Source organism: Cryptomeria japonica, chromosome 5 (genome assembly GCF_030272615.1).
Source record: "Cryptomeria japonica chromosome 5, Sugi_1.0, whole genome shotgun sequence".
Classification (NCBI taxonomy): Eukaryota; Viridiplantae; Streptophyta; class Pinopsida; order Cupressales; family Cupressaceae; genus Cryptomeria; species Cryptomeria japonica.
The window spans coordinates 246,083,960-246,228,138 of NC_081409.1; positions in this window are offsets into that span (position 1 = coordinate 246,083,960).

Genomic DNA, 144,179 nt, shown 5'->3' on the forward strand with positions numbered 1-144,179 from the left:
ACAATAAAGACCAAGTGATGGAACTTGACGCATTGTTAGAAAAGAGATTTCCAAGAGGTACTGGTAAGTATAAAGGAAAGCTACCTTTGAAGTGTTTCTCTTGTAATAAAATTGGTCATATTGCTGCTAACTGCCCTAACACCGATAAAAAAGAAAAGTTTAAAAAATTTAAAGGAAAGGGAAAGAAACATTGTTATGTTGTAGTAGATGAAGGTGTGACCAATGAGGAGTCAGAAGAAGAAGATGACAATGAAGAAATTGTGTTTGTAGTTTTGAAGGAGGAACTGTATGATAAAAATGCACTAGTATCTCATATGGAGAATAGTGATGAATGGATTATAGATAGTGGCTGCTCACACTATATGACCAGAGATAAAAGTATGTTCATAACCCTTAATGAATTTGATGGAGGTGTTATTAGATTTGGAAATAACTCTCCCTGCATGGTGAAAGGTAAAGGTTCAATCTCTCTAAATTGGAAGAGTAATGTTGATGATGTATTTTGGGTTGATGGTCTTAAGAATAATCTTTTAAGTGTTGGTTAGCTCAATGATAAAGGTTATTTGCTTGATTTTAAGAGTGGAGTCTGGAGGTAATGGTGAATTGATTGCTACCAGGAAGCAAACTAGAGGTAACTTATTTCATTTGAATAGTAATATTAATAATTGTCTGGTTGCAAGAATGGAAGAAAGTTGGCTGTGGCATAAAAGATATTGCCATGTTAATTTTGATAATTTGATTAAGATAAGCAAGTAAAGTGTTGTAAGAGTATTACCCCAACTTGTCAAACCAGATAGTGTGATATGCAAAGATTGTCAAATTGGTAAGATGACCTCTATTTCTTTCAAGAGCAAGAATGATATTTTTGAGAATGTTTTAGAATTGGTACATACTAATCTCTGTGGCCCTATGAGAACAAAGGGTTATTACGGTGATAGGTATTTCATGATCTTCATCGATGGCTATTCTAAAATGATGTGGGTAACTTTTTTGAGAGAGAAATCAGAAATATTTAATAAATTTAAATCATTTAAAACTTTGGTTGAGAAGGAAACCGGTAAGAACTTGAAGTGTTTAAGATTAGATCAAGGAGGTGAATTCACATATGATGAATTTGTTAAGTATTGTGATGAACAAGGTATAAAGAGACATATGTCAGCTCTGAGGACACCAGAACAAAATGGCATATTAGAAAGGATGAACATAACAATAGTTGAAGCTACAAGAACCATGTTGTTACAGGGTAATGTATCCAAAATGTTTTGGAGAGAAGCGGTCAGTACTAATGTATACACTTTAAGCTGGGTACTGGTAAAGAGATGTAACAATAAGACACCCTATGAGCTATGGTACGGAAAAACTCCTTGTGTTAGTTATTTTAAAATTTTTGGAAGTCAATGTTTTATCAAGAGAGATAACTACACTAAGAAATTTGATGCAAAATCTGATAAGAGATTTTTTCTTGGTTACTCTTCTAAGAGTAAAGCATATAAATGTTACAATAAGAGAACTAAGAAAATTGTTGAAAGCGCTAATGTAAAAGTTAATGATCTATCTAATAAGTCTGAAGGTACAAGCAAATCAGAACCTGGAAAGGATGACAATGAAAAAAAAATTGTAATCATTGAACTGGAAGTAAATAATAATGAAGAATTAGCAAATGCAGAACTAGGTGCTCAACCGGTAAGCGGTGACAGTATGGAAGAAAATGAAGAACCTAATGAAGAAGATGCATAACCGACATAAGAATTACCTAGATATGTTAGATTGAATCATTCACAAGAGCGGATAATTGGTGATAAGAATGCAAGTATGCAAACTAGGAGAAATATTTGAGAGAACTCATGTTTGATATCTACAATTGAACCCAAGATAGTTAAGGAAGCACTAAAGGATGATGATTGGGTGAATGCAATGAATGAAGAGTTAGATCAAATTGAGAAGGATCAGACATGGTCACTTGTTCCTAGACCAGAGGATAAGAATGTGATTGGAACAAAATGGGTCTTCAAGAATAAATTGGATGAAGAAGGAAGAATTGTAAGAAACAAGGCAAGGTTAGTCTGCAAATGGTATGCTCAAGAGGAAGGTGAGGATTATGGTGAAATATTTGCACCTGTTGCTAGATTAGAAAGAGTAAGAATGCTACTGACATTTTCTACATATAAGGGATTCAAAATCAACCAAATGGATGTCAATTCAACCTTTCTAAATGGGATTCTAGAAGAAGAAGTATACATTAAAAAACCAGATGGATTTTCCCTGACTGATAATAAAGACATGGTGTGTAAATTGCACAAAGCACTTGTGAGGCCTCACCTCGACTCAGTCTGACATTCAGTGGATTTTATATTTTAGACTATTATGGATACTTTATTTTGATGCATTTTGAGACTTAGAACTTTTATGATTTCAGGATTTGGATAACATTGCTATGATTTGATGATTTACTCACATGCTTTATGAGATAGAACACTACATGATTATTAGATAGAGTGATATTGCAATGATAGATGTCGTTATTGAATTTGCAGGACTTTATTCTGAATATAGAACTATGATGTATGTTTAGTTTATGTGAATTGGGATGAAAATTGCTTATGTGAATTTGCTTGACAAAAGATGTATTCAATCTGTGCAGATGAAAATTGTATGCAAGTGATGATGTGCATTGTTATATTATTGAATTATATTATATTTGGATATTTGGAAGTACTAATGTGTAAATTGAGATGCGCAGGAAATTTACCATGTGACCATGGAAAATTACGGAGAATCAAACCTAGACTTATGTATGTTCGTAAAGCCAGGGTTTGTCTATTTGGAGAGACAACACCCCGTTTGTGTTGTATTTTATTCGTAACAATATATGCTGCATGAGTGTTAAGTGTTAATTAAATTTTAATGTGTAAAAACCTCAAGAGACAATTTCATGTTTTACTTTTGTAAAAGTATTTTATTAGTGTCACTTGACACGTGTGTATTTAAATTTAAATGTTTTATGTTGTCTCTTGGTGGGAAAGTGTTTAATTATAGTTTTCTTAAATAAATTAATGTGTTGTCATAAATATTTTGGGAATATAATATTTGGGGTGGTCAACTTATGGTTGACCCGAAAATAAACTTCTGAGGGGTTTAAAATGGGTTAAATGAACACCTAGGGGTAGTTTAATAGGGTTTCCTAAAGCCCATAAGGTATACCTAGGGGTTAGGGGTAATTTTAGGCAAGTTTCTACTTTATAATGATCTTTTTAACGCTTTAAAAATTGGCTTTTTTGAGTTGAGCGAAAATTGAAAATTGAAGTTAAATCAAATCAAGATTTTTCCTTTTGGAAGGAGAGTCTTTTTGGCATTTTGCTTTCTTTCTTCTTTTTGGTTTTTTTTTAGAATCCTGTGAGAACTCAGAGAGTGAGCTTCTTAAGGAAGATTTTTGGGAATAGCAGGGTAATCACCCACTCTCCATCTTTGGAGACAGAAGAAAATTTAGAAGAAAAATAATGTTATGGAATAGAGGAATTTGAATAAGGGTAGAAGGAAAAAGATTTGTGGATTGGGCAGCTCTTCATCAGATATCATAATAACCTTTGGGCAGATTAAGGTTGGTTTCAATTTTTACTTTTAATATCTTCTTCTTGTTCATGTCTGGAAGTTTGTTGGCGTAAGAAATCTGTATTCTTGGAAGTTTATGTTTGAGAATCTTTTGATATTTTGTTTTATGAAATGATGTGTTTTGGGAGTTTTCTCAAGATCTCTTACTCTTGGGAGAGAAGAGGATCTTGAGGGTGGTAGCAGTGACAGCCCTCGAGTGAGAGACTCTCTTTTGAGAGCGATCACAAGGGATCTTTGTGTGACCCTTGCTGCATGGCCTGTTTGTGCAATGGGGGTCATAAGGAGGGTTATAAGGCTAGAATGCCTTTGGGGGGCATAAGGAATAAGGGGTTGAGAATTCTTGATATTTTTTATTGTGCCATGAGGTGGCTTCTTGTTTGTATCATACTTGCAGTTCTCCTCAGGGTATTTGGTCCACTACCACCCTTTGAAAATGTTCATCACCGAAGTGTGGTGCTGTGAAAGCCAGGTTGGGAATGTGTCTGGAATATCTGTATGCTTTGCTTTCTATGTGTTTGCCTGTTTGTTACCCGTCTAGGAATTGGTTCTCCAAGCTCGGGGGTGGCTACCAGTTAGCCTAGGCTGGGAGGTGAGCACTCCGTGGTCATATTTGTGTTTCTATTATGCAGGAAATTCAGAGGAAAGAGATTAGGAACCATGAAAGAGATACAGAAGATTGTTATTGAAGATACTTGAATTCAGTTATAGATGTTTGTTAAAAGTTGTTATAGAAATATGCCTCATTCATAGAAAAGAGAAGCAAGTTGTAAATTGTGAAAGTAGACTGGAAGTCTTATTGTTGTGACTATTCAGAGAAAACATTATGTAATTGGTAGAATATCTTAGAGATGTTTTAAAAAAGAAAAGCTTGTTATTTCTACTTCTGGTTTATTTGAAAAAGAAAAGTTAATTTGTGTTGCCTGCAAAGCTTCTTGTATTATGGAAAGGAATAAAAGAATTGTTTTCATTTAGATTTTACCTATATTTTTTACTTGAGGCAAAATAGAAGTTTTTATATACTGAAAGATTTTAAGTATTTAAAATGGAAAAAAGTAGTTTTATGTAAATATTAGATTAGAGGAGAAAAAATCAATGAATTTCTTTATTCCAGAAAAAGTATAATGTATCTTTGAATAGTGTTCTAAATTGTATTTTAGATAACATTGATTTAGAAGCTTATTAATATATATATATATATATATATATATATATATATATATATATATATATATATATATATATATATAATCTGATTTAACTTTATGTTTTTCCTTTTATTAAATTAGCTTAAAAATTTTGCATGTAAATTTCTCTTTTAAAAATTTATATAAATATATAATGAAATAAATTTCATCTTTTTAACTATGATTATAAAAGTTAAGTAAATATAAATATATACATATATATATATATATATTTATATATATATATATATATATATATATATATATATTTATATATATATATATATATTTATATATTATATTTTTAAAAAAAAAAAAAATTAAAAAAAAAAAAATGTTTTGGGCCCCCGCGGACTCCACTGTGTGTACGCACAGTGGACGACCGCGCGGCGCCCACTGTGTGCACACACAGTGGAGCCGCTTGCGGCTCCCACTATGTGGGCACACAGTGGACGGCCACGGCCGCCACTGTGTGGCCACACAGTGGGGAGCCGCCAGCGGTGCCCACTGTGTGGGCACACAGTGGTGCCGCGACGCCCACTGTGCGCTCACACAGTGGCACGCGCGCAGCCAAGTTCGCCTTCCTTTCTCCCGTGACCTGCGATAAAATGGTTCCATGGCCGCCAAGGGCTTCGGCCCAGCCAAAAATATTGTCTGTTAAAAAATATATATGGTTTAAAACCCTAGCCGAATGGGGCTAGGGCAAGTTGTTATTAAAAATAAATAAGTTAATTAGATTAAATAATATATAAGTGGGGAGTTTAGAACCCTAATTAGGGTTGGGGAAAAATATGGTTTAATAATTAGGAAGTTAAAAATGGCTTTTGAGTTAGAGTTAAAATATTTAACATATAAGTAAAATATATATATATATATGGGAATATATATATATATGTATATATATGAATTTTGAGCATTTTGAATAAGTAATTAAATTATAAATATATAAATATATGCATATTCAAATATGTATATATGTATATATTTATATAATCTTGATTCTAATTTTGGGATAAATTATAAAGAGAAATATAAAAGAATTGAAAAGACTATATAGTCTTATGGGAGAATAAATTAAATTTTTTACTCCTATTTCCTTTAGTTTGATTTACTTAATAAACCTATTGACTAGATATCTCTTGGAGATAGAATTAAATCAGTAGGTTCTCCGCCATTAAAATTTAACAATTTATCGATGCTTAGTTCGTTTTCAGAATTAGCTCGAATTTAATAATGGAAATTTCATTAACATTTGGCACAAGAGTGAACTTGTTAATTAATTTAGTATGTTCTAAAAAAAAAATTTGTTCCGTTTTTGCCCTATTCTGGTTATTCACATTTGGGTTTTCCACATATAAAAATCTGGTGTTAATTTTGAGGTTATGTTGTTTACTTATCTTGCATTTATTGAATCATTTTATTGAGATTAGTTACTAAGGTTTAAATATTAGTAAAAGTTTTATAAGTGTGGGAATACAAATTCACGCTCCTCCCTCTTAGTATTCCAGTCCATCCAACCATTCAACAATTGGTATCAGAGCTTCGGTCCCTTGATGGCTAGCTTAACCACTTGAGGAAGATCCTTGTTGGTTGAATCATGACACCAATGAGTATGACCGAAGAATATCATTCGGATGAAGAATTGAAGACAACTCTTGAAAATCTATAAAGTGTGGAATCAGAGAATGAAGAATTACAAGAAAATGTGAAGGTACCAAATGGAAGTGTGTAGAAGTTGAGAGAACAAATCCAGAATTTATAGTTGAGACATAAGGAAGTTAATAATCAGTTAAAGCAGGCGAATGAAACTGTTAAAGATCTAATGCTTAAAATAAAAACTAAAGAACAAAGTGGAAGAAACGCTGAAAGATTTAATTAAGATAAAAACTAAAGAATGTGAGAAGCTAGAACAAGAAGTGAAGAAGCTGAAGGTAAAAACTAAAGTCCTTGAAAGCAACAAACTTTTGGAAGATTGGATTAACATGCAAAAAGCTCATGTAGACAAGACTGGACTAGGATTTTAGACCGATGAATGTTCAAATAAAAATGATAAAGATAAAGGCAAGGAAGTTAAGTTAGAAAAGAAGAAACCTAAAGATGCAAACAAAATCTAGAATTAGAGATCTACTAAAAGAAGACCACCTGTTCGTCAACCAAATGCACAAAGGTACTCTTCATTTAATGATTATTGTCTTCAATAGAGTAATTCTGGTCACAAGGCTATAGGTTTTAGAAGCGTTCAATGTTACAATTGCAAGAAGTTTGGTCATAAAGCAAAATACTGTAGGAATCATGCAGCGAGTCAAAATAATTATCCGATTGGAATGAATAAGATGAATAGTGACTTTCATAGATAGTGTTATCTATGCAATGATTATGGTCACAAATCTAATTAGTGCAGATCTAGAACACATTGAAGAAATTCAGTGCAGAGGAACATAAAATGTTATAAGTGCAAGCAATCTGGACATTATGCTAATAAGTGCAAAAATGAGGTTGGTATGGAGAAGTCTATGGAGAAGAATATGATCAAGTCTAGTGAATTGAAGAAAAAGGAAGTCATGGTATAGAGAAAGGAGATAAACAATGAAAGAAAGCCTGATATACCAAAATCTAGTGCAAATACCTCTTCCTCTGGTAAGTGAGCTTATTTCTTTGGCTCAGGCTGAGCTATCAAGGAAAAAATTTCATTCTCCCTTTCTGAAGTAGTTCATGTCGTGCGTTCACCATGACTTTGGTGGATATGTAATCTGATAATTTAATGAATATGCTGACATCATCAACAAGACACTTTCTGGTGGCAAAACCCTAGATGTAATTGGCAAGATAAATATGGGAATTTGAGAATGCGAAGAAGAGAGTTTAAGGACCGGAACAACAGCTAAAGAGTAGAGAAGCAAAGCAAGAGTTAATATCATAGAATCAAATATGATCATCAGAGAATCGAGCAGTGGAGATTTTTAGACTTTGCAAAAGGTACAACTAGATGAATTTGATATTGAAAAGATCAGAAAGATGGAAAGCAGTTTAAGTGAAGAAGATTTGAAAAAAGTCAAGGAGTTAGGTCAGAAAGGATTGGATTTGTGGAGTGAATTCCCTTGGTTTAATAATGAAGATTTGATCAATCATATCCTACGTTGAATACAATTTATGATTTCATTATATTGGATAAACCCTATTCAATTGCTAAGGACATCATTTCAATAGTTACTAGTCTCTGTGACAAAGCGAATGTACCGATTAAGAAGACTATAAATAATAAGGAAGATGAAAACCTAATCGGAGTAATGGGAGATTAGAGAGCACTATTGATTGAAAAAATCATCAATCTCATGGTGAGCTATGTTGTGTATGGTATCTCTTATAAATTTAATTTAGAAATAGGAAAGGTTCTACCTCAACTATCATTGTATATGTTGCACATATGCTTGCTATGGAAGATGCAATTTTCGATTTGTGTGAAGTGTTGAAGAATCGACTATTAGAAAACATCAAAAAGATAAAAGGTTAAGGTTACCCCTTCTGGTTTTGATCGTTGCTTTTATGTTTGTCAATGTATCTTCACCAGTGAAGGAAAATGTATTGTAGGAGTCTCAAGTCCCAATTGCAAGACAAATTTTTCAATATCTAAATGGTTTGGTGAAGAGAGTGTTAGACTTATGTGAATATTGTCATCATTGATGTCAAATCATCTATCTAGTTTGGATCGGACAATATATGTGAGCCGAATTAGTCTAGATGTTGTATGCAGTTAGTATGTGCAGTTCTTTAGTTATGGATAGATGTTTATATTATGAATAAGTGCTATGATGTCGTATGTTGGAGGTAATATGTTGTGGTAATCTACAGATGATCCTTGTTCTATAATTTAAAGTTCTCATTAATCCTTATATTAGTTATGTGTCCCGGTATTAGTTGTTTTGGTCAATATCAGTAGTATCTCTTTGAGCTTCATGTTGTGGTATTCTTGGTATGCATGGAGTCTACAATTTGGAGATATTGTACTTAATTTTATTTTAATAGGTCAGTATTCTTGGGTCTGGATGACCCTACCCCATTCTAGTAATCTTGGTATATGCATTGGCAAATGAAGTATGTAAAAGGAAGCATGCACACACACACACACACACACATATATATATGTATGTATATATATGTATATATATATGTGTGTGTGTGTGTGTATATGTATATGAGTATGAGGTATGACATGGAATGATATGAAGGTGTGTATGAGAAGAATATTAAGGAAGTTCATGTGATATGAGAAAGAGAGTTAGCAGTGAAAGTAGTAGAGTGTAAAGTGTGAGTTACAGAGAGAAAAGGGAAACATTATTGCAGTGGTGCAGTAGTCCTTCACCAAACCTGTTGTAGGATAGTTATATAGAGATCTTTAACTGAATCTACTCTAAATTTTGTGAATTATTATCTAAGCTTAATCTAAGAACTGATCACATGCATTTGGAGATGCAATCCTTTTCAGTACAACCTTTTATGTTGCAGTAAGCATTCTGGCAATGAGAAGTCCAGCAGTGAGCTATTTTTGTAATCTGGCAGTGAGCCAACCTTGTTGTAAACACCATATAACTAGTTATATTCTCTTGATTTTTAACACTCTCCATGATTTTTCCCATTTGGTTTTTCCACATATAAAATCTAGTGTTTGTCTTTTGGTTGTGTTCTTCATGTTTAGTCTACATTTGTTGTTAATGTTAGAAGATTTTTTTTAAATTTGTGGGAATATTGATTCACCCCCCTCTCAATATTCCAGTGCTTTCAACCTAGTCAATAATTGGTATCAGAGCTTTGGTCCCTTGGTTCAAATCTTAATCACTTGAGGGAGATCTGTGTTGGTCGAATCATGGCACCTATTTGCATGACCAAAGATTTTTAGCTGGATGAAGATTTGAAGATAGCTCTTGAAGATTTGGAAATGTTGAATTAGAGAATGAAGAATTGAAAGAGAATGTGAAGATAGAAAAATGAGAGTGTGCAGAAGATGAGAGAGCAAAATCCAGAAATTCAAACTGAGGCACAAAGAGGTTAACAATTAGTTGAAGTAGGTGAATGAGACTATTAAAGATCCGATGCAGAAGATTGAAGAAAAATACAACATAGAGAAATCCCTAAAAGAAACATTAAATCAAAAATTTGAACAATGTGAAAAACTAGAGCAAGAGGTGAAGAATCTAAAGGCAAAAAATAAAATCCTTGACAGTAGCAAGCTCTTGGAAGATTTGATCGGCATGCATTAAATTAATTCAGACAAAATCGAACTTGGCTTTCAACCCAGTATGTGCTCGAATTAGAACAATAAAGGAGAAATCAAAGAAGTTAGAAGATGAGAGAAAATCCTGAAATCAGAATTCTAATGCAAGAAGACCACCAATCTGGCAACCTAATGCACAAAGGTACCCATCTTTTAATGGATATTTTTTTTAATTCAATAAATTTGGACATAAGGTAGTAAAATGTATAAGCATTCAATGCTATAGTTGCAAGAGGTTTGGACATAAAGCAAGTCTTCATAGAAATCATGTTGGGAATCAGAATTATAATTTGGTTAATACAAACAAGAAGAGTTACAACTTTCATGGATACTGTTACATTTATAATAACTATGGACATAAGGCTAATCAATGCATACATAGATTACATCCGGTAAGACCTAAAAGGAAGGTTATCAACTATTTGAAATGCAAACAATTCGAATATTATAATAATCAATGCAGAAGATGAAATATGGAGAAATTTATTGAGAAGGATGTGATGAAGAATGATGAATCAAAGAAGAAGAAAAATTTGGTTTGAAGAAAGAAAAGTGAGAACAAAGGAAGTGAGCAAGATGTACCAGAATTCGATGTAGGCACCTCTTCCTCTAGTAACTAAGTGTAGAGATTTGGGTCATGGGGAGTTTTTTTGAAAGAAAAGTCTTCTATCCTCCTCATCTGAGTGGATCATGTCATTGATTCGACATGACAATGCTTTAAGTGTTATCCAGTAATTAGAGGAATCTCGCTGACATCATTGATAAGACAGTTGTTGGTGGCAAAACCCTAGGAAATATTTTTGGCAAGATAAGTATAAAAAATTTTGAATTCATTATTTCATTATGAGCTATTTATGCTTGAGAATATTGTGAATAGTAGAGGAATAACAAAGAGAACAATGTGAGCAATCATGAAAACAAATTTGATCATCATAGAATCTAACTCTGAGGAATTTCGTATTTTGGATAAGATACTCTTGGATGAGTTTAACCGAGAGAAAATCAGAGTTGTTGAAGTTGGTTTGAGTAATGATAAGTTACAAAATGTCAGAGGATTAGGGAAAAAAGGTCTAAATCTTTGGACCGAATAACCTTGGTTTGATAATGTGGAGGTTATTGGGATGATCCTTAGCTAGTGCGAGATGATAGCATCGTGTTGGATAAATCCTATCCAATCATGAAGGAGGTTATTTTTGTGATCACCAACTTGTGCGATAGTGGAGGAGTTTTGACAAAGAATTCAATCCTAAATAGAGAAGTGGAAGCCCTAACCATCATGAAGGGTGATCAGTGAACTTTGATCATTAACATTATCATCAACCCTGTGGTGAGGTATGTTTCCTATCGCATCTCTTATAAAATATATTTCAAAAATAGGGAAGGTGCCACCTCGACAATTGCAATTTATATGGCACATATGCTTGTGATGGAAAACAAATCATTCAACTTGTGTGAATTGTTGAAAATATAATTGTTAGAGAATATCAAGATGATAAAACAAAAGAATTATTATTTCCGGTTTGGGTCATTGCTTGTGAGTTTGGTTATGTATCGTTTGGGATACCTTCCGACAAAAGATAATGTCATATGAGAATCTGGTGTTCCAATTGCAAGGCAGATATTTAGATATTTGAACAATATGAATAATAAAGAAGAAGCTTGTGATGCCTATTTCAAATATTTTCTGGACATTTGGAGTCTTGGCCCGACATCTTTTGTTTTTGGTTCTGGAGACTCTTTTTTCGGAAAGAAGAAATGGAGACAATCTATTCATGTTAGTGTTTCAATGCCCAAGAGAAGCAAGGAAAAATATGTTGTGGTGATTGACGATCGAGAATCCCTTGTAGCTGAAGGAGATTTGGTAGTTGCGAAGCAGGAAGCTGGAGAATCAGATGATGAATCTAATTTGTTGAAACTAGTTGACAAGATGGATGGAATCAAGAAGATTGGTATGATGTGGATGACTTCAGTTGAGTCAGATAGAATTGAAAGCATTCTATTGAATCATTTGATCCAAAACAACATGAGGATTAAGAATGTCAGTAATTTTCTTCTGGAATCCCTGAATGAGGTTCTAAATAAGTTCCCTCACTAGTTAGTTGAAGAAAAAGGTTTGGATGTTCAAAAATTATTGAATGAATGTGTTAATGCGCAAAATATATTATCACCATGTATTAAGGAATTGTATCTACAGTGCTAGTAGATTCTATAGGTATTGTATATCTTGGCCAATAGTTGCAGTGAAGCACAAAAGCAAGACTGATGCTATTGAGGATGAGTTAACAAATCTAGGCAAGTCTTTTGATTTTCTGAATGATAAGGATGGTGAGTAGAGAAAAAGAATCAACTCTTTTCAAGATAAACTCTTATTGCTACAAACGAAGAAAGAAGACTTTGTAAACATGTTTTGGAAGGTAAAGGAGATTGTTGAGGACAAATTTGAGCATTTTTTTATGTTGCTTGGGAATGAAGTTGAGTATGAGCATAACCCATCTGCTTCGAATAATTTATCCCATGCAGTTGATCTGTTGGTAGAATGTAGAAGTCTTTCAGTTAGCATTAAACTAGCCATACATTCTTGGGAATTTTTTCTTCCAGATCTGACCGAAAAATACAAGTTTATCTTTCTGAAGAAGAGAAGTTGAAGGTTCTTGTGTAGTATTCAGATTCTGAAATTTTTGTAGTTGTATATATTATGCCCATTTTCTTCCTTTTTTCTTTTCATTCTTTTATCATCAAAGCCATCCTTTGTCCTTGATGTCAAAAGGGGGAGAAAGAAATGTGGTTTCTTGGATTTGAGGAGTTGCATGAGTAAGGGGGAGTTGTAAGAAGATATGTTTTAGATACATTTTTCCATCAAGGACAAAGGGGGAGACTATAAGACTTGTGTGAATATTGTTGATATTATTGTCATTGATGTCAAACCAGCTATTTGGTTTGGAAAAGACAGTATATGTGATCTAGATATTAACCTGGATGTTGTATGCAGTCAATATGTGTAGCTCTTTAGTTATGGATAGGTGTTGTTGTTATGAACAAGTGTTATGATTTAGTATGTTGGAGGTAATATGTTGTGGTAATCTCTAGAAGATTCTTGTTCAACCTTTTTATGTTGCCATGAGCATTCCTACAGTGAGTCGTTCCTTTGTAGCTTTACACTAAGAAGTCTGGTAGTGACCCATTTTTGTAATTTGGTAGTGAGTCACTCCTGTTGTAAATACCATATAACTAGTTATATTCTCTTAAGAGTTAACATTCTCCATGGTTTTTCCCATTTGGGTTTTCCATGTATAAAATCCGGTGTTTGTCTTGTGGTTGTGTTCTTCATATTTATTCTACATTTATTGTTTCATATTTGTTAAGTTTGTTGGATGAAGTTTATTATATTTGTTGAACATTAGTGTAAGAAGAAAATTTTTAAATATGTGGGAATACTGATTCACCCCCCTGTTGGCATTCTACACTCTAATGAGAAATGATGGTGTTGTCATTGATGGCAACCTTTTGGTAACCACCTGGTATTCATCTTGTAAAGTCACCGACAGGCACCGACACCGGCTAGACATCCACATAACACTGGCAGACACTTCACCGACAGCGGCTACAATGCATACTGGCACTACAGCCGATAGGAATAAACTTTTGTTTATTGTATTTAATGTAATTTTTTGTAAAGCCGACAAGGCATATTGTAAAAGACTCATATATATGTATGAGGTCTTATAGGTCATTTTGTGAGAGGTTTTAGTTGTGAATTGTTTATAAGGTGATATAAGTGGCAGCAAAGGTTTTTGGTTATAGTATGAGCTTAAACTAGTACTGAACCTGGCATAGTTGATGTTGATTTGAAGCAATACATTGTATTGGATTTTTATAATCCATTTTGTAAGTCAGTGAGACTTCTATCTTGTAAATTGAGCAGTGAGCTCTAGGCAGTTGGCCTTCCTACATGTGCAGGCCCCTCATTGTAAGTAATATTTATTCATTGGCCAGTGAGTGAATATTGTCAGTCACAAAATCCCACCGAGGTTTTTCCCACACCAGGTTTCCTCGTTAAACATCTTGTGTTATGGTGTGCTTTCTATACTGTCTTTATTGTTCCTGTTTACTGCATTAATTCTTATTTACCAGTACACTATTTTGGAATGCAAAATTCTTAATAAGGCTAAATGTTTTGTTAACCAATTAGATACTGATTCACCCCCCCCCCCCCTCAGTATCTTTGGGACTATCATTAATCCTAACAATTGGTATCAGAGCCTGGTCCTCTATTTTCAAAAGCCTAACAGCTTGAGGAAGACTCTGACACCGGTATAGATGGAGAACTTAAGAAAGCAATTGGAAGGAGCTCTTGTAGACTATGATTCAGAGAAGTTGAAGAATATCAAACTTGAAGATGATCTAAGGAATGCACATGAATTCATTCAAGGACTTCAGGAGAATCTTACTATTGCTAGAAATAAGAGAAGAGAAATTCATGAGAAGATGCAGAATGATAATGATGAAAAGGAAACTCTTAATGAGCTTATGAACAAGATGAGACAAGAAAACCTTACTATGAGGAATGAAATGCAAGATATGACTATGAGATTTTGTAAAGACATTGAAGACAAGAAGAAGAATGAAGATGACTTGACTAGGACACTCAATGATGCTGGAAATGAAAATCTAAGACTCAGTCATGAAAATGATATGTTAAAGACAGATCTGATTCACATGCAACATGATAAAACTGAACTTATGAGACAAATGGGAATTCTGGAAAATGAGTTAGCAACTGCAAATTTGTTGGCATTATGTTGTCATTGCTGTCAATCGGTATGGGCTAATTACTAGTAGAAGAGATGTATGTGCAATACTATTATGAAGGAGTACAAGATGTGATATCTTGGATATCACCTTGTGTTGCTGAACACCAATAAAGATAAGGAAGATGACCTCAGAGGCCATCTGTACACAAGCTAATGCCTGACTTGTGTGAAGAGATGGAGAAGTGTTGTCAGTGGTTACTTGGGATGAAGAGGTAGGAAGTTATCTGAATCACTTCAACACTGGAAGATAATAATGAACCGATATGCTATGAGGTTGTAGAACAACAGGACCCCCATCGAAAGAAGTTGCAGTCATCTTGAGAAGAGTCAGAGGAAGTCAAAAGAGTTTGTCACCTTGACAAATTGGTACAAGAAGGAACATCCTTGATCAGGAAGAAAGGATGTGTAAATGTAAGTATAGGAATCTGATCTCTCTGAAAGAAGATAAGAGTCTTGTGAAGGTTAATGACATGATGTCATCAAGAGTGGTAACCGGTATATGAGTCCATCAGTTATATATGCAAGGTGTTGTTGCAGAAGATTTCCCATTTGTGGAAATGAGCATACTTAGGACTTACCAGTTTGGAGACCAATTTGAGAGTTCCATCAATGACTCAAGATGAGAGCAGATATGACAAAGTAACTGGTAGAATGGTTGAGATCGGAAGGGTTAGCAAATTGGCCGAAGTGAGGAACCGATAAGGTGGTTGGTCAGTGATCCTACTTGGACCGACTTGAAGTGTCGAGCTAGTAGATAGTCGACATGAAGTCAACATGGAAAACCCACGATTGGATAAAGATAGAATGTACAACGATGGGGTTGTTGCAAGGGTTGGTCAACTTTAATAAAAAGTCACTCAAATCATGGGACATGTTGCAGAAGGATTGCAGGGGTTTGAGGCTCAAGGTCTGAAAGACACCTACGAACTAGCTAAGAGATTGAGAAGATTGAGGCGATGAAGGAAACAACCTGACAGATCTCTTGTGACTAACCGAAGGATTTGCTAAGAAGGTAAAAAGAAAATCACTAGGATTAAAGGGCGTGATCGAGGAAACACGACTATGGCGAAGATATGCATTCAAATGTTAGAAAGATCAGATCTTGTAAGATCTAATTGGATTTGGTATGTCTCAAAGATGGTGAAGAAACCCTAACCACCTGAGCTTTGAATTGGTGTTTGGAGGGAAATCTGGGCTATAAGTAAAAAGGCCTAAGAGATTGTTTGTTGTTGCTGAATAGAGAGAATATTGTATTATTGTGAAGTTGTAGACTTCTGCAATTAAAGACAAGATCAGCCAAGTGCTCAATGAGCAAGAGAGGGAGAGTGAATCTAGTTGAAGCTTTCAACCAGTTGGAGAGAAGAACCAGTAGTGACTACACTAGCAGAGTGTGAAACCGGTGATGTGCAGAGAGTGAGGTGCAAATCCAGCAGAGTGGCAGCAGGTGCAGAGCAGGAAGACGAGTGAGTCAATAGAAGAGAGAAGTACTTCACTGACAGAGTAAGACATTTGATAAGGTTGCAAGATGCACTTGTAACATGATAATAACTTATGTATTTGAAGTTTGCATTATGAACACTGAGTTGTAGCTCGGTGCAGGGGTTGGTGCTCCTTTGGGTTGTAGCCCATAAATCTGTTTGGGGTTGTAGCTCCTTGGGTTGGTGCCCTAAACTATGTAACTGTGTTTTATCGTGAGGTTGGATTGGAGCAATAGACTCTAGCAACATTTCTCATCGAGGTTTTTCCCACATTGGGTTTTCCTTGTATATATTGGTGTTATGTGATGTCTCCTTGTGTGTTTGTGTTGTGTGTATTTGAGTTAGTTTCAGTACTAACCAGTAAATCTGCTTTGTGCTTGATTCACAAATTGGTGTCACCCTCAAAGGAAAGCCAAAAGGAAAAGTTTTAAGAACCATTGATTCACCCCCTCCCCCTCTTAGTGGTGCATTGTGTCTAACAAAATCAACACAAAGAGAAATTCAAGAAAAGTTCAGAAGAACTTGATGGTATGCTTAAAAGTCAGAAACCTAATGGAGATACAAATGGACTTGGATTTGAAGTTGGTGAAAGTTCCAGTACTGCAAACAATCACGAACACAGTAAACTAATAAGACAACCTAATGCTTACAAATTTAATGGGAAATGCTTTAACTATAACAAGTACGATCATAGAGAAAATCAGTGTAGATCTAGAAACAATCTGAACATTAATGCACCCACCGATCAATGTTCCAAATGCAACAAAGTTGGTCATAATTCAAAAAACTGCAAAATGAATGTAAGATGTTATGTTTGTGGAAGATTTGGGAACTTATCTAATCAATGCAGAACACAAACTGGCATAGGATATCGAAATGCTATTCAAAAGAATAATGTGACTTGTTATGCTTGTAACAAAATTGGACATATTGCAAAATTTTGTAGAAGCAAGACTTCACTGGCAAACAATAAAGGACCCAATTTGAAAGGCAAAGAAAAGGTTGATGAGGTAAAGCAAGAATTTTCAAAATAATGGATTAGAAAGACAGATCAGAATGTTGATGAGACTATTCCTTCACCAGTAGAATAGATTATTACTCCACCGGTAGGATATTCTTCATCCCACTAAGAAGTAACCCTTTGGGGGTTTGCAACAAGTTGAATATCATGTAGATTACCCTCAGTTGATGGTGAGAAGATAGATTTCTTCTTTACCGGCAAATGTGTTAAGTTTTCACTTAACCGATGAGCATTTAATGTGGTTGTGGAAAGAAATTTCATTATAAATCATTGGTTTTCCTTCATTTCCGATTCACCGAGCATTCAAATTAGTAGAGAGTGTGAAATCTGAATGAAGGCACTCAAGGCGAAGAAGTGAAGCGATTCCTTTCAAGAATTCAGACTTTATCAGGCAGCTTAAGGTATTTTTCAAATGGCTTTCTCTTCTGCTCCCAAATTTATTGCAAACCCTACTATTGTAGAAAATATAAAACACCCTAGGCCCATATTTAAAATCATTCTCGAGATAGCTAAGCAAGATGATTCCATAGGCACATTTTCAAAGATTCCTAAAGGTGTAGCTTATGTTGAAGACCCTAGGATATATATTCACTACAATATTGAAGAATTAGGTTATGAAGAAGTGTTAAAGATGTTTAAAACCGTAATTTGTGATGAAAATGGCAATGTCAAACCCAAGCACAAGGTTATTGAGACTTTAGGTTTTGTGGAAATATTGAACATCCCTGAATTTCTGGAGGAAGTTGTGAGAATTGTCCTAAGTAGGGCACATGGAGAATTTCTTTGGTTAGACTCAGTCTGCAAATTCACCCGGCAAGAAATTAGGGTAGTGATAGGTCTACCCTCAACTGGCAGCAGACCTGACAAAACTAAGAAGGTTCCTAATAACAAAGTCATGACCTTAACCGGAGCAACATCTGATAGTAGATCTCTGAGAGTAAATGACATCAAGGACATCAATGTGAGATTCATAAGTATGATCTTAGGTTACAAGACTACACATGCAAATAGACTTAATTCAGTTTCTAGTCTTTGCATTAATAGTGCTTATGAAATGATAAACAATAATACAAAAATAGATGTGTTTGAATGGCTGAAGGATGAACTAGTTGATAACCTAAAGAAAATAAAAGGTGATAAGAAAGGGACATTCCATTTTGGCAATCTTTTGGTATGCCTTATGTTATATTTCTCAAAGGAAATTCCCGGTATTGGACAGAAAGACTTTGGATATGACATATCGGTAGGCAAACAATTGCAAAAAGCCTTCACCGGCATGGGTACTACTAAGGAAAACAACATAACTGAATATTTCAAAGCTTTCCAAACCAAAATGAAAACTAGAGAGAGACTACCATGGAGCGTAGTAGATAAATAAGGAAATTTGTTTTGTAATTAAGAAAGATGAAACATGGATGGAAGTTATGTTACCTAGAACTGTATGGGTAATAGAGATGGGTTATGAGGTAGATATCAACATTGTTTAAACTTATGCAAAAGCTTTATTAGATGCACCTACAGAACCATCAGAAGGAGTTTTTGGTAGTGCTCAAACAATTGAGAGTGGTGTACAAACAATGAAACAAAGGAAGAGAAGAGAAAAGCACATAAGAGATGCTTCTAAATAGGTGAAGAAAATAAAAGAAAATGTTATGAACCTTACTGGTATAAAGGAAAGTGAACTGGAAGGACTACAATCAGAGGCACACATTTCACTAGTTGGCACATCATTTGACAATAAGATACCTACAGAATTCAAGAGAGTTGATAGGAAGAGAAAAATCTCACCAGTACCCTCTCCTCCACCCAAGAAAATAAGAACCTTGAGAAAGAAACAACAAGCAGTAAGGCCACTGGCAAAGAAACTTACACCCAAAAAGAAACAGAAATAGGTTATACCACCATTGGATAATTTACTGAATGAAATCACTGATGATGGTAACTTGGCAAATGTAAGAAAATTGTATAACACATTCACTAATTCAGAAAAGGAAAGTATTGAAAACAGTATTATTCTACATCTGGACATATACAAGAAAGTGCTAATTGAAGTTGTAGATGACTTACCAAATGATTTATATAGAAGGTTAGATGCAAAGAGGATTGCAGTAATGGAGTTAGACAAGAAACTTAAAATTGAAAAACTTCTAGTTGTACATCCAGTTAACTCAAAAGAGGAAATTGATGACTTAATTTGTGAGGCCAACAGATCAGTTTTTGCTAGTGTCACCAGCAAGTGAGCTTGATGGCTGGTAGAGTTAATGAAATTGCAAAGGAAATGACTGATAAATGGGATATCTTTTTTGTAGAAAAAGAAAAACAAGAAGAATTGAACAGGTCAAAGAAAACATTTAAGGTTTATTAGAAGGATAAGGACAAAGGGAAAGGTAAATTTGGTGGAATACCAAACATCAAAATAACTGACAACTTACCACCACCCTTGGATACTACACCGGTACATTTTGTTGATCCACCGGCTACTGACAGTATAGGTATAACACAAGATGACACTAACCCTGAATTTCAAATTCTATTCACCATGAATTTTGATACTCAGGAAGTGAACATTGTTGTGGACAAGGATAACACAGAGGTAAAGAATGATATTGCTGATAGTGGAAACATTGTTGAGCAACCGACAGAGAATGTTGAGGTTGAAATGCAAACAGAGCATACACTACAAACAGAGCAACCATTGGACACTGGATTGGATACTAGAATGAATACTAGTAGTATAGATGCTAGCACTGAGAAACCTACAGAGACAGAGATACCGGCAGCTGAGCACATAGAGAAACCAACAGAGAAACTGACAGAGGGATAGGTACATGTTGAGATAGTAAAACCGGTAATCACTGAGAAACCCAAACTATTACAAGTTGAAACACAAACTCAGATTGATCCACCGGAGGTTGATACAAGCAAATTGGTAACTCATGTTGGAAGCACTGAAGTGATTAAGGTAGTTGGTCAGACCTCGGGTACTTCTTTAAGTGAATTCAAGCCTACCAATGTGACAGAGGTACTCCTGGACTCTATTAAAAAGATAACTTACTATAATGCATTGGCTCATAAAGAAATTGATGATACAATACCTATTCTTAAGATGATTGTACTAAAATGCAATATAAATCATGTAAAGGATTCTTTAAGTCCGTTGGACACATTGTCTAAACTTATTGTTGGAAATGTAATAACAGTTGATAAGGTAAATGAGGATACATTCAAATAGAAAATGGAAAAAGAAAAGGAAAAATTCTTTAAGGATACAATAAAGAAGTACATTGAACATATTAACACACTTTTACCGGCACTTAATACAACAATTTTGGAGTATAAGGAATTGTACAAAGAAACATGCAAGCCGCATTTGTTGACAAAGGACATTGAAAAGGAAATAAGCAAAGTATAGAAGGAGATAGATGATATAGCTGATAGCTGTTGGTATTTTGGTATGGTTTTGTCATTGATGTCAACACCTACTTTGAAGATCCAGCAACATTCACCGGCAAGCAAGTAAATTGTGCAACATTTACTGTTAACACTATCTACCGGCATACTTAACTGGTTAACCGGTATTAAGCATTAAGTTGGTTAATTAGTTTTTGGTTTCAATTTATTAGACAACTGATTCACCCCCCCCTCTCAATTGTCTCCGGGACCTAACAATTCGTATCAGAGCCTAGTCCTCTTTTGTGGAAGTTTAACAACTTGAGGAGATCCAATGTCTACTAATTATTTTAGAAAGGACAGTCCTAAACTTGATGGAACCAACTATGGGATATGGAAGATCATAATGGAGACACATCTAAATTTCATTGGTAAAGACATCTGGGAAGTTACTAAAAATGGTTATACTACTGCTGTAGCTAGTCAGACTGCTCCAACTGCCTTAGCTAAAGATGAAGAAAATGATTGCAAAGCAAGAGAAGCACTTTTGATCACATTATCAGATCAACAAATCATGGGATTATCAGATAGGTCTACTGCTAAAGCTATTTGGGATCACTTGGAAACACTAAATGAAGGAGATTTCACAATCAAAATTGCAAAACTTGAAAGCTTCCAAGTCAGGTATGAACATCTGAAAATGGAAGAAGATGAAAGGATTTCTGCTTTTATGGAAAGAGTAAATGAAATTGTTTTGGGTATTAAATGTTGTGGAGGAACCTTGAGTGAGGATGAAATTGTTTCAAAAATTTTAAGAGGTTTGCCACCGGCATATAAAATGAAGGTTACTGCTATAAATGAGTTGAGAACAATGCCTAATACATCAGTAACTAGGGATACATTGATTGGAAAACTTTCAGCCTTTGAAATTGAGGAATTTTGTCATGTTGCTACTATAAAAACTGATTTGGCCTTTAAAGAATCAACATCATCTGCTCCATCATTTGACAAATCAGACTGGAGAGCCTTTTATGCAAGAGAACTTGAAGAATCCAGAAAGGAGAATGAAGAGCTTGAAGAACTTGAAGCACTATTTGCAAGAAAAATGCCAAAAGGTCCAATTGGAAGTAAGTATGAAGGTAAAGCACCCTTTAAATGTTTTAACTGCAATAAGATTGGTCATATGGCTTCAAGATGCCCTAATAGACATGCTAGACTAAGAGAAGAAGCTAGAAGAACATACAAGCCTAATCCTGAATATCAGAGATACAGATTTAAAAAGAACAAAGATAAATCTTGTTACATTGTTGATGAAGGTGTGACTGATGATTCTGATGAGGATCCAACAGACAATGGATGGTTTTTTGTTGCTATAACAGAAGATCAACCGGCACCTACTACTCAACGTGTAGAACAAGCCCTAGCAGCTAAAGTTGAAACAAAGGATGAATGGATTATTGACTCAGGATGCTCACATCATATGACTAGAGACAAAGGTAAATTCTTGAACTTTCAAGAATACAATGGAGGTTTAGTAGGATTTGGAGATGACAAAGCCTGTTCAATCAAAGCTAAGGGTTTAATATCTCTTGATGGTAAGCATAACACTGACAATGTCTACTATGTTGAAGGATTAAAGCATAATCTTTTAAGTGTTGGTCAATTAGTTGAGAAGGGATTTCAGTTACAATTTAAAAATGGAAAATGTAAGATCATGAATAGAACTGGTTTGGAAATTGCAACCAGTAATCAGACTAGAGGCAATATCTTTCATTTGAATAACAGTGAAAAGGCATGCTTAATTGCACAAATAGATGAAAGTTGGTTATGGCATAAGAGACTATGTCATGTAAACTTTGATTGCATGGTAAAAATCAGTACTTCTAAGGCAGTTAGAGATCTACCTAAAATTGTGAAACCTCAGAATACAATTTGTAAGGAATGTCAATTTGGAAAACAAGTTAGAGCTAGTTTCAAAAGTATTCCAGAAAAATCCAATAATGCTCTTGATTTAATTCACACTGATTTATGTGGTCTAGCTAGAACTAGAAGCTTACAAGGTGATAGATATTTCATGCTAATTATTGATGATTATTCTAGAATGTGTTGGGTTACTTTTCTCGGAGAGAAATCAGAAGCACTTGGAAAGTTCAAACTATTCAAAGAAATGGTTGAAAATGAAACTAGTAAGAAAATCAAATGTTTAAGATCAGATCAAGGAGGAGAATTCACATCTAAGGACTTTAATACATTCGGTGAAGTGAATGGAATCAGAAGACAGTTATCAGCACCTCAGACACCATAGCAGAATGGAGTTGTTGAAAGGAAAAATAGAACTATCTTGGATGCAGCTAGAAGTATGTTATCAGAAGCAAATCTACCACATGTGTATTGGAGAGAGGCAGTTAGCACTGTTGTCTATACATTCAACAAAGTTCACATCAAAGGTGAAACCGGTAAGACCCCTCTTGAACTATGGTTTCGTAATACTCCTACTCTTAAGTATTTCAGAATTTTTGGAAGTAAATGTTATATTAGAAGAGATGAGTATATTGGCAAATTTGATCCTAGAAGTGATGAAGGAATATTTCTTGGTTATTCATCTAAGAGCAAGGCATATAGATGTTTTAATAAAAGATTGCAGAAAATTGTTGAGAGTACAAATGTAAAGATTGATGAACAATTCAGAGGAACTTCAAGATATATAGACTCTGAACTAGCAACAAAAATTGTGACAAATGAACCTATACTGAATCCACCGGTACAGAATGAAGATCCAGTTACCTCAATATCATCAGAAGATTCCACAATAATTGAAGAACAACAACAAACTAAGACACCTCGGTATGTAAGATTGAATCATTCTGAAGATCAGATAACTGGAAACAAATTTAAAGGAGTTATGACAAGAGGAAGATTGACAAATGAAGAGGTATGTCTTATTTCTCAAATTGAACCATCATCTATCAATGAGGCATGTGAAGATAAATTTTGGATTAAAGCTATGGAAGAAGAATTAGGACAAATTGAGAAAAATAATACTTGGACATTAGTTCCCTGGCCTAAAGATAAAAATGTAATTGGAACCAAATGGGTATTTAGAAACAAACTTAATGAAGATGGTAAGGTTTTCATAAATAAAGCAAGACTAGTGTGTAAGGGATATTCTCAAAAAGAAGGAGTTGATTACAATGAAACCTTTGCACTAGTAGCCAGAATTGAGGCAGTTAGATTATTTTTGGCTTTTGCAGCTCACAAGGACTGCAAAGTTTATCAAATGGATATTAAATGTGCATTTTTTAATGGAGATCTTGAAGAAGAAGTATATATTGAACAACCTGATGGATTTTCTCTGACAGATAACATTGATATGGTTTGCAGGTTAAGAAAAGCTCTGTATGGATTGAAACAAGCCCCAAGAGCTTGGTATGCAAGGTTGGATAAGTATCTTTTGAAGATTGGTTTTACTAAAGGAAATGCAGATAGCAATTTATATTACAAAATAACTAATGATGACATCTTGATTATTGAAGTATTTGTTGATGATATAATCTTTGGAGGAGAAGATGGATTATGTAAGGAATTTTCTGTTGAAATGCAACAAGAATTTGAAATGTCTATGATTGGAGAAATAAAATTCTTTTTAGGTTTGCAAATTTCTCAGACTGATAAAGGTATATTTTTTAGTCAATCCAAGTACTTGAAAGAATTACTAAAGAAATTTGGGATGGAGAACTCTAAACCGGTAAGCACACCTATGACTACAAATGACAAATTATCTCAAAGGGATGAATCTGCACCTGTTAATCCAACTAGATACAAATCTATGATAGGAGGTTTACTATATTTGACACAAACCAAGCCTGATATTATGAATGCAGTATTTATTGTTTCTAGATTTCAGAGTAATCCTAGGGAAAATCATGAATCAGCAGTAAAAAGGATTTTTCGGTACCTACAAGGCATAGGAAATCTTGGATTATGGTATCCTAAAGATGAAAATTTTGACCTATGTGCATACACAGATGCAAATTGGGTAGGAGATGCAGATGATAGAAAAAGCACCACTGGAGGAGAATTCTTTCTTGGAAAGAGATTAGTTTCTTGGTTGAGTAAGAAATAGAGTTGTACATCTTTATCAACAGTAGAATCAGAATATGTTGCTGCAGCAACTAACTGTACACAGGTATTGTGGCTTAAGCAAATGTTGAAGGACATAAAGGTAAAATGCAAGGAACCCATTACTATATATTGTGATAACACTGCAGTAATTGATATATCTAAGAATCTGGTATTACATTCTAAAACAAAACATGTTTCTATCAAACTAAATTTTCTAAGGGAAAAAGTTGAAGAAAAGGAGATAAAACTGGTTTATGTGAATACTAAAGAACAACTTGCAGATATTTTCACAAAACCTTTGCCTAAGGAGACTTTTGAGTGTCTCAAAGATCAACTTGGAGTCATACCACCACCAGTAGAGACTTAGACAGTTGATGATTGTCATCAACCGGCAGAATTAAAAAGACAAATCTTTTATTCCGGTATTTGATGAGGAAGCTACTTCTCAGGGGGAGAAGTTGGTATTTTGTATGAACTTGACTTTTGTGACTTTGGCATTTGATGTCAAAGGGGGAGAGATATCTATGGAAAAACACATTATCTTTTTGGGGAGAGATTTTGAAAAACACATTTAAGGAGGGAATTGTATTGAAAATAAATCCTTGGATAAACACATGTTACTCCCAGGGGGAGAAATGGAGATTGTTGGTTTTTGTATTTGGCATTTCTGTTTTGGCACTTTGATGGTTTTTCCATCTTGTGTTGCCATCAATGCCAAAGGGGGAGATTGTTGGTATTTTGGTATGGTTTTTTCATTGATGTCAACACCTACTTTGAAGATCCAGCAACATTCACTGGCAAGCAAGTAAACTGTGCAACAGTTACTGGTATATGGTTCACCGGCAGGATATATTGTTCACCGGTACCTGGAATGATATAGAAGACACTTGGTAATGTCGAAGACATCATGTGGACACTTTGTTTTGAAGAATTAATCATTGGTATATTCATATTTGCATATTTGCTTTTACCGGCAAATAGGTCCAAGTTATCTAGGGTTACACCGGCAGGTTTATCTTTTCCAGATCAGCATGGCACGCTATGGAGATGATTTATTATTGTTGTAAATGCATTAAGGCGAAATGTTCAATCGGTTATTGCATCGGATATTATATTGTTTGTAAAATGTTTTATTGTAATATCTTGTAGAGCCGACCTACTAAAATTGGTCTTAGGGTATGGTATAAATGTAAGATCAAGTGTGGAATGCGAAAAAGAATTGAGTGAAGGTATATGCGAGATCAAGCAGGGATATACACGAAGACATCATTTGAAGGTGAAGTTAGGTTTTTGTAAAAGCATATCAGCATTACACCGGTACTGAATCCAACATATGAAGATGCTATTTTTTGCAGTACATTCTTATTGGATTTAACCATCCAACTATAGTCAGTGTGACTCCCATTTTTTGTTTGAGCAGTGAGCTCTAGGTTGTTGTCTTTTCTGCATATGTAGACCCCATTTATGTACACTTACTATCTGTAGTAGTATCATTTGATTGTGGGTAAGGTTTCCCACCGTGGTTTTTCCCCTTACAGGGTTTCCACGTACAAATATTGGTGTCATGTGTTGTGGATGACTTTATGTTTATGTTTCATGCATTAATCCTTACCGGTATAGCAATTTACTGTTAACACTATCTACCGGCATACTTAACTGGTTAACCGGTATTAAGCATTAAGTTGGTTAATTAGTTTTTGGTTTCAATTTATTAGACAACTGATTCACCCCCCCCCCTCTCTTAGTTGGCTCCGGGACCTAACAATAACATTATTGGTTGATCCAAACCTATATCAGTTATTGAGCAAGAAATAGCAGGATTTGAGGAAAATTTGGAGAAGTTTGAGAAGGAAAAATCAAGGATCAAAGCAAATTCCAGAGAGCTTAAGTATAAACTTAGCCCTAAATTGGATAACCTTATCTCTCTGAGAAATGAGATCTCTAAGGCATTAATTCAAGGGGAAAGATCACCAGAGGAGCATATGCATCATCTCACCGACATAATCCAATGAACTGAAGCAACCATGAATGAAAGCAATAGATTCATGCAAAGTTTAAACTTGGTTTTGGCAAACATATTTCAGATTGTAACCAACCGGTTACAAACCTTAAGGTGAAATTTTGCACTCATTTGACATTTTTTTTGACAACCTTTGTCATTGATGTCAAAGGGGGAGTAGTAGATAGAGAGAGAAAAATGATCATTTAGAGGAGATCATCTTCTCATGGGGAGAACATCTTTTTGGTAAAATTTTGGACTTCACTTTTTGGAACAGTTTTTGGATTTTTCTCATGAGTGTTGCCATCAATGCCAAAGGGGGAGATTGTTGGAATTCTACACTCTAATGAGAAATGATGGTGTTGTCATTGATGACAACCTTCTGGCAACCAGCTGGCATTCATCTGGTAAAGCCACCGGTAGGCACCGACACCGGCTAGACATCCACATAACACTGACAAACACTTCACCGGCAGCAGCTACAATGCATACCGACACTCCAACCGACAGGAATAAACTTTTGTTTATTGTATTTAATGTAATTATCTTTTATAAAGCCGACAAGGCATATTGTAAAATACTCATATATATGTATGAGATCTTATAGGTCATTTTGTGAGAGGTTTTAGTTGTGAATTGTGTATAAGGTGATATAAGTGACAACAAAGGTTTTTGGTTATAGTATGAGCTTAAACCGGTACTGAACCTGGCATAGTTGATGCTGATTTGAAGCAGTACATTGTATTGGATTTTCATAATCCATTTTGTAAGCCAGTGAGACTTCTATCTTGTAAATTGAGCAGTGAGCTCTACACAGTTGGCCTTTCTGCATGTGTAGGCCCCTCATTGTAAGTAATATTTATTCATTGGCTAGTGAGTGAATATTGTGGGTCACAAATCCCACCAAGGTTTTTACCACACCAGGTTTCCTCGTTAAACATCTTGTGTTATGGTGTGCTTTCTATGTTGTCTTTATTGTTCCTGTTTACTACATTAATTCTTATTTACCGGTACACTGTTTTGGAATACTTAATAAGGTTAAATATTATGTTAACCGGTTAGATATTGATTCACCCCCCCCCCCCTCTCAGTATCTTTGGGACTATTATTAATCCTAACACCCCCTCTCAGTATTCCAGTGCTTTCAACCTAGTCAACAAATAGTTGAAGCATGTGATGATTATTTTAAGACATTTCAGGAGGTTTGGTTTATCAATCTAGTATGCCCTACTACCAGATTTGCTAAGGAGAGTCTGGCCTCCATAAAGAGGAAGCTAAAGGATATTGTGTCTTCTAGTTCTTTGGAACCTGAGAAGAAGAAGAAAGACCTAAAATAGGAAGATGTACTTTAGTTAGATGATCTGGAGTCTCCATTGGCTGAAGAAGGCTTGGAGTTTATAGAGCAAGAAAAACATGTTTTAGAGGTAGAGGCAGATGATGTGCAGAATATGATGAAGAAATGCAATGATGCTAAGAGGAATTTATCATAATGCATTAGTGAAATGATATACTATATCAGTAGTGCCAACAAATTATATAGGTATTGTCTTTAATGGACGCCAACTATGGGGAATTTCAAAGAAAAACTTGAATCTGTTGAAGAAGAGTTGAATTCTATTGGTAAGACATTTGGTTTTCTGAGCGATAAAGATGGTGATCAAAGGAAGAAGGTAAGTTCCATGCAGTCTAAGTTATTATATTTACAAAGGTAGAAGGAAGATTATGTGATCATTTCTCAAGAGTTAAGGAAATTGTTGAGGCTAAACTGGAACACTTGACAACATTGCTTAATGATGCAGTTGAGTATGAGCAAAATCCATCCATTCTAGAAAGTTTAACTAATGCCATATATTTATTAGTTGAAACCAAAAGTTTATCAGCACCCTTTTTCCTTGATTACAAAGGGGGAGAAAGGTAAAAGAAAGGGAGAAAAGTAAGGAAAAAGGAGAAAGATAATTAGAGAAATGAATAAATATGAGTGATATGACTAAGGGGGAGTTATATGCAAATATTCATGAGGACATGTTTTTGATCTTGTTCCTTTTGAGATGTTTTTCCATCAATGATAAAGGGGGATATTTTTTATATTTGTGTGAATGTTTCCATTGATGTCAAACTTGGTGATCTGGTTAAGACCGGATGTAGCATATTGAGCAGAGTAGTGATATTGAATAGATACTGAGCAACTAAGTATGTATGATCTATAGGAGTTATTTCTGGAAGATCCTCTTAATTTTCTGGAATCTTGTGTTTTACTTATCATGGTTTGTATCAAGTTTTGGTATCAGTCTTATTGCTGGATGTTTATATTGCATTATGATTTATGCTCTAAAATCTATGAAATTTGTATCTTGAAGATAAGAGTTTCTATGCTAAGAATTTGTTCTTATGAGTCCATATCTTTGGGTTTGGTAAACTCTTGTTTTTTTCTAGTCATTGAGGTGTGTGTTTTAGTAAAGGAAGCATGTAAAAGATCTGTGAAGGCTGACTTTGTTACCCTTTGCTTTGATCAAAACATATTTTGGTAATGTGTTGATCTAAGAAATGTATTATTGTGTAATTAATTTGTGCTTGGCCGACATGTTATCTCGATGTTTGTGCTTATTGGTTTATATATAGAAGATATGTGGATATGTGTGACATATAGCAGAGTATGAAGTGTGTGAGTGACAAAGTAGTTGTATGCAAGGTATGAGAGTAACGAGAGTAGTAGTAGTATGTAAGCAGTGTGTAGTATGAATAATAGAGTATGATGTATGTGTAAGAGAGAAGGTGTATGTGGAAGAGTGCGAGTGTAGATAGTGTTGTAGTAATCCCTTAACAGATCTGTTGCAGGTAGCTCTGAATAGGTTGGAGAGATCCTTTATCAGATCTGTTATGAGTTGTTGTGGGATGTTATCTGAGATTATCTTGGAACTGATTTCATGCATTTTAAGATGCAATTTTCCTCCACTCATTTATTTCTATTGTAGTGAGCACTCTAGCAGTGAGCCATCTGGCAATGAGCCACCCTTTTTGTAAACACCATATAAATAGTTATATTGTCTTGAAAGTTAACCCTCTCTATGTTTTTTCCCATTTGGGTTTTCCATGTATAAAAATCTGGTGTTCATTTTGTGGTTATGTTGTTTACTTATTATGCATTTGTTGATTCATGTTGATGAGATTAGTTGCTAAGGTTAAAATATCAGTAAAAGTTTTCTAAGTGTGAGAATATTGATTCACCTCTCCTCACAGTATTTTGGTCCAGTCAACCATTCAATAGTTTGTTGTTCCTTGAATCAAATCTACTCTTGAGGAAGAAGAATTGCTCTTCAATTAATGATAATGCTAGCATAAGATAAGATCATGAAAATAAATTGAGAAGGATACCTTATATAGAAATTTTATAATTGAAATCAAGGAAAATTTATGTGGCGAATAATAGCCAATTGGCAAATATTTTGTATCAAATATTTTTAAAATGGTGAATAAGTTAGACTGATCGAGGTGGCTAGATCACCCCGACTTTATAAATTTTTAGTCAAATGCACTTCAATTCACCTTCATTTTTATTAATTTTTTGTAACAATTTAAAGATTTTGCCAATAGAGTCTACATTATCACAATGATCTATTTAATATTTTTGCCTAAGTTTTCAGAAGCGTGCCTCAATGCACCGACTTAATTCGCCAATAGCCATCAATAGTTCAATTTGTATGAGGACCCAATTCGCTCAACATTTTTCAGAAGAGTGTCTTAATTCTCCCCAATATTCATCAATACCATTAATCATTCAATGTTGTGGGAGGATTGATTTCACCAATTGTATTATAAGTTCATCCCAATGGACAATCCATTATCGCCTAGTAAATTACAACATATATGTTTTGTCAATGTTTCATTTGCCCAATGTTTCCATAAGACGTGTTATAATTAAGTGGGATTCACCAAATTTTTTGTATACCATTTAAAATTCCCACAATATTCGCCAAATATGGATTGGTATAAGATTGTATGAAAGATCAAATTTTTATTTACACAATTTGGTCAATTCGGAGCTCTCAATTTGGTCAATTCGGAGCTCTCAATTTGGATCAATAGCCAAGTTACAGACATGAACAACCATTGTTGCATTGTCGTCTACTAGTTCTTTGTACTACTCTTTGAGAATCTAAAGGTAAGTGATTATTTATTTAAAGTGTTATAATATTATTCATCTCTATCTGTTAGCAATTTTTAGATCATTCTTATTGAGTAGGGAGACCTCAGACATCTAGATTCTAGGCCCTAGGGGAAATCAATCTTAGAGTCTATCATTGCTTCTTAAACAAGTAGCTAGTTGTTTGCACTTGCAGCCTTTATTTTGTCAGAGATGTCAAACAGGAAGAAGGGTAAGACTCTTCAATGTGGTGAAGGCCAAGAGAGGTCAGCAAAACGCACATCATATTAGATTAGAAGGCTACCTAGATCTGGGTAGATAGAAGGCTACCTTGTCTTGAATAGTAATAGGTAAACATCTAGGGGTAACAGGGCTACCGAAAATTCTTATAATGGTGTGGTCCTTAAAATAGAACCATGACCCCCAATTGTGAGTGATTCCTAGTTGAGGCTTAAGATCGTTAGGTGTGATAAATTCCTTAGCCTCTTGGGTTAGATCCCACCTAACTTTATTTTACAAAAGACTCAAAAGTTTTCTTACAGGGAAATTTTCAAAAACCAAATAATTTGACTCATTCATATGTGAGTCCCAAATATAGGTCCATTCCCAAACCAGGAGCATCTCTCCTTTAGCCATGGTTATAATTTGCAAACTAGGATGGCATACCTTAATACCCTTGTATAGAAATATATGCATCAGGAGACAATAATACCTGAAGATTGTTGATTTTCCCATTTTGAAATAACATAGGGCATTATGTAAACCCCGAGCTACCACAAAAGCATAATTAAAAGGCCTGTTGATATCCTTGCTTTGGATATCCATACAAACCATCAACATCTAGTTTGTAATAAGGTCCTTTGCATCTGTAGCACAGACTTGACATAAAGCATAGTATGTGTCCAAAAAGTAGTTGATAAATAAGTCTGTGATGTAAGGCGCAGTCTATTTTGATGTCAATTTTCTATTATCCCCCTTTACATGTGGAGGCCTAAATGATGCCAATTTTCTCCTATACAAGAGCTCATTCTTCTTATATTCTATATCTAGCTCTTGTGGATCAATAACCCAATCTATGTAAGGGTTGAGAATGAACACTTCATTGATGACATCTTTGGTGATCTTTGTCAATCTACCACCTTCACTGGACACAATCTCCCTAGTATCAGGCTTATAATTTGCAATAATTGTAGCAACCAGTTTAGTATTTACATAGACATTTGTCACCACAAGTCTTTCCAAATTACAATTCCATACATTGGACACTAGATCTCTTTCCTTCTTCTTATTATAGCCTCTCCTCCAAAGACTGAAACCCCATGCTGGGATCAGTGCATCCCTGATACCTGTAGTTTGGTCAAAAATGAATTCATCTGGCCTGGACCCCGACTTTGACCTCTTTTGTGTCTCAGTTGATCCAGGGAGTTGGATAATAATCTCCTTAGAAAATTTTCCTTTCCTAGACTAGAGGACTCTGTCATTTCCACGGTTAGGGTTTTACAAGCAAATGAAATGATGACAAAAAGGATTCAAAATTCAATGCAGGATAAATTATTTATACTCAGACAACTATAAGCAATTGAGAAGCTGGTGTAAAAGATTAAAAAAACTAGAGAATGCAATGAAAGTGTAGTCGACAAACATTTCTCAGAAACCCTAATTATGATAGCAAAGAGACATGAAATAATTTCATAATATGTAGAGCATTGTAACTGAGAACAAGAAGAAGATCAGTGCTAATATAGCTGAAAAATCTTGATCACAACGAGCAAAATAGATTCATTAACTGTGAGCACGTATGCAAGTGTAACTGTTGTAATTCTTATTTGAACATTGGGGCCCCAACATAAATTTCGTTCAGTTGGTGATAAATGAGAAGCAGACATCTAGGATTTTTAATATTATTTATTTTTCCTTTAGCCCTCAAGCCTCTGTGGTGTTGGGGAGTTAGCTTGAGCATGCATCTTTTTCCAATCGTGCAATTGCATGACAATCTTGGTCGTCAATCTCCTACGAAGATATCTCCCCTTATCATACTTAGAAAGATGGGCATAGGTCCCACATTCTTATTGTGTGGCCTAGTTGTCTATGTGTCCTTATTTTATTGGCCCGAGCATCTATTGTTGTCTCCTGTAGGACCCATGTGCCACATCATCGACGGAGTTGTGGGGTTAACCCTTACCTACATCTTCAATTAATCATGCAATTCCGCATTCAATCCATGTCATTGATCTTTGTCAAAGTGATCATTGTCTATTTCCCTTTAGGAGGCAGGGCATTGGGCCTGCATCCTTACTTCATGATCGGCTATCCACATGGCAGTTATTCATTAGTCCATCTAGGCCACAACACATTCAGGTGGGGCCCTTCTTTCTTTAACAACATCAACCATTTTTGAATGGGGCCCATGTTCCACGTAGGTTCCAACACGAACCATTCAACGGCTTCCAACTCTGCCTGTCATATTCATGTCATCCCTTGACATGTCAGTACTGGCATTGCATAATTAGCCTTGTTGCGCAGGTTATGCAATCGCACAGCTTCCACGACCGTTGATCTTGGAAAAGGTGCGTAGTGGGTATGAAGCCCACGGTAAAAATTAAACCGAATAGAGTTAATTAAGTATATAGTTTATAAAAGTTAATTAGACAATGCTCACACATGTTTATAGTCTGCAGACTTTTTGAAGAAACCTTTGTCCTTCAGAACTTCAGACCAAAATTGAGCTTATGTCGTTGATCCAAGATCATCCAAGGGTCATTAAATTGATTGATTAATTAATTATAGACTTATAGTTAACTAGCACTTGCACTTTGTCAATAGTAAAATTTAATGTAGTTTATAAACAAGTGAATAAATTAATCTAATATTTAAATCTAAGTAATGAATAAATTTATAAACAATAAAATATAATAAAACTAAAAGTAACGACTTCCATATTTTATCACTTCAATTTATAAATTGTATTAAAAACTTTTGACTATGAGAAAGATATCACTAGTTTTATTTGATAAAAATCAAGAATGCATCATTCACATTGTACAAGCAAATTGAATAAATTATTTAAAAAATTGAAATATACCAAAAACTTGAAAAAGAAAAGTATAAAGATAAAATTTAAATGTAGTTTAATATTACAAAAATAACATATATATGTGAATGAATTAACCTAATATTTTCGCAGTCTGTCAATAGATGACTTGGTGGCAAAGAATGATTTTGTGGTAACTCCTAGATTTATGCAAGTATGAAGTGGTGGGAGTTGGCCAAGATAATTGGTGTGGTAGGCTAGTGGATTTAATGCCACATCGAGCAGAAAGGATCAAGTTAAACGCTAGGACAATGCATTTATGATCATGCATTGATGAAAATGGAAATTGCTTGCGGTGAAGGACGATGGTATTGGGTTTGGTGGTGATGGTATGATAGTTATATTTTTCTTTGTAGGCATTTTATTGTTTGTTCATTAAGTCTATGTCTATTGTTTTCTTCAGAGGCTGGGTTGAAGTGTAATTATTATTTTCCCCCAAAAATAATGAAATATTCGCCTTAAATTTTCAAAAAAAAATCAAGCAATAGAAAAATATTCGCCAATAAAAAAAAAATCCCAAAAAGAATTAAAAAATTCGCCTTAATTTTTGTACAATTATTACGCAACTGAGAAAAATTTGCCAACAAAATTTAATATTTTTTCCTTATTAAAAAAAAAAATTCAACAAAAAAAAATATTTTCCCCCAAAATAATCAAAGATTCGCCAGGATTTTACACCTTTACCCAGGGGGGGTTTCTTAAAGTTATCCCTGATTGAAACCACCATTAGGCTGACTTAGAATTGATATATTTTGACATAGAGCATGATTTGATTAGAAAAGACCACCAAATTATCCTCCCAAAATTTGGGGAAAAAAAGTGTGGGACCGGGACGAATCCTGATGACCTGGTCTTATCAAAAAAAAATTGAATTTCTAGGGATGTGAGATAATGGGGATCTAATGCTAAATTTAGTTGGGTGGCTCAAACCATAATGCATAGGTATACAAAATATGCTTTGAGAGTTTGAATCAGGGTGGGATTAAGGATAAATCAAGATAAAATGATAAAGAGCACACCTAGAATTATGGGCCCAAATAAGAGTGTGAAACTGGACACACTAATAAAGGTGTACAATTTATGATGCTGCATTTAGCTCCCACTTTAGTGAAGTATGATCTTGCGATCATATTCTTGGTAAAGTAGAAATGAAGAGATAGAGCATTTGAGAGAAAGAAAAACTAGGGATAGGATAATGTTGAGGGATAATCAAGCCCCCAAGAATAGGATCCTATCAATCCATGCAAATAACCTTCAAGTATAAACAAAAGTAAACAACGTTAGTACTAAAACATAAAGTTCCAAGTCAACTAGTTGAAGACAACTTGATAATCAAAATGTCTCAACTACTAATATTGTTCTCAACATGTTATCGCAAGAGCACAAGTAGACTTATAGAAAGAACAGGGACATACACCTATTAAAAGAACAAGAAACCACGATCAAACACTAGCAAAGTGTGTTATGCTATGGGATCATGGGGGAGAAAGAAGGAACATGGATTCCATGAGCTAGCAAGCTATGTTATGGTAGGTGATCCATGTAGGAAGGAAGAGTTGTGTTATGCTAGTTCCACTCATATTGCTAAAACATTATCTGGTATCAGGAGTTAAGCATCTCATGTAAGATTTAGGTCTAGTTTCGAGCATGCAACAACCTGTATAAGACATGCAATTGAAAAATAATGTTTCTAGTTTTGGGAATGAAACATCTCATCTAAGGCATTAGGTTTGGTTTCTAGAATGTACACCCCATATAAGACATAAAAGGATCATGTCTAGTTTTGAGAATGAAGCATCTCGTATAAGAGTTAGGTCTAGTTTTTAGAATTTATAACTCGTCTAAGACATGCAATAAGGACAACCAAGCAAGTCATTATGCAAGGAAATCATAAATTTGAATTGAAAAAATGCTACAAGGAGGCCATGATGTATGCCTCCCTTAAGATGTCAACATAACACAATGTTTATGTCTTAAGGAAGATAGAAACAAGGATACACAACTTTATCACCAAGGAGATATCCTTTAGGAAACAATATACATAAATCCAAGTTAAAGAGGCATGACTCTTATAAGAAAGGAAAAGATAGTTGTAAAAGATGTATCTTACAACAAGTGTAAAGGGATCCTTTTGAGGGATATACAGAGGAAGAGATCTTTGGTAAAGATAACATCTTTGAAAAGGAGGAGGAAAACAAGAATGCACACCTTCTCCAATTTTTAGAAAAAAGTGGATTCTTAGTGAAGAATTGCACATATTCGCTAAGGAGGGATTGTTCATAAGAGATATACCATTTCAAACAAAGAATATGTCCTAACCAAGGAACACAAATGTATGCGAGAAATTATATCAAATGAAATATGTAACTCATCAAAGGAAAGGTGAATCTTTGGAAAAGAGAGGGAGAATGAAATATTATTCTTGCCCCCTAAGCATGGAGACAAGGACACCAAAGAGAGATTGTTTATAAAAGACACACTCCTCTAAAATAAAGAAAATATCCTTGTCAGGGATACATTTTCTTACAAGAGTGATGGGATCCTCAACTAGGATGAACATGCCCACAATATAGAAGGGTTCATTATAAAAGACACCACTTAATAAAGAGAAGGATATTATGTATGATTTAGACTAAGGAAGAGGTCCCAATTAAGGATATTTACTTATAAGGAAATGAAAAATGTAAGCCTGCCAAGAAACCCTAGAGAACGAAGCCAACTAACAACCTAATTAAACAAATTAGAGATTTTTTTTTTAAAGAGTTACAACACCATATTTAAACCTAAAGAAGATGCATATAATTTATTAACTAGAAATAAACTCACAACATCTAACTTCCATCCCCTAGGGTATCCTAATGACATTACTGAAACACAACAATAGAATAGATACATGTAACATTTATAATTATACATGATGCATCCCCTACTTAAACTAATACATCTTCATTAAACATAACATAAGAAAGTGCTCATTTTAAACCATGGACATAATATCTATGAGCTATAACATAACTAACAATTATAGGATATAGCATTCAATTTAATACATCAATATCAAATGTTCCTAAGCTATTAAATCACTCAACTTGATAAATCTAACCATTCATAAAATATAGCTGGTACCAATTCCACATAGAATGAACATATGAAAACATCATTACATTACATACTACATCTTATGCATGGTTTACATTACATATTACACCAATATTTACAATAAGAATGCCATGTTACAATGATCACATGAATGGTATAAAAATACAAGTACATACGTGAATCTTTACATATATCTGATATTACATATGCATCACAAATCCATAGCACTAGAACTAAAGAGAAGAACCATCCACTACACTCATGAACAAACCACCAGATATCCCAATGGAAGAAGGCATCGACCACCTAACCCTGTGGAACCAAAAAGGTCCACCCCCCATGCTCCGAAGAATGAAATAAGGCCCCACACACATCACTTGACCTAGGACAACACCTATACATCCAAGGAAATCCAAAATACAAAAGGAACAAACACATACAAGAACCAAAACACCACAAGGTATAGGCTCAACTACAAAATACAAACTCACCAGATTTTCAAAAAATCACTCACCAAAAACAACCTCTCCAATTTTCAAAACCACCTTCCATGCCTTCTAAAAACACACTCAACCCCCAAAAATGAAAACTCAAATGAAAATAAGGCTTTTCTCTTGTGCTCAACACCCAATTAGCAACCCACAATTTGAACAAAAGATCACTCCTATCAAATAAATAAAAATAACAATTTAAACTCAATTACCAAATTCCAACTCCCAACAAACAAGTGAGTAAATAAATAATTAAATCATTCCCACATAATTAAAATGCTAAAATAATATTATCCACAAAATAATATAATTAAGAGGTAAAATAAATGATATAATATGAGACCCATTTAATATACTCCAACATAATTAATGATTCAAACTTAGGATTATTCATTATAATTTGTTTATTACTTGCCATAGCTACATATAGCATCAATCCATCAATAAAATTAAATAAAATACAATATTCATAAAACCACTCAAATCCTAACAAGACGACTCTAGACTGAGGATACAAAAACTCAAATAGGACATTGAATAGGGTTCAGATGTAGTAGGGCCTTAATGTAACCTCTGATCAACTACCATTTGGATTAAAGGCATGCTCAAACCTGTGAGGCTAGGTGAAGTCGATGCCTAGTACCTGCATTCCTGTATAACACCAAACGTCTATACACAACATATATATAAATATAAGATACACAAGTAGGTGAAAGAGAATCACAACATCACACCACACTATATATGAGTGATGTGACATCATCCATTTCATATTCAAAATAGTAAGACATCATAGAAAAGATATAACATAGTAAATGACATCAACATCATTCGCATCCAATGTAGACACTAAATTAGGGTTAGCACAAGATAAATCATCATAAGTAATAAACATGAATCACATCTCCTAAATAGTGAATAATTACGAAGCTAATCATGACCTAACTTCAATAATTAATATAGAGTATAGAGTCAACATCATCATAGTAATCATAATGAATCCTTTAATATCAAAGAGAATACAATATAAAGAGTGAAACAAGAAGTAAGGAGTATTAGGAACACAAACAAGTCCATAAGTATCTGTCATAACCTATCATAAGGATGAATCAAGAAAGGGCACTACAATAAGATCTTGATCAAGGATACTTGTTCCAATAAGAGGGAGAATCCTCAACAGGAATACACACCTCCACAATCAATAAGAGATCCTTATAGAAGACACTACTTCAGAAAGGGAGAGTTTAATCTTAAGAAGGTGATATGTTTGGAAATCATTATTTCCTCCAACATAGAGATAAGAGAAGATACAAAATAGGCTATTATGTTTCTACCAAAGTATGATTGCACATGAAATTATACCACAATAAATCACAATGAGCCCCCAATAGGTAAGCTAATAATGTCGCATAGGGAGGAGCAACATAATATCCACTAATGTTATTTAATTACATGATAGATTGGATGTAAAATTTGAATATGGCATGTGAAATTATCTACAATCAATGAAAGTAAAACCATACATAAGGTGCCAAGTAATTAAATGTCTTGATCAACAAAGTATTCTCTAGGAGAAGAATAGGTATCTAAGTCGTGTTCCTCTTGCACACAAACTTGTTGGCATTGAAATGTCATTGATGTCAACCGGTGAGTAGGAGATTGTTGGTATGGTCAAGTTGATATCAACTTGGTGTCTATCGGTATGCAGAAGGATCAACTAGTAGGTGGAAGAGTATGCAGAAGGATCAACTGATAGGTGGAAGACATGCATGCAATGGGTCCATTAGTGACTTCATCGGTGTGAGGTGAGATGCATAGGGTGTGTTAGCATGTTGAGTGATAACTAGTAAAGAATAAGCTGGTATGAAGGTTGGCTACCTGTTTATGATGAAGAGGTAGAATATTAAAATTATTACATATGCTAGAGGTCAATGTTGAAGAATACCGAGGGATAAGGTGAGTTGTCAGTGTGTTGGGTGGTCGGTATGAGTAAAGTAACACAGTGTGTTGAACATACCGGTTAGGGTTTGTACCGGTAAGAGGGTTTGTTGGATGATCAAGTATGAATCGACCCAATTCGGTAAGTTAAATGTTGAGTTGGATGCTAACATCTGCAAAGAACAAGTGCCAAATGGAAATATGGCAGAGGTTGGTGAAGTTTCCATCGACATGGTTGTTGGAACAGTTAGTCGATATTAATGAAACAACCACAAATCACAGGATGATAATAGATTGATGTGGCTCGAGGAAGAATGAACCATAGAGTAAGATCAGGGAGTTGTTGGCCCATGGATCAAAGAAAGGAAATCGGATTGCAAAAGGACCTCAAGAAGGAAATAGTTGGACCGTAAATGTGTCGATTGATTTCGAGGCTGAAGAACAGGGATAGGTTTTCTATTTTTAGAAAACATGCATTGGAATGATCAAAACGCATACAAATTCATTACTCCAATGTAGGAGATTGATCCAAGATGGATCATATCAGATCAAATGTAGATTTGGTTGGGACAAGGAAACCCTAACCACCCTTAGATTGAATTGATTTTTGGCGGGAAATCTCAAGTTTAAATATGATGACTTGAGACTATGATCGGTGTTGCTGAAGTGTGAAGGAGTGAGTGAAATTACTGTCTGAGAGGTGAAGAGATAAGTATCTAAAGTAGTTAAGGGAAAAGATTGTATCTGTAAGAAGCAACAGAGTAAATTGATATAGAAAGAAAAATCGGTGGAGTGAGCATAGAACACAAAGGTGACAAACCGGCAAGCATTGTACCTGATAAAGTGTGATCAAGTGTGATTTGAATTGGTAAGACATTGTGAGAGGAGACTTAGCAAAGTTAGAATCAACAACAAAGCAAAGTTGTAGAGTGGGTGGAGAAAACACACACTGGTAAGGTTGAAACCGATAGAGAAGAATATTGTAAAGTTCCAAAACTTCTTTTGCAACAAAGATCTCATTTTGTATTTAAAATCTTCATATTTCTTTCACTAAGTTCATGCTTAGTGTAGGGGTTTTATCTCCTTTAGGTTGTAGCCTATAAATAGTGTAGGGGTTGGTGCTCCTTTGAGTTGGTTCTTCTTGGGTTGGTGCCCAAAAATTGTAATCAGATCTTTTACATTGTGAGGCTGGATTGGAGCAGAAGATCTCCAACAACTATTCTCACCAAGGTTTTTCCCACATTGGTTTTTTCTCGTATATCTAGTGTTGTGTGATGCATTCTTGTGTATGAGTTATGTTGATGTTATAGAAAATCCTTTCACACACTTAGTTTGTACTGTTGGAGATATCGGTTAGCACTCAGTTTGTTATATATATTATCGGTATATCCCCGTTGAAGAAAAAGTGTTTAAATCATTGATTCACCCCCCTCTCAGTGATCCAATATGTCCAACAAAACTTTCTCATGAATAAAAGAAAACTTAGGAGGGACAAATATAATTCATTAGGGCCTCATTGGAATGAATAGAAGGTAAAGCCTCATAAATGGGATTGTCAATCCTATTAACCACTTGGGAAGATTTGTAAAGGAGCTTGTCAATCATCATAATTTCCTTATGAGTGTTGAGAGATGCAGAGGATGATATAATTGAGATGAATTAATCAAGGGCTTCATTTGACATAACACTATCATCACTTCTAAATATGACATTCACATTGAGAGATGATCTTTTAGATGGTTTGGTGGGCCATGAAGGATTATATCCAAGTCTAAATGGGGTTTCACGTATGTTATTTTCTAAAGGAATTGTAATCCCTTGTTCACTTGCACCACAACCATTGCCATTATGTCCACTTTTAGCTAAAATGTGAAAAATGTAACCATAAAGGGATGCCATATCGAAAAGAGATGGCAAAGCCTCATAGGTCTCAATGTCATAATTAGATGAGCTAGAACAAGATTTTGAAGAAAGGTTTAAATTATAAGCAGACACAAAATTGTTACTATGTTGTTTAGGCAAAGTTGATTTCTTCTTAGGTTCTACCATATCATCATCATTTTTAGTCTTAGGCTCTATTGGAAGGGCTTTGTATTCTCCTATAAAAGAAGGTGTAAAATTTAAGGACCCCTAATCATCATCTAAGAGTACCCCTTTAAATGAAGAAGTTTCCTAGAGAGGAGATGGTGTTTTAACTTGAGAAGTAGAAGAATTAGAAGAATGTGAAGAATATTAAGAATCAGACGAAGTTTGCAAACAAGCTTGTAAATTAGTATCAACATGAAAAGTATACATCTAATTTGACTTGACAATGAAGAGTAGAAGGGATACCTTGGTTACTATGAATCCAAGGTCATCCTAAGAGAAGATTGTAAGTAATTTTATCAGGCATAACTTGGATAGGTGTAGGTAAAATAATAGGTCATATATTAATAGGAAAGGTTATTGTACCTAAGGATGCTCTAGCAACATTGTCAAAGCCACGAATAGAAAGAGATTCAAGTTGAATAAGAGAAGTGCCCTCATTAATCTTATGAAACAAATCAATGCTACAAACATTAAGGCCAAATCCATTATCCACTAGGGTTCATCTTATAGAATTACCATTGATAATAACTACAATCGTAGGAGGATAATATTGATTTTGAATTTCTTTAGAAGGTAACCCATCTTGTGAAAACACAATTTGTGCTTTCGATGTTTTCATAGAATCAATCAAAGAAGTCATATTATTAGGTGTCACTGTAGGTGGGACATCTAAGTTATTTAAAGCATCTTGTAACATTCCATTATGTGTGTATGAGTTTTGAATCAAATCCAAAAGAGATATCTTGGTAAGAGTGGCTTTTAGTTTCTCAATAATGTCATACTCTTCGCCAAGATGTTGTGATAAACAAGGTACTAGTGGAAGTATTGGTTGAGAAGAAGAAAGAGAAGAAGGGATAACCAGAGGAGGATTAGGTTGCATATCATTTCTTGTGCTCTATGTATGGTTAATCAAATTGTAACTCTCTTGGTTGATTTGTTTGGCATATTCATAAGGACTTTTAGTGGCATAACCTCCTTACATAGTAATGACTGGTTTATTGGGAGTGCAAAATTTATCATGATTATAACCACCTTGAACCATACAAAGAGGTTTATTGAGAGTTTGAGAAGTTTGGGGAATACTACCATTCGAAACAACAATCACATGATTTTTTAGGATTTTCATAACCATTCACATGTCATATTGATCAAAGATGGTTTGGGAATATTTAAGGAAGATCTAGTAGAGCTGAAATCATCGAGTGATTCATAAATAGGATTATAAACCTTAAACACTTCTTCATGAATATGATTATCTTCAGATTGAATGAAAGGGAAATCCTCATATAGGGGATTGTTAGTGATATTGAACCCTTGTAGCCTAAGAGAATTCTCTTGTTCCAAAGTATCCTTACAAGGGAGGTACATTTTAGGAGAAAGATCAATATTATTCCTATGAGGGGGATTTTTGAAAGAAGTGTTGATAGTCTCTTCTTGCACCAAAATTTCACCATAGGTAGGACCAATTTTGGAAGAGGGACAAGCATTAGTCATTAATTCTTCATCCCTAGAGGGAAGGTTTTGGAAAGAAGGTATAATGTCATTAGGAAACATAGCCACCATAACATCCTCTAGCACTAAATGATCCTCGTGGGGGAGGTACACTCTAGGAGAAGGATCAACATCACTCTTCAAAGCTTCATCCTTGAGAGGTACATATTTGAAAGACTTATTAACAATCTCTTATTTAACTAGGGTGTCCTCATGAGTAGGGCCAATTCTGGGTGAGGGACACACATTATTTATTAATACTTAATTAATATTTATAAGGGAAAGCATTAATAAAAAGTGTTATTGAAATCATCCTCTTGCCTCAAAATGTACTTGGGAGGATCATTAGGATAGGGGTGAAGGGTCATAATGACATCTAAGAAACTATCATGATGAAAGTCTAAGCAATGAAACAAAGAAATAAAACTGAATGTCTAAGCAATAAAGCAAGTATGTGATTAACTAAGTGCAAGCATATGAATTAATCAATGTAATTAATGAAAGTGCATAAGCTATATGTTTCAAAAAAGATTTCAAATATGACTATTTAAGTGCATACAAATGAAAATCATAAGTAATGCAAATGTAAGAAGTGTGGGGGCTAAATGTAACATTGTAAATTGTACACCTTTACTAGTGTGTCCAATTTAACACTCTTCTAACACCTATTTTAGTATTTTCCTTTCCTCTATTCATTATAGGACCTTTATTGTAATTAATTAATATTTAATTCAATATTATGGGTCTTATTCCACTTTATTACATCATCACACTCTTATTTGGTCCCTTAATTCTAGGTGTGCCCTTTATCATTTTATCCTAACTTATCCTTAATCCCACTCCAATTACAAATCTCAAAGCATGTTTTTCATACCTATGAATTATTGTTTGACTCACCTAGTTTGATTTGGAATTAGATCCTCATTATCTTGCATCCCTAAGATAATGAGGATCAGGTCGCTAAGATTCGCCTTGGTCCCACACTTTTTTTCTTGACTTTCAAGAGGATAATTTGGTGATCTTTTCTAATTCAAATCCCACTTCGAGTCAAAATATATCAATTCTAAGTCGACCTAATGGTGATTTCAATTATTAAATCCATATATAAGGAATCCTTCTCAATTCAATTTCATGACCTTATCTTATGCTAGCATTATCATCAATTCAAGAGCAATTTTTCTTCCTCGAGAGTAGATATGATTCAAAGAGAAACAAAATACATCAAGGCATTTTCCATTTATGGTTTATCTATGATTTCATGATTGATAATGTTATTGCATTAACACATGGAGGACTTATCCTAAGAACATTGCATCACATATTGAAGGTGTAAGCATATGCATTCAAGGATTTCAACTCCAAGACTTGCTTCTACCTATTATTGTGAGGATCTAGTTATTACTGAGAGGGGGGTGAATAAGTAATAACAACAAACTAAAATCTTTTACCAATCTGAAAATACTTCTCAAAAACAGTTCATAACCAATACCGGTAACTACTCAATCAATCACTTAAAGCGGATTTACCAAACTACTCATTCATGTGCTCATCAACATGTAATCAATGTAAAGATATCAAATCCACACATAAACAAATCAACCACCATATGAAAACTGATATTTTTCACGTGGAAAACCAAATGGGAAAAACCATGGTGGGAATTGGTACCCACAAAATTTGCACTCTTTCAGAATGCGCCCTGTTAAAGGCCCAGCCCGATTAAGAGCAGACCCTATTAGGAGTCACTCAGTGAAGGGATTTTAACCTTAGCTCTGTTAGGAGCTCTACCCTGTTAGGAGTAGCCTTGCTAAAGGATTTAAACTCAATTTAATGAGCCACCCGGTGAAGGGATTTACAATATCAAGCTTGTTAGGACCTACCCGGTTAAGGGATTTTAATATTGTTGCAACTATTAGGGAACAACAGATAAATGATATGATCAATGCACTCTCTACTTGCTAGTACAAATCCATTTCAGCTCCAATCTACTTCACTCATGCAAACATCTCAATTTGGTTCAGCACACTCTCCTTCTCTGATCATCGACACACTAAACCTTCTCAAACTCGACCTAAATACACTTTTCAACTAGGTCAGTTACATAGCCCTAACAATATTCAAAATACATTGAATTTACATCATAGATCATATCAGATTATTACAAATCATTTACAGATCATTATGCAGATCATTACAACAAATTTCAAGACAATTATAGTCGTTGAATGATCATAACACATCACCGCGCCCATCGATCTAATAAGCTGCCAAACCCTTATCACATTATGCTAAGCACTTCGATGTTTCCTAAGAAATTTGATCCTTGTACGCACTCAGATAGAATCTTATCCATTCACACAAATTTTGACACGTCATCACTAAGATATGAACATGATAAGATCCACCGTCAAACCATAAATCATCACCGGTTAAATATCTTGTTATCGGTTCTCAAACCCTACACTAAATATACAACAGTCAATTACAAACAAGACTTCCAGTTCTCCAAACATGATGAGGTACCTATCATAGACTCATTATAATGTCATAAGCATACATTCCAAACCGCAACACCTAACTCAACATGGATCTCTACCACAACCATCTCCTTCACTATTCCTACTTACTGGTTCACTGTAACTTGGCAGTTTTGTTGTCCAACTCAATTCATTACCGGTTAGGCTATACTTAGATAACTTAGATGATATACCAAACATTAAAAAACATGTTTGCCATCAATGACAACACAAATAACTGATCATATAGCATCATATCATAATTATATCATTACCAACAGGCCATCAATATATCATCATATCAAAATCATCCTTTACCAATACATCATCATCTCTATCAGTTATGCCAATATGCCAACATTCTCCCCCTTTGGCATTGATGGCAACACTAAAAGAATACAACACCAAAACAATCAACTGATGACAAATACCAAGAACTCATCATGCCATGTTGTACTAATATGTTCTTCACTTGATTTTCTCCTCCTTTGCATTACTTCTCCCTGTCATTGTTCTTCTCCCTGACATTAATCTTCTCCCCCTTTGACAACAATGCCAAAGGTGCAAAGGCATCTTCTGTCTTCATTTTTGCTGCTCCCTTTGAGGAGTATCCCTCTTCTCATCAATCCATAGTGAAAGATATTCAAGAAGTCCACTGGATTGATGCATCACTAGCATTCTAGTTGATCTTTTGTAGGGGTATAACCCCTAACTTACCTCTAAGATATTCAAAGGTTGCCTTAGGTAGTGGCTTGGTGAATATATATGCCAATTGCTCCTTACTTGACACATGCTCCAATCTCAATTTCTTTTCCTATACTTTTTCTCTTAGAAAGTGATACTTCAATTCAATATGTTTAGTCCTAGCATGCAATAGCAGGTTCTTTGAAATGTTTATAGCACTAGTGTTATCATAATATATTAGCACTAATTCTTTCATATCCTCCTTGAGCCCTTCCAAGACATGTCTCATCCATATAGCTTGTGTACAGTTCATGGATGCATCCACATACTCTGCTTCTTTTGTAGACTGAGATATACAACTTTGTTTCTTACTGGTCCAAGATACTAGTCTTTCACCTAGAAAGAATGCACCATCGGTTGTGCTTTTCCGGTCATCTACATTTCCTGCCCAATCAACATCAGTGAATACCTGCAAAGAAAAAATGCCTCTATATGGATACCATAATCCATATTCAATTGTCCCTCTAAGATATCTGAATATTCTCTTCACTGTTGTCATGTGTGTCTCCTTAGGGCTCTTCTGAAATCTTTCTACTAAACTAACTGCATGGACAATATTTGGTCTACTATGAACAACATAGTGAAGTTTCCCAATTATAAATCTATATTCCTTCTCATTCACTCAGGGTGAATCATCTTCTTTTGACAATCTGCAACCTATAACCATAGGTGTTCCAACCTGTTTACAGTCTTCCATTCCAAAAGTATTTAGCACTTCCTTCACATACTTAGACTGACTGATAAAAAATCCACCTTCCAGTTGTTGGACCTGCAAACCAATGAAATTTTTTATCTCACCTATCAGAGACATCTCAAACTTTTTTTTTTCATCTCTTCTACAAAATTTAGATTCATATCATCATTTCCTCCAAATATGATATCATCAACAAATACTTCTTCAATCAACATCTTGTCTCCTTCAGTCTTCAAATAAATATTGTTGTCCTCACTGGTTCTCTGAAATCCTATCTTTATCATATGTGCATGAAGTCTTTCAAACCATGCCTTTGGTGCTTGCTTTAATCCATGTAATGCTTTATGTAGTTTTCATACCATATCCTTATCTTCTGACAAAGCAAACCCATCTGGTTGTTCAATATACACCTCTTCTTAAAGAATACCATTCAAAAATGTTGACTTTACATCCATTTGATAAACTTTAAAAACTTTAAAGGTTGTAAATGCAAGTAGCATTCTAACTCCTTCAAGCCTAGCAACTGGTGCAAAGGTTTCTCCATAATCTTCACCTTCTTCTTGTGCATACCCTTTTCAAACTAGTCTTTCCTTGTTTCTAACTACTTTACCATCTTCATTCGGATTATTTCTAAATACCCACTTTGTGCCAATTGCATTTTTATCATCAGTTCTAGGAACAAGTGACCAAGTGTTGTTCTTCTCAATCTGATCAAGCACTTCATTCATTGCCTTTAGCCAATCATCATACTTAAGAGCTTCTCTCACTATCTTTGGTTCAACTGTGGATATCAGACATGCACTTTCTCTGATCTTTCTTCTTATTTATGCTCCAGCATTCTTGTCTCCAATTATCTGATCTACAGAGTGATTCAACTTCACATATCTAGGTATAACCAGTTCTGGTATAGAAGTTTCTTCTTCTTCATCATCTTTATCTTCTTCATCTACAAGTTGAGCAGTATCCACCACACTATTCTTCTCAGCATCAATCTGAATCCCTGGTTCAATAATCACTAGCTTTTGTTCCTCAATTGCATTAGACTCGCTGGTAACATTAGATTTCTTCGCAACTAGGTATTCCAGTCTAAATGCTCTTCCACAATCTTCTCAATCTGCTATCAATCTCACCAAAGTAGCAATCAAAAGTTCTTTTGTGTTTCTGTTACTCTCCAGATGTGCTCTCAAAAATGATAAGTGAAAATGAGACTACAAAACACTTTTTATTTGCCTTTTATCATGCCGATTGAACATACCTAATCATTGTTAAACTCTAAAACTTGATACCAACACACATATATCACATTCAATTTACCGGTTTGAGATGTAACCTGGTTCGAAATCACTACATAACATCATATAGCATCAAAACATGCATATTTGACTTACTACACACCATTCAGAGGGTCCCGAAATGGATCTGACAATATGTTCCCCCTAAGCTTCATCATAGCTTAGTTTACCGGTGAATAATTCTCCACACTAGGTGAAGAATTGGAGGCATCTGATGGTTTCTACTCACTTTTATTCTTCCAAATCCTATTCATCTCATTTCTATTTTATTCCACATCTACTTTCTTCTTTCCTTTCTGGTCAACAGACTAGTTAATTGGTTACAATTCATATCTACATGACCAAAGTTGTGACAGATTGAACATGTCACATTCAATCTATTCTCCATTTCATATGGACTAGACTGGTTCACATAAGGTCTCTTCAAAGAAGGGTTCATATGGTCATTGTAAGATCTCTGCCATGTAGGGTTTCTTCGGTCATAGTATGATCTCTTCCATTCACCATTAGACCTTTGACCCATCTAAGATCTAAAAGTGTTCATTCCTGTCCTGCACTCAACAACTCTATGCCCATTCTTGTTGCAATTGAAGCAATATCCATTAAAAGTTCTAGGCTCATATCCTTCATATGCATTAGGTCTATATCCATCAAAAGTACTAGATCTACTTCTACAAACATTATCAGTATGACCTACCTTATGATAGTTAAAACATATTGGTTTGTAGGTTCTCTTACTAGTGTTATTATTTTTGGTCTTTGGTGCAGATTTGGCTTTATGCTCGGTGTCCTTGGTACCTGATGGTTCTCCTTGTTCAAAGGTTGTGAATCCCAGGCCATGTGTATCTCCATTTTGCCTTTGTGATTGAATCTGCTCATCAAGCATAGCAGTGCTCTTGTTGAATTTATCTAGTAACTCATTTGCATCAGCCAACTCCTTGGTAAGTTCCTCATTCTTCTTTGTAATACTTTATCTAAGAGACATAGTCGTGTCTAGATCAACTTGTATTTCCTCTTTTTCCTCTTTTTCCTCATGAAGTTGTGCATGCAAGGTACCAATCTCCCGATTCAGCTTTAAGATCTCATGATCATTATCTATTATTGTGTCTTCAGTTGTTCTCATGGATCATCCTAATGGTACGAGCTTCCAGCTCTCTCCTTAGATTTTCCTTATCATCATTCATCTTTTCCACCTCATTAACCAAGGCATCAATGTTTTCTTCATCAGATGAACTGCTTTCAGTGAATTCCATCAACTCCTTAGCCAGCTCTCTTATCTTAGCCAATGAAGCTTTGTATTTGACCTTTAGTTCATCAAAGTCTTCTTCAAATTCTGTAAGCTTATGTGAAAACTCTTGTTTACTCATTTAACCTTCCCCCATGTTAGCCTTAAGGATCTTTACCTCAAGCAGTTAAGCTTCTGCACAAAGATGACCTGTTGCTATGATATCAATTGTTATTGTAGGGATCTGGTTATTATTGAGAGGGGGGGGTGAATCAGTAATAACAATAAACTAAAATCTTCTACCAATCTGAAAATACTTCTCAAAAACAGTTCATAACTAGTACCGGTAACTACTCAATCAATCAATTAAAGCATATTTACCAAACTACTCATTCATGTGTTCATCAACATGTAAGCAATGTAAAGATATCAAATCCACACATAAACAAATCAACCACCATATGAACACTGAGATTTTTCACGTGGAAACCCAAATGGGAAAAACCACAGTGGGAATTGGTACCCACAAAATTTGGACTCTTTCGGAATGCGCCCTATTAAAGGCCTAGCTCGACTAGGAGCTTTATGATAATGCTCAATTAAGAGAAGACCCTGTTAGGAGTCACCTGGTGAAGGGATTTTAACCTCATCTCTATTAGGAGATCTACCCTATTAGGAGTAACCTTTCTAAAGGATTTAAACTCAAGTTAATGAGCCACCCGGTGAAGGGATTTACAATATCAAGCCTGTTAGGACCTACCCGGTTAAGGGATTTTAATACTGTTGCAACTCTTAGGGAACAACAAATAAATGATCTGATTAATGCACTCTCTGCTTGCTAGTATAGATCCATTTCAGCTCCAATCTGCTTCACTCACACAGACACCTCAATCTGGTTCGACACACTCTCTTCTCTGATCGCCGACACACTAAACCTCTCAAACTCGACATAAATACACTTTTCAGCTAGGTCGGTTACATAACCCTAAAAAAATTCAAAATACATTGAATTTACATCATAGATCATATCAGATCATTATAAATAATTTATAGATTATTACAACAAATTTCAAGACAATTACAACCATTGAATGATCATAACACATCACCGCACATCGATCTGATAAGTTGTCAAACCCTTATCACATTCTACTAATCACTTAGCTATTTCCCAAGAAATTCAATCCTTGGATGTGCTCAAATGGTATCTTATTCATTCACATAGATTTTGATACGTCATCACTAAGATATGAACATGATAAGATCCACCGCCAAACCATAAATCATCACCAGTTAAAGATCGTGTTACCGGTTCTCAAACCCTGCACTAAATATACAACAGTCAATTACAAACATGACTTCCAATTATCCAAACATGATAACGTACATGTCATAGACTCATTATAGTGTCATAAGCATACATTCCAAACCGCAACACCTAACTCAACATGGATCTCTACCACAATCATCTCCTTCGATGTTCTTGCTTGTCGGTTCACTATAACTTAGCAGTTTTGTTGTCCAACTCAATTCATTATCGGTTAGTCTATACTTTGATAACTTAGATGATATACCAAACAAAAAAAAAAACATGGTTTCCATCAAGGACAACAAAAATAACTGATCATAGAGCATCATATCACAATTATATCATTACCAACAATCCATCAATATATCATCACCAACAGTCCATCAATATATCATCATATCAACATCATCCTTTACCGGTACATCATCATCTCTATCAGTTATGCCAATATACCAACACGACCCACAAAAGGCGTGCTTTCTGTAGACACATAAATATGTCCACTTAATTAAATAAATATTTAGTATTTATTTGATTATTTAAACCATCAATCAACAATTAATTAAATTGATATTTAATTAACTCATCGTAAACCTCTTCTTCTATTAATTTAATAAATTGTTCAATCTATTTAAATTAATTCATTAAATCATATTCCAACAATTAATTAAATGAATAAAGCATATTTGTTTAATTAACTCCTCTCCACATTTAAATAAATAAATATTTATTTAAATCTCTAAACACCCCCCCCACTTGCATTCTCCTACAAATGCAAGTTGCACCAATAAATAGATTTTATTTCTAAATAAAATCCTATTTTCTCTCACCCACCAAACCCACTTGCCTCCTAAACCCCTTCTAGATTCTAATCCATTCCAAATTAGCCTAATCCCCCTCCCTAATTATTGTCACATTCCTAAGAAAAGAGAAGTCACTTTTCAAAGCCTCCAAATTCTTTGAAATGCATTAGAGGCTTTTTATCCTTCAACAAGCTAACCCCCAAAGTCTTCCAAACCATTTATGGCTCTTACATAACCATTAATGGTTAATTCAACTCACCCACATGGTTAGAGGCTTTCCCTCTAACTCAATCTTTATTTAACTCATGGGCTCTTCAAGCATTTATTGCTTTGACAATAGTTATCTCCATTAACTCTTGCACAAGAGTTTATCTATTGGATAAAGGCATATTTATTCATTGGATAAAATATTTATTCACTAACTCAAGCCTAACCAAACCCTCCTAGGGTAACCTTCATGTCATCTCAAGAATTTAATGCTTCTTCCCTCTCCTCTCAAGCCATCTCATGTTGACACTTGTCATCATGGGATTGGGTTGAAAGCCATCACATGGATCACAAAACCATCAATCCTCACCCTTGCTAAGATTATTCAATCTTGACCATCCATTGCCCTGTTTCCCCTATAAATAAAGCTCTTATTCTTAATTTTCAGGATAAGAAGTCTTTTTTGCATCAAACTTATAGTCATTTTAGAGAGCATTAAGAAGCATTTGCATTGTTATTATACTAATATTTACATAGACTAATTAGGTGCTTTCTCATAGTAAATCATTTACACTTGCATAAGCATTTGTTTTTATTTTCACAACCATGTTGAATCTTCATATGGCATCCATGGATAGTGCAAAAAGTTGAGAGCTACACTCATGTTGGACTTAAAGAGGAGAGGAACAAGGGAGGAATATCTATGAGCATTTTGGGGAGCATCTTGGGCGGTTTTCTTTCCCTTTTTCATTTATTTATTCTCTTTATTGTGTGCTTTATATCTCTCTTGATATGCATCTTGAGGTTTTTAAGTTCATTTGTGTTTCATTTTGGTTGTGAGTAATCTACTAACATTTGAACTTGTCTTTTGTGCCTTGTGCCCCTTTTGATGTGCATCACTTTCAAATACATTTATATTTCAATTAGGGTTGATTCCAAACCCAAGGTTTGACCTAAGGAAAACCCCTATCCACAACCCCCTTTCTTTCCTCTTGTGTGTAGCTACAAGTTTCCAATAAAGAAGGAAGACTTTGGGAAACTTCAAGAAGCTAGTACAGGTTCTCTATTAGAAATTCAACCTAGTTCTTAGGGACTAGGGCATCCATCACTCCTTTCCCAGGACCAAGACACCCAACACCTTGGCCCGCCCAATTTAGCTCAAAATGTTAAGATTGCCTTCTAGATTGTCTCAAAGTATAGTTTCACAGGTTGTAGCTCCAAAGAATAGGGCATCCAATGCCTTGGACTTGAAAATTCAACTTTAAATTTTTACCACAAGTGCACAATCAGATTCCCTATCCAATTCTACACCTTTTGTGAAGTTTATGTTTCACTATTAGTTAGCATAATCTGCCCAAGTTGCTAGTTCATGCATGTACCTTCTTACCTTAGATTAGGCATTCAATTTACATTTTTTCAATTACATTTTCAACTCAAACAAAAGAGGAATATGAACTCAATCAAAATTCAACTCTCTTCCTAATATACTTGAGGTTGGATCTATTGAGTTCTTCCCCCTTTTAATGTGATGCATGTGAATGTTAGGTTATTTCCTACTTTACAAAGATTAATTTGTGAAACCCTAATTTTCCATCTATTATAAAAGTGATCCTAAGAAATATGCCACTCATTGTCACTTATTACTTTTATGATAGCAGAATCAATGAACTATTGAATTTTAATTTGAAAAGATTGAAATTCATTAGTGGAATGGCCATGAATTTGATAATATTTACAAAAAGTAGAATTCTCAAGGTGTTGTCTACATTTCATTCTTTGTTTGGGCCAAAGAAGAGTAATAAAGTTAGCATGAAGAAGATTAAATAAAATTTATCATTTTGTAATGCAACATGAGAAGACGCGGGTATACTAGACAATGGGGGAGGGGATGTTAACAAAGAAAGAGTTTGGAAACCTATCTCTTCATTAGAAAAAGTGATTTATCATGACTTTGTTGCACACGTCCTAAAACATGTCAATTTTATTCATAACTAGGATCGGAAATGTCTAGAAGAGAGGTTTTTATCTTAGGTGGAATTGGATTGAAGTTTAAAGAGGCCCAATCACTATCCAGACACATGTTAGGGAACTAAGTTTGAGTGTCGAATTTAGTCACATATTTTCTATGAAAAGAGGGTGTGAAATATAATTACCCCAAATTATCTTATAAAAGTACCTCTTCATGTGAAGGTGCACTTTTATTAGGATATGGTACATTTATTTAAATTGGAGAAAGGATTGAAGGAACTAAAAAACAAATTGTGCTTTAGTTGGTATTTTCTTGTCAGCTTCCAAAGCAGTCACTTCATCATTATATATGTAAGGTATCACATGATAATCGGGTTGATGATTCACTTCACACTTAACAATATTTTTTGGTTTTTGTTGAGGTTGAGGAACATCTTGACAAATATGAGCAAAAATTTTAGGCTTCTTAACAACATAAATGACATTGATTTGGTCTTGGTTAGGTTCTTTATCCTCTAAAGCTTCATCTTTAGGAGAGATAGCATTGGAAATTTTGTCATGAAGGGAAATGGTATCATCCTCTTGTTCCAAGTTATCTTCATGAGTAAGAAAAACTTTAGGAGGGACAAACATAACTCATTAATGCTTCATCTTTGAGGGGAAGGCCATTGAAATGAAAAGAGGATATAGAATTACTAGGAATCCTCTAGCACCAAATGATCCTCATGGGAGAGGTACATTCTAGGAGAAGGATCAACATCACTCTTCAAAGCTTCATCCTTGATAGGGAGGTCTTTGAAAGAAGTGTTAATATTCTCTTCTTGAACTAGGATGTCCTCATGGGTGGGGCCAATTTTGGGAGAGGAACAAGAATTATTTATTAATGTATCATCCTTAAAGGGAGAACATTAATAAAATTTGTCATTCAAATCATCCTCTTTCATCAAAATGTCCCTGGGAGAATCTTTCGGAGAGGGATGAAGGGTCATAAGGTCTAAGAAACTATCACATCTAGGCATTATGAAAGTTGACTGGTCTTCTCAATGGTTCAACAACTAGACTTTGAAGTCATACCTTAGGGATTGGACATCCAACTAAGTAGTTATCTTTCATCATGAAGGTTCATTTAGTTATCAACCTGAGGCGTATACTTGAAATGGGTCTGCAAAGTATAAGCGCTAGAAAGACTAAAACAGTCACCTTTCCTACTATTAGAAATGAAATGTTACTTAAGGAAAATGTTGAAAGCAAGTAACTAAAATTATTGAAAGGAAAACTAACTAACTTCTAAGTAAAAACTAGGAAATATAAGACTTTATCCATGATCAACAAATAGGTTCTACTCAGTTTGCAGTGGTTGTAGGAACAGACACAGGAAATATTCCAGTGGCTGCATGAACAGTCTGTGATCAAGATAATGCTAAGTACAGAATCAAAAGTAACTAATAAAAGAAGTCAAGGGAATAATCACTAAGTGGTCCCCATTAGTAAGCATCCAAACAACTGAATCAAATGTTTGGAACTTGAAGTATCATCTTTATTAATCCAAAAGTACTTGATCACATAACAACATATTGCTGGAAGTTTGTCTCTTCAACTAAATTAGAACTATATTACAAACTCTAAAAATATTATTTTCTCAACCACCATGAAAGATAAGGTGGGAGAATATTTAAACCTTGAAATTCCTAACTAACTAGCATACCACTCCCAAAGTTCAAGGAGGATGCTTTTATTCAACAAGGAGAAAAAGAAGGTAAAGTTAAAGCATTAAGAATTAGTCAAATTCTGCTGGAACAATAGAGAGAATATAGCATAACCTCTAACCTAAATTTACTCCTATAGCAAAGTAAATAATTTAGGTCTTTAGATAAGTCATAATTAACCATCTTCAACCACTAGTTGACTCTTTCAATGACAATCCTTGATGTCTCTTTTACCGGCCAACAACTCCATGATCTTTATTGTTGAGCATCTTAGACTGGTTTAACATTCTTCTTTAGTCCTGCATGAAATTGTTAACATGAACAAATATAGGCCCAATTATCCCTATTAGAGTAATATTCAAAATATACATGCAACATTACCATGGATATTCCTCATAGCATAATTACCTATTATATTGCATCAAAAAGGAACATATATCAAACGAGTTCATGTCATATGATCACACCATCAAATCATATAAAGTCTTATCACTTAGCAAAGGTTCTGAACTCAAAAGACATATCTAGACTCATAATGTCCTAGTAATGACACACAAACATAGATAAAATAGAGCCATTCTTTGGGCTCATCAAAAGTTGCTAAATAAGCACAATATGAATACAATTTTCAAATGATAACTTATAAAAAAATATGTAAAAAAGTGATAACAATTTTTTTTTTTTTTTTTACTAATGCATGTACATAAACCATGAATAAATGCATCTAAATCTTTTTAAAAAATCTAAAATATGAAATATTCAAGTGTAAGAAGAGTTGGATTCACAAAATGTAATGGATGCAAATTATACTTTCACAAGAAAAGCTTTGTAAAATAGGAAATTACCTAACTTTCCAAACAAAAATTAAAGGAAGGGAGAACTCACTTGATACAATGAAAGAGGATTGAATCTAGATCAAGTTATTTTTCTTTTGTCTTATTGAAATTGATTTGAATGTTAGATCTAGGGTGAATGATGAAGAATTGACATGAAACAACAAAAAAAACAAGTTATAGATGAGATACAAAGGCAACGAGAAAAGTTTGAACAAGAGAATTAGACAAGCACCTGTGATAGCAAGTTTAAATTGAAAGCGTGTGATTGTGTGGCAATTTGCATCCTAGTCCCTGATGTTGGATGTAGGCAAACAGAAATCTCTCAAATTCAAGATGTCGCACAAAATTTGTTCCTAGAAGTTTGTTAGAAATTCTTGGGATCGTGGCAATTTTTTTTATCTTGGTCCACTAATTTTTGCCTATGCAAAATTCAGATCTGATCGTCGTTGTCTCCTTTGTCAGAATCTCTATCGTGGATCTTAGATCTATCGCCTAGACATATAAAGAAGGGAAATAGTGTTGTTGATAGGGTTTGTTTGGAATTAACCCTAATTGAATTAAAATTGTAATGGAAATACTAAAGTAAATGTTAAATTATGTACCTCAGATCTATTATGATTAATGATGGATGATGATACAATTCTCTTTAGATGTGATCACAACTTTTGATGCAATAACATGAGTTGACATAACGTGAACATGGATAACCTATTCAAACACACATGCTTGCATAAATATTGATGTTTATTTGGTGCTACATGATGAAGAGTATGGTGGGATGGAATGCTGGCTTGGATGATTGAGAGTTCTTGATGATGAATTGTGATAGGAATGCTTAGAGTCTTAGATTGTTTAGATGAAAATGAATAGGAAGAATTCTCTTATATAGCTCTCCCAAGGAAATTTACTAATTAGGATGATCTCCAATGGTCAAATTGAGACACCGAGGACCGAAATACTAGGACAAGGATGTGCATTGACCCATTTAAATTAGGTCATGTTTAAGGAGGGTCGAAACACCCCATACACCATAGTCTTGGGACTAGGATGCCCTAGGAACCATGGTCCACAAAAAATAAGACAAACTAGGGGGAGATCATTATGCAAAGCTTGAGGCATAGGTTCATTTTTTTGTGTGGACATATGACATAAGATTTGAGGTGAAAAGGTAAAAAATGGACCTGGGAGAGAGCTAAGATAGGACACACTAAAGTAGGGGCACAAAGGGTAGTGAAAAATCTATAGGGTTACAATTTATGAAGCTACACTACTTTGTTTCACTAATTAGTTAAGAGTCTTATTTACTTGACTTACATGAGGCCTAACATTCTATATTCTACAGTCAATCTCTTGATTCATGTAAGAGTTCCATGAGCTATGTTGGGAAGAAACTAAATAGAAACTACACTATATGTAAAATACTCATATTCATGGGATGTGTGCAATGGGTATCTATACTGACTTGGAGGGAAAAAAAAAATTGATAGGATAAAAAATCTTGGAAGGGTATTAATGTATTTGTTTAAAAGTATCAAATCACCAACCCAAGGAACCTTTGCAAGAGGCCTATCCTAAAAAGTGATGACAACTAACCATCAAGTAGAAACACCATTAATGGATAACCTAGTATTAAATCAATTGTTATTCTAAATAATACATGTCTTAATATCCTATTAAAATTTCCATATGCTTTTATGAAAAAATTACCCTAGATTTAAGTAAACTCTTTTGTGATGGTGATAGAATGGAGACTAAATTCTCTCTAATATTTACGCCCATGAAACACTCCAATAAAGATACAATTTAAAAACAAATCATCCAAGATTTATTACCTTCTAGGGCTCTAATTACCCATTTAAAACACATTAGGTTACACCCTATTGTTGTATTTCTATAATACCAAGCCCACCAAAATCATGAGAAAGTAAACATAAATCCTAAGAAAAACCATGAAATCCTTTTCCTTGCTCAAGTGAACACCATTAAAATCCTTTACTACTTTATATGCCCAATATGGAAAGCTAATGTACTGAGAGGGGAGGGTTGAATCAGTACTTCAAAACTTTTCTTCAATATTATCTTTACCGTTATGCATAAACCAAAAAATGTTGTAACATACCATAAAGCTAAAACAAATAAATAACAATCATACATGATTCACTCCATAGCACATATATTTTGGTTACGTAGAAACTCTTGGTTAGAGAGAAAAACTATGGTGGGGATGGCACCCACAACTTCACTACTGCAATAATAAAGAGTGCTCGGTTAGAGCTACATGTTTAGCTATTTCTGATAGCTTACCCTGTTAGGAGTATCAAGATTGTTAGATCTACCTTGCTAAAGGATTTTACAACACTTATTCTAAATGTTGCACCTGGTTCAAGGCTTTACAATTTATAGACTTTGTTAGAGTCTTTTACCCTGTTAAAGGTTTCTCTTACAACTTCAAAATATTACAATAAAATCTTTACAAATATTTGCAACTTTACATCTGGAATGTTATAGCAAATTCTATGTGCTCAAAATGAGATTACCTTGCTTATAGCATACCTCGATAACCCATAAAATAACTCAGTAAACCCTTATGTTTACTCTGTTCTTTGACTGTTCTCTGAAATCCTTCTCAATGACCTTTGTGTCTCTGACAGTCACAATACTCAGTGCTTTCCCATGATTTTTCTTTTTCACATATGTTTGTCTTCACACTCATACACACATACCTCTATATCTCTATCTATTCCCAATCCATGTTGTATAAATAGATCTCTTATGTTGGTGATTTGGTTCATTGCTTCGATCTTACAAACATGATTTATCGAATGAATAACTATACAAAATATTTAATTAGATAGATGACCTCAAAATCATACACAATCTAGAAGTGCAATTTCCAGTGTGATAACGGTTCTTTGTTCCTTGATCTTGTAACACGTTTCCACACATGTGTCTAGGTTCAATGAATCTGTTAAAACATTTCACTCGGTGTATCATTACTGTTGCTTGGTAGACATATAATGTTACTCGGTAGATAGCTCGGTGTATACTGGGCTCTATGACTACTTTCTTCTATAACCGACTGCTCTGTGCTTACCGACTGAATATTTCGGTAGTAGTAACCGACTAGAGTATATAGAATAACTTTGGATATAAAACTAATGGCAACTTAATAAGTAGTAACAAGGTTACACCCTATTGTTGTATTTCTATAATACCAAGTCCACCAAAATCATGAGAAAGTAAACATAAATCCTAAGAAAAACCATGAAATCCTTTTCCTTACTCAAGTGAACACCATTAAAATCCTTTACTACTTTATATCCTTTGATAATAATATTTATAAGTAACCTAATATGAAGAATAATGAACATGGGTGTTGTTATGCCTTGCACACACACCCCATGTTATACTAACCAAAATTGGGTCCCCATCTTTTCTTTTAATGCCTTTTGTGTTCCTTGTCATTTCTTTTCTTTAATCTCATTTCTTTATTTCTTTCTTTCTTTGTTTGTTTCTTTCTTTCTTTCATTGTTTTCTTTCAAGATTTTTGGGTCTCACAAAAATCTTAGGACTTTGTCCTAAGATACTTTCTTATCCTACTTTCATGGTTCCTCCTCTTGTTCTTTTGCATTCCTCCTTTTCAAGATTTTGAGCTTAAAGAGGATCTTAGGATTTAATCCTTATATCCCTCTTCTTCTTGAATTTACCTCTTTTTCCTTTTTTTTTTCTTTCTTTGTTGTTTAGAAGGACTCTGGAGCCCCCTAACATCTTAGGATCTAATTGTAAGATCCTTGTCCATTCTTAGTTCCCACCTCTACTTGTTGGAGGTAGTGCTACAAGGTTTCAAGATTGCATAGTAGCGATAAATTTTTGACATCACCCATCACATTGATAGTGGTTTATATAATTCTAAAAAAGGGTTATATAAGTGGTTTTGTGCCTCATTTCAATTAAATTGCATTCAAATAGAGATTAAAGAGTTCAAAAGTGATAAAAAATTTCAAACTACCAAGCATCTTCCACAAAATATTTTGAGTCCTTCATGCTCTAGATAATTCCATGTTCTTGTTCATGTTGTTGCATTTGTGTTTGTTGGATATTTTTGGAGACTGTTGGTAGCATGAACTTATATGGTTGTCATTGATGTCAAACTTTGTTATCCAGATGGATGTTGGTCCAAATATTCTCTTGGTTGTTGCATAATTATGTTTTGTGTTGCAATTAATGTTTTTGGTTTTGGTTGTGTCATCGTGTATTCAAGATGGTTCAAAAAGACTTTGGTACCATACGCATGTGTTGCTAATTATGTTGTAGTTTAGTGGATCATATTATTTTGGTCCCGATATGTGTTGGAAGATGTGTTGAGATTTTTTTTTAGGTCTCACCATGGCATGCAAAGATTTGCATTGAGTATTTTGCATCAGAAGAGGTTATGTGGCCGATTGGTTGTTATTTCTAAATGTTGTGTTTGGTAATGGATTTGGAGTATGTGTTAGCATGTGTGAATTATTGGATTAATCATGAAAAGATATATTATAATATGTTTTGGTTTCCTCTTTCTCCTAGAGTACTGGACTAAATTGAGTATTTTAAGTCCAAGTGGCTTATTTTTTGTAATATTGCTTATTCTATTTTGGCCAACCCTTAATTAGGATTTCAATATTGTATCTCATATTTAAGACATTCAGATGGAAGGATTTTAGCATGGATGAGAAGTGAATTGTGTGAGAAGTATATACAAATGATTTCCAAATAGATTTGGTTTGTGGTGGTGCAAAAGTCAGTTTGAGAAGAGCTTTGAAGGTGATATATTTTGAAAGATTGTGTTGTGTTAGTGAAGATTATCAGAGATATTTGCCATGATGTTGGTCGATTGGTCAAGTTGTTCAAAGATAATTTCATGTTCAAGGGAATCCTTCTCAATTTCAATTCAGCTATTTCATTCGTTGCTAACTGATAGTGAGTCCTTCGGCAAAAGTTTGTATCTTGTCCTGAAGAAGTGATCTTCAATTGAGCAAGTCCTCTTTGTATCTTGCATAAGGTTGTGTGCCTTAGTTCTACAAGTCCTTTAGGTGTTGGTTCTCCTTGGCAGTAAGCCTAAAACATTGTAAACATTTTTATTCATATTTTGAGTTATATTTTGACTGTGGTTTTTCCCTGTTTGATTTTTCCACATAAATTATGTTTTCATGTGTTGATGGTTGATGCTTATGTGTTGATGGTTAATGTGTTATTTCTAAGTAAGTTAATGTTGATTATTAATAACTTGTTTTGAATTTCTATACTGATTCACACCCCTCCTCTCAGTCCTCTCAGGTGTTCAATAGTGTTTCCTTTGTCTTCAATTTTTCAAGCTTCAAAAGTAGGTAGAGATTTTACTTTCTTCATATGCTTTTCTTTCTTTCTTTTTTCTTTTGTTGTGTGTGTTTTGTCTCCTTTCACATTTTCCAATTTTTGTGGTTAGGGTTTATTTAAGGTTAGTTATATTTATTTTGTACTTGTACGTTAGCAATAAATCTGACCTTCCTACAAAGATCTCATGCCCTTCCATGCGATCAGTCCCTAAATTTGCCCATGTTTGAAGTTACACTATGGGAGTTTAGACCATGCATTATCTTTTAAGTCTTCATGAAATTTGGTCAGATCCATGTCCTAAATGAATTTTTACCCTAAAAATTGTGTCAAACGTGAGTACTATACCTTGGATGAATGTGGATTGTGTAGTTCCTTAAATAATCACATTGAATCACAGATAATTCATCCCCTAGGTTAGAAAATTGGCTAAGTGTTAAAACCTTAATAACAACACTTCGAGACATTGGATCCTAGAGAGATCCTAGAAACTCATTTTTTATGCTTAGGTTGTGGGATTTCAAACCCTACAAGGCCTTAAAATCATTTAAAATTTGCACTTAACTTTTTCACAAAACATACCTACGAGACTTTAGGTTACAAAGGGATCAAAGGATAAAAGTCTAAAAACCTTGAACATTTTGTAAAAATGTCCTCGAAAGTAAATTGTTGAAAAAATCATCCTTGCAAGACTTTAGATGTATGAGGGATTTAAAAACCTAAGCCTTAGAGCCTTGAGACTCTAAAAAATCTATTTTTTGGGTCATAACTTAAATAGTTGTAACGCATCGTTTTAGGAATACAAGTTTTCCTAAGTCAAATCACATGTTGGTGTTCCCAACTCCATAATATCTATGATGAGAGAAAAGAGTGCATATGCTAGGAAGGACAAAGGCAAAGCAATAATAAAATTCTTAAACGAAATGATAATACCTTAGCTATCAAACCCTCTTGTGGAGTTTCACATAAAGGTGGTGATTCAATTCTCCTTTTAGAAGTCTTGCAAGTGTTAATGCAATAATATGATAATAATAATAATAATGAAAAACATGAATCCATACCTCAATATAGAATGCTTGTAGTTTGCTTCAATATGTTGATAACGTAGAATTAGAATTCTTGCTTGATAAATGTTATATCTTATAACTATAGCTTAGACCTTATAAATGTTATAAGGTTGCTTTATATAGGGATCACAAGGTATTTTTGAATGTAGATTGATAACTAATGATCAAATGTATAGATCTATTGGCATTATGTTGTCATTGATGTCAACTAGGTCAACTTATAGGTTGCAAATGAGAAAATGCATTAGATTTATGTGTTTCAGATCAGTATGATGACTTCACAATATGTCTGAATCCATCGAGTTTGATTTAAGTTTGCTTCAGATTGACAAATGCTAAAAATCATTAAGGTTGCATTTTTTCATTGGGACATCGATTATGTCTCATCAACATGTCCCCTTGTTGATGAGGCTTGGTCTATCGGCAATACTAATTATGTCTCTTATCAGTCCTTTGTGGTTACATTGACAAAAGTCCCTTTTTGGTGTGACGAGTTTTTAGTCTTGGCGATATTGTTCCCTTATTGATGTGACAGTTTTTTAGTATTTTGGCAAGAGCCCTTTTACCTCTTATTGGCCTATTGGAACCTTGGTGAAATGGTTCTTCGTTGTGACTTTGTGCGATCTGGAAGATAGAGTCAAGTTCGATGTGATGTAAGATGTGTCTTGGTGACATACCTTGTGCTTTGTTGTAGCAATTAGTAAGTCTTATTGATAAGGGTTGCATTTAGTTATAACATGGTATGTTGGCATGACCCATTTTCTCTATTGGTGGCCAATATAAGTTATGGAAATAAAGGTTTTTCGTTGTAACACAAGAGTTGTCACAATGACATAGGCTAACCATGGTCAGCTCATGCGGGACCCCTAATGGTGTTGTTGTATGTATTCCTGTTGGCAATATCCCAATGGTCCACCCGTGCTATGTTGTGTTCATGTGGGGCCCCCTCTTTTCAGTGTAACCCCCTATTTCAGCAAGACCTAAATTGAAGTTTGTAGAGCCTCCACCTCTTGTCGATATGCTCCTTGTGTGGGGGCCATTAGTCTCCGATTGGCGTGGTAGCATATGTCCATGTGGTGGGACCTCTACTGGGCTCACTTTGTCCTCATGCTAGTTGACCTCTAGCTAGCGACTGTCCATTGGTCTAACTATGCAATGAGTTGTTTGTTTGGGGTACATGGCTGTGTGGCAGCAAAAGTCTTTTCAGCAAGACTTTTCCTTTCAGCAAGAACAAATTTGATTCTTGCTAGCCCCTTTGTGTTATACCGAAATAGCTCTTTTTGATGTGAATTGTGGTGGGTCCTATCGAAACCGTCTTGTCTGTCAATGTACCATGGCCCATTTCAATATGACTCCTAAATGCCTCTTGTAGACCGTTGGACCTATAGCTATAAGAACATACTCCACTATAATGATAAATGGGTCTGGGCAAAATTCTTACATATGCATATATCGACCAAAATGATATGTTTTCTCATCACCAAAGGATGTCGATAGATGATTGTTCCATGTGGAGGAGTTGACCATGGTTGATCGATGATATAGAAGGAGTGTAGAGTTGGCTGAGTGTTTGGAATGAATAAATTTCCATTTAGATGAAAGGTGAAATCTTGCTTGCAGAGATAGTCTACACGAACACTCCAAACATGGTAGGTTCCAGTCCAATCAATTTGATCATGAGTAGAAATGGAAGATGGATACAATTAATTAAGAACAAGTTGTAGATGTTAATGGCTCCAGAAAGATCAATGGATCTTATATCATGTGATAGCACAAATTTGAAAAATTTGATGTTCTTCAATCGACAAGACACCAAATCAAAAAGACGGGCGAAGATTACTAATGATAATAATTTGTTCTTTGAGGTGGATCCCAAAATGAAAGATGAAGCTATTATTGATGGTGGCTACAAGACAGATTTATTCATAGCTTGAGAAGATTTCTTTTTTAATTCTCCTTGGAGGGAAAATATTAAGTGTACAAATATGATAAAATAGAGGGGCAATTAGTTGTGATGTGTGGCAGATGGAGTGTGAGGATGTAGGACTGAAGAAAAGAGAAGAAGATGTGTTTTCCAAGCTGAATAAGGTATGCCAAACAGAGAAAAGTGTGTGAAGGGGGCAAAAAGAGTTAATGAAATTGAGTAGATAAAAAGGAAAAGTGGTGTGAGCAAGCACGTAGATGTGTGGATAGAGAGTGAGTCGTATGTAGAATGAAAAGTGTTGGCGGAGATAATGAGGTGGATGCTGAAATGAACTATGTGGTTTTCTAGAGTGTGAAGAATAAGTGATCTATAGAGATGAATTTAGAAGTGTGTGCATCTTGAGAGTGAGAGAGTTGCAGGTCTGTGAGGTGTACATTCAAAAAGTGTGATTGCAAAAAAAAGAGAGTTGAAGATAGAGCTAAGGATAAAGGGGAAAAGTGAAGAAGCTGAAAAGAAGAGAAGAAATATAATCAGAGAGAGTAATAGAAGACAAAAAACTGAAGGGTGTGAAGTGTATCAGAGAATAGAAGGCATAAAAGAGAATAATAGAGAAGTAGGGCGAGCATATCAATCAGATTCAAAGGGTTACAAAACACATTTGTAATAGGGCTATTCATTGTATTTATATTAATCATTTAGTCATTGTAATTCTCTAAGTGGGTGCTAAAAGAAGGGGTAGGTGCTCCTTTGAGTAGGTGCTCATAAAAAAAAGGGGTTGGTGCTCCTTTGGGTAGGTGCTCATAAACTTCAGGGGTTGGTGTCCATAAATGTTGTAATCAATTTTTTTCCATTGTGAGACTAGATTGGAGTAGTAGACTCCAATAACTATTCTCACCAAGGTTTTTCCCCACAGTGGGTTTTCCTCATACATCTTTGTGTTATGTGGTTTTCTCTTGTGTGCATGTATCTTTGATCTATTTGCATTATTAGTGTTTGCACAATTTGATTCAAAGTTTTAAAGATTCACTAATTCACCCCCCCTCTCAGTGACCTAATTGTGTTTCTTCAAGATCAAGATTGGATCACAAATTATGGAGGTTGACACTCACAAATATTCAAATTTGATCCCCTTTTGGAGGGACTAGAACAATGGGCACCCAAAAATGGACCAATAAAAGGGATAGCAATGTGTTGGGGTCCAAAACATAGGACCCAGTCTTGGAATTTAGATTTGATGTTCATTAACTTGTGATTTGAACAATTCAATTATAGGGTATAATGGAGTATAAATTATATTTAAAATGATCTAAGAGAAAGCACACTAAAGTAGATGCAAAAGAGAGGTGAAATTGTTAAGGTATACAATTTACAGCACTACATGTCTTTACTTATATAAATATCTATCTAATGGGACATGTCCCATATATACCACTACTAGTATAAATTATGTCTTTTAAATTAGAGGCTCTGCAACCTCCTTATGGTGGTTTGCAATATGATTTACTTTGTTTGTAAAAAAAATTCCTTTATCTTGTTAATAGTGCTAGCCTTGAATATAAGTTTTGGGTAGGATCTAGAACCATTGCATGTTATTTCATCAACAAATCTCGTACATCAACTCTTTTTTATAAGAGATCTATTCTTGGGTGTTTTGGTAAAAATCCTTCTATGATATCTCTCAAATTATTTGGTTGCAAAGCATATCCTAATGTCTCAAGTGAAAAGAGATCTAAATTAGAGAAGGTAGTAGAATGCATCTTTATTGGTTATGATATTGGTGTACAAAGGGGTACAAGATTTAGGATATAGTGGCACAAAAGGTTATTTATAATAGAAGTGTGATCTTTGAGATATGAAACCTTCCACTATTGATTTGTAGCTAGAGAAAGAGGAGAAACGAAAGGAGGTAGTTAAAGTTACACCTACTCCAATGAAAGGTAAAATACATAATCATATTCAAAATGATGATGAAGAGAGCTCTATCAGCTTTAAAATTCATGAAGAAGAAGAACCTCAACCTTAGAAACTGAGTTGTACATGTGTTAGGGGGAAATGAAAAAAAATTGGTTATTCTTTATTGGATTTCAGTTACATTTTTTCCTTGACTTCTAACATTGATCAACTTAGGAATGTTAGAGAGGCTATGTATATGAGTGATTTTGATTCTTTGTTGAAATCTGTGGATGAAGTGGTGGTTGCATTGAAAAATTTAATACCTTGGATATGGTGCCTTTACTTACAATATACGAACCCTATTGGCATTTGGCATAACTGGTACAAAATGAGATGATGCAAGTGATGCAGTTAAAGACTAATGAATGCACTAGTAGAGGATAGGAGACTATTTCTGATGAAGAGATTGAGATTTTGTGATTAGATGACTTGATCAGTTATTTGTGTTGTCATTGATGGCGACTGATGTCAAATGATGATTACTGATGTTCATGATGTTTTTTTTTGTCATCTAAGTGATTTGGTTTACCGACAAAGAACTGAAGTCTGAGAAATAGGACTTTAATTAGTAAAGCAGAGATGTTTTGGTTGAATTGGACGATCGGTGATGACTGGTGATTTGTGGTTTGGAATGTGATCTTGTATCATGGAAAGGAGTATTTGACTGGAACCGGAACTTGTGATGACTATCAGAAGGCTTGTTTCAAATTTTTGATGAAGTTTTTCTAAGGTTTTAGTAGGGTTTAAGAACTGGTAAAGAAATCATCAAACTGGTAATGATTTTTGTTATGGTGGTGATTGACGATGAGTCTACATGAAGGTGGTAATACGACACAAATCATGTGAAATGTTTGATTGTTGTTTTGGCATGATTCAAGGAAGAATTTCTTGGGAAACAGCTAAACACTTAGTGAGTGTTTTGAGGTTTTGACTTTGGTACAAATCAGATTTTCATGATGGGTTTCAATCAAACAACAGTTGATATTGCATTGTAATTTGATGTAATGATATGTATATTGATCTAAGATGATCTCTTATGATTTGTATTGTAATTTCATGATGTAATTAGGGTTTAGTGGTCGACCTAGTTGAGATGGCTATTTAAGATGGCACAGTTGATGTTTATTGTGTCAGTGGTCTTAAGAGAATGTGTTGATCCATCCAAGAGAAGTGTGATATCTTCTTGAGTGTTACAGAGTGTCAAGCATAACTGGATCTGATTTAGCAAGCTAAGAAGTGAAAGTAACAGATCACTTTTTCATTGTTGTTCCCTAACAGTTGCAACAAGTTAAATCCCTTAACCGGGTAGGTCCTAACATGCCTTAAACATTTTAGTCCCCTAACAAGGAAGCTCTCAAAAAGAGTGGTAAATCCTCTCACGAAGTTGATCCTAACAGATCATCAATCTCCTAACCAGGCTGCTAGGCAAATCCCTTAACTGGGTGACTCCTAACAAGGAGTAGGGCTAAGCTCCTAACAGGGTGTACTTCAAAAGAGTATAAATATTTGTCCATGCCAACTCCCACCATGTTTTTTACCTATTTGGGTTTCCACATCAAAAACATTTATGGTGTTCATGTGTGGAATTCTTTTCATGTGATTTTCTTGTTTATGTTACATTTCATGCACTATTTCTAAGTACACCGGTTATGATGTTTTATCAGAGATTTATCAAAGGTTACCGGTAATGATAAGAGTTGGTAGAGAAAGTGTTTGATCTGATAGATGAGGATAATGAGTTGGTAAATGATCAAATTTATATGAGTGCTTAAGTGGTGAAAGAATTGATAGATGTGGTAAATGATTTGATTAATGTGTTAGCAAATCTTATAAAGAGGTTGTTAGATTTGATAAAAAAAAGTTGAGATATTTGATAAATGATTTCAGATCTGATATAAGTTTGATTTTGGCTTAATCTTGTAAATTGGTATTAATATTGATTCACCCCCCTCTCTTGGTATTAACCAGATTCTCATAGGATTAACAAACCCATTGCATGCAAATGGATGTTCAAGAAGAAATGTAGTCCAAATGACAATGTTGAGAAGCATAAGGCACAATTGGTCACTAAGGTGGAGGGAATTGATTACATTGAGATATTATCTTCTATTTTAAAGCTGACATCAATTTGAATCTTGTTATCACTTAAAAAAATGTATGATCTAGAAGTGGATCAAATGTATGTAAAGACAATGTTCCTTTATTGTGACTTGGAGGAAGAGATTTATATGTCACTACCCGAGCATAATTTTTTTGTTAAAGGTAAAGAATGTCCGGTATGCAAGTTGAAAAAGTATTTGTATGCTTTATAACAATATCCTAGAATACTTTACAGAGAATTTTCTATTATAGTCCCTAGCATGACATGCTGCTATGTTGAGAGTATAATAGTTTCCTAGTTTGAATTTGACAACCATTGATTTTGTGTAAAAGTTAGGAGGGGCTGAATTTGGTAGCCACCATTTCTTGCACATGTTAGGCACCATGCTTGTCAAGGAAATTCATTTTGACATAGCAGGTCAATCTAGGTGTTTGACATGTTGAGTGGACAAAAAAGGTGGAAAGTAGAACTAAATGCATGTTGTTTATTGTTCAATTCAATGGTATAGTAGGATAAGAATAACACCTTTCATTCTATTTGGATTGATTATGTACATAGCGGTCTTATGTTGGATGCCTTTTATATTGAAGATTGTGACATCTACAATAGTAAGTCAATTTGGACTTGTGTGTGTTCTCTATTCTATAGTTTCATACATGCAGTGATTGTGGAGACAAAACATGATAGTATTGGGTGCCCCATGTTGGTTGACTATAAATACTTTCTATGTTAGCTCATTTTGTATGACAGGTTAAAGTTTTCTAAGAATTTTTTATGTTGTTAGAATTATTCTATATTATTGTTGTAGTGCTATAACTACTAAAGAGCATTGGCTTTTGTAAGGAATTTAAGTAGTATAACAACTTCCTACACTAACCTTGAGAGGAAGGTAATGCAAAACTTTTACAGATCTTTACAACAGCTACAAAAAATTAACAAATTTAAACATAAATAGAATGCATACCACAACACAATGATTTACATGGGGTAAACCCTTTTGAGAGAAAATCCCCAAACTCCAAAAGTTTAGAAATCAACAATAGATTACAATATACTTGCAGAGCAAGCTTCTCACATAAGTATCACCAACATGTTCGCAATCGAGACTCATTGGATTCATGTTGTCATTGATGGCAACAAGATTCTATAGAAGGCTTATACTGGCAGATACCGGCATTTGGAGGCATACATCGGCAGATACCGGCATTGGAGTAATTAGGGTCATCAGCAACATCGGCACCGACATCTAGCACTTCAATGAAGCCGACATCAGTCTGGGATCCGAAAGGTTTTATTTGTAAAATTATTTTGTAATTATTGTATAGGGCCGACATTGAATATATTTTTTATTGTAAGCTGACATAAGGCATATTGTTTGTAAAGGGTATATAAGTCAGTCTGTTAGGTCATTTTGATATACGACAAGGTAGTAGAATAAGGTGATGCAAAGGATATGTATGTAGGTCATTCGTATGCAAATGTTATATCATGCAATGATCAGTAGATGGTTTGTAAAGCATTCTTGGAGGAAAGGAGATATCGGTAAAAAGGTTCAGGGTTTATGAACCAGTATAGAGCAGAGCTATAACCGAAACTCTTTTTGGCATTGCAGATGCATTTTGTGAGTTCACCATTACTGTTTTATCTCAATAGAAGCTTGTAGTCAATGAGACTCTTTTGTGTTGAGAATTGTGCTCTAGGCAGTGTGCCTTCCTGCATGTGCAAGCCCCCATGTTATCTAATATCTTTCATATGGCCAGTGAATTGATATTGTGGGTCATAAATCCCACCATGGTTTTTCCTCTTTGAGGTTTTCCACGTATAAATTTTGTGTGTTATGGTGTTCATTCATGTGGCTAGTTTATTTACTTCATGTTATATGTTTCTTCATTTACCGGTTTATATGTGTATGTTATAAAAGGTTAAAATCTTGTGTTACCTATAGAACACTGATTCACCCCTGGCAAAGGAGCACCTAAGGGTTGAGCAGATACCCATACAATTTTGGCTTGAGATACCTTGCAAAGGTCTTGTGCATACATAAGGACTAGTTCAAGTCCAGTAGTTTGTTTACAGGAAGCCTAGAATGCATTTTGTCATGTCGGCATCGGCAAGTCTTTCCTCGATGAGACCGTCACTGTTTGGAGTCTTGCCATCGGTTATCCACAAGCCTGGTTTTACCCTAACCCGATGACCCGATGAGATCGCTTAGGTGTGGAGTGGAGTTATCGGGTATCGGCAGGAGTGGTTCACACCTACCCCAATGACCAAATAATTCGTCAATGTTTGGAGTGTTGTTATCAAGTATCGGCAGGACATGTTTTCTTGCCACCCGATGCTCTGATGGGATCGCTTTCTATGTGGTGTGTTTCCATCAGCCATCGGAAGCCATGTTTTGTTGCTACTCCGATGACCCAATGGAAACTGAAAATCAATTGCAGCTAGTAACCATTTTTGTCAAAATTAATCTCGTCCAAGCCACGTTTTGTTGCTACCCCGATGACCCGATGGAAACTAAAAATCAGTTGTAGCTAGTAACCGTTTGTGTCAAAATTAATCTCATCCATTTAAAGTGATTCAAGGCAGGGAAAGGAGGATATAAAAGACCCAATGGGCATTTGTAAGAGGTTGCTTGCCTCGAAGAACAAATCTATTTTTTTGAATAGCAAAAGAGAAGTTCATTTTCTGGTCTCAATTCAAAGTCTAAATTTTGTTCGTGAATTGCAAATAATGTTTTAAAGTCTTTAAGTTTACTTATGCAGTTAATGTAAATGCTTCATTTCTTTGTTCTGTGAGTTACTGGTTTGAATCCATGAATAAGCTTGGGGTCTACAAATAAAGTTTTTCATTTCAGTTTTGTTCTCCATTTGTAACAATAATTTGACTCTGACTTGAAACTCCACTCGACCATTGGAGGTTATCAAGCAGAGCCAACCATGTACAATAGGTTTTCACTTGAAGGAGACCTGGAGATGGCATTAGCTATTCCTACAAATTGGCCCTAGGCGAGCTTGCTGATAGTCCGGCTAGGTGTCAATAGCTCGAAGGAGATAACTTGTAGGGGAGGAATCTACTGAGAACTGGAAGAAGATCTAGAAGGCTACAAGCCTTGAAACTTAGACATTTTGAAACTGAAAGGATAAAGTTTACTAAACCAAACAAGATGGGTTGTTTTGCACCAAGAGAACAAATGTTGTGTGTTCTACACCCCCTGCAAGGATATAGTGAGAAAGCTTACCTTGTGAGCCCGGAGAAGATCAAACAAGCAAACCAATGGTAGGGGAGTACATAGGAGGAGATTATGGGCCCTAAGAGAGACTAGGATTATACCACCAAAGAACTCCAGTTGGTGGTAAAGTAGGACTCTCCCTATCATAGTGGTATCAGAGCTTCCAAGATTTGGGAAGAAGCCAGCTTATGACAGACATTGAATCAGTAGGAGAGAATAGTTTAAGGATGGTGACCAATGCAGAGCTAGAAAAGAAGGTAGAAGACCAAGAAGAAGAAAATAGGCTCCTCAGAGAAAGATTACTACAGTTGGAGAGCAAACTAAACGTAGTTGAAGACAAAACTAAGAAAGTGACAATCAAGGTCAATGAGGGGAAGGGCAAAGAAGTTGTAGAAGAGGATAGGACTCCTAAACAAGACCCTATTCTACCTGAAAAACCTTTCCTTAAAGCCATTAAAGCCTTAGGAGGAAAATATTTAGAAGGAGTGCCACTTTTTTGTGGAAAAATGGAGCCAGAGGTAGTCCTGGAATGGATAGAGGGATTGGAGAATCACTTTGAGTGTGATGGAATCAGTGAGGAACAAAAGGTGAAGGTGGCCAAGTCTAGGTTGAGAGGGGCAGCATTGACTTGGTGGAAATTTATCCAAGAAGAGAGGCAAAAAGAGGGCAAGAATCTCATAGCCACTTCGAAGGGCATGTTAGCCAAGGTGAAAGAGGCCTACATCCCTGAAGATTATGAAATCCAGTTGCACAAGAGGAGACAAAACTTGAGGTAAAGAGACTTGGATGTGAGTAACTATACTGAGGAATTTCAGAAGTTATGTCTGAGATCCAAGGTGGTGGAGGATGAGAACATCAAGGTAGCCAGATACTTAAATGGCTTGAGATGGAATATTCAAGAGGAATTAAGCTTGTTATGCCCCAACACCATGCACAAGTGCTATCAGTTGGCACTAAGAGTGGAGGAAAAGAGCAAGAAGAAACAAGAACAAAGCAACAGGGGTAGAGGTAGGGGAAGAGATGGCAGAGGTCAGAGAGGTAGTTTTGGTGGAAGAAGTGTAGACCAAAGATCCCAAGGGGAATCCAAGTTGGTTGAGAAAAGTGGGGATTCCAATAGCAAGAGCAGCTATAGAGGAAGGGGATCTAGCAACTCTAGTAGAGGAAGGTCTAGTGGATCAGGAAGAGGGTCCTATTTTGCCACCATGAAGTGCTACAACTACTATCAACTTCGACACCCAACCTATAGACGCCCAGAGAAGACTTCTTCATTCCAAGGAGGTGAGAGGAGGGTAAATTATGCTCAAGAAGAAGCAGCAAATATGAAGGCATCAGAAGTGAGTTTAGATTCAGAGGTTGGAGAGAATCTTATGATAAGAAGAGTCTTGATTAAGAAACTAGTTAAGGAGGAACCTAGCCAAAGGAGATCCTTGTTTAGGATAAAATGCAAGATTATGGGAAAAGTATGTAGAGTGGTAGTCGATTTAATTTCCACTGATAACATAGTATCAGAAGAAGCAGTGAGTAAGCTTAACCTACAAATAATACTGCATAGTGATCCCTATAGAGTTACATGGCTCAACAAGGGGCAGCATGTTCTTGTAAATGAACAAACTTGGGTTGAGTTCACCATTGGAAGTTACAAAGACAGAATTTTATGTGACATCTTACCCATGGATGCTTTCCATTTACTACTAGGTAGGCCATGGCAGTTTGACAGAAAGGCAATACACCATGGAGATAATAATGCCTATACCTTCAAAAAAGATGGAACCACCTACAAAATTCAGTCCATAGGAGACCAAGAAGAGGGAAGATCCAAAGGTCCTAATGTGTTGTTGGTTGGTGAGAAATAATTCATCAACACACTCAAGGAGGGAGAAGGAGTGGCATTTGTCATTGTTGTGAAGCCAAAAGAGGACAGCAAGGAGAAGAAGGTGAGCATTCCTAAGGAAGTGCAATAGGTTCTAGATCAGTTTGAGGACATCATTAGTGATAAGACACCAGCTACATTGCCTCCTCAATGTGTCATCAAATTGACTTTATACCCAGGGCTTCTTTACCCAATAAGGCAGCTTATAAAATGACATTGGATCAGAACAAGGAGATAGCCAAGAAAATAAAAGAACTCCTAGATAATGGACTAATCAAGAAGAGCATCAGCCCATGTGCAATACCCACAGTTTTGCCTCCAAAGAAGGGAGGTACTTGGAGACTTTTCACCGATTCTAGAGCCATAAACCAGATTACTATCAGATATAGATTTCCCATCCCAAGAATTCAAGACTTGATGGATTGTTTGAGGGGTGTTGAATACTTCACTAAGACAAATCTTAAGAGTGGTTACCACCAAATCAAAATAAAGGAGTGTGATGAATGGAAGACAACCTTCAAGACTACAGAAGGACTCTATGAATGGCTTGTTATGCCATTTGGACTCACAAATGCCCCTAGCACATTCATGAGGCTCATGAATTAAGTACTCAAGGACTAAATTGGTAAAATTGTTGTTGTTTACTTAGATGACATCTTAATTTTTAGCAAGTTTAAAGATGAGCATCTTAAGCATATAGAAATTGTCCTGAGTAAACTTTGTGATGAACAACTAACCATCAATTTGGAGAAATGTGAGTTTATAAAACAGGAATTGGTTTATCTTGCGTTTATAGTCTCAAGAGGTGATTTGAAGATGGATACCTCTAAGGTGGAAGCTATAATCAGTTGACCCACACCTAGGACAACAAGTGAAGTGAGAAGTTTCCATGGCTTCGCTTAGTTTTATAGAAAGTTCATCAAAGGGTTCAGTGAGATATGTGCACCCATGCTTGAGACAATCTTCAACAAAGGAAGCACAAAGAGGTTTTGAACTAGGTTTGTATTGACAAAGGAAGCACAAAGAGGTTTTGAACTCTTGAAGACAAAGGTGGCTACTCAAATGGTACTTATCCTACCAAGTTTTGACAAACTCTTCACAATTGAATGTAATGCAAGCAACATAACGGTTGGAGCAGTTTTGAGTCAAGACAATCGACCGGTTGCCTTCTTTAGTGAGAAACTCAAAAATGCAAAGAAAAGGTACTCCTCCTATGATTTGGAATTGTATGCACTTTTCCAATCACTTAGAAAGTGGAGGCATTATCTGCTACCTAAGGAATTTGTGGTTTACACTGATAATCAAGATCTTATTTTTCTTAATTCCCAAGAAAAGTTAAACCATAGGCATATTAAATGGGTAGAGTATTTGCAGTCATATACCTTTACCATGAAACACAAGAAAGGACAATGTAATAAGGTAGTTGATGCATTGAGTAGGAGGTTACTAACAGTGCAAGAAGTGCAGCTCAAAAGCATTGGAGTGGATAGCTTCAAGAATTTGTATGAAGAAGATGAAGATTTTGTTGCTGCCTACAAGGTTTGTCAAGGATTTGGAAACCATTTCCACAGTGAGTATGCTGATTACACCTTGCAAGATTGTCTTTTATTCAAAGGAGGGCAGCTATGTGTGCCTAGAGGGTCTATGAGGGAAAAATTGATGCAAGAAAAGAATAATAGATGCTTGAGTGGACATTTTGGTTTGAACAAGACTTTGGAACTTGTCCAAAGGTTCTATTATTGGCCTAAAATGCAAAGAGATATCAGGAGATATGTGGAGAAATGTGCGGTTTTCCAAAGAGATAAGGTTACATCTTCCAATGTTGGTCTTTATCAGCCTTTACCTATCCCAAACTGGCCATGGGAGTGTGTAAGTATGGACTTTGAGGTTGGTTTGCCAAAAACCAAATCAGGTTTTCATAGCATCTATGTTGTGGTAGATAGGTTAGTAAGATGGCTCATTTTATTCCTTGCAAGGTCACTCATGATGCCAGCCACATTGCTCACTTGTTTTTCAAAGAGGTTATTAGGATTCATGGTTTACCTATCAATATATTATCAGATAGAGATGCAAAATTTATTGGTCATTTTTGGAAGACATTATGGCAGAGATTGGGTACTAACTTGTCTTTCAACTCATCATACCATCCCCAAACGGATGGCCAAACAGAGGTGGTCAATAGAACACTTGGAAACCTTCTTAGATGTTTGACAAAGGAGTATAGACAAGCTTGGGATCAGATCATCCATCAAGCAGAATTTACTTATAATGACAGTGTTAATCGAACCACAAGAAAAATTCCATTTGCCATTGTTTATGGAATGCATCCTCGAGGTATTTGTGAACTAGGAAATCTAGGAGACCGAGCTGAATGGAGTGGACATGCTAAAGACGTTGCATAATCCATGAAGGAAGTACATGAACAGGTAAGAAAGACCTTGATAGAAAACACCCAGAAGATAAAGGGTAGGGTAGATACTAAGAGAAAAGATGTTTAGTTTGAAGTGGGAGATCTAGTCATGGTTCATTTAAACAAAGCTAGATTGTAGAAGGGCATACCAAGAAAATTCCAGATGAGAAGGATAGGTCCTTTCCAAATACGGGCCAAATATGGCACCAATGCCTACATATTAGACTTATCGGATGACCTAGCCCTTTCATCAATTTTTAATGTATCCGATCTTGTCAAGTATAAAGGACCTGCAGCCATCGACGGTCACAACATTCCTGAAAAAGCAGAGGTAATCACTGATTAATTTTACCCCCGTCCGCTAAACCATAGGCTGAGAAGGTGTTGGATTCTTGAGTTACGAGACAGACCCACCATGGCATTTATATGGAGCATCTCATCAAATGGCGACACCAGCCTAACCATGAGGCCACCTGGGTTGCTGAAAGTGAGTTCCATAAGCGTGGCATTGATCCCAATCTGTTGTCACTGGTGGTGACTTAGCTTCTTTCCTTTCTGGGGAGTATGGTGTAGGAGCACCTAAGGGTTAAGCAGATACCCTTACAATTTTGGCTTAAGAGACCTTGCAAAGGTATTGTGCATACATAAGGACTAGTTCAAGTCTAGTAGTTTGTTTACAGGAAGCCTAGAATGCATTTTGTCATGTTGGCATCGGCAAGTCTTTCCTCGATGAGACTGCCAGTGTTTGGAGTGTTGCCATTGGTTATTGACAAGCCTGGTTTTACCCTAACTTGATGACCCGATGAGATCGCTTAGGCGTGGAGTGGAGTTATCGGGTTTCGGCAGGAGTGGTTCACACTTAACCCAATGACCCGATAAGTCGTCAATGTTCAGAGTGTTGTTATCAGGTATCAATAAGACATGTTTTCTTGCCACCCGATGCTCTGATGGGATCACTTTCTATGTGGTGCCTTGCCATTGGCCATCGGAAGCCACGTTTTTTTGCTACCCTGATGAGCCGATGGAAACTAAAAATCGGTTGCAACTGTTAACCGTTTGTGTCAAAATTAATCTCGTCCATTTGGAGTGATTCATGACAGGGAAAGGAGGATATAAAAGACCCTATGGGAATTTGTAAGAGGTTGCTTGCCTCGAAGAACAAATCTATTTTTCTGAATAGCAAAAGAGAAGTTCATTTTCTGGTCTCAATTCAGAGTCTAAAGTTTGTTCGTGAATTGCAAATAATTTTTTAAAGTCTTTAAGTTTACTTATGCAGTTAATGTATATGCTTCATTTCTCTGTTTTGTGAGTTACTCATTTGAATCTGTGAATAAGCTCAAGATCTACAAATAAGGTTTTTCATTTCAGTTTTGTTCTTCATTTGTAACAATAATTTGGCTCTAAATTGAAACTCCACTCGACAATTGGACGTTGTCAAGAAGAGCCAACCATGTATAGTAGGTTTTCACTTGAAGGAGATCAAGAGATGGCATTACCTATTCCTACAAAGTGGCCCTAAGCGAGCTTGGTGATAGTCCGACTAGGTGTCAATAGCTTGAAGGAGATAAGTTGCAGGGGAGGAATCTACTAAGAACTGAAAGAAGATCTAGAAGGCTACAAGCCCTAAAACTGTTGGCATTTTGATGATGTTGTGATTGTCATTGATGGACACACACTTGTTTTGTGATCACTTTCTTTATGTATGAGTTATGCTCAACCTGTAATTGTTCCAACCGGTATTATGTATTATAATCTTTAGACTATCGGTGTTTTGTAGAAGATGTTTCCCGGTCACAAACTGACTGAAGACCTAAAGCGGTATGAAGACCCAAAGGTTCGAGGATCTCAAAGCGGTACAAAGGAACAAAGTGATAGTTAACATTTTTCCAGTCTTCATTTTGACAACCGATAATCAGTAAAATGTATGAACCGGTATTACTCTATGATGAGTTACCAACTGGTATTTCTGTGATGAGTTATCATCCACCGACACTTTGGCGGTGATTTTGTGTCATGTTACTAGATGTGTCTAGATGCACTAAACCTAGGAACTCGTAATGTAATCCTATTGAACTGACATGAAATCAGACTCCTTTATAAGGACATCATGTCTAGGGTTTTAGTGCAAGAGGGTTTTTGTATGTACGATTATAGAAGAGAAGATTAGGTCTGTGTGAAGATATAGAGTGTGGAGATATTGAAGACTGAAGTAATTCTCAATGTGCATTAACAATGAGCTATCAAGGATCTAACCAAGCATACTGTGCTAATATATAGATCATCTACTTGTTGATTACTCATATCTTCGACAAGTGTGAAACCCTTAACCAGGTAGGCCCAACAAAGCCTTTGTAAATCCTCTAACAAGGTGGTTCACAACTGTGAATCTGAAATCCTCTCACAAGGGAGTCTTTAACAGGACTTATCTCCTAACAAAGATCTAGATTCCTAACAAGATCTGTTCTGGTGAAGAACATTGTATGACCTTAACTGGTCTGGTTTCTATTCTGCATATAGTTACTTGTGAGTTTCCGCTCACCGTGAGTTTTCCCATTTTGGTTTCCACGTCAAAACTTCTTGTGTTATGGTGATTGTGCTCTTGAGGGTGAATGCTTTATTTTCTATTTGGTTTGCATTTGTCTTAATTGGTTTGTTAGTAAATCTGTTATACCGGTTAACTACTAAATTGTTTAAGAGTTTGAGTTCAGTATTTTTTGGTATACTAATTCAACCCCCCCTCTTAGTATTCATTAATTGGTATTAGAGCCAACCTTTCTATAAGTTTAACCACTTGGAAGGAGACATAGGGGAATACACTATGAGGGAACTTACTCATCATCTCACTCAGACTGAGAAAGCCTTTGGTGAAATCAAAGTCAAATATAAAGCCTCTCTGGCAAAAAGAAGAGAGCATACTGAGAAACTGATGGAGCTTACTGAAAATAGTTCTTCTAATGAAGAAGACATGGAAGCCCTAGTTGAAGAAGATGAAAAACTGAATGAATCTAATGCAAACCTAAGAAGGGAACTGGAAGGACTAACTATCAGAATGTGTCAAGAGCTTGAGAATCGAAGGAAAGCTGAAGATCTGGTAAAAGACAAAGATCATGAGATCTCCAAGCTGAAGCAAGAAATCAGTGCCCTTACCACTCATCTTCAAGAGAGTAAAGTGGAAAAACAAGAAATGCAAGGTGAACTAAACATAGCTATTTCTAAGAATGCAACCTTGAAGGAATCCAATGCTGCTATTTCTAAGGAACTCACTGAGTCAAAGGAAATACTTGCCAAATTCAATCAGAGTACTATTAAGCTAGAACAAAAGCTTGAATCAGCAAAACCGGTAAAGAATACCACTGGACTTGGTTTTTCCGGTTATGAGGAAGGTGAGACTTCTGGAACAAAAGATGTAGCATCAAAGAAGCAACCAACATCAAAGGACAAAGGTAAGCAAAATTTTAAACCTGTTTGCTTTAATTGTCTCAAAGAAGGACATACTACTAATGTGTGTAGAAATAAGGCCTACAATAACTTTCCTTATTTTCTAAACAATAAGCCTAGATCCAATAGATTCAATGGAAATTGTTATGCATGCAACAAGTTTGGGCATAGAGCATTTGAATGCAGGTATGTTATGCACAACATTGGGAGATATCCTCAAGGACTCGAGGAGTTTTTCCTTAAACGTATGTGAACCGAAAACCAAACCGGTATAATGCCCATGACCATCAGTTAGGTGGTGGTGGATATCAAGTGGCAACCGGTTGGAGAGAAACCTGTTTGATCTATCATGGTAGCGATCACACTGCTGCTACATGCATAAGGAAGAATGGTAGAATGAACAATGGACCATGGAGAACACCTAGAATGAAATGTTATCATTGCAACAAACCGGGACACCCTACTAGAATCTGCAGAATGAGAAAGAACCTATCAGATGATATACCGATCACTCCAGAAGGGAAGATCAATGTTGAAACCATTCAAGAAGAAATGACTAAAACATGGAAAAAGAAACCTGAAGAAGTGTCACAAGATGAACCGGTTTCTGCACCTAGTGTGGAAGTCTCTGAACCGACAAACTGAGCTTCAAAAAAGCTTAGGGGGAACAAATCGGTGAAATTTTTTGAACCCCTAGTTTATATCGATAAAAGACCTTAACCAGTATATGTTACCTATCAATCAACAAAAGATTGTGAAGCAGTAAGGCAAAATTAGGGTTTGTACCCTAGCAATGGAGCATTTATTATGGTAGATGAAGAATTCATTTAAAAGGAATTTTCAAAGTCATTTTCACTCATCAGTTTTCGAGCGAAGAATTTTTCAAGCGCAGAGCGACAAAAGGCAATTCGACTTGCGATTCAAAGAGATTTCAAATCTTGCAGAAGAATCCAGAGATATTGTCAATCAATCAAGTGAAGAACACCAAGCAGTAATCCAACAACCAAAGTGGTGTGTTGCAAAGCTACATTTGCAAATCCTAAATTTTGAAATTCTTGTTTATCAGTTAATCATGGCTTCTGCATCGCACTCTAGTTCTAGTGTGCCTATGGACTCAGCTGAATTCATTCAAAGAAAAATGAAATATAATGCCCTGGCCCAAATACCCGCCGGAGTCATTGTGGAAGGAGATATTTTAGGGTACATCGACTACAAATTAGAAAACCTAGGATCCCTAGCAATTCATTCCTAGCTAGGTCTGTTTTGTAGGGATGACAAGAAGATCAAACCAGAATACAGCATCCTAGAGAGGAAGAAACTTCATAATGCGGTTTACTTTCTTGAAGAGTTCATGGAAGAGCACATCCGCATCATCCTGAGCAGAGTGCATGGCGACAAGATGTATATCGAAAGGACGCATGACATTATGCCTAAAGCAATTAATGTCATCACTGGTTTCTGCAACAGTGATGAGGTGCCAGCCCTTAGGAAATTCAACAAGACTGAAATGACTAAGCTCACCGGTTCTCTGAGCAACCAACAAGGAATGACCGTCAACACCATCAAAGATGATTTGGTCAAGTATGCTTGCATGGTGATTGGATACCGGACGTTTTATACCAGCAGAATAAACTTTGTCTTTGTTGTTGTGGTAAATGCCGCCTACAGAATGATCATGGAGGATGCCTCATTTGATCTATGCACCTGTTTGCAGAAGCAACTTCTATTAAACTTGAAGTCCATCAAACAGGACAGTGCTCTAAGCTTTAAATTTGGACAACTTTTGGTAGGTCTATTTTTCTACTTTCAAGGCTATTTCCCAGGAGTCAGTGATATTCAATGGTATGCTGACCAACCGGTCACCAAAAAAATTAGGGAAAGTCTCCAAGCAGTGGGAACCGGATATCCTGAAGTCTTGAATAAATACTTTGATGAATTCAAGCGGAAGATGAGCCAGAGGATGAGGATATCTGGAGACATTGTTAAGAATTATGAAGAGGATATCTGCTTTACCATTAAAGTAGATGAGTGCATAATGGAAGAAGTAGAGCCAAGATAGGAAGAAGTAGAACCTATGGGATATAAGGTGATGTATGACATGTTGGATGGGTATGCCTCTACCCTGATTGCCTCTCCTTTAAATGCAAAGAAAAAGAGAACTGACACCTACTTGGAAAGGATAACATCAGTTGAAGAACCTTCAGTGAAAAAGGGAAAGGCAGTGCCATCGGTATCAGCACCGGTTACCTCAGCCAGCCCAAAAGTGACCAAGCGGTCACCTGCCAAGAAGAAACCAGAAGTTGCACCTGCTAAATTATTTGAAAGGAAGCGGAAGACCAAAAGCAACTCACCGGAGTCTGAGGATACAAAACCAGAAGTGCAGCCTAAGAAGACTAAGCAAACAAGGAAGAAAGCAAAAACCGATAATGCACCTGTATCATCAACACCAGTAAATATTGACGTCTCTTCTTATAAGCCAATGACACATTGTCAGAGGACTATTAAAAATATTAAAAGAATATTGCTTAGTGATTTGAAGGAGTATTTTGATGATTTTGTCGATAGTGAGAAAGAAGAAGTAGAGTGAGAAATCATTAATTATTTATGTCTTTATGACCAGTCGCCATCAGAAATTAGATCTGAGACACCTGATTCTTTGTACAATTCTTTAGATAATAAATGGCGCATTGCCATCAAGAGAGAACAGGAGATCAAAGAAAAGATTTTTGCAGAATACTTCCTTGATGCTTCAAACTTTGAATTGTTTGAAATCATGGAACAGTACAAAGGTCTCTTCTTCATGAGAAGAAGAAAACTCTTGCTACTAGAAGGCAAAGCCTCTGAAGTGGTGAAAGACACACACTTCCCTACTAAAGTTGCTATGAAAATGCATAAAGTTTCTCAAGAAAATAGAGAAGCTGAACAGGAAATGGAAACTGAAAAACCAAATGAGGCATTTGATGGCGAAGGAGAACCAACTATAGAACAGGTTGACACTATTGATGTGGACGTGTTATATGGTGAAGATGTCACTCTGGACACAGAGAAGGAGAAACAAGATAAAGAAAAAGCAAAGAAGCGGAAGTTGGACAAGGAAAAGGCTGACAAAGAGAAAGCGGAGAAAGAGGAAGAGAAAAAGAAAGACGAAGAGAAGAGGAAACAAGATGAAGAGAAGAGGAAACAAGATGAAGAGAATAGGAAAAAAGAAGAAGAGAAGAGGAAAGAAGAGGAGAAGAGGAAAGAAGATGAGGAAAAGAAAGAAGAGGAGAAGTGGAAAGACGAGGAGAAGAAGAAACAAGAAGAGGAGAAGTGGAAAGAAGAAGAAAGAAAGAAGGAGGAAGAGAAGAAAAAGCATGAAGCGGAGCAAAGGGAGAAAGAAGAGGAAAAGAAAAGAGCGAAAGAGAAGAAGGAAGCAGAAAAGAACAAAAAAGTGGAGACTCCAAAGGCAACCGATGGTCAAGCCAAACTGGCTGATATCACCAGTCCTATTGACCTCCAATCTGCAGATGAATTGGAGCTGCTGCAAGGCATAAAGCTAGCATAAGAAAGACTGGAAACATTGAGGAGGAAAAAGGAGCAGGATGTCATTCACACTACGATTGACACCCTTACCAATTTGATTCTAGGTACCAACCTCCTCGGTATCGATTCCTCTCTGGCCAAACTAAAACTTCTATGTACAGTTGTAGAGGACCAAGCTCAATGCCTAGAAGAATTTGTTGAAGCTAATGCACAGAAGAAGCATCAAAAGGCACTAAACACTGCCTTAGTAAAGAATCTGAATGAGCTCCAGTCTCAACTTTAGAAACAGCAGAAGGATATAAGAGATGCTATGGATGAGGGAAAACTATTGTTGAGCAAAATAAGCCAACCCCATCTATTTTGTGATGATGTGCTTGCCCAAAAGGATAAACTACAATCTGATTTGCAAGCATACATAAGCAACTTTAAGACATCGTATGACTCTTTCACTACATATGGGAAAATTGTTCACCGATATCAGCTTCAGTCTGCCAGGATAGAATTGGAGATTAGCAACCGGACAAGAGATTTGTAGGAGCTTCAACTAGTTTTATTACCCAAACTGTAAATTCTTTAGAAGTGCTTTCTCCATCTAGAAGCTTTAATGGTAACTCAAGAGATGAGTACAATTGATGCCATGGAAGAACATGTATCATAGATGCAGATGGAAAGTGAGGTTACTACCTCATTACTTGAGTCATGGTCATTAGCCATGAAGACTTTTATGCAGGATTTTAAATCTGTTTTTGATAACGTTCACTCATTATTGTCATAAACATTTACTCATTTTAAATTTAATGAGAAATAGGGGTTATTCTGCATTACTTTGTCATTGTTGGCAAAGGGGCAGTAGTATCTAAAATTTTGGTGCATATTATGTATACTTTCATGTTATTTTTTTTAAGGAAGTAGTATACATTGTCATTTTTGCAAAAGGGATAGTGTATATGCTTAGGGGGAGTAATTTTGATTATGGCATATTTTTGTTGTAAAAACACTTAGATGTCAAAATTTTCCTAAGTGTTGCCATCAATGCCAAAGGGGGAGATTGTTGGCATTTTGATGATGTTGTGATTGTCATTGATGGACACACACTTGTTTTGTGATCACTTTCTGTATGTATGATTTATGCTCAATCAGTAATTGTTCCAACCGGTATTATGTATTATAGTCTTTAGACTATCGGTGTTTTGCAGAAGATGTTTCCTAGTCACAAACTGACTGAAGACCTAAAGCGGTATGAAGACCCAAAGTGGTTCGAGGATCTCAAAGCGGTACGAAGGAACAAAGCGGTAGTTAACATTTTTCCAATCTTCATTTTGACAACTGGTAATTGGTAAAATGTATGAACCGGTATTACTCTATGATGAGTTACCAACTAGTATTTCTGTGATGAGTTATCATCCACCGACACTTTGGTGGTGATTTTGTGTCGTGTTACCAAATGTGTCTAGATGCACTAAACCTAGGAACTCACAATGTAATCCTATTGGACTGACATGAAATCAGACTCCTTTATAAGGACATCATGTCTAGGGTTTTAGTGCAAGAGGGTTTTGTATGTGCGATTATAGAAGAGAAGATTAGGTCTATGTGAAGATATAGAGTGTGGAGATATTGAAGACTAAAGTAATTCTAAATGTGCATTAACAATGAGCTATCAAGGATCTAACCAAGCATACTGTGCTAATATATAGATCATCTACTTGTTGATTACTCATATCTTCGACAAGTGTGAAACCCTTAACCAGGTAGGCCCAACAAAGCCTTTGTAAATCCTCTAACAAGGTGGTTCACAACTATGAATCTGAAATCCTCTCACAAGGGAGTCTTTAACAGGACTTATCTCCTAACAAAGATCTAGATTCCTAATAGGATCTGTTCTAGTGAAGAGCATTGTATGACCTTAACCGGTCTGACCTTAACCAGTCTGGTTTCTATTCTACAGATAGTTACTTGTGAGCTTTTGCTCACCGTGGTTCTTCCCATTTGGGTTTCCACGTCAAAACTTCTTGTGTTATGGTGATTGTGCTCTTGTGGGTGAATGTTTATTTGCTATTTGGTTTGCATTTGTCTTAACCATTTTGTTAGTAAATTTGTTATACCGGTTAACTACTAAATTGTTTAAGAGTTTGAGTTCAATATTTTTTAGTATACTAATTCACTCCCCCCTCTTAGTATTCATTAGAAACTTAGACATTTTCAAACCAAAAGGAGAAAGTTTACTAAACCAAACAAGACGGGTGGTTTTGCACTCAGAGAACAAATGTTGTGTGTTCTACACCCCCTGCAAGGATATAGTGAGCAAGCTTACCTTGTGAGCCTGAGGAAGGTGAAACAAGCAAAGTAATGGTAGGGAAGTACATAGGAGGAGACTATGGGCCCTAAGAGAGACTAGGATTATAACACCAAAGAACTCCAGTTTTTCATTTCAGTTTGTTCTCTGTTTGTAACAATAATTTGGCTCTGACTTGAAAATCCACTCGACCATTGGAGGTTGTCAAGTAGAGCCAACCATGTACAGTAGGTTTTCACTTGAAGGAGACTAGGAGATGGAATTAGTTATTCCTACAAACTAGCCCTAGGCGAGCTTGGTGATAGTCCAGCTAGGTGTTAGTAGCTTGAAGGAGATAACTTGCAGGGGAGGAACCTACTGAGAACTGGAAGAAGATCTAGAAGGCTACAAGCCCTGAAACTTAGACATTTTGAAACTGAAAGGAGAAAGTTTACTAAACCAAACAAGATGGGTGGTTTTGCACTGAGAGAACAAATGTTGTGTGTTCTACACCCCCTGCAAGGATATAGTGAGCAAGCTTACCTTGTGAGCCTGAGGAAGGTGAAACAAGCAAACTAATGGTAGGGGACTACATAGGAGGAGACTATGGGCCCTAAGAGAGACTAGCATTATACCACCAAAGAACTCTAGTTGGTGGTAAAGTAGGACTCTCACTATCAACCCCCCCCCGCCCCTCTCAGTGTTCTTGGATTCATTGTATTCCAGCAATTGGTATCCAAAGATACAAAGGAAATTCAATGCTACCAAACTCTTTGAACACATCACAATACATAGTCATAATATTTTGCCCTCACAATATAGGGCTGCCTTCTAGGGAAAACCAAGTGCATCAATATCCATCATTAGATCTATGACCTAATGATAAACAATCAGGATTCATAGTGATAAATTATAAATGGAGTTTTGTTTCAAGGGTCCTGCCTCTAAAAACCCATGTTGGGGCATGCTACCCCTTGGACCCCCAGTCGATCATGGGACTAGGGTCAACAAGGGGTGACCCCCTTGCAACCCCCTATAGTCAAGGGCACTACTCCCAAACCTTTGTAGTCAAGGACAAACCCTCAAACACCTATTGGTCATATATCAATAGTTACATTTTATCAACAATACCCTTTTATTATTGCAAGTTTGAGACATTATTCTACTAACAAATTTGTGCATTATATTTTAATTATTATTGTTGATGATAATACAATTCAGATACATATTTTGAGTGTGGATTTTTTTCCTAAAAATGTTTGCCATGTAATCACAATGTTATGGTTTACATTGTTTTATCTATTTAAAATTATATTTCAATGTGTATTTTTCTATATCTATAATAGTTTGAGGGTTTGAAGAAATTTTTGTAACCCTCTCTTGCTTAGACTAGCATAGGGAGTTATTTCTACTTGACTTCCTTTTAGTCCTTTAGAGTATTCATAATTCTAGAAATCAAACTTACTACATGCATATTATCAAGCTTAGTTGTTGTCAAATACATTAAACTTCCAACCAAACTTTTGTACATGAATGAATTTTTATTGCTAATACAATCGTCATTGCTTAATTTATGACCTATGACTATTAATTCTAGCACAAAATAGTTATTTTTCATTCTAAACCTTTTCAAAATATCTATTACATACTTTTATTAAGAGATAAAAATATCATGCTTCATTTTCTTTACTTATATGCATAGAAAATATTTTAACATTCCTAAATCTATCATCTAAAACTCTCTTTTTATGGTCTCTTTAAAATCAACAATAAGGAAATAATCAAACTACATGAAAATTAATCATTTACACACAAGAAAATATTTAAAATTTTACCATCACTTTCTTTGATGTAAAGAGTGGGCTCACCATCACTATTGCTAAAGAAATTGCTCAACAAATATGAGTCTATTTTGTTATACCATTCCCATTGTTCTTTCTTTAATTCATAAAGAGATTTATTGAGCTTATACACTTTATTTTATTGTCTTATAAATTCATAACTATGTGGATACTCCAAAGATATTCCTCCTTTAACACTCCATTCAAGAAGGCTAACTTTACATCCATGTGAAATACCTTCCACTTGTGTTAGGCTACAATTGTTGTCTTCCCGCATGGTTTCCATACTTACTATACAAGTATATGTCTCATCACAATCTCTTGCAAGCTATATTGTATTATTTAACAACAAGCCTTTCCTTAGTTATTTATATTCTTCCTTTGGTGTTTCTCTTGGTCTTTAGACCCACTTCACACTAATGACTTGATTACTAAGAGAGAAATCCTATAGATCCCATGTTGTATTTCTCTCTATTGCATTCATTTTCTCATTCATTTTCGCAAACCATTTCTCTTCTCTCACAAATTACTCAAAATAGATTGGATCACTATGAGAAAATAATGCAAATTTCAAAGTTTCATCTTATTCATCTTCAAACTCTCACTACTATTTTTTCTTGTATATGTAGAAAGTCTTTGGAGTTGTATGTTATTCATACATGCAGTCTATGCACATCTTTGGAGCTATTCAAAGGAATGTGTAACTAAAATTTTTAGTTGTTTGGTGGTCTCCTTATCTACATGTGGTGCTCTCTGAAGTTGACTCCTAGGCTCCATATTTTTCATAACATCACCTAGCTACTCTTCATGCACTTCATCTTCATCATCAATAGGTACTTTAATTGAGATAATAGAAAAAATGGACACCATTCCATCCTGTGACTTATTTTTTATGAACTCAATATCCCTACTAATCACAATCTACTTAGGGATAGGGTTATTCAACCTATATGCTTTATACTCCTCACTATATCCCATGAATATACACTCCTTGCCTTTTTCATCTAACTTTAATCTCTTCTCTCTGGGAAAAAATGCATATGTGATAAACCCAAACACCCTTAAGTGATCTACTATCAACTTGTATTTTTTTTGTGCCCCTTGTGGAATCTTAACATGTACAACCTTTTGTAGGAATTTTGTTAATTATATAAACTATTGTTGCAACAGTCTCACCCTATATTAATTTGGGACTTGCCTTGATGGTCCTAGTCTTCCTTTCAACCACTCCATTTTGATACAAATACATATCTAAGTGTCAACTTTTTTCTATGGCATGATGCATGATAAAAATGATAATTTTTTTGGATGAATATTATCCCCCTCTATCTAGCCTTAAGACCTTGATAAAGTGTCCACTCTCCTTTTGAGTCTGAGCCTTAAATGCCTTGATCTTCTTAAAATCTTTAAGATTAAGCTTCACAAAATAGACTCATCTTTTGGATGTAACCATCTATGAAGGTCCTAAAATATTGACTCTTCCCTATATAAATGGTTTGTATAAGAGCACACAAATTTTTGCACTCTCTCCCTCTATTTGATCTTAGGACCTTGATGAAGTGTCCACACTCCTTTTGAGCTTGAGCCTTAAATGCCTTGAACTTCTCAAAAGACTCATAGTAATGCTTCAAGAAGTATACCCATGTCTCTTGGTTGTAAAAATCTATGAAGGTCTTAACATATTGACTCTTCCCTATAAAAATGGTTTGCATGAGGCCAAAAAAAATTGTATGCACTAGCTCCATTTGAGCTCTTTCCCTTCTATAATTTCTTGATTGAAAGAGATTCCTATGTTTCTTGGCTAAAATATAGGCTTCAGATCTACCAATAGGTTGTACTATGGTTGGTCAAACTCTAACCATACTTTTCTTGGACAAAAGGCTCAAACTAGGATAACTTAAATTTTCACACTTTAGATGCCAAAGTCTCAAGGGGTCTTCGATGATAGTATTTAAATTTGTTTGCTACTTTACTTTTTTAACACACACTTATACTAAGTGGGGGGTGAATCAAAATAAGGCCAATTTTATTAAACTTCAAACCTTATCAATCATATGATTAACAATTACATTAATACTAAAAAAGTCAAGAACAACAATCAAACAACATCCATACAAGATAGAACATTTGATTTATGTGGAAACCCTTTCAAGATAAAACTATGGTGAATGGACTACATGGATTTAATTTCTAAATCTAGTCTCGCAAAATAATAATAAATTAATCTTAGAATATTTGCAAGCACCATCCTAGTGGAGACACCGGTCCCCACTTATAGAATTTACATGCACCAAGCTACTAGAAACACCAATCCCCACAATTAAGCATCAACTCAATAAGAGACACCAATATCATTTTCTTCTAGGAGGCACCAACCTTAGGAGTTCATAACTTCTCTTAGTGTTGTATCTTTAAAAAATGATCACCATTTTAATCTTCCCTGCTCTGTTTTTCTTTGCTCTTCTTTTGACTTGCATTAATTTTGCTTTGCTCTACTCTAGTATGTGATAGATTTTTCACTTAACATTGACATATCACATCACTTCTTGTCATACACAACTATTGAAAAACCTTCTCCTTTATATATCAAGCTATAACTTAATTGCAAAGAGAGGTCAACATCAAAAAGATTAAATTCATTCATATAAATGTGCCTTATGTTGGCCAAAAAGGGATAATTTAACAATGCATCTATTAAATCTCTAAGTTGGTCATCAAAATTATTCTAAAAAGAATGGTTCAGGGGTGAAGCTTCCTTCATACCACATTAACCAAATGATAGAAAACAATGAATAGTGAGCATCCATTGGGGTTTGGGGCTCAGATGTTTTTTGTACATCATACCATCGCAAAGTTTAACCAATAGATTGACATTTCAATCATCAATCACTAAGGATTTAGTGCATTTTGGGGGTTGGGAATTTGAGGTTCACCTTAACATCTCCAAACATAAGACTTGGTCAGAAGAGCTGATCACTAAACTTCAAGAAGACAAACCATTTTGGAGGTCAGGGGTTAGAGGTTTGCCTTAACCTCTTACATTTGGAAACTTAAACTTAAAAGAGAAAAAAGGTCTAAGCTTGATTACCAATAGAGAACTTGGTAGGAAACTATCAGAGGTAGGGCATCGAGGATGTTCTTTACGTCTCTCCTCACAAAATTGACCAACTTGGTGAGGTCATATCTTTTATCTTGTAAGTCACAAAAAATTCCTTTGAAAAGTAGTGCCTTAGAAAATTCATTTCAAAGGACCAACCTCAGTCTTGACCTCAAATTCCGCTCCGAAGACCTACGAAAATGTGATTTACTAGAACATAAAAAAATACCAAAATTTTGGACTTTAATAGCTTCTTGTTCCAAAAATTTTCAACTGCTCTACATCAGGCCCTTAATAAACTTAATGATCCATGTTCCTTTGACATCAATGACAACATATCCAAATACTAGAGAGACAACCTTTATCATAAAATATAATAATTGTAACAATATGCTATATAATTTTGATTCTTGGGAGGTGTAGCTACAAATTAGGTTGATATAACGATTTTGTATTTGAAGAGTAAACATCCTATTCTTCATCATTAGCAATGTTGTTGCCATGTATTTGCCCCCATTCTTGTCAGAGAGAGTGTGCATTCACATGTCTTTATCAACACTTTGTAACCTCTTTAGATTAGTTGTTCAGCACTCAAGGCATTGTGCTTAATCCCTAGGAAAAAATAGACATTCTCTATCTCTTTTTTATCACCATGCTTGGTATGGATCATAAAAGACCCTTTGCCCACAATCACAACATTTTCATTGTTCCCCATTTTAATTTCATATTTTACATTTTTATTAATAAATGCAAATAAACTTTCATCATCGCTCATGTGGTTGCTGCATCCGCTGTCCAAATACCACAATTGAATATTTTTGTTTTCATCAATGATGTATATGATGAAGACCCTTGATTGACCACCTTCAACAACCTTTTCATTAGCCACATTTGCACTTTGTTTTGTTAGGATAACCGGTGAACAACTGAGAAGGGGGGGGGGGGGGGGGGGTGGGGGGTGAATCAGTTGTTAACAGATTATATTATTTAATCCACTTAATAACCTTTAACCAGATTAAGTACCAGTAAAGCAGAAATAGATATCGGTAAACAATACAACTTAACAATTAAACAAATAATTAATGCAAAGAAACCATACCACATAACACTATGATTTGTATGTGGAAAACCCGAAAAGCAAAAAAGCACGGTGGGAAGCCTACCCATAGTCAAATGATACTTCTATAGAAAGTATGTGATACAATGAGGGGCCTGCACATGCAGGAAGGCACACTACCTAGAGCGCACTGCTCATTACAAAAGAGTCTCACTGACAACAGAGAGGTTACAACCACCTCAAGATAAATGGATAACAATCTAGAGTAATGAACTACCAGAGATAGCATCTACCATGCCTGATTATAGTTTCGTTTAAGCTCAATACCAGAGGCCTTTGACATCTTCCTTAATTCCAATTTGATCACCTATGATCGACCAAATCTCCTTTGCATATGATATTGCATTTCAAGACCACGACACTTATTCCACATTCCCAATTCCATGATCTACAATGAGATCTTACATCATTTTATACCAACCCTAAGGCCTAAACCAATTAGGTCAGCCACCTAAAAGATATTACAATAAGATCATTACATAAATTCATATTACAATTGTTGGCATATGGACACTCCAATGAGACATTGTGTGTGATTGAAGGTTTTGTCATTGATGGCAACCTTGCAATCCTATGGCACCAGCAAGACATTCTACCAACAAAGCATTATTCAAGAAAAGATGTACACCGGCACAGAAGAAAAGATGTACATGGGCACAGAAGAAAAGATGTATACCAACACAGAGGCCGACAGGATTTTTGATATGTAATATTTTGTTTATTATTGTAAGTCGACTTGGCAAATTGTAAAATGACTCTTGTATATAAAGGAGATCATTATAGACATTTGTAGATATAGAAAAAGTGAGCATAAAGAAAATTATTATGTAGACCTAATGTGTGAATTATAGGTCAAGGGTATATGTAAAGAACAGAGCAAGAACCGGTACTAAATCTGGCATTGAAGATGCTATTGTAAAGTAGTACAGAATATTGGATTAGCTTAATCCTCATTGTAAGTCAGTGTGACTTCTTACTGAGCAGTGTGCTCTAGGTAGTTGGCCTTCCTACATGTGCAGGCCCCTATTGTAAGTAATATTCTCTTATTGGCCAGTAAGTGAATATTGTGGGTCACAAATCCCACTGAGGTTTTTCCCACACCGGGTTTCCTCGTTAAACATCTTGTGTTATGGTGTTCTTTTATGTGGATGTTTTTGATTCTATTTATTACATTAATTCTTGCATACCGGTACACTGTTACTTTATATTCTGCATGTTTTGTCTCAAGAAAAACTCATTACCGGTCAGATACTGATTCACCCCCCCCCCCCCCCTCTCAGTATCTGTGGGAACCCTAACAATTGGTATCAGAGCCTGGTCCTCTATTTTCAAAAGCCTAAAAGCTTGAGGAAGATCTTGACACCGGTAAAAATGGAAAATCTGATGAAGCAACTTGAAGGAGCTCTTACTGATTATGATGCAGAGAAGTTGAAAAATATCAAATTAGAAGATGATTTAAAAGCAGCTCAGGATATCATTTAGGCACTTCAAGAAAATCTTAATGTTACAAGAAATAAGAGAAGAGAACTTTGTGAAAAATTGCAAAATGAGAATGATGAAAAGGAATCACTTAATGATATGATAAGAAAGTTGAAACAAGAGATCATGACAACAAAAAATGAAATGCAGGATATGACTATGAGATTTTGCAAAGAGATTGAGGACAGAAAGAAGAATGAAGAAGAATTGACCAGAAGACTAAGTGATGCAGCAAATGAGAACACAAGACTTAGCTATGAAAATGACATGTTGAAGACAGATCTGATGCATACTCAGAATGACTCGAATGAACTAATGAGACAAAAAGAAATCTTGGAAAGGGAATTGGAAACTGCAAATCAACACAAAGAAAAATTCAAGAAAAGCTCAGAAGAACTTGGTACCTTATTGAAGAATCAAAGACCCAAAGGTGACACTTCTGGAATTGGATTTGAAGTTGGAGAAAGCTCTGGTACTACAAATACTCAGGATCATAGCAAACCAGTAAGACCTCCTAATACTTATAAATTCAATGGAAAATGCTTTAACTATAATAAATATGGTCATAGGGAAAACGAATGTAGATCTAGGAATTATCAGAATATCAATCCTCCCACCGGTCAATGCTCCAAATGCAACAAAGTTGGTCATAACTCTGAAAACTGCAGAATGAATGTAAGATGTTATGTTTGTGGAAGATTTGGACATTTATCAAATCAATGTAGAACACAAACCAGCATAGGTTATGGGAAAGCTATTCAGAAAAATAATGTAACTTGTTATGCATGTAACAAGATTGGTCATATTGCTAAATTTTGTAGAAGTAAAGGTACATCGGTAGACAACAAAAGTACTAGCTTGAAAGGTAAAGAAAAGGTTGAAAAGGTTAAGCAAGAATTCTCACAGCAATGGATTAGAAAAGTTGATCTAAATATTGGGAATACTCCTCCACCGGTAGAACCAACAAATGCTCCACCTACAGGACAATGTGATGCTCCACTGGCAGGATAGAGCAGTGCTCCACCGGCAGGAAGTTCTTCATCTAATTGAAGAAAATTATCTTGAGGGTTTGGCAATCTAATGACACATGTGCTATTATTCCCTCGGTTAGAGAAAAGAAGTTGAAAATCACTCATTACCGGCAAGCAATTAATGTGGTAGGTAGCGAAAAAGACTTTATAAAATAAGGTTTTGGCTCCATTTCATTTCACCGTGATTTCAAACTTTCAGAGAGCGCGAAGATTTCTGAGCTAAGGCATTTTGAGCAAGAAGCAAGCACACTCCAAGCAATCATTCATCCAAGACAAAAAAAGGTATTTTATCATGGCACCCTCCTCTGCAATTGAATACATAGCGAACCATACTGTTGTGGAAGTAATTAAAAGACCTAGGCCTGTATTTCAGTTGGTCCCCAAAATAGCAAAGAAAGATGATACCTTAGGTGCATTCTCTCAAATCCCTAAAGGTGTTGTATATGCTGAAGACCTTAGAATGTATATTCACCGCAATATTGAAGAGCTAGGAGACGAGGAAATCAAAACCATGTACAAAACTGAGATATGTGATGATACCAGCAATATCAAAGCTGAACACAAAATCATTGAAACCCTAGGATTCACAGAAATCCTTAGTATTCCTTAATTTCCTAAGGATGTGATTAGGATAGTATTAATAAAAGTTCATGGAGAATTTTTCTGGTTAGATACAATTCATAAGATCACCAAGCAAGTGGTAAAAACTGTCACAGGGTTATCGACCACCGGTAAAAGACTAGATAAAAACAAGAAAGTTTCAAATGATTTAGTCATTGACCTAACAGGTGCAACATCTGATAAAAGATCTTTAAGGGTTAATGATGTAAAGGATACAAATGTGAGATTCATAAGCATGATATTAAGTTACAAAGCCACTCATGCCAATAGACTCAACTCAGTTTCAAGTTTATGCATCAAGAGTGCTTATGACATGATAACAGACAATGCAAAAATTGACATCTGTGAATGGCTAAAGGATGAACTAATAGACAACCTTGGAAAGATAAAGAAGGATAAGAAAGGAGCCTTCAGATTTGGAATTCTGTTAGTGTGTCTAATGCTTCATATAACAAAACAAGTTCCCGGTATAGGATATAAAGATTTCGGATATGACATACTGGTAGGAAAGCAACTGACATAATTGTTCAATACCATGGGCGAGAATAAGGAAAACATCATTCATGACTTCTTCCAAGCACTAAAGACAAAAATGAAGAAAAGGACAAGGTTATCACAGAAGATTGTAGACAAATACAAAGATGATATATGCTTTGTTATCAAAAAGGATAAAATATGGATGGAAGCAGTCATCCCCAGGACAATCTGGGTAACAGAAATGGGCTATGAAACAGATGACCACATAGTGGAAACTTATGCCAAAGCACTTCTGGAAGCGCCCAATGAACCTAAAGAAGAAATATTTGGTAGTGTTGAAACCATAGAAAGCCAAATTCAATCAAAGAAAAGAGTGAAAAAGGTTGAGGCATTTGTGAGAAAAGGATCCAGACAAGCAAAAGCCATAAAGGAAGATATATTAAAGAAAACCGGCATAACTGAAGATGAGTTGGCAGCCCCACAACCTGAAGCTCATCTATCACCGGTAGGTACTTCCTCAGAAGGAGATATGCCAGCAACTTTTAAAAGAGTTGTTAGGAAAAGAGATCCCTCACCAGAAACCACTCCTTCACCTAGAAGGACAAGGCAAAAGCAACAAGTTGTGAGATCTCCGGTCAAAAAGGTCACACCTAAAAAGAAGCTGACCCCTAAGAAAAAGAAAAAGGCAACAACTGACTTGGCACCTCTAGAAATTTTGTTAAATGAGATCACATAGGAAGGAAAGATGAAGAACATAAGGAAAATTTATGACACCCTATCGGCTGATGAGAAAGGGCAAGTTGAGGAGAGTGTAATATTACACATGGACATGTTTAAAAAGTTTTTGATGCAAGTCTTAAATGAAATTCCTGATGACTTATAAAAAAGACTTGAGGCCAGAAGGCAAGGAGTAATTGAACTGGACAAGAAAATAAAAATAGAAAAACCCACTTGCTGTATATCCGGTAAACTCCCCAAAAGAAATTGATGATCTGATAGCTCAAGCTAACTAGACAGTTTTTTCCACTGTACACCGGCAAATTTCACTAATGGCAGGTAGAGTTACAGAGGTTTCAGAGGAAATAGAAGATGGTTGGGACATATTTTTGGTTGAAAAAGAAAAACAAGAAGAATATAGGAATCCCAAGCCTATTAAGGTATATCAGAAGGACAAAGGGAAAGGGAAAGTTGGTGGACCTCCAAACATAAAGGTTAAAGATATCCTACCTCCACCTGTAAAAATTACAATCCCTGAAAACCAACCAGCAGCTAAAAGCATGGATACAGAGGATAGCAATACAAATCCCGAAGTCCTATTCACTGTAAATGTTGATACCCAAAAGATCAACATAACAGTTGATAAAGACCTAAGTGAAAAATCAGATATAGCCAAAGAGCCTCTAGTAACAGGAAATACAGAGCAACCGGCAGCGGCTACAGGGAAAAAGATGGAATCTGAAGCACAAACAGAGAAACCGACAAAGCTAAAGGCTCCAAAACAGATGCCACCGGTAAGAAATGAAGCAAGAAAACCAGTGCTAAAGGAAATGCAAACACAAACTGACCTGCCAGAGGTCAATACAAGCATGGTCACTTCCACCGGTACTCAGTTTGTTGGGTCACCATCAAAGTCAACAAATGTGACTGAGGTATTACTTGAATCCATCAAGAAAATAACTGACTATAGCTCACAAGCTTACAAAGCAATAGATGATTCAATCCCATTTTTTAAAACAATAGCTCCTAATTGTAATATAGATAATAAAGATTCTTTAGGACAGTTAGATACACTATGTAAATACATTTCTGGAAATATTGAGCAAATAAAGGTAGAATCTGTAAAGGACATTGTAGAAAAGGAGAAACAGAAATTCTTTGAAGAAGGAATTAAGAAGTGTAACAGAGATTTTGACACACTTCTACCGGAACTGTGTAGTTTTTTAAAAGAGTACAAAAACCTATACAAAGACACATGCAAAACAAAATTCCTGACTATAGATGTAGACAAGAAGATAAGCAAGACACAGGAAGAGATAAACAAGCTTGCAGACAATTTTGTCAACTCACCGGATTCATTATCTGTTTTTGAAGATAAGTTAGCAAATTTTGAGACAGAATTACTTAAACAGGAGAAAGAGAAAGAGACAATAATAAATAAGGCAAAATACTTGAGATCTAAACTGAGTCCAAGATTGGATTATCTAACATCTCTACGGAAGGAAATCTCAGAGGCATTAACACCGGGAAGTAAAACACCAGCAGAGCAATTGCAGCATCTCACCGGCACTGTGAAGAGAACTGAAACAGCAATAAAAGATAGCAAAAAGTTTATGGATAGTATAAACTTAATTCTGGGCGATCTTTTTCAGATAATAACTACCCAACTACAACGTTGAGGTTATGGACTGGTATAACTACAAACTCTACTAACCTTTGTCAATGATGCCAAAGGGGGAGTAGTAGGATGAGAAAATTCAAAACACAGGAATCATATGCTCAGGGGGAGTCCCTCATTTTTTTTGGTAAATTTTTTGGTCTACACATTTTTGGACATCTTTTTGAAATTTCTCATGAGTGTTGCCATCAATGCCAAAGGGGGAGATTGTTGGCATATGGACACTCCAATGAGACATTATGTGTGATTGAAGGTTTTGTCATTGATGGCAACCTTGCAATCCTATGGTACCGGCAAGACATTCTACCGGCAAAGCATTATTCAAGAAAAGATGTACACCGGCACAGAAGAAAAGATGTACACTGGCACAGAAGAGAAGATGTATACCGACACAGAGGCCGACAAGATTTTTGATATGGAATATTTTTTTTATTATCGTAAGCCGACTTGGCAAATTGTAAAATGACTCTAGTATATAAAGGAGATCATTATAGACATTTGTAGATATAGAAAAAGCGAGCATAAAGAAAATTATTAGGTAGACCTAATGTGTGAATTATAGGTCAAGGGTATATGTAAAGAACAGAGCAAGAACCGGTACTGAATCTGGCATTGAAGATGCTATTGTAAAGCAGTACAGAATATTGGATTAGCTTAATCCTCATTGTAAGTCAGTGTGACTTCTTACTGAGCAGTGTGCTCTAGGCAGTTGGCCTTCCTGCATGTGCAGGCCCCTATTGTAAGTAATATTCTCTTATTGGCCAGTAAGTGAATATTGTGGGTCACAAATCCCACCGAGGTTTTTCCCACATCGAGTTTCCTCGTTAAACATCTTGTGTTATGGTGTTCTTTTATGTGGATGTTTTTGATTCTGTTTATTACATTAATTCTTGCATACCGGTACACTGTTACTTTATGTTTTGCATGTTTTGTCTCAAGAAAAACTCATTACCGGTCAGATACTGATTCACCCCCCCCTCTCAGTATCTGTGGGAACCCTAACGACAATGATATGCCATGTCATCTTAAGACCAAAACAACAATAACCAATTCATAGAACATCCCAAAATATCCCGGTAACATGTAGAGTGCACGTTAACATGATACCAGTCCATAACCTAGATAGGCACCGAACCTATTCTGGGTCCACCATGCTAAAGCAATGTCTTCAAGTTGTTTGAAGCATGATCAAAGAACATCTTCAACATCCTGAAATCCATGTAGAAGTCGCATCAGCACCACTTATGCATCCTATCAAGATTCCTCAGTGAAAGCTCTACCGTAAGGGTTTACAAGAGTGTATGATAGCATCTTATCACCAAGTCAATACCAAATGACCAAAATATGCTCTAGGAACATGTAACACATAAAAATCAAACATACTCCATTGATCCAAACATGTCGGAAGTGTCCAACAGATAGTCTCTTATGTCGGTAACACTAGATCTTCTAATGGTAACCAAAACCTGTCTGTCGGTAACCAACCATAACAGCTAGTGTTGACATCAATGACAAAACATCAATGCAACACATAATCAATTCATCCATAATGCCAACAATATTCCCCTTTGGCATTTATGGCAACACTAGATGTGAGAAACATCTAAGTACCAAAAAAATGCCAAACAAGTCTCCCCTTATGGAAGACAACCAATAATCTCCTAAACATCAATAACTCTCCCCCTATAAATGATATCCCTGTAAAGTTCTGAATTTATTTTTCACATCACTATCTCTCCCCCTTTGACATCAATGCCATAAATCTGACACAAATATCAAAGCAAGAATGTAAACCTCTGAATCTTAAAGGTCACTACTCCCCCTGAGTAGTAGCACCACTCAACAGTGCCAAAATTAATATTCTCTTTGATAATTCATGTCAGACTGATGACAAATTGCATCAATCAAGTCTCTGATGGAGGGGCAGAAACCCCTAACTTGACTCTCAAATACTCAAATGGTTCCTTAGACAATGGTTTAGTGAATATATCTGCAATTTGTTCTTTAGTGTTCACATAAACCAATTTGACTTCCTTTCCCTTACCTTGTCCTTCAGAATTGATATATGCTTAGTCTTAGAATGAAATACCAGATTCTTAGACATGTCAATAGTTGCAGAGTTATCACAGTAGATAACTACCGGTTCACTACAATTTACCCTAATATCCTTCAACATTTCCTTCATCCACAAGACTTGAGTGCAATTAGTTGTTGCTACAACATACTCAACTTCTGCAGTAAATAAAGAAATGCATGACTATTTTTTGTTGATACATGAAACCAGTTTCTTTCCAAGAAAGAAAGATCCACCAGAAGTGCTCTCCCTATCATCAGTATCTCCTACCCAATCTGAGTCAATATATGCACATAAAGTGAAATCATCATTTCTAGAATACCATAAGCCATATTTTGTTGTTCCTTGCAAATACCAGAATATCCTCTTTACTGCACACTCATGATTTTCTTTAGAATTACTTTGATATCTAGAAACAATACTTACTGCATTCATAATATCCGGTCTAGTCTGAGTTAGATATAACAGACCGCCAATCATAGACTTATACCTTGTCAGATTAACCGGTGTAGAAGTATCCTTGATAGATAATTTCTCACTTGTCACCATAGGAGTACTTACCGATTTGGAATTATCCATACCAAACTTCTTCAACATTTCCCTCAGATACTTAGTTTGACAAATAAATATGCCCTTGTCAATTTGAGTAATCTGCAAACCCAAGAAAAATTACATCTCACCAATCATGGACATTTCAAATTCATTCTTCATGTTGTTAGCAAATTCCATGCACAATTTATCTTCTCCTCAAAAAATGATATCATCAACAAATACTTCAATAATCAGAATATCATCATCAGTAATTTTATAATATAAATTACTATCAGCACTGCCTTTAGTAAAACCAAGCTTCAAAAGATATGTATCCAACCTTGCATACTAAGCTCGAGGAGCTTGTTTCAATCCATATAAGCTTTCTTCAATCTACAAACCATATCTTTATAATCTGTCAAGGAAAATCCATTAGGTTGCTCAATGTATACTTCTTCTTCAAGTTCACCATTCAAAAATGCACATTTAACATAAATTTGATAAACCTTATAGTTCTTCTAAGCTACATAGGCAAGAAATAGTCTAACAGCTTCAGTTCTAGCTACAGGTGCAAATGTCTCACCATAATCAATTTCTTCAATTTGAGAATATCCTTTACAAACCAGTCTAGCTTTGTTTCTTACAACTTGACCATCCTCATTCAGTTTATTCCTAAAAACCCATTTAGTTCCAATAACATTCTTATTTTTAGGCCGGGGAACTAAAGTCCAACTTTCATTCTTCTCTATCTAATCTAATTCATCTTCCATAGCCTTTAACCAATGTTTATCCTTACAAGCTTCAATAATAGATGTTGGTTCAATTAGAGAAATAAGACATACCTCTTCATTTGTCAGTATTCTTCTTGTTATAACTCCCTTGTTCCTATCTCCAATGATTTTATCTTCAGAATGAATTAATCTTACATACCTTGGTGTCTTCTGAATTTCAAGTTTACTGATCTAATCATCAATCACAGTTGATTTTTCTAATTGTTTCGGTGTAACTGTCTCAGTATCCTGTACCGGTTGAGGCATTGTCGGTTTAGTTATGATCATTTCCACTGTTGGTTCCCTGTCATATGATATAGATTGATTTATGTACTACTCATCCACTTTCACATTAGCACTCTCCACAATTTTTTTCAATCATTTGTTATAACATCTATATGCTTTGCTTTGAATTGAATAACCAATAAATATCCCTTCATCACATCTAGGATCAAACTTTCCAATTGAATCATCTCTTTTGATATAGAATTTATTTCCAAAAATTCTAAAATATTTAACAATAGGTGTATGTCCAAACCATAATTCATAAGGAGTCTTACCGGTTTCACCTTTGATGTGAACTTTGTTGAATGTGTAGACTGTTGTACTCTCTGCTTCTCTCTAGTAGATGTGAGGCAATTTGGCTTCCATCATAATAGATCTTGTTGCATCCAAAATGGTTATGTTCTTTCTTTCCACTACTCCATTATGTTGAGGAGTCCAAGGTGTAGATAATTGTCTCCTAATTCCATTTGTCTCACAATAACTGTTAAATTCATGAGAAGTGAACTCACCGCCTTGATCTGATCTCAAACATTTGATTTTCAGTCCAATTTATGTTTCAACCTTTTCTTTAAAGATCTTGAATTTCTAAAAGGCTTCAGACTTCTCCCTAAGAAAATCCACCCACATCATTCTAGAATAGTCATCAATAATCAATATGAAAATATCTATCACCTTGAAAGCTTCTAGTCCTTGCTAGACCACATAAGTTAGTGTGAATCAAATCAAGAACATCATTAGATTTATCTTGTATGCTTTTAAAAGAAGTTCTAACTTGCTTTCCCAATTGACATTCCTTACATACCGGATTATGAGGCTTCATAATTTTAGGTATATCTCTAACTTCTTTAGTTGAACTGATCTTAACAATACAATCAAAATTAACATGACACAACCTCTTATGCCATAACCAACTCTCATCAATATGAGCAATCAAACATGTCTTATTACTAGTGTTCAAGTGAAAGATATTACCTCCAGTCTGAATACCGGTTGCAATCTCCAAACTAGTCTTGTTAATGGTTTTGCATCTTCTATCTTTAAACTGAAGTTGGAAACCCTTGTCCACCAATTGACCAACACTTACAAGATTATGCTTTAAACCTTCTACATAATAGACATTGTCAGTATTATGCTTACCATCCAGAGAAATAGTACCTCTACCTTTGATCATACATTCTTTATCATCACCAAATCTGACTTGACCACCATTGTATTCTTCCAGGGATTTAAATTTCCCTTTATCTCCATTCATATGATGTGAGCATCCACTATCAATTACCCATTCATCCTTATCTTCAAATTTTTTTGCCAGAGTTTTTCTTCATTCATGATAGCCAGTTCTGGTTCATCTTCCTTTAAAGCATACAACACCCATTCCTTTCCATTGTCGGATCCACTAGCAGAGTCTTCTATCGGTTCATCCATAGAGTCATCACTTGCTCTTTCCTCATGCACTATGTAGCATTGTTTACTTTTCTTGAATCTATATCTGTTCTGGTTAGCCTTAAATGATTTCTTAACTCTTTCCTCAAACCTTGCATTTCTTTCAGGACATCTAGATGCAAAATGACCAATCTTATTACATGCAAAACATTTAAAAGATGCTTTTCCTTCATACTTACTTCCTGTCGGTCCTTTAGGTACTCTTCTAGCAAATAAGGATTCAAGTTGCTCAAATTATTCATCTTCTTTCCTCATATCTTCCAATTCTTTTTCATATAGGACTTTCCAATCACTTTTGTCGGTAGATGATGATGATGATGCATGAAAAGAAGGTTTAGACTTTACAGCTCCCAAAGATCCAAATTCTTCAAGCTCAAAAGCAAATAATTTCCCAATCAGAATGTCTTTGTTAACTGAAGAGTTAGCCATTGTTCTCAACTCATTAAATGCAAGTGACTTCATCTTCTAAGCCGGTTGGAGGGCTCTCAAGACTTTGCAAACTATTTCATCTTCACTCAGAAATCCTCCACAACATTGAATTCCCATAACAATCTCATTTACTCTTTCCATAAACACAACAATTCTTTCATTATCTTCCATCTTCAAGTTTTCATATCTTACCCGGTAACCATCAAGTTTAGCAATTTTGATAGTAGGATCACCTTCATTTAGAGTTTGCAATTTATCCCACATAACCTTAGCCGATGATTTATCAGTCAATCCCATGATCTATTGATCAGTAAGTGCACACAAGAGGGCTTCTCTAGCTCTGCAATCATTTTGAATATTTTTATCCAAGTCTGCAGGAGTAGGATTGCTAGATGTCGGATCATAAGGTGTGTATCCTTTCTCAGTGATCTCCCAAATATCCTTGCCAAGACATCTAAGATCAATCTCCATTTGAATTTTCCATATCCCATAATTTGTTTCATCAAGCTTAGGGATTTCTCTTCTGAAAATAGTTGTTGGTGGATTAGTTGCCATAGGATCTACCTCAAGCGGTTAAGCTTCTACAAAAGAGGACCAAAGCTCTGATACCAATTGTTAGGATAATCGTTGACAACTGAGAGCGGTGGGTGAATCAGTTGTTAACAAATTATATCATTTAATCCACTTAATAACCTTTAACCAAATTAAGTACCGGTAAAGCAGAAACAGATACCGGTAAACAATACAACTTAACAATTAAACAGATAATCAATGCAAAGAAACCATATCACATAACACAATGATTTGTACGTGGAAAACCCAGAAAGGGAAAAACCATGGTGGGAAGTCTACCCACAGCCAGATGATACTTCTGCAAAATGTATGTGATACAATGAGGGGCTTGCACATGTAGGAAGGCACACTACCTAGAGCGCATTGCTCATTACAAAAGAGTCTCACTGACTACAGAGAGGTTATAACTACCTCAATATAAATGGACAACAATCTAGAGTAATGAACTGCCAAAGATAGCATCTACCATGCCTGATTATAGTCCCGCTTAAGCTCAATACTAGAGGCCTTTGACCTCTTCCTTAATCCCAATTCGATCACCTATGATCAACCAAATCTCCTTCGCATATGATATTGCATTTCAAGATCACGACACTTATTCCACATTCCCATTCCATGATCTACAATGAGATTTTACATCATTTTATACCAACCCTAAGGCCTAAACCAATTAGGTCGGCCACCAAAAAGATATTACAATAATATCATTACATAAATTCATATTACAGTGATATGTCATGTCGGCTTAAAACCAAAACAACAATAACCAATACATAGAACATCCCAAAACATCCCGTAACGTGTAGAGTACACGTTAACATGATACCAGTCTATAACCTAGATAGGCACCAAACCTATTATGGGTCCACCATGCTAAAGCAATGTCTTCAAGTTGTTTGAAGCATGATCAAAGAACATCTTCAACATCCTGAAATCCATGTAGAAGCCACACTAGCACCACTCAAAATTCCTCAGTGAAATCTTTGTCGGTAAAACCTTAAACCAATGTCGATAAGGGTTTACAAGAGTGTATGATAGCATCTGATCACCAGGTCAATACCAACTGACCAAAATATGCTCCAGAAACATGTAACACATAAAATCAAACATACTTCATTGATCCAAACATGTCGGAAGTGTCCAACAAATAGTCTCTTCTATCGGTAACACTAGATCTTCTACCGGTAACCAAAACCTGTCTGTCGGTAACCAACCATAAGAGCTAGTGTTGACATCAATGACAAAATATCAATGCAACACATAATCAATTCATCCATAATGCCAACATTTTTTGACTAGTCGTGCATCTTTTTCCAACATTCATTTGCATAATGACCACATTTGTGGCAATAATAACATTCTACATTCCTCTTATCAAACCTTTGGCTTGAGTTTTTCCTATTCTTCTTGGCTCTAGAGGTGGATTGAGAGCTTTATTCTCCCTCTTGTCTATTCATTCATCTAGAGTTGTTTACTCCAAAGCCACTCTTCCTGAGTTGCTTCTACCACTGCCTCCCAAGCTCCATCTAGAGTTGTTTCTACCTCTCCACTTACCTCTTGCATTGGTCTAAGCTTCAAATACCTACTCTTGGGAAGAAGTTGTTGGATTGGTTGAAAGGACCAAAATACTGAGAGGGGGGGTGAATCGGTATTCCCACAAATTCTAAAACTTTCTCAGAATTTCTAAACCTTTTACTGATATATCAATAAATTAAGCTTATCAACATGTAATAGAAAATGTAAAATAAACAATAAACACAACCACAAATGGAACATCAGATTTTATACATGGAAAACCCAAACGGGAAAAACCATGGAAAGTGTTATCTTGCATGATATTATAACTAGTTTTATGGTGTTTACAAAATGGGGTGGCTCACTGCCAAATTACAAAAGCGACTTACTGCCAAAATGCTCACTGTAATAGAAAACAAATGAACTAGGAAAGTTGCTTCTCCAAATGCATGAAGTCAGTTCCAAGATAAGCTTAGATAACTACTCATAAAAGTTTCATAGCTGATCCAATAAGGGATCAATGTACCACTGCCTGTAGTAAATCCAGTAAAGGATTACTACGCCACTGTCCACAACTTGGGACACTCCTTACTCTGTCACACAACACATAGTCTATTGATTCAAACTCTACTCTTCTTCTATCTTTCTTCACACACACACCTCTCACTCATCTGCTAAATGCATATATATATATATATATATATATACTGAAAAGCTTATACACCAGTATAAGATATCAGCCAAGCACAAGTAATATGCGTCTTGGATCAACATGTTATCCAATAAGGCCTTAACCAAAAACATGATAACACAGTTAGCTTCCACCAGATCTTCTACATGCTTCCTTCACACATTTTATTTACTAATGCATATACCTTAATTACTGGAATAGAACAAGGGTCTACCAGACCCATAAATACGGACCCATAAGCACAACAACTCCTAACTCCAAAATACAGATACCACGTATACTACAAATGTCAATACATAAAACAAAATAGATACAACCGATACCGGGAACGAATGTAAACCAAGATAAGCACAACTCAAGAGTCTGAAGATGAGGATCTTTCAGAAATATCTCTAGTAGATCATTTATACCTTAGTGCATCATATCTCATACATACCTATCTTCTAGCAATATTAAAACTGCTTCCAACATCATACGCCATTCGATTGTAACCGGATAACAAGATTCGACATCAATGACAACAATGACAATATTTGTATGTCTAACAATCTCCCCCTTTGTCATTGATGGCAAAACATCTCAAAAAGAATCATACCTACATACGACTCGCCCTAATTCATATATCTCCTTATTTCTCCTACTCCATTACCTTTCTCCTATTCCATTTACCTTTCTCCCCCTTTGACATCAAGGACAAAGGATGTCTTTGATGAAAAATAAAAGAAAGAAAAAACATGAATACTTTCAACTGCAAAAAGGATGTCAAAATTTGTGTACTAACCCAAAAGAATTTTCAACTTCTCTTCTTCTAAAATATTAGTTTGTACTTTTCCTTTAGTTCTGGAAGAAGAACCTCCCAAGAATGCACAGCCAATTTAATGCTAACTGATATAATTTTTCATTCTACCAACAAATCAACAACATGAGAAAAGTTGTCTAGGGCAGACAGATTCTACTCATACTCAACTCCATTATTAAGCAATGTTGAGAAATGTTCTAATTTTGCTTCAACAATCTCCTTCACTTTCCAAAAAACACTCACAAAATCTTCCCTTTGTCTTTGCAAAAACAATAATTCAACTTGAAGGGAATTTATCTTTTTCCTCTACTCTCCATCCTTGTCATTCAAAAAATCAAATGATTTGTCCAAGGAACATAATTCATCTTCAACAACATCAATTTTTGCTTTATGGTTCACTGCAGTTGTTGGCCATGAAAGGCAGTACTTATAAACTTTGCTAACACTACTGATACAATCTCTCATTTCATCTATGCATACAGACATGGCTCTCTATGCATTATTGCACTTCTTCGGCATACTTTGCATGTCATCACCTTCTCTTTCTGAATCTTCAACATCAACAAGTTGCTCAATCAATTTTTCTTTTACAATATCAGACAGGGATTCCAGAAGCACATTACTAATATCTTCAATTTTGATATTGTTCTAAAGCAAGTGATTTCTCATAACATCTTCAATCCTATTTGCCTTTATGGAAGTAAGCCACAACTTTTCAATCTTCCTTATTCCATCTACACTACCAATGATCTCAAACAGATTAGACTCATCATCAGATTCAAATGTATTTGATCTCTGCTCTGCAATAACTATCTCTCCCTTAGGCACAAGAAATTCTGGATCTTCAGTTACAACAATGTCTTTCTCCTTCTGATCCTTCTTTTGCTTCTTAGATTCTAGGGCACTAGTAGGCACAAACTCTCTCCTTTTTCTCTTGCCGGAGGAAGAACCTTCTCTAGTAGAACCGGTAGCAAGGGATACCAAACCAATACTCCACCTATCCATGAATGATTTGAAATAAATATTGCATGTATCCTCTCTTATTCATTCCATTCAAATATCTAAAGATTTGTCTCGCAACCGAGACTCTAGATTCCCATATCACATTCTTCTTAGGAGGAAGGGATCCAAGACAATATATAGCTAAACATACAAGTAGTGATCCAAACTGGATGGGGTAGCCTTTCTCTTTTGACATCTTGATACTTTCTAGCAATAAATCCCTTAGCAATTCACACTGTATATGGTGAAAATGGATAACAATAATAACGATATTGAAAGGCTAAATGAATTCAACCACCAAACCCTAGCCTAACAACAACAAAGATCCACCATAACATATGAAGATTACCTAAGACAATGCAAATCAAATGAAATCACAAAGATTATACCATCACATGTCCAATAGGGTTTGGATCTCCATTCTTCCTATCTCCATTGATCTTGCTTGATATATTTGCTCTCAGATTTTATGTGCACAAGAGCTCAACAAAGAACGGTATGTGGTTGCAAGTAGGATTGTAGTATAGTCAAGTGCATAAATTGATTAGCCAGGGTTGATAATGAAGGAAGTATCCTCTTATATAGAAGACACTATATGAAATGGAGGGATAAGATTGAGAGGTGTAAAAGGAGGTCGGCTATGATTAGAGGGTAGGTAAAGGAAATAATAAAATAATGAAAGGGGTAGGTAGTGTATGAATTAAGAGATGAATGACATGTGTCATGGGTAGAAAACGTTAATGAATTAATTAAATAAATAAAGATTTATTTAATTAATAGAGGAAGTGGGATCAATTAAATAAATAAGATATTTATTTAATTTAGGAAAAGGATAATTAAATAAATAAATGTATTTATTTAAATGAGAAATAAGGCTAGAAGAAGATAAATGAATTAATTAAATAAATAAGGATTTATTTAATTAATAGAAGAATTAAGCTTAGATAATTAAATAAATACTGGACAATTTTGGGTGTCTACACACACAAATCAAATACTCTATCTTTCATAACAAGCATATGCACCATGTATATAGTAATAGCCGAAGTGAAACCTTCCCTATTTCTAATGTAAATCTTGAAAGAAATGCCATATGCAACATACATCGCCAAGGGATTCATAATTTTGTCGATAATCAACACTCGTTGATCATCCGTCACACTGATTAGGGTTTCAACTTCTTTCTTCTTTATAGATTTCTTAACCGGAATGGATCCACTATCGCATAAACCAATAACTATCAAAATAATCTCCTTCGTGATTAGATAGGGTTTATCCAACACGATGCAATCAACCTGCACAAGACTAAGAATTACTCTGATCAACTCCTCATCATCAAACCAGGGAAAATTAGTCCATAAATTCAATCCTTTATGCTCAAATTCCTTAAACTTCTACAAATCTACATCAATCAAGTTGTTTTCCACTTTTTTTATCTTTTCAGGGTTAAGTTCATCTAGAAATACATTTTCCACAATTTAAAAATCTTTGTTGCTCGATTCTTCGACGATCATCTTGGCTTCCATGATTATTTTCTCTACTATTCTACTCTACTTCTCTCCAACTGCTCACAACTTCTTCAAGCACTATTATCATGATAAAGAAAAAATGATCTCAAATATTGATACTTATCTTGCCAAAAATCTCCTTTAGGATTTTGCCGCCAAAAAGTGTCTTGTCGATGATGTCAGCACAAACCTCTAATTACCAGATAGTCTTTCTAACACAGTCATGTTGGAGCAATAACACGATCCACTCAAAAGGGGGGAAACAAAGATTTTATTTCAAGAACTCACCCTGAGCTGAATCAATATGCTCGGTTACTAGAGGAAGAGGTGCCTACACTAAATTCTGGTATACCAGGCGTACTTCCATTATTCTTTCTCCAAACCAAAATTTCTTTTTTCTTTGATCCATTAGCCTTCATCACACTCTTCTCAATAGACCTCTCCATATTTTAATTTCTAAACTGATTAGCATAGTGTCTGGACTGCTTTCAATTGTAACAACTGATATCCTTCTGCACTGAATTTACTGAATGTGTTCTAGATCTACACTAATTAGCTTTGTGACCATAACCATTGCATGCATGACAATATACATGAAAGTTATTATTTACTTTATTTGCTCCAATAGGATTATGATTCTAACTCATAGCATGATTTTTACAATAATTTGCCTTATGACCAAACCTCTTGCAATTGTAACACTAGATGCTTCTACAGTTTGCAGCCTTATGACCAAATTTATTGCATTGAAAATGATACCCATTAAATGATGGGTACCTTTGTGCATTTGGTTGACGAATCAATAGTCTTCTTGCATTGATATTCTGATTTTGGGTCTTGCTTGCATCTTTTGATTTATTTTCTACTTCTACTTCTTTGCTTTTGTCAAGTTGTCATTTTGATTTGAGCGTACACCGAGCTGAAATCCAAGTCCAATTTTGTCTAAATGAGCTTTCTGCAAGTTGATCAAAACTTCCAAAAGCTTACTACTATCAAGAACCTTACTTTTTGCCTTCAACCTCTTCACTTCTTGTTCTAGCTTCTCACATTCTTCAGTCTTCAGCTTGATTGATTGTTTCAGGGTTTCCTCTATCTCGTTCTTCTCCTCAATTTTCGGCATCAAATCTTTAACAGTCTCATTCGTCTGCTTCAATTGATTGTTAACTTCCTTGTGCTTCAATTTGAATTTTTCAGATTTTCTCTCTCAACTTTTGTGCACATTCATTTGCTAGCTTCACATTCTCTTTAACTTCCTCATTTTCAGATTCAACACTTTCTAGATCTTCAAGAGTTGTTTGCAATTCCTCATCCAACTGAAATGCTCTGGTCATACTCATCGGTGTCATGATTCAACCAACAAGGATCTCCCTCAAGCGGTTAAGCTTTCAAGCAAGGGACCTAAGCTCTAATACCAATTGTTGGATTGGTTGAAAGGACTAAAATATTGAGAAGGGGGGTGAATCAATATTTGTAAAACTTTCTCACAATTTCTAAACCTTTTATAGATATATCAATCAATTAAGATTATCAACATGTAATAGCAAATGCAAAATAAACAAGAAACACAACCACAAATAGAACACCATATTTTATACGTGGAAAACCCAAATGGGAAAAACCACAAAGAGTTTTAGCTCTCAAGATAATATCACTAGTTATATGGTGTTTACAAAATGAGGTGGCTCACTACCAAATTATAAAAGCGATTTATTATCAGAATGCTCACTATAATAGAAAACAAATGAACTGGGAAATTTACATCTCCAAATGCATGAAGTCAATTCCAAGATAAGCTCAGATAACTACTCACAAAAGATTCATAGCTTCTCCAGTAAGGCATCATTATATCACTGCTTGCAGTGAATCCGGTAAAGGATTACTGCACAACTGACCACAACTTAGCACGCTCCTTACTTTGTCACACAACACATACTCCTCTGATTCACACTCTGCTCTTCTTTTATCTTGTTTCACACACACACACACACACACACACACACACACACGCGTATGTCTATGTATACATACATACATGTGTGTGTGTGTGTGTGTGTGTGTGTGTGTGTGCGCGTGTGTGTGTGCGCGTGTATGTATATCTATAAATATGTATACATAAATACATACATACATATACACAAACATTTATGTGTATGTATGTATATGTATGTGCATATATACATACACATATATACATACATACATATATATGCATTTATATGTATATACATATAAATATACATATACATGTATACGACATACATATACACACATATATATATATGTGTATGTATGTATATGTACGTGCATATATACATACACATATATACATACATACATATGTATATACATGATATGTATATGTATATGTATATAAATATGTATGTGTGTGTATATATATATATATATATGGATGGCGTTTTTCCCAAAACCATTTATGCACGGTCTACGGCATGGCACAAATCCACCTGTACTGGTTTGCAGAGGGAGGGACTAACTAGGCTAAGCAGGTGCGGTTTACATTGCTTCTTAGCCAGTGCTTAGATTAACAGCTTCCACAATTGACTCAATTGATTCCTAACCTAACTTCCATAATACTTCCATAATAGTGGATCTTGCAACATAACTGAGATACAACTGAGACATGTGGCCTAGTCAACTGATACACTTGGTTTAGTTTATTTATTATTCTAACACTCCCCCATAATGAATAAACTACACTAATATTCATTAAGATTACAATAAATAATTTTCATCTGCTCAATTGTTCTTGCTGCCAAAGGATCTATGCCAGTTTTGTAACCATTTCTCTGTTGGCATGGTTTGCTAGAAGGGTCTCATTTTGTGTTGCATTTCTTACAACACTATCTACCTCATTCGTAGACTTCTTCTATATGCAGACCATATTTACAAATATGGACGAGGTCATCTCCTAACATGTCGTCTTTAATCACCTCTCACACAGATTGGTGGCATGGCTTCTAACCATAGCTTATGTATTCTTTCCCTTGGCAATCTTCACACTTTCTTATTCTATTCCTTGGCACTTTGAACACGTCACTTATTTCGTGACATTTACAATGTAGTTATTAAACTGCTCACACAGGTTCCTTACATGAACCTCTCAGTGCAATAATTAACCAGCAACAACTTGATTCTTTTGAACCTAAATTCTCTCATTATCCTTGACATAAACCAAAAAACCTTGAAGATAATAAAAACTTGAATTTTGATTAATATGGCACTCCAAAAAACCTTCAAGATTTGTAAAACACAATATTTTTCATCAGATATTTTGTGGTTTAACATCAATAGAGATGTAGAACATAAAGATTTTACACCTGAAAATGTCGCAAAAATCTACTGTATTTTGTGATTTTTGAAAATTATAGGTGATACCATTTTGTGTAGAGTTTAACAGCATTGAGGCCGAGAGCGATTGTTTACCTTTGTTTCTCTTTCCCCTGCGAAGATACAGTGAAGACAGGAACAGAGAGGAAATGCAAAGGCTACTGTGGCTTGAATACCGCTTAAAGCCGCCATTGTCATGAGCATGCTTCGGCTTCGTTCTTGACACTGTGCCTCACAAATTTTAACGTCTACATAATAAGGATCTCCAGATATCTGTACAATCATAGAATAACACAACAAACCCTCACCTGAAACCCTAAGTACATTAGCAAAATAGCGTCTCTTTGGCAAAGATTTTGGAATTGGATCATACAAAGATCGGTTCCCACAGTCAAATCTATGGATGAACTCTGCCATGAAATCTACCGCAAGCACAGAAAGCACAATCCAGTAAAGCTTATCACATAACATAATGCCCAGCCTCCCTCCAAGCACAATCTCTCCAGTGACAAATATCATAACAGAAATGGCAGACGGAATTAATAGTCACAGCATTCCAGTCAAAAATTTTCTTCTTTATACTCGATATCATCGGCAAAATCTTAATAATTCGGTTTGGAACATAATTCTCCTTCTTCTCCCTAATGAAAGCAATGTTCAGAAACCCTTCGAAAATGATTACTGACAGTGAAATGAAAAGAAGGATTTTGTTCTGCCTCTGGCTGAAATCATGGTCACGGAAAATCATAACAATTAGGGATTTTTCGATCCATATCCAATAAGGCCTTACAGTGTAGAACATTACGGCGTCGAACACCAGGAGGCTCCAACACCCCCAAAATTTCAAAGCCGGCAGATAAAGGCCATGGCTGCCCAGGGTAAGGATTATAATGCCGCAGCTCAGAAGACAAGTCCAATCCTTCAACCCTCTCATACTGTCAAGATCATCTGTAGCCATTGATAGATAAGTCTCCTCAATTGTTCTGCTTAGCGAACAACAAAGTTTCAATCTTTGATATTGGTAAGGGGAAAAGGCTCGAACCCACGACCTTGTGAAATCTGCCACAGAAATCTCACCCGAAATCAATCACATAATAAGCTGGAGAGCTTTGTAAACTACAAATGGTGCTTTTTTGATCGAATTAACTGAAATAGAGCAATTGGAATCAAGAATCATTAGATGCTTGTTAATTGAGTAGTTTTCTCTCTGCGATTTTACGCAATTTGTTATGGCTTTAGGCCAGCATTCACGATTATGCGCCATGCCATAACTGCAACTCATTTACTTAATTGTCGGTCTGTGTACTGGTTAATCCAATTCAGCTTAGTTTTCGTTTAGTTCAGTGATGGAAAAAGAAAAATTACACTTCTAAATATATTTTTTAAGTTGCACTCTTATTTTCAATTAACTAATAAATTCCTCAACTAATGGTAGATGGTGGAACTAGATTGTTGATTTTGAAGGTATTCTCTTTGAGTGCCATAGATGTTATAATGTTGTTCATTTGGCTGTCCAATGTTTCAAACGAAAAATGGACAACCAGGCTTCTTGGTGGAGGGATGTCTCTCCCATCACTATTATGTGGAAAAGGAGAATTCATGTCAAATAAAGGATACTAGTATTACTAGTATTACTAGTATGGTCATTGGGGTTGGTTCTCAGATGGATCCTTCAAAATGTAAGTTTGATTTTGTGAATCCACCAAGAGTTACCACACCGAGGGCTAATGTTAGGTCTACATCTGTTGGTATGGATAGGAACAAGGCCACTAATGCTCCTCCCCTAGTTATGGAGTTAGGAGGGCACTCAGTGTGTCCCCCTTTGGCTCTTGGGGATGGGGATTCTACAAAAGAATTGAAGGATGGAGATGGTGTAGAGGATAATTGGACCGTGGTACAACAGAAAAGAAAGAAAAATGTGTCCCCTTTCAACATGCTTCTCCATTCTCATGTTAAATGTTGACTCCGGAATAAAATCCTAGCTTTTGGTTGTTATGCAGCTTTGAGCCTTGTTTATGGTGCCTCCTTTGCAATTTTTTGTTGCGTAGATTTGTTGCTAGGAAGGGACATGAAAGCTTTATACTTTACCTTGAAGCAAGATTTCACAGGTCGATTTTTTTGGGCTTTGGTGGCTTTCAGCCATGATGTAAACTCTTTTATTTTAATTCAATGGGTGCAACACCTTAGCTTCTATTTATCTATCAAGGATATATGGTTTCTAATAACATAGGTGGAAACAAATTATGAAAATCAACATCCAACCAACCATTTACATCGAAGAATGAGGGGAAATGGCCATCCAGCCCCTAGGATGCACCAATGCATAAGTTATAGTGTATGAAGGTAACTTATACATTGGTGCATCGCAAAATTTAGTGTACATTGGTGCATCCAATGCATAAGTTAGTGTACGGGGGTAACTTATGCATTGGTGCATCCTAGAGGTTGTATAGCCGTTTCCCAACGAAGGTATATTAACATGAGTGGTGTTATGAAACTAGTTAAATGTCCACTTATTATATAACCCCACATTTAGAGGTTTCTTTTTAAAACTTTTGTACAACCATCACAACATTGTTATGAAAGATCAATCCAATTTTGTTATAGGTCTCAAGCTATATGAATATTATAGGAAATTTGGCATGACCAATATCTTAATTGAAGATGTGGATAGTGACACAAACTTATATATAAAGACATTTCAAAGTACTATATAAATCTTTTGTTAGGTTTTTAGGCCTTGAAGAGTTAAACTTGTGGAGATAATCAAAGTTTGCATATTATTTTGTTATGTTCCAAGTTGCTTCATATTATTTTACAATTCAACACTATAAGGAGGAAAATGATTTCTATTTCTCGAGATAGTTTAATTTTTTCCTTCAAATGCAACTTAAATGATCCCTCTTTTTTTAATACAATCTTGTAAATATTTAAATACATGTGTGTGTGTGTGTGTGTGTATCATCATCCATATAGTCTTATGTATATGTTTGTGAATGTACTTAATTTTGTGCACAACAATTTATATGGGTATCATTCTTGTTTTTTCTTAATCCATGGGTGAGATATATACCAACTATATAAAGCCTTAAAACCCAATGACATTTATCTCTTCAAAAAGAAAATGGTAATTTCTCATACTATTACAATTTTTTGGTCTTCATTTAAACAATGACAAGAGTAGGTTGCAAGAACATACCGTGACGAGGATAAAAGAATGTCTAGATGAATCAAGGAATAAAACATAGCTCCAAAGATTTTTAGAATGTTCGAACTATGTTTCTCAAAATTTGACAACCTAACATAGGCCGAGAAAACCTTGCATAAGCATGTTAGAAAAGATGGTTTGTAATGGGATCAAGAACCCTCTCAAGCAATAAACTTGTTAAAATTGAGAATTGCTAGAGTTCTCTTCTTCATGTTAATGGATCATGGAGTTTGATCTGAAATATAAAGGAAATAAACTCACACAATTAATACTAGAAGCTATGCACAACAACACCAGTATTGTGGAAATCATGTCTACAAAAATTGAGAATTGTCAGAGCTACGAATGATTTATCTAGATATTCCTCTCATTTGAAGCACTACCATTTCATAGGACACATGGGTTGTTATACTATCTAATAATTACACAAACTAGAAGAAAGAATCTTGTAGATATAATTCAATAACTTTCTTCCAAGCTAGAAGAGAAATTATCATATATATGAAAAGAAAAATTTAGTTATCAAAAGATGTACTAAAATTTTAAAATATTCCTTTGTCTTCAGACATGTAGTGTCGCAGTTATAACACTTCATTGGTGAAGTGGCCACCAAGGTTCAAATCCCTACTAGGCCACTGAGCTCACATGCCTTGTGCTTTCCCTGGGCCATTGAGCTCGCGGGTTTGATCAAGTGAAGTGTGGGTATGAGGTCCCCTGTTTGTGGCCTCACTAGTTCATAGCTCCGAGTCAAAAGCATTCACATGGAGTTAGTGTGTGTGTCGTGCCAGCGTAACCGGTCACATTAAAAATTTACCTTGCATAATTTTAAAAAAATTAAAATATTCTTCAATCGGTATATTTCATTATTTGTAACAATGGTCAGACAATACAAATTATTTGAAAAAAGAAACTAAATAGAGATTTGATGTAGGGATAATTACTAATTGGCACTTAGAGTTTAAAAGTAATGACCATTCGATAGGTAAAATAAGAATATAACTATTTACTAAATGATCTAACAATGGATTTCAAAGTCTTAATGGTCCAAGTAGTTTATGGTGAAGAAGATCCTCATCCATTAGTTGTTGATATCTTAATATTTCTTGTCAACAAAGGGCATGCCAAAACATGTTTACATGGGTACTAGAATAATCACCCATAATGGTTGGGATTTTAAAATCAAGGACATGATGTATTTATAGAAGAAAGGTATAGGTTTCCAATATGATCAAATCACAATACAACTAAAAGGTGTCCATTTTTTTACCTAGTAATTTGCAAAATCATAAATGTACAAATTTTCAATAAAAGTAAAAGTTGAATCCTAAGCCTAGGTAAGTGTACCAAGATGGGGGACCAAAAAGTTGTCACTTTAATTTTTGGGCCCAATTGGAGTATAGAGAAAGTGCCTTATAAATCACTAGCCAAATAAGGTGCTCATACATAGGCTTGGATTGACCAAATCATGGGCTTGGTCAATTCAAACCATAATGCATGTGTGTTAGAACGTGCTCGTGTGATGAAATTTCTTTTAATTAAAAAGGTTGTTAACATTTTTAGTGCAAGTTATAACACCAGTGTGTTATAATGTGCTAACATTATAACAAGAGTGTGGTATAACATATTGATATTTTTTAATCCATAACAAATTGGCAAAGAGAAGAGAGAAGAAATAATGAGAAAGAGAGAGAAAAAGAGATAGAGAGGGAGAGAGAGATAGAAAGAGAGAAGGAAAGGGAATGAGTGATAAATGCATACATAAAGACCCTCCACCATAAACCCTATACCCTCAATCATAAACTCTAAACTCTATATTGATACCCTCAACTATAAAATGAATACCCTAAATGCTACACCTCAACCCTAGATACCTTATACCATCAACCCTTAACCTATACCCTCAACCATAGTTAAAATGACCTCAACCCTTTAACCTATACGAGTAACCCTACACCTTATACCTTATACCCTACACCCTCAGCCCTAAATATTCAACCCTACACCTTATACATTATACCCTATACCCTCAACCCTAAATATTAAACCCTATACCAATATTATCAATCCTATAACCTCATATGCTAAACTCTCAACCTTGTATTGTATACCGTCAACCATAAAGCTAATACCCTAAACCTTATACCCATGCACCCATGCATTCAAAACCCTATAACCAATACCCTCAGCCTACACCCTAAACCCTATACCCTCAACCCTGTACCCTAAACCCTAAACCATGTACCTTATATCCTCAAAACTAAAACCTATACTTTATACCCTATACCCTTAGCACTACACCCTACATCCTAAACTCTAAACCCTAAACCTTGTACCTTATATCCTCAACCCCAAACCCTAAAATATAAACCATGTACCAATGCCCGCAACCTTATATGCTAAACCTTCAACCCTATACCTTACACCCTCAACCACAAAGCCAATACCCTATACCAATACCGTCAACCCTATAACCCTATATGCTAAACCCTCAACTCTATACCTTATACCCTCAACCATAAATCCAATACCCTGAACCCAAAACCTTGTACCAATACCCTCATCCTATAGCCAATACACTCAACCCTCCCTAAATCCTAAATCCTATATCCCCAACCTTGAAACCTATACCCTATACCCTATACCAATATCCTCGACCCTATATCCCTATATGTTAAACCCTCAAACCTATATGTTATACCTCATACCCTCAACCATAAAGGTAATACCCTAAACTCTATATTGATACCCTCAACCCTATAACCAACACCCTCAACCATACAACCTATAGGTACCCTATGCCCTTAACCATAAATCCTAAACTATTTACCAATACACTCAACTCTAAACCCTATATCTATGTGCCCTCAAACATAAACCCTACACCCTTAACCCTAGATAGGGTGGGAGCTTGAGAAGGAGCAAAAAAAGAACACATTAAGGGAGGGAGGGAAATAGGTGAGAGATAGAGAGGCAAGAGAAAAGAGAGGGAGAGATAAATGGGAGGATAAATATCTAGTTAGAGGGAGCAACAAATGTAGAGAGGTGAGATAGAGATAGGTGGGTAATGAGACAGGGATTGAGAGGTAGAGAAGGAGGGAGGGAGGGAGGGAGGGAGGGAGAAACCTAGAGAGGGGAGAGAGTGGTAGGGAGAGACCTAGAGGAGAGAGAGAGAGAGAGAGAGAGAGAGAGAGAGAGAGAGAGAGAGAGAGAGAGAGAGAGAGAGAGAGAGAGAGAGAGAGAGAGAGAGAGAGGTGGAGATGGAATAAGAGAAAAAGGGAGGGAGAGAGATGGGGGTAAGTAGGGGGGAGGGACAGGGAGAGAGAGATAAGAATCAACACCTAATGCCCTCAACCATAAACCCTACAGACTCAACGTTATACCCTAAACTTTATATACTACACTCTATACCATAAGCCCTATAAATGCAAGTGATAGAGTTAATAACCTAAAGAGGGGATGGAGGAAGAAGATGAGAGACAAAAGAACATAGAGATAGAGAGAGGGGTAAGAAGGGATAGAAGGAGACGAAGACATGGGGGGATTGAGAGGCCTAGGGAGGGGAGAGATGGAGAGGGGAGGGGAGAGAGAGAGAAAAGAGAAGGATAGAGTTTGCAAAGAGAGAGGGGCAAGAGGTAGGGAGAGAGACATGGAGAGGGATGAAAATAGAGAGAGATAGATATAGAGGTGAGAGACCTAGATGGAAAGATAGAGAGGTGAGAGACGTAAAAAGGGAGAGAGAGAGAGAGAGAGAGAGAGAGAGAGAGAGAGAGAGGTGGGTAGCGAGATATGGATGGTGAGGTAGAGAGGTAGAGGGAGAGAGAGGGAAAAGTATAGAGTGGGGATAAAGGGTGGGAGGGAGAGGTGATGACTTGGACAGTGGATAGAGAGAGAGGGGGGGATAGAGAAGAGAGAGTGAGGGAGTGAGAGATAGAGACGGATAGAGGAAGGGAGGGAGATACCTAGAGAGGGGAGAGAAAGGTGAGAGAGAGGAGAGAGTGAGGGAGTGAGAGATAGAGAAGGAGAGAGGGAGGGAGGGAGGGAGATGCCTGGAGAGGGGAAAGAAAGGTGAGAGAGAGGAGAGAGTGAGGGAGTGAGAGATAGAGAGGGAGGAAGGGAGATACCTAGAGAGGGGAGAGAAAGGGGAGAGATTGAAAAGAGTAAGAGGGAGAGACAGAGAGAGGGAAGTATCAACACGAGAAATATATTCAACCCTATACCTTAAACCTTGTACTCTAAACCCTATACCAATACCCTCAATCCTATACCCTAAACCTTATATGTTATACCCTCAACCATAAACCCTATATAAGGGAGGGAGAGGTGATGACCTAAAGAGGGGAGGGAGGGAGAAGAAGAGATAGAGAACAACAAAGAGAAAGACAAGGCTAAGGAGGGAGGGATAGGTAGACAGGGAGTGAGTACTAGAGAGAGAGAGGGGTAAAGAGGAAGGGAGAGAGGGAGGGAAAGAACTAGAGAGGGGAGAAATATAAAGGTGAGAGACCTAGATGGGGAGAGATAAATGTTTGAGAGATAGAGAGGGAGACAGAACTGGCTAAGTAGATAGAGAGAGAGAACATGGGAGATGTTGAAAAAATAGAACAATATTTTGTCATTGATGAACCTATGTTACATCCATATGCTAACAAAAGATACACTCATATGACTAAGGGAGATTGGTACATATCTCCTATGACTTGACTAAGTGGGAGTTTAGTGCAAGTACGGTAGCCACATGTTATGTTATATTTTATGGTGTAGTTCAACCTTCTAGAGATGTAGAAGACAAGAATTTAGTATTGTAATGATATGGAAGAAAAGGAGTAAATAGTTAATGTACACAATTGTACCTTATCTTTGAAGTTAATATACATACTTTGTATCCTTAATAATTCGGTGTTTTGATGAGTTCTATGTCAAAGATAATCAATCTTGAACATGTCCAAGTCAGATGTCATAGTGAGTAAACATGTTTAAGTGATTCACAATGATATCTTGTCAGTTTGACCCACCACACATAGTGGTAAGGCACAAGATAATTGTCTGAGACATTAACATACTATCTACTAAGGCAAAGACAAACTAATCTGGTCCACACTCCTCTGCATAGAAATATCTTGTCTTGTGGTTTATAATTTAATATTGTTGATCTATAAAAAATGTTATATTCAAAGTTTCAGGCCACAACTTCTTCTACAAAGAAGGTTAGAGATGACTAGGCTATGCAAAGGTAGAGAAAAGGGTCTCAAAAGACAATTTGGAATGCTTCACATTCCATTGTACGTATTGACATAGCCATGCAATTTTTAGGACATATTCATGGATATCTAAGATATGTTCTATTGAAGTTCTAGATGACTTGGTGTATTGCAATTTTAGTTTGCATTGTGCCAAAGCGATACAGTTGAACTGGTATGCTCTATCTTTACCTATACAAATGGTTATGTACTTGCACTAGTATGTGTCAATCATATATTGCAAGAGATATTTTTAGAATTGTTTGAAAAGGGTGAAAGTTTATGCATCTTGATCCACATTGTGATATTCATCTTCTTTCGGTACTACAAAAAAGTTAGCATTGTCTATTTGGTCTTGTCGACAACAATCTCCAGTCATGATTTTGGGTCGATCTTTGTCCTTGTCAATCTTGTCATATTGCGATCGAGTCTTTCTTCTACATTCTTCCTTTATCTCGCTCTCGAATTTGGTCTTGTCGACAACAATCTCCAGTCATGATTTTAATCAATCTTATCCTATTGCATCAATGTGCGTGCTTATTTGTCATCATTTTGGACATCGTCAATCCTAATTAGGGTTTTGTCCTCCTGTCAATCTTGCGATCGATTTGTCATCGATTGTTGTCCTCTTGTCAATCTTGTCCTCTGGCGATCGATTTATCATCAATCCTTATCATTTTCAATCTTGTCGTTTGACGATCGATTTGTCATCGGTCGTTGTCATGTTCAATTTTGACATTTTGCGATCGATTTGTCATTGATCATGGTCATTTTCAATATTGTCATCGATTCTTGTCCTCTTGTTCAATTTTGTCATTTTGCGATCGATTTGTCATCGATTGTTGTCTGTCTCAATTATGTCAATTTGGATCAATTAGTCATTGTTCCTCGTCAATTGGCGCATTTTATCAATCAAATCATTTATCATATTGGTCATTTATCAATCCAAAATCAAATCGAATCGATATCAATTATCCTTTGTCAAGACCTAATTGTCATTCTTGCATTGCTAATTCGTCTTCTAGGGTTTTATGATTTAATCATTTAACCTTGTGTGTCATTTCTTCCTTTAGGATTAATAAATTATTTATCCTAAGTCTTCTCATTGCAATTAAATGTTCATTTAATTGGCTAATTATTCCTCTTTGTGAATTAATTAATAAATGAAAAATTATTAATTAATTTACCTAATTCTTAATTCCTAATTTCTTAATTTTCTAATTTCCTAATTTTCTAATTCCTAATTTCAATTTCCTCCTATTTCTCTCCTAAATTCATGGAAATGACATAGAAATTTGTCATAAATTGTCATAAATCTTTGCATAGAAATTTGTCATAAATTGTCATAAATCTTTGCATAGAAATTTGTCATAAATTGTCATAAATCCTTGCATAGCAATTTGTCATAAACATGTCATAATTTTGCTATTCTTGACTTGAATTTCCATTTGAATCACTATCATGCTAATTTGATCTTTTTCTCCAATTTCTCTATCGATTGGATGAATTTCTTCAATCAAATCCCTTAATTCTTAATTGGTAATTAGACTATCGAATTTCTAGTACTCTTGATCAATAATCTTGTCTACTTGCTTTCAGTCATGTGTGTGCACTTGTAGGTGAGATCCACAACCAAACCATTTGAAGAGGAAAGAAGAACAATGGAGCCGCATGAAGGAGCATTCAAATCACATCTCTGGTTTGCTTAAATTCTAGCTTTGAATGCTTTTGTTTCATGTCTCTATTGAGTGTTGTTTAGGATAGATCATTGCAATGAATGCTTTCGTGATTGAGCTGATTGATTATTATGTTTATCTTGTCTTGTGATGATTTCCTATTTCCTAACCTACAGTGTGTCTAATGGATAATCAGTTGATAGGACATTATTTTCATGATTGTGCCATTTTTCCTTGTGCTCATGCCAATTTGAGAGTTTACATTAAGATGTGTTTGGACCCATTGGAATCTTGTTTTGAATTGCCTAATGTTATCTCTCATGGTTTATGAGCTTTGTGGTCAACTAGTGTAATACTCCACATGTTTCATCTACTACTAACTATTTGATGTTTTGAATACTTGTGGAGATTACATCATGTGGTTGACTGATGAGATCAATTAATGTCTCCTCTATATGTCATCTTGGATCCGACCCAATTGAGGCTTTGAAGATTGCAATGACAATATATATAGAAGATCAAAATTGTTGAATGTATAAGAAAAGTGTGTGTTGATAATGTGCAAATATTAAAGGTGGGGACCTAGAAGAAGTTAATGGTGCAAAATCAAAATAATTGTTAACTAATCAGTGGAGTAAAGCCATCAATTATATTCATTCCTTTTGTTCCAAAATTATACTTTAGGGAGTTGTTGCTTCCTTGGGTTGATGCCTTAAAACAAAGTTGTAATCATGTTTATACTATTGTGAGGTTGGATTTGGATTTTAGCTCCAAGAAATTTTCTCACCATGGATTTTCCCTTGTTGGGCTTTCCACGTAAATCTAGTGTTGTGGTGCTTCTATGTTTTCCTTCTTGTAGTTAGATAGTTACTTTTGATAAATGGTTGATGATTTGATTAAAGATTTTTTTAAAGTATTGATTCACCTCCCCTCTCAGTACTCTTGTGTGTTAAACCAGAGAGACCTAGAGAGGGTAGAGAGAGGTGAGCGAGAGAAGAGAGGGAAAGAGAAAGGGAAGGACACAACAAGGGATTGAAAGGTAAAATCTCAACTATCATTCATCAATCGTAAACCCTAAACTCTAAGGCTTAATCAAAGTGGGAGAGACAAAGATAAAGAGAAAGAGAAATGATCCAATGTAGACAATAATGCTACTGTGTTATAACACACTAGAATTATGTTAGAACATGTTCATGGCACACATGTTTTACCATTTCATTGCCCAAATACATATTTTTTGAAAAAGAAAAAAAATTACATTTTTGAGTGTGCTCTCCATTAGGTTTGCACGTATATCAATGCAAATTAAAAAAATGCCACAATGATGTTAAGCTCTCTTAGATATCTAGTCATGTTTGAGTATGTTAAGGTTTTGGTTTTTAATTTCTTTTGTTAGTGTGTCCATTTTTGGTCAAAAACCAAGATGTGTCGTATTTTGTGTATTGTTTTATACCCGTTCATCAAATTTTGAAACAGATGACATGTTTAGAAACTAGAATTTATTATACATGTCAATTTTCTTTTATTTCAATTAGTATTCAAAAAATTTAGGTGGGAGAATGCTCAAATTTCTATTTTTCAAGATGTGTCCTCTTCAAAATTTAGTAAAAATGCATATATTTATTAAAAAATTAGCCAAAAAATTCTAACATAAACTACATGGTGTTAGTTAATTTCTCAATGGAGCAATTTTTCAAATTATATATTAAATTTTTTTTAACATTTTAGAAGGGCCACACCAAATGCTATGTTATATTTTTAGTTAAAAATAGGACCACTTTGTGTGGCCCTCTTTTTTGAAGCCTTTAATCTCCACCATTTGAAAAAATAGTAGTTTAGAAAGTAGATTTGAAGCACTACTTTTCTTGTTCTTGTTGGCCTATTCAAATTTTGACCATAGTTATCTTCAATTTCTCATTGAAGATTAGACTTTAGTAATTTCAAAAAATGGATGACATCTTAAGAACCCCCCCGCCCCCCCCCCCCCGCCCTCCTTTCGATCCCCCATTTTGGTGCACTTACCCATCTCTTATTTATCAAAGTTGTCAATGTTAGGAAATAATACAACAATATGCAATGTATTTAGTCCATTTTCTACATAACCCATGAGAGAAAAGTATCCACAAGCTTACAAAATAATCATTATCCCAAGATCATAGACAAGCCACAAGATAACACAATATATACCCTAGGAAAAGCCTCGTGAGAGAAAAACCTCATATCTAAAAGTATCCATACTCCATCTATTATTCAACAATAAAGAAATACAAAGAGTTCCCCCACATTAAGTATATTTCCAATGTTACATACAACGTATAAAGTGACCCCAAGAATGTTAAACTCCTAGTGATGCATGTCCATCCAGTTCCCCCTAGGTGCACCACACACATAATAATAAAATAAACATTATGCAAGTTGTACAACACCCTATCCCAATAGTTTCCCACGTGTTGTATACTTTGCATAAGGGTAAACAAATGAAATACATCATCATAGCCATACATAAAACCACATGAATCTCTAGCATACTCTCATGCTCCATCAAGATACTTGTAATAAAACCAAAGTGACCACCGTATCGAGAAAGAACGCCTCTCACCCTCCAACATGTCACGTATGGAAGAAAAGTAAGAAGCCAAGGTGAAGATTCACAAATCCAAGAACACAAGCATCAAATCCAATGTGATGATAAAGGCTTAAAGTTGCTATCATAAGGCAAAAAACACACATGATTGGAAATGACATCCACAACACAGGCCAATACATCCAACCATCCATACCTCCTAGGTATAAATAACATCGGTAAACTTATGTCAATCACATATCAACCCATAAACCACAATCAAGCTCCCTATATCAAACGTGCCAATGAAGAATATACATATCCAAGATCTTCCACTACATGGGTAATATCAAATTTGGAAATAAGATAAATAATCTAATTAATCTAAGTTGAAATCAAATGTAGTCTAAACCCAATAAATAAGCAAAGTGTTTAGTTATGTTATCTCAACATGAGTCATTTATTTAGGATACTAGTCATTCTAGCACTTTCTTAGTTATTTCAACAAGAACATTATGAAAGAATAACTTGAGTGTCAAAGTATTGGTAACTCCATTAAATGTGACCTAGGGATCCCAACTAACATTCTAGATAGAAATATTTAGAATTCAAAAAGTATAATATAAGATTTTCAACAAATATTGAATTTACCTATAACCAATAAAATATCCTTTTGAGTTTATCATTTCAAAGGAGATAGAAATCAACTCATCTAATTTAGTTTCAATTTTCCAATTATATATTATCATTCTTAATTTTAAAATTAAATCTCATGATCTTAATTTCTAGATTCACACATGACATCTAGTAAGGTTCCATTAATCTTATCATTTTTAAAGAATAAAGACAAAATTAATTATTTTCAATCTCTCTTTTTTTCGTAAGTCCAAGTTAACAATTTAGGTGAGTGAACTTGTACCTAGAAGGGTCTAGGAACGAATTATTTGTAACTAAAAACTTCTGACCTTCTACAAGGTCAAATGATTTATACGATAAAGTTGATAAACTTTCACCCCTTTTTTGCAACATTGTTTCATGGCATTGACATGATTGACAACCATGAAATTTTCAATAGGATAAAATAAATAAATGTACTATATTTTTATATGGCACAGAAACAAACCTTGCTTGTAGAGTTCACTTAGAACACAAAATCCTTCACAAATTGAAATATAACACTATAATATCCAACATCTAAAACCATTGATATAAAATAATGTAATAAGGGAGTCTACATTTCCCTTTCAAAATAGAATTTGTTGTTGATTGGCTTTTGCTTATTCATTATTTAAGGATGATTTTCATTTATAATTAGCTATCATTGTAGTTTGTAGATATGATATAGGCAAACTTTTGAATTCTATAGGGTCAGATATGAATCAAAATAGTCACAATAGCACCTTGACATAGATAGAAAGAAAAGAAAGAAAGATTCTTTTATGGCCCATGATGTGATCTGTATATGGGTCAGAATACAATTGACATTGAATTTTATAGGGTCAGATATAAATCAAAATAGTCACAATAGCACCTTGACATAGATAGAGAGAAAAGAATGAAAGATACTTTTCTATAGTCCATGATGCCCGTATATAGATCTGAATACAATCAACTTCAAATTTTATATGGTCAGATATGAATCAAAGTAGTCACAATAGCACCTTGACATAGATAGAAAGAAAAGAAAGAAAGATTATTTTATAATTCATGATTTCGGAGGGTCCATATATGAGTTCTATATACAAGACATACATACCTACTTCCTGTGAGATTTGAACTTTCAACGTCTTCAGAATACAAATTCTCTATCATACCTTACCCATGTGAGATTTGAACTTTCAACTTCTTATGAGTACAAATTCTCTATCACTAAGCCAACTCAGATTGTACACTGTAATAGAAAAAATCTGATAATTGTTACTCTCCCAAACCCTTACAAGAATAACACTCCCCCCTCCATCTAATATAAATCCAGATTTAACGAACCTTATAATTCTAACTCAACAGTATTAAGGCTGAGGAGGACTGTTTACTTCTTTTTCTCTTTCCCCTGTGAAGATACAGTGAAGACAGGAACAGAGCAGAATAGTAAAGGATACTATGACTTGAGCGCTGCTTATAGCCGCCATTATCAGGAGCATGATTAGGCTTCTTTCTTGACATTGTGCCTAACACAATTTAACGTCCACAAAATAAGGATTTCCAAGTACATTTACATGCATAGAATAACACAGCAAACAACCTTCAACTGAAACCCTCAGTATATTAGCAATATAGCATCTTTTTGGCAAGGGTTTTGGCACCGGGTCAGATAAAGATCGGTTGACATAGTCAAATCTATTGATGACCTCTGCCATGAAATCTACGGCAAGCACAGAAATCACAATCCAGTGAAGCTTATCGGATAACATATTGCACAGCCTTCCTCCAACAACAATCGCTCCCGTAACCCCCATCGTAACATGTAAGATAGACGGACCTACTAAAGTCATAAAAGTCCAGAAAAAAAATCGGCTTTTGGTACTCAATTTCATTGGCAAATCATCATCCCCCTCTTCAATGATAGCATTGTTCATAAACATTGCGAAAATAATCATTGACAGTGAAGCAAAGAGTGTCAGGATTTAGAAATGAATTAGAAGAGCAGAAAAACAGAATAATGAAATCACAAGTAAAGATAAATGAGACACGATTTGTCGTAGTTCAACAGATTGCTTACGTCTATATTTAAAGCAGAGAAATCAATTATATTGATGATCAATTCTGGTTTGTTCATACACAGCTGCAAGCAGCTTCAGAATACCCACAACAAATGACATTCAACCAACTCTTAAAGAGCTTACAAACAGAAGATGAAGAGCCAAAGGTTTTGGCAGTAAAATGGAACCTTTGGCTCTTCATCTTCTGTTTGTAAGCTCTTTAAGAGCTGGTTGAATGTCATTTGTTGTGGGTATTCTGAAGCTGCTTGCAGCTGTGTATGAACAAACCAGAATTGGTCATTAATATAATTGATTCCTCTGCTTTAAGTGTGGACGTAGGCAATCTACCAAACCACGATAAATTGTGTCTCATTTGTCTTTGCTTGTGATTTCATTATTCTGTTTTTCTGCTCTTCTAATTCATTTCTAAATCCTAACAATTGGTATCAAAGCCATGTTGGCTTGAGCAGAAAAGGAGGAAGAAGGAGAAGGTAAAATTTATAACTTCTATGGAAGTGTTACGTTCCATGTAAAACTATGCTTCAAGTGCCACGTACATTGGTGGGATGGCTGAAAGAAAGAGGGGAACTCAGTTGAAGAGAAGAATCCAGTGAAAGAGAAGGATGTTGGGATTCTCATTTGCTCTCCTCTTGAGCCAGCTTTGGCACTTATTGGCCAAAATGTTAATGGCCGGGAAGTTGTTGGTATTCGTGTGGTAAAGGTTGAACGTCGTGATACCTCGGTTGGAGTTGAAGATAGTCCCTTTATAAACGCTAGAATTTCTGAGCAGAAAGATGTTGGAAAAGAGGTGGTTGTTGAAAAGGATGAACTCAAGAGATTGCGGGAGGAAGAGTGTATGCCATCGGAAACCTAAGTTGAATCTGTTGTTGACTCCCAGGATGAAAAGGGTGCAGATTGTAGTGAGGTAGCAGGGCAAGGAAGCCTAGCAGAAATTGTGGCTTCGGAGAGCTCTACAGATGGCATGGCCTTGGCAAAAATAAAGAGGCACTCTCGTGATGCTAAGGACAACCTTTGCACAGATAATTTCATAGAAGACTACGAACCTATGGACTTAGATGAAGAAGTGCAAAGACAATTTTCTGGTTTAAAGCGAAAGCGGCCATTGACAGGAGCAGAGGACAATGGGCATCGCTCCAAGCGGTTTCAGGCATCACAGGGAGAGAAGGAAGATGTTTTCTCCCAACCAAAATCTATTAAGACTAACCAACCCGATTGGATGGATGTGGATGATAGTATCAATGTGGATAATGAGCAGCCTCGCATGAAGGAGGTAAACAAATCGTTGTAGATGGAGGAGAACGTGTTGGATTCGTGGAATAATATTCCGAAGGATAATATTCCAAAGAAGTTTCTTTATGCGAACAGGGAGGAGGCAATATTGATGACTACCATAAACGAAGAGGCAGAGTATCCTCGCCTCGGTAAGGAGGAAATTGTTTTTCAAATAGAAGAAGTTTAGCTTTTAAATTTTATTAAGTCTAATAGAATTTGGAGAAGGTTCATTCGAAGTTTTCTTGAACAGATTTTGTTGGCATTTGCATGAAAATTGCATTAATGATATATTATGTTGCCATTGATGTCAATTGAACCGGTAATGATATTGTTGTTATTGTTGATATTGTCTTGTAACTGGTAGGAAGAGCTTTGTGAAGGATATTGTAAACCGGTATGTAAGTTTGTGAGTTGAATCAGTAACCAGTGTATAAGGTTAAACCTTTCTATGTTATGTAACCGGTAAACCCTACCAGTTGTTTTTATTAAACCCTAACTGATTAAGGTTGTCAAATTGGTTATGTTGGTTTATGATCTGATGGTGACATGTAAGGTCATTGTATAAAGACAAGTTCAAAATATTTTGGCGCGTTTTGATTGTTTGTTTAGGGAATGAGGAAAGTGTATTGCATCTAATGCAAAGCGCATAATGAGTTACTGAGCTCGATGAAGTGGTAATCAAGGAGCGGTTGAGGTTTTCTTGATTGATGTGTAGAGATTGCTATGAAATCCAACAATCATGCTTGTACCAACTTGTTTGTAATTTTGATGAGAAGATTAGATTTTTATTGTGTTACCGACCTAATTGATTTGTATTTAAGGTCGATGAAGTTGTTTTGTTTGGTGTTGGCAAGAGTTGGCTGAAATCAATTGAGTGTGTGGTTGCTGAACCAAAGAATGAGTCTGTAGTTTGAGTAAAGACGGATAAAAGCTTAAATGGATCTGACCAAGCAAATGTAGTGCTATTCAGACAGATCGAGAAACTCTTGTTGTTTTCTAACAATTACAACAGAATTGAAATCCCCTAACCGGGTAAGCTCTAACAAGCTTGGTTACTTATTAAATCCTCTAACAAGGTGGTTCATTAGATTGGATTCTCAAATCCTCTACTAAGGTTACTCCTTACAGGGTATTTGCTTCTAACAGGGCATTTGTAGTCAATCCCTTTATCGAGTGATTCCTAATAGGATCAGTTCTTAACAGGACTTTTGTAAAAGCTTTAACAGACTTGCATCCTAACAGGGCGAACTTCAAAAGAGTTTAGATATTTTCTTGTGAGTCTCATCTCACCGTGGTTTTTACCTATTTGGGTTTTCCACGTATAAATACTTGTGTCATGTGGTGAATGTTTTTGTGGTTATGATCTTATTGTTGATTTGATTAACTACTTAACTATTTCTAATAAGGCATGATAACTGGAAGCATTGAGAAATGAAGCATTTAGATGTTTACAAGTTTGATGTTGTTTACTATTAAGTTGCTGTAACAGTGAACCGGTATTCTTATGAGTATTGATTTTGACAGTGGTATTTCATTGATAAGTTTACTTTGAGTGATTGATTGAGTTTGAGTTTGGGTAGTTTGTATCAGTTTTTCTATTTACCCCCACTCTCAGTAATCTACCGGATACTTATTCTTTCATCATACCATCAGATTTTGGCAATGTTGAAATTTTCGCTGGGTGTGATTCGAATGTAAGATCGAACATGGAAGCAGGGATGCCAGTGCATGGCTGTACCGGTTGGCCTTCACGGAGGAGATTGTTGGGTATATGAAGCCCAACGGTCACATGACTATTTGTCTTCCCTAGACTCTTCATTTCGTATCTGATATGTTTATATAAGTGGCTGAATACAGCCCATACTGGATGTACTATGTAATTGGATATTGGTTAATAAGATAATTCCCTGCATTTCTAATGGACGTAGCCACTTAGTGGTGAACCACCTTATGTTGTGTGTTTCTTTTCTGTTGTTTTGGTTTTCTGCTATCGTTTCAATCTTTACAAAGAGGAGGATTTCGTCCCGCCAATTGGCTGATATCATGGTCGCAAAAAATTACAACGATATTAAACCAGTTTGGAGACTTTTCACTCTGATCTAGTGATTTTTCAATCGATATCCAATAAGGCCTTCCAGCGTAGAACAAAATGGCCTCCAACACCACCAGATAATAGCACAGCCAAAATTTTAAAGCGGACATAAAAAAGCCATGGCTGCACAGAGTAAGGATTATGACGCCGCATCTCAGAAGAGAAGCTCTATCCCTTAACCCTTTCATGCTCTCAATTCTCTCCGTCTCCATATTTATATAACTCTCCTCAACTGTTCTGCTTAGTGATCAAAATTTCGGTCTCTGATATTGGAAAAGGGACAAGGTTCGAACCCACGACCTTGGTGAAATCTGCCACAGAAAAATCTCACTTTGAATTCAAAGAGAAGCTGCAGAGTTTTATAAACTACAAAAGACAAAAATAGATCAATTAAAATAGCATATCTATTTTTTAGGAATATAGGTAAGTGAGTGAAGATATTATATTTATTCATTATTTTATCTAAAAAATTATTATTTTATTATTATAGTTATTAAGTTATCTAGTACAGTTTAGTTTTTTTTGAGTTCATTCTTTTCGTATTTGAGAATTCTTTTTCAAAATAAATTCTATTTTTTATTTTTATAGTCATTGAGTTAATGAGATTCACTTTAGTTGCCTCTTTTTTACCAAATTCTTCCTTTTCCATGAATAACCTTAACTTTCTTAAAATAATGCTGAAACATTTTCTCCAGAATAAATTAAATTTTTAATTTTTTTAATCAACACAAGTTTATTAAAAAAAATAATGTGTTCCAATGATCATCACAATATGAAAAATAGAATGCATTCTTAGTGATATCTTTATTTTCATTTAAAAATAATAATTTATATATGTATAATTAGACAAAATAAAATTTTAATGCCTAGATTAAAATTATTATAAATTAAAAAATCAATAAAAATAACTAGCTTATATATATTTAATAATATATATAGAATAAGCCGAGAGGTATCTTTCTAGTGGCACCTATTTTAAGCTGAGAAGGATACCTCTCAGCTTATTCTATATATATTATTAAATATATATAAGCTAGTAGCAGTCGCAGCATTAATTGAAAGACATGACATAAATTATTTTCAATATATATATATTGTTGTATAGTTTAGGATTCCATTTGGTTCAATTCTAGATTTATAATTATAGTTAGGATTGGAATCAAAATAGTAGGCCTAATTCAATAAGGATTAGGGTTCATTATGGTTTACTTTTAGGGTTAGGATTTGGTTTGGTTTAAAATAGTAGGCCTAATTCAATAAGGAATAGGGTTCATTTTGTCTTGCTATTAGGGTTAGCGCTATGGTTGTAGTTAGGGTTTACATATTGTTTAGGTTAGGTTAATGGTCAGGGTTTGGATTTACATCATGTTTAGCGTTAAGATTGTGATTAGGCTAGGATTTAGGGTTATGGTTAGATTATGTGTAGGGTTATGGTTTATATCATAGGGCTATGATTAGGGTTAGGGTTTACATCATTGTTAGGGTTAGGTTAATTATTAGGGTTTGGATTTACTTCATGATTAAGATTAGGGATAGGGTTAAGATTGTGGTTAGGCTTTGGATTTATCATTATGGTGAGGATTATGTCTAGGGTTAAGGTTAGAGTTAGAATTATAGTTAGGGTTCACATCATTGTTAGGGTTAGGTTAATGGTTAGGGTTTAGATTTACATCATTGTAAGGGTTAAGGTTCTAGTTAGGCTTAATTTTTAGGTATATGGTTAGGATTATCTCTATGATTAGAGTTTATATCATAAGGTTAGGGTTATGATTGTGGTTAGGGTTAGGGTTAAGGATTAGGTTTAGGATTATAGTTAGGCTTTACATCATTTTTATGGTTAGGTTAATGGTTAGGGTTTGGATTTACATCATGTTTAGTGTTACAATTAATGTTAAAATTGTCGTTAGGCTTAGGATTTAGGGTTATGGTTAAGACTATATGTAGGGTTAGGACCTTTATATCATAGGGCTAGGGTCGTTATGGTAATGGGTTAGGGTTAGGATTATAGGTAGGGTTTACATCATTGTTAGGGTGAGTTTAATGGTTAGGGCTTGGATTTACATCATGATTAGGGTTAGGGTTAAGATTGTGGCTAGGATTAGGATTTACATTTATGGTTAGTTTTATGTTTAGGGTTGCATTTTATACATCATCGTGTTAGGGTGAGGGTTAGCACAATGGTTAGGGTTATGGTTAAGTTTAAGATTGTGGTTAGGCTTAACATTAATAATTATGGTTAGGGTTATGTCTAGGGTTAGGATTTATATTATAGGGTTAGGGTTAGGATTATAGATAGATTTTACATCATTGTTAGGGTTAGGTTAATGGTTAGAGTCAGGGTTAGGGTTAGGGTTAAGACTGTGTTTAGGCTTAGGATTTATGGCTATGGTTAGGATTATGTGTAGGGTTAGGATGTATATCATAGGGTTATACTCAGGTTAAGGGTCAGGGTTAGGGTTAGAGTTAGAGTTATGGTTTGTATCACTTTTAGGGTTAGTTTAATGGTTAGGGTTATGGTTGCAGTAAGGGTTTATATCATTCTTAGAGTTAGGTTAATGGTTAGGCTTAGGATTTAGTATTATTGTTATGATTATTTCTAGGTTTAGGGTTTATATCATGGGATTAGGATTAGGATTTATGATTATGGTTAGTTTTACATTTAGGGTTAGGGTTTATATCACAACGTTGGGGTTAGGATTAGCATCAGGGTTACGATTATGGTTAAGTTTATGATTGTGGTTCAAAGGATTAATATTTAGAATTATGGTAAGGGTTATGTCTACGGTTAGGGTCCATATCATAGGGTTAAGGGTTAGGGTTAGGATTATAGATAGATATTACATCATTCTTACGTTTACATTAATGGTTAGAGTTAGGGTCGGGGTCAAGATTATATTTAGGCTTATGGCTTATGGTTATGCTTAGGATTATGTGTAGGGTTAGGGGTTAGGGTTAGGGTTATAGTTATGTTTTGCATCACTTTTAGGGTTAGGTTAATGGCTAGGGTTTGCATTTACATCATGGTTAGGGTTAGGGCTAGGGTTAGGGTTAAGATTGTGGTTATGCTAAGGATTTAGGGTTTATATCATAGGGTTAGGGTTAGGATTAGGATTATGTTTATGGTTTATATCATTATTAGGGTTAAGTTAATGGGTACAGTTTGGATTTACAACATGGTTAGGGTTAGGGTTTGGCTAATGGTTATGGTTTGCATCACTTTTAGGGTTAGGTTAATGGTTAGGGTTAGGATTGTAGTAAGGGTTTACATCATTGTTAGGGTTAGGTTAATGGTTAGGTTTTGGATTTAGGGTTTAAGGTTAGAGTTAGGGTTAGGGTTACGATTATTGTTAGGGTCAGGATTTAATGTTATTGTTATGATTATTTCTAGGGTTATGGTTTATATCATGGGCTTAGGATTAGGGTTGGGATTAGGATTTAAGATTATGGTTAATTTTATGTTTAGGGGTACGATTTATATCACAATGTTAGGGTTAGGGTTTATATTAGAGGGTTAGAGTTAGGGTTAAGGGCTAGGGTTGGGATTATAGTTAGGGTTTACATCAATGTTAAGGTTAGGCTAATGGTTAGGGTTTAGATTTATATCATGGTTAGGATTAAGGTTAGGGAAAGGGTTAAGATTATGGTTAGACTTAGGATTTAGGGTTACATTTAGGAGTTTTTCTAGGGTTATGGTTTATATTTATTGTTATGTTTATGGTTTGCATCACTTTTAGGGTTAGGTTAATGGTTAGGATTAGGATTGCAGTACGAGTTTACATCATCGTTAGGGTTAGGCTAATGGTTAGGTTTTGGATTTAGGGTTAAGGTTAGGGTTAGGTTTACAATTGTTGTTAGGATTAGTATTTAGTGTTATTGTTATGATTATTTCTAGGGTTAGGCTTTATATCATGGGATTATGATTAGGATTAGGATTAGGATTTATGATTATGGTTAGTTTTATGTTTAGGGTTAGGGTTTATTTCACAACATTAGGATTGGGGTTAAGGGTTTAAGGTTTATATTAGAGGCTTAGAGTTACGGTTTTAAGGGTTAGGATTGTAGTTAGGGATTACATCATTGTTAGGGTTAGGCTAAAGGTTAAGGTTTATATCATAGGGTTAGAGTTAGGATTAGGATTATGTTTATGGTTTATATCATTGTTAGGATTAAGTTAATGGGTACAGTTTGGATTTACAACATGGTTAGGGTTAGGGTTTGGCTAATGGTTATGGTTTGCATCTCTTTAAGGGTTAGGTTAATGGTTAGGGTTAGGATTGTAGTAAGGGTTTACATCATTGTTAGGGTTAGGTTAATGGTTAGGTTTTGGATTTAGGGTTTAAGGTTAGAGTTAGGGTTAGGGGTTAGGATTTAGGGTTTTATATTAGAGGGTTAGAGTTAGGGTTTTGGATTTAGGGTTTTATATTAGAGGGTTAGAGTTAGGGTTAAGGGTTAGTGTTAGGATTGTAGTTAGGGTTTACATCATTGTTAGGGTAGGATAATGGTTAGGGTTTGGATTTATATCATGGTTAGGGTTAAGGTTAGGGATAAGGTTAAGATTATGGTTAGGCTTAGGATTAGGGTTACATTTAGGATTATCTCAAGGGTTAGGGTTTGTATCATAGGTTAAGTGTTAGTGTTAAGGGTTAGGGTTAGAATTGTAGTAAGGGTGAAGTTAAGGTTATATTTAAGTTTAGGGTCAAGTTATGGTTTAGAGTTCAATCAGGTCTAGATTAGAGATATTGTCAAGGTGAGGGTTTTATTATGGTAAGGTTTTCATTATAGTTAGGGTTTGTATTTTTTAATGTTGTTAAATGAGTCAATAATTAGCTTTAGAATAAATTTAAAACTAAAACAATGATTAGAGTATGATTTAATGTTTATCAAAGCCTAATGATAATCAAAACAAAATATTAATGTAGGGTTTAACCTTTATGATATAATTTAAAAAATTTAAAAATTATATTGTTAGAGTTAACTTTAAGGTTAGGTTAGGGTTGGCATTCAATTAGAGAGATTAGGTTTCTAGGGGTTAAGGTTATAGTTAATTAGAGTTCAGTTTGAAGGTAAGGCTAGTAGGTAACTATTGTAGGATAATGCATTCATAACACTTATAATCATTTTTTATAAAATATTTAAAAAGTCTTTAATATTATGTACTTTTCTTATGAATATTGTTTTTCCTTATTTTGAATTTTTTTATGAAATAATTACCATGAAGCTTTGTTCTAATGAAATAAATACATTTTAAAATAGCTTCAAAGTTTATTATAATTAAAATATAGACATTTTAAAATAGTTCAAAGTTTCTTATAATTAAAATTATCTTACTCATAACCTTTAATTAATTTAGATATATAACATTTGTATTCTACCTTTTCTTTTTGCATGCAAATCATTTCAGATTTTAAAATTGAAATAAATTCATTGTTTTTAATTGTTAAATGAATCAATAATTAGTTGTAAAATAGATTAACAAGTTATTCATAATGAATAAATGTTAAAGAATCCCTCTAGAACCCCAATCCAGATCAACCCTCCTCTACCCGTGAATTAGTTAAAATGATGCATTGAAAATAGGATATCCATTTTTCGGTTTTTAATTTCTTACTTTTCTTTTTATCATTCTTATTAAGTAGATTAAACTTTTTTAAAACTACTCATTATTTTCATTCAATCTTTTTGGTAAATTTGGACTCACCTTCATGGATCGAAAGAGATATTAAAATAAAATGATGCATTGAAAATAAGATATCTATTTTTTAGTTTTTTTAATTTCTTACTTTTTCTTTTAATCATTTTTAAGTAGATTAAAATTCATTAAAACTACTCATCATTTTCATCCAATCTTTTTCATATGTAATGAACTTTGCATACAACTCAATTTTAAGGTTGTAACAATAATGATTTTTCTTCCTAGGGAAACGTTTGACCTCTAAATCATGGCTACCTCAAGCTGCATTTTAGTTTGAGTAACAATATTTCAATCTCCCCCTTATTTATCTATCATTTTTATAATTAAAATAATAATACTTATGTTTCCTAAATAAATGAACTAAAAGTTGTCAATGCTTGGAGACATACACTATATTTAAATAAGTTATTGTATTTTAAATTTTTTATGGATTTTTTTTATGGAAAGTTTTTCATGAAATATATCAGTTGGTATTATTGAGAAATTTTCAAATATTTAATAAACGGTTCTATTCATTTATGGCTTAAATTTTTTATTTCACAAATTTTAAAAAGTTATTGATCTTATGTATTTAAATTTGTAATATCTGATGTTAGAAAAATTAGCTGAAAACCTTTCTATACTAATTTGACCTAACAGTCACCATGCACATTTATGAGTAAATGCAAATTTGATAATATTTTTTTTTTTTTAAATAGAAAATTAATTTTTAATTAATTAATATATATAATCAAATATGCATTCTGATTGTGTTGGCACTATAACTGCCAGAACAAAGTTTCAATCACAATCTATGACAAAAAGTTATATCAATCAGCCAGGAAAACTTCTAACAATCTAGACATTGCTAAAGTGTTCCCAAATTAAAAACTACCATTACAACTACAAAGATGAACCTGATTTAGTAATTTGTTTTTCTGTGTGGGCCATAACTTTTCTTCTTTTTTTTCACTATAATTGCGAGAACAAGGTTTTTTACAGATACTTTTTTCTGCAAATCTATTTATGGTATAAAAATATGTGCTTTCGTCCATGAAGAAACATCATCGTACGGTAAACACCTTACAAATCTATGGAGAAATAGATAGCAGAGCAGAAACCCTAATCTCTAGGGTTAGGGTTTCAAAATCCACTGCCTTGCAAGTTCGACTGGCTTGGTTGTACACGAAATGCAGGTGGAGGAGTTTGCCCCTCTAAGTTACAATCGTTTAGACCATTTTCTTGCCCCTCCGAGTTACAATCGTTTAGACTATTTTCTTCACCATTTTCCAGATTTGTAAGCTACAGGATGGAACAGACAAATATTAGTGTTACAAAGTTTAGATTGAATTTGTATCCAAGTTTAGATTGAATTTGTATCCTTTTCATACCTCTATCTCACATTGAAGCTGCACAATTGATCCCTTCGAAGAATGGTGCATTACCATTTTTGCAATTTTTAATTATCGAATCGAGTGAAACTGTCTCATAACTGTTTTGGAAACCAAATCTATTAATCTATTAATTATTTTACTTTCTATATTACTTAATTATTATTTTAAACCTTAAATAATTGAAAACCAAACGACTGTATTAAGCCGTTAGAATGTAACTTTAATTAAAATAGAGGTCATAGAGCAATCAAATAATAATTTGGAGAAAAACAAAAAGATAATTGTTATTTGTTAAAAAAAGTATATCTCTAGATTAATGATAATCTAGGAAAAAAATAAATAGTGATATATTTAAAAGATCTATTTATAGATTATAAGGAAAAATATTTATTTTAATTGTTTGGAAGGTATTTTGATTAATAGAATTGTTAGAGTTCTTTTATAAGTAAAAATTAAAGATAAGATATTAGAATTTGTATCCCAAATATTAGGAACCTTCTCTAAACACCTTTTTTTTAAAACAGAATTTAAACCGTATTTACTCTCAACCTAAATTCGAAAAACCGAAAATATAAATCATTGAAAATTTCATATATAAAATATTTCGTAACACTGCAGCAATATGGAGCATGCGATTGTTACATCATTATTCGGATTCTACCCTAACACAAAAGCAAAAGCAAAAGCAAAACCATTCTTTCCAACACTGTCACAGACCGGGATGCAGAGGAAATAATTCCAAAGTTCTCACGTCAGATGGATCTACCGATGAATACCTGCGATCTTCTTCTTCCTGCTTATTAATACACATTCCTCAGAAATTTACAACAATCTTATTAATAAAACATATAATTTAAAAGACATGCCAAACTATGTCAACGCCCTTTCATACCTGTGCATAGCTTTTCTCAGATGACCTCTTCGAACGGAAAAGAGAAGTCCAATTTGGTGCCTTCAATACTGAAGGCAATCTTGAGGCTAAAATATGCATTTTTTAGGTTAGTTTTAAAACCAATAATGTAAACAACAACAACATGAATCTGTTCAGCTACTCACATGATTTTTTCATCCATTTTTCTCTAGGAGTGGCATTCTGAAACCAGTAGACCATGACCATGGCCCTGCAGATCTGCAGTAATGCGCTCTATTTCCTCCAAACATGGATTTCTCGTTCCACTCGCAAAAAGGTACTCCAATATTCTCCTTTGATTGTCGGTTGTAAATGTCTCCACATTTTCACCGGTCACACAACTATACAGAAGAATCAATCCAGATATCTTTCCAAAAGTTGAATATTAATATGTTGATGATTCTGCAAATAAAATAGATTCAACAAACCTATAATATGACAACAATATGAAATCTGTAAAACAATATTACATACCTCTATCTCACATTGAAACTACACAATTAATCCCTTCGAAAAATGGTGCATTACCATTTTTACAATTTTTAATTATCGAATGGAGTGAAACTGTCTCGTAATTGTTTTGGAAACCAAATCTATTAATCTATTAATTATTTTACTTTCTATATAAGTTAATTATTATTTTAAATCTTAAATAATTGTAAATCAAACGAAATTTGCTGCCATTGTAGAAGCCTCTCAGCTTAAAAATATTTATAAAAAATAAATACATTCTATTTTATTTTTTTGTAATCAACACAAGTTTTTTAATTAAAAAATAATGTGTGTTTCAATGATCAAATAAAAAAGTAAACAATGTCACAATATAGAAAATAAAATGCATTATAATTGATATCTTTATTTTCATTTAAATATAGTAATTTATATATGTAAAATTAGACAAAATGAAATTTTAATGTTTAAATTAAAAAATTATTATAAATTAAAAAATATTTATAAATAATAAAAAATAAGATGATAACAATATAAAGTGTTGTTAAGTATCTATATTTGAAAAAGAACAAAATGATTTTCTTAGTTCAAGTTATACTCAATAACAATTAAAAAAATCAACTTTATTAAAAATTAATCAAATGATAGATAAAATGATTTAAAAAATAAATTAATTAATTCACATAAGAAATTTTATAATTAATTCTTTTACAGATATTTTTCAAATTATTCATCATTTATTTGTTATAATTGATAGAATGTAATGATTTTTTTAAAAAAATTGTGACAAGTCACACTTTGTTTTGTTAGCAATCCAAATTACTTACATGTGTCTAGGGTTTGATTACAATAATTTTTGAAGTGAGTCTGTTTATTTCTCTTTATTTTCTAGAACTCTCACTAGTGTTGTCTCATTTTCTAATGTTTCAAATTTGATGCCTTTGATTTTTAAATTTTTATACTAAGTCTAAACATCCTTTTATTTTCATTGTCTGGTATCTTTTAAAACAAATCTTCCATGTGAAGATCATAAATACCCTCACTTTCCATTAAAAGGGAGATCTAGGATAAACCCAACAACAATCATGAATTAAACTAATGCACCTCTTGTTGGAGTTGATAGTAAACCCCACAAGTCTTAAGAATTACTTGCAATCAAAACATTTATCACATGGATAGAAAAAATATGATTGTGCTATGTAATCTCTAGAAGGGATTGATTTTAAAAATCATGATGGTCTTTTTATTCATTGACATGAATGCATACAACTAGATTAATCTGGATGAATACAATGTGCAATTGAATTTTTATAAAAGAAAAAAGTACAACTTAGATGAACCCTAATAGAAGATTAAGTTAGATCATGGCAAGTATCTTTATCCTATTCTATGAGACAGAATAACCTGCATATAGAAAAGTGCTACTAAATTTAGCTTATGTGATTAAAATAAAAGGGGACCTAATAAATAATTGATTAAACAACTAGATAACTATTTATTTAGTCAAAGAAACCTCTTAAGTACAACTTTGGGAGAAGATAAAAATCTAACAACAAATGCAAATATGGATGCAAGGATGGGTTCTCACTACAAGGCCTAATGAGGCACCCATATACAAGAAAATGAATCTCTCGTAACTAGATAAAAAGATAAAATATCATGAGAAAAAACTCCGCCCAAAAAGAATGTGTACTAACTAAATGAAAGAAGGATAGGAGGCCTTAGTATGACCCTCCAAGGACCAATTCTATACATAAGTACAATGAATGTTCCCTAATAGGAGAGAGAAAATAAGGATATGAATCCCCCCATAAAGAATTAGCTCTTGTTCTAATGATGAATTTTGAAAGACAAAACACGATGCACTACATGCAAATGAACCCCCCCCCCCACTTAGGAAGAAATAGATTCATTGATGATTGGAGAATCCATTCCTATAAGTTAAATGAACAGGAACACAAATCCAAATAATGTACGCCTAAGTGTGTTAGGACACTTTCTAAGGATGTCAAAACCATGAGATAGGATTTATAGGGTGGATCACACCTTGATCCCAATGCTTTGGTCCCACATTTTCATGTAGTTATCCATTAATTTGACTTTTATCACACCTAAATAGCATGATAAACTAGACCACTTGACCATGTTAAGTACACATATATGATCCACAATCTAACACCAATCTAATTGGTCAATTGAAATTGAATATACCTCTATGACACCATGTACACTTACCATCTACTAAAAGTAACCCATAAGAATTCATTCTCATTATTAACTCATAATATTTCCTTAAATCAAACTCACGTCTCAATTTTTTTGTAAAAATTATAACCTGCATCTAATAACTTAAATATTTCTTATACATTGAGATAATATTCTATAATTGATGGCATTATCAACTCAAGTTATGAACAATGAATCAACATAAGCAATAATTTGTTCTCTATTCTCATAATTTGAATAAGATCATACACACAAACACACATAATAGCCTTGATTAAGTCCATTCTAATTAGAATAAATAAATAATGTTAGAAAGTTTTAGAATCCCATACTTGTGTAATATAGTATTTTCAATGAGCATTAAATCAACCTTTGAATCGATAAAAAACCTCATTGGGTTTATCATTTCAAGGGAGATAGAAACTAACACATCTAATTAATCTTTGATTCTCCTATTACATAACATCATTGGAATAAACCAGGAACAGTGGAATAAAGGAATGGAGGAAAAAGTGGAGAAGCTGGAAGCTCGGATTGGTAATCTGGAGGAAGGAAAAACAGCCATGAAAAACTTTCTGCTAATGATTCAGGATATTCTTTCCTCTGTGACTAAGAATTTAGATGAAATTACCAAGTTCCTTGATGGTTCCAGCACCCCCAAACCTGTCGTGAATCTAGATATTGATGAGGATGTTATCGAGGCAGGAACAGTGGAAAGTGCTCCTGGTGGTGCAGCGAAAAGAACAAGGGCAAGCATGAAAAAAGTTGTTGTGGCCTCTTCCAAGGATATCCCTAACCTTAGGGATAATATTAAAGATTTGCAAGGGATTAGCGGAAATTTGGCTAATGCCCTAAAAAACATTAAGTAATTTGTTTTCTGTCTCTTTTATGTTATGGTTGGATGTGGCTAGTTTTGTTGGGCTTTTTTGCTGATTTTTGTTCATAACTGTGCTGGTTTTTTGGCAGTTTGCCTTTTCTTGTTGCTTAATGCTATTATCTTTTTAAGGAAATTTTGTAAAGGGTTTCGGGATCCCTTCAAAACCTGTTTTTTTCGTAATCAAAAACATCATTGATGTTGAAATTAAATCTCAAAGTCTCAATTTCTAGATTCACAAGTGACATCTAGTAAGGTTTCATTAATCTTATCATTTTTAAAGAATAAACCAAACATTTGTTATTTTTTAATGTATCTTATTTTGCTAAGTCTAAGTTAATAATATAGGTGAATGCAATTGTATTCAAATGGGTATGGGAAGGAGTTAGTTGTAACTAACACCTTCTATAGGATCAAATATTTGAGAAGATAAAGTTGATAATCTTTCACCCCCATTTTTTTTACAACCAAATTTCATAGAATTGATGCATAAGATTGATAGTTAATAAATTTTCAATGGTATAAAATAAAGAAACATTATTTTCATATGCCACAAGAAACAAACTTTGCTTGTGAACTTCAATTAGACAATAAAACCCCTTACAAATAGGAATGAAATACTATAATTTATCCAACTACTAGAACCATTAATCTAGAATAATGGTATATCTTTGCTTCCTACTTTCAACATACATATACATATAGTGATGTTTCAACATAAGCCCAAAGTCAAGAAAACACATAGGAAATTACAATCATTATAATCAAGTTGAAATATAAATAAATAGTGTATCAACTAAAGAAAAATATTTGGGTGCATCAATGCAATGTCAAATAGTAGATTCCTAGGCCAAAGTATACTTAATTTGTGAATGAATGTAATTTGATGAACTACTCACTAATTGTGGCTATTTCTAATTATTAAATTTTTATTTTCGTCAAAATTTCCTTCTTTCTCATAATCCAATCAAACATAGAAAGAGATAACACACTATATAGCCAAAATCTATCTTGCTACTGTTAAAGTTGTAGAATACAACCTCACATAACCCAGTGAACACTTGTATGCAAATAACCTGTCACAAGAATGGAAGATTCACAAAACACAAAGATTGCTTTGAAAACCCAGAGCAAGAATATGCAATAATAATAATCAGATTGGTTAAGGATTACAAAGGGATCAAAACCTAAAAACATAAA